General features: G+C 40.9%; 3 protein-coding genes and 1 long non-coding RNA gene across 5 annotated transcripts in view; 2 read left to right on the top strand and 2 right to left on the bottom strand.

The window, feature by feature from the left end:
- Nucleotides 1-30,870: 30,870 nt before the first annotated feature.
- On the top strand, nucleotides 30,871-57,463 carry UFL1 (UFM1 specific ligase 1). The gene is made up of 19 exons (XM_083608332.1): nucleotides 30,871-31,119; nucleotides 34,084-34,229; nucleotides 35,994-36,022; nucleotides 36,997-37,094; nucleotides 38,056-38,170; nucleotides 40,315-40,445; nucleotides 41,218-41,276; nucleotides 42,268-42,414; nucleotides 43,348-43,523; nucleotides 45,431-45,610; nucleotides 46,509-46,629; nucleotides 48,337-48,459; nucleotides 51,050-51,170; nucleotides 51,897-52,063; nucleotides 52,975-53,105; nucleotides 54,138-54,218; nucleotides 54,584-54,669; nucleotides 56,282-56,462; nucleotides 57,215-57,463. The coding sequence occupies exons 1-19, from the start codon at nucleotides 31,043-31,045 to the stop codon at nucleotides 57,428-57,430; spliced, it is 2,385 nt and encodes a 794-aa protein (XP_083464458.1). The 5' UTR covers nucleotides 30,871-31,042; the 3' UTR covers nucleotides 57,431-57,463.
- A 4,798-nt stretch (nucleotides 57,464-62,261) lies between these two features.
- On the top strand, nucleotides 62,262-94,058 carry FHL5 (four and a half LIM domains 5). The gene is made up of 6 exons (XM_083608440.1): nucleotides 62,262-62,533; nucleotides 74,828-75,007; nucleotides 78,220-78,394; nucleotides 82,109-82,278; nucleotides 83,484-83,670; nucleotides 93,674-94,058. Exons 2-6 carry the CDS (start codon nucleotides 74,849-74,851, stop codon nucleotides 93,823-93,825), a joined length of 843 nt encoding a protein of 280 aa, XP_083464566.1. The 5' UTR covers nucleotides 62,262-62,533; nucleotides 74,828-74,848; the 3' UTR covers nucleotides 93,826-94,058.
- Nucleotides 94,059-109,158: 15,100 nt separating this feature from the next.
- On the bottom strand, nucleotides 109,159-119,730 carry LOC310760267. Its single transcript, XR_014546874.1, has 4 exons — nucleotides 118,431-119,730; nucleotides 116,777-116,828; nucleotides 110,172-110,234; nucleotides 109,159-109,242 (listed from the first exon to the last, which is right to left on the bottom strand). It is a non-coding gene; the product is annotated as an uncharacterized lncRNA (long non-coding RNA).
- A 3,463-nt stretch (nucleotides 119,731-123,193) lies between these two features.
- The window catches only part of GPR63 (G protein-coupled receptor 63), a 22,979-nt gene continuing 18,840 nt past the window's right edge, over nucleotides 123,194-127,332 (bottom strand). For both annotated transcript variants that reach the window (XM_083608409.1, XM_083608410.1), the window contains exon 2: nucleotides 123,194-127,332. This exon is cut by the window's right edge and continues 2,466 nt beyond it. The gene's annotated coding sequence lies outside the window, so the exon portion shown is untranslated.

Here is a 127,332-nt window from a genome sequence, read left to right on the forward strand (position 1 = left end):
ACAGATTTGTGGTTAAACATGGCCACAACTTTGTTGATTCCAGTATATCAGAATTGAGCATGGCATTGGGCAAGAACTGAGCCATCATCAAGCAGAGCACTTGCTGGCTTATTCCTCTTTGAAGCTCACTTCTGAGGCAACCAGACAGGAGTTGCTAGGTTCTGTGATGTCACAGACTGTCCTTGTGGGCCCTGCCAGCAAGCTGTGTGCATAGCAGCTGGCTACAATGCCTGAAGCCTTAGGGTGCCAGCTGCCTGGAGTGGCAGCTGGGTGTTGTTCATAAGCTAAGCCACCCCGCACCAAAAATATGTAAGTAGAGGTGTATGTTCTATTATTATAATAGAGAAAATAATACATCCTGTCGCTCAGACCAATGTTTTGCCTGTTTGAGTAAGTACATAATGTTGTCTTATTAATAGTCCCCCAACCCACCCAACAATAGCATATTTATTGTTCATTATCAGATCCTACAGTTTGATATAACCTGACTTTTTTGCTTTTTTTTGCTGGCATATCATAGCCTGCATATTTTTTTAAAAGCATGGGGGCAGCCATATTCAATGCATTCCTTAAATTAGGACTCTTGTCTACTGTTATTACAAATTACTAGTTTAAGGAATGTCAGAAAGACCTTTTAAACAATGTGTGGATTATTGTTTTTGGTTTTTTACTACAATATGTATTTCTGTGTATTTATTTTGTAAACCGCCCTGTGATCCTCAGATGATAGGGATTATAAAGATGATGATGATGACAACGACGATACAGTACATCTAACATTTATTTCTTCTTTAAAGAGAACAGGGCAGCATGTTCCTGTTGCTGTTAATCATCATTTTGCCCTGTCAGCCCTTAGAGGCATACTGTGACAGAATGGATTTGAGATGCACCCATGCATGCACACACACACCTCAAGCACACAGAATAAGAACACACACATAGGAGATACATACATCAAGCCATAAAAGTGACTGAGACTGGTTCTTTTTAAAGGAATCTGCTTCCTGTTAATTTCCATTGCAATCTTACAAAGAAAAATATCATTATCATTTTTATCTGACACAGTCAAAGGGATTAACTTTCCTTTAATTAAGGAAATAAATTTGTAATGTGTTTTCCTGTAAGAGGCAGGCCTTTTTCTTAATGTTAAGGGAGTGGGTGCAGACTTTAAGAGTAGTCTGTGGTATCAGCCGTTTATGAGAAAAATAAAATGAAAGGCACCTTATTCAAAAGCTTTGTCCAAATGTTGTTTCTGATTATCAGATAAGAGAGATTTTGCAAAGTTTAAAAGAATCCTGGCTTGATATGTTCCCTTGAACAAACTGACCAGGATTGTCCATTATGGAACTAGGTATGTCAGCAATCTTGAAGCTGGTTGCTAAAACAAAACACTGGGTGTGGTGTCATTGCATTCTGAGGCCCCCCACCCACACACACACCCTGCAAGGGTCAGTCAGTGAAGTGGAGTGGAAGCAGAAGATGGAGCATGATGGCATGATTATATCATCTCTAAAGGGAAAAGGATAAATAGGTCTGCTATTTTCAGCAGGGGTCCCTTTACCTTTTTATTTTCAGCAGCAGCCTGAAAGCATCTCGTTCTGTTCCTGAGGTGTTCGGTTTGCACCTCTTTCCTTTCCATTAACGATTCACCATGGTCATGTTATTACAAGAATTACTTAGCTGGAGTAAGTCCCACTGAAGCTAGATTGCCTTACTTCCAAGTAAACATTATGACTGTGCCGTCAGTCATAGAGCTATAAAACTGGAGTAGACTAGAAAGCTGTCAGGCTGAACTTTTTGTCCCCAAAGTAGAACCCTGCTGCACATCAGTTCTTTGCAGATAAATCCTGACAGCTCTCCATCACAGATAGACAGCAAGAAGGTGGGCCACATCAAGAAACTTGCTTCACAGAATCCAAATGACTCTATAGAATGAGTAATGTTTTAACTTACAAAGCTCAAAGCAGGTAGAATAGCTGGTTTATAGGTCATGTGAAGCAAACTTAATATAGAAGCTGAAGGGTCCTTGTGGGTTGAGAGGTCTTTAGGGATATTGTATCAAATGGTGTACTGTACTGGGCTGCATTGGACAAGGCAGCACTGGACCCTGCTGGTGCCAGTCAGTTTTGTTTTTCTATATTCAACAATGCAGAAATGCAAGGACGGGGGGAATACATTGATTTGTATAAAGGGGGGATCTGAAAAAAAAAATGTCAGATTTTATCTCTCTTATTCTCACTTGGTGGTATTTTGCTACTTAAATAACATTAATTTCAATGGAACTAGCCCAAAGCGATGTAGCGCTTAACATGATTGATGACACCAGCTTCTTCTACATGAAACGGAACAATATCCAAGTTAATACAGCATACTTAACATGGGCCATCTAGAATCACACAAACATTTCACACCTAATATCATAATGCTGGTGAATAAGAATTAATATAAACAAGGCATCCCACAGTGTACAAAGGTGCCCTCACATCTGCAGAATTTCAGCTTTTCTCTCTCCAGTACTCATGCAAAAAACAAAACTCTTTTCCTCAAATAACTGGTCGTATTTCAGACTGAAATATTTCCCAAAGATGAAAGAAAAGATGACAGAAATAATAGTTGTTTCCTTTATCTATCATTTGCATCATAACTGAAAGACCAGAAAAGAGCAAAGAGTGAAACAGACTTTTCTTCTTCAGTTAAATTAAGGTAGCAGCCAAATACACTTACTTGGGAGTAAGGCATTGAAGTAAATCAGGCTTAATTCTGAGTAAATATGTAAGCTGGTTGAGCATACATATTTACTCAGAATGTTAAAATGTTACCGTGTGTGTGTGTGTGTATGTGTGTGTACACATTACACATTACAGTATTTAACTCAGAAAAAGCAAATATGAGCAGTAAACATGAGAGCAGGTGGGAATGTAACCTTGAATATTCATCTCTCTCTCTCTCTCTCTCTCTCCCCCCCCCCCATTATCCTTCAAAGCAACCCCAAAAGGTCTCTGCAAATATACCCAACAAACTCTAGAGCAGGCCTGCCTTCTGACCCATCAAGCCAAATGAAGCACACTGCCAATTTTTATGGCCAACATGGAGTTTGATAAAAGCTACCAAGTTATGTACAAAGAAATGGGGGCAGATGATAAAATATGTCTTGTGAGCTTTCTGGATGATGAATTCTACAAGCCTGCTCTATTACTAACTCCACACACCAATGAAAAACTTATGTAACAGATTTAAGCCTCCACCCACATCTAATTTCCTGGCTGAGTATGGACAGAAGGATCAAAGAACAGCTATAATTATGACACAGAAAAGGGTGAACGCTTCGGTTTAGTCTACTCATGTATATTACTAAATATTTGCAAACATTTTCTCTCTTTGTGGTACACTATTTATTTTAAACACAACCTTTTAATTCACCTTAATTTCAAAGAAGAGGGAACCATTTCTCCCTTTTCTTTTGCAGTGGTAGTTTTATTGTGAATGTTAAGTTGTGGGCGAACATATCAAACGACACAGCGATTCTTCAAACAGCTCTTGTTTATTCAGAGGCCAGAACACAACTGAACTGAAGAGCTCAGTCAGCCTGCTTATATAGAGCTCCAGAACAATGTAACTGTAGCAACTTTCTAAAACTATCCAATCACTGAACGTCACTTTCGATCCTTCATTTGCATAACTATCTACAGTATCCCCCTGCTGGCCCAGGGTGAGAACTTTAGTACATAACAGTGAGCATGTTCAACTAATGATGGGCATTTGGAGGTGGGGTATGCAACACAGGTGAGAATCTGCACAATCTACATTCGCAATCCATTACATAAAAGGACATTTCTGATTTCTAAATCTTTTAATTTCTTTGCCTCAAACATAAAACAGGAGATAAGATCAGAACTCCAAGATGAAAAGTCTGGAAGATTTTTTACTTTTATGTTGATGCTACTAGCCCAAGACATGAAAACTCTTACGTTTCTATGGCCCAGTGCAAGCACAGAGGGAGAACGACTCTGGTTGCTAAGCAACTGTGATCCTTTCAGGGAGCTGAAGTAAAACAAATTGGCTGGTGCCAAATGGCCTTTCACCTGCTTCTTTAAAGTAAAATTAAAGTAGGAAACTTACACTGAAAGGAGCCAAAGGTACCAAATCTGATCACAATCTTTAAAAACCAGACCTTAGAAACTTTTATAAATTGGGGAAATATCATGGAGTGCAGAAACTGTTCTTTCTAATCCCCAACTTCGTTCTTATCTTCAACAAAATATAAAGGCTGGTAAGTGCTTTCAGTTCTCTGTCTCAGGATTTTTTTAGAACAGCGAAAAAGTAATGTTTTCCAATGATGCTGGACATAATAATAATGTGTAAGTGTATTTCAAATACATTTTTCATTACTTACAAAAATTGTATAGCCTGCCTTTTTGCTGGTTTGTAAATTAATGAAATTAAGTGACTTAAAACCATCTCTTTCAATGGAACTGCTCTATGATTTACTTGGATATTACCCTTAGGCAACACTGCATGTCTGAATTCTGAGGTTCAGATCCTTGGGGATAAGCTTTATTGAACTCAATAAGACTTAATTCTGATAAAGATGCATAGGTTTGGTTTTACTATGTGATGTCATTAACTTAACCTGGAGCTGAGTCTTACTTAATCCTAGCAAACAGGTTTTTAAATATTATTTGTTGACAATATTTAACCCTTTTCATCACACAGTTACCCATTGGCATGGAACGACACCAAACATTATTTGATCCATGTTTCCTTAGTTTCATGTATATTAGACAAATATTTCGTTTGAGAAGTTATCCTTGATAAAACTGGTATGGCTGCTTTGCTAGTCATCCTAAGATCCTTTGCCCCGGATATCTTTTTTTTCTTGAAGCATGTCAAGCAAAGTACATGTGGGGGGGGTGTTATTTTTGAGTACCCAGTTTGAGACATCTCTGCTATTTCTCTGTGCTATGCTTCCCCTCCAGGGTTTTCGCTTGGACAGTTACCTATGACACTCGATTGTGTTCTTGAAAAGATGTCAGTTTTAAGTAGCAGCTAGTCTCACACTAGATGACTGTTTCTAAACATACCATTCCTTGACAAATGGTTCTACCTCCACAACATTAGCAGATGATGTGGTGCCAGCTACACTGCTATGTCATGAGTAGGCCACAGAAATGTATGGGCCACAGAAATTGGTGTTCCTTATTAACTACACCTGTCTAACAGGCTGGAAAAAAAATGACTTAAGTTCTACATTACAGAAGCTGATTTATTAGCTCAGTAAAACTGCCCTGAGGTCCAATTGCCTATAAAAGTTTGTCGTGTTCCTGAGCCTCTGTGATTTAGATCCTGTAAGCAATTCAGACAGATGAGATTGCATAACTGAGACATGCATCTTGAGGCAACTTCAGTGTGTTCACTAAAGCAGAAATCAATTAGTATTCATTGTAAAATAAGATTCTACTTAGTTCATTGTTATATAAGAGAAGTTTAATAGTTGACACAGATCACATTTAGCAAAGAACTACATTTCTACTGCTGAGGAAATCTGGGCATTGTCAATAATCTGTGTCTCAGAAACAGTGATTTTACTCGAAATAGACTAAATTAGGTTCATTAATTTTAGTGGGTCTACTTTGAGTAAAACTTAGTTGACTAGCACACATAATACTGTGTTAACTTCAACATCTTTGCAATATGCCCATGCTGCCAAGTTTAATGGAGGAAAGATTAAACTGGGATGTGTACCGGCTGACCTAAAGGAAGTAAAACATTTTTACCAGATCGGAGTTGGATAAAAAGGAAAGATTAAATGGAAATCAAGTTATATAATGTTTAATAAAAACAAATAATAATAATAATATTGTGAACAATATTATTAAGTTTTTTTTTACAGATGTGAGGAACCTTTGGCTCTCCAGATGTTGATGAACCACAACTGCCATCAGCCCCAGCCATCATGGCCAATGGCCAGGGGTAATAGGAGTGGTAGTTCAGCAGTATCTGGCTGGCCACAAGTTCCTCATACCTGTGCTCAGAGGTCTGCACTGTTGTCTTGTAGCCTTCCACTTCTGCCTTGGGACTCACCTTCAGCCTAACTTTCCTAACTTCAGCAGTGTTGTGAGAATAAAATGGGGAGGAGGAGGAAAACTATGAACAGCAGCTTGAGCTCCTTGGAGGAAAGTGCATAGGAGGTTTGGAAAGACTGTACTAATTTGAGAAATGTGTTCCTTTCAGTGCTAAATAAAAATAATAAATCTAAAGCCGAATCACCAATAGAATAAAAACTCTTAAATAGACAAATGACCTTTGGGACTGTGCAGTAAGTGAACAAAAACACATGAACACTAATTTCTTAAACTGGCTAAATTTTACGTTACAGCAGTGCATACTATAATGCAGGAAAAGCCCTAGATTGAAAAGAAACAAAATAAATATATCAGCAAAATTAGAAAGCACCACGTGGGGTGCAATTAAGCATTTCAACTGAAACTAGGAGATAGAAGAAAGTTTCTATGTTGCCCAAGAGACCTAGAACAGTGACATTACTTTTGTTGAAGGAGTGAACCATAAAGTTGTGGGGGTGAATGACTTACTACACTGCAAGTTTAGTATAAGACAGCTGGAGAAAGAAATTATTACAGCAGATTTCTGTGGTGTTGTCAATTATTGCTTTATTAGACCATTAATGTTTGAAATCACCTCACTTTCTGACTTTAATGTTTGCAACTTTAATTAGTTAACAGTTGCAGAAGCCTTAAGAAACCATTAGTGTTAAATCCTGGATGACCCCTGATGTGCAGCTGTTCAGTCAAATAAGATGGCAAAGTTCCTCCACCAACTTTTCAGAACAGAATGAAAGCAACTGCAGATTGTTGCTGGCTACAGTATGAAAAACAATGGGCTTGGATACATATTTCTAGTTATTGGACCAAATTCATGTGGCACCTGGAGTTATATAGGGCTCCTGTTGCCTTGGCTCAGCACACATATATTACCTGGTTTCATAGACAGACATGTCTTCACTAACACACATCCTGGTACTATGCCCATTTACTCAGATGTCTCACTGAGATCAATAGTAAGAACCTGCATAGAACTGCAGGCCACATTTTTTATAATATTGAATAGTATGGTGAATACAGCATGTGGTAGTTTTTAAAAGTAACACAACTATGTGACAGATTAGGAAACCAATGCTGGAGGCTAAAGCTACAAAAATGCAATGTAGTGGAACCAATATATGGCAGGGAAAATGAGATATGTTGACAGATGAAATTGTCAGATTTAGAGAAGCTGATATGGGGAATGCTGAAATGTCCACTGTCGGGGTAATGGTCCAACTGAAACTAACAAATTTAAGGAACATAATAAGCTTCCTTATACTAGGTCAGACTATTTGTTCATCTAGCCCTGTTGTCTCAAGCTGTAAAATGCAATGTTTGCACAATTTCCTCCCTAAATTAGGAAGACAAGCAAAGAGCAATCCAGATTCTACTTACCTTCTGCAGAACTATAAAAACAGACAACCCACAAGGTCAGTCCTAAACCTAAACATCTACTCCAGGAATGAAGAACTTGAGGCCTTCTAGAATTTGAGACCTTCTACCCTTGCTCTAATCTAAGCAGGAATGTGGCAGCATCCCCCACCTAAATAAAACATTAGGTCCATAAGCAATTTTTTCCTTAAAAGGATAAGGCAGATATCCTATACTAATTGGTAATAATTGGTATCTTATCTAAATTGCAAGAAAAATTACTGCACAATTATTCAGTTTTCAGCTCTGAAAACACTAATTTTGATAGTGAACTCCGTCTGGCAACTACACTTTAACATGTTTTATGGAATGGATTCAATCAAGAATAACTATCACACAATGGCATATAGGTCCTACTGGGGATGACCTCAAAGGCCGTAATATATTGGGACTTAAAAATAATAGAAATGCAGAAGTCTTGTGCAAGGCTTCTTTATTGGAATGTCTATATTTTATTGATGCTGTGTGAGTAGGGAGGGATAGGTAAATGCCCTGTTAATGGTTATGACTGGCATCATGTGCTCTTGCACATGTCTAGTGATTATTATTAGTTTTGTTTTAAAGGTACACATGCACAGGTACAGAAATATGAGGAAGGGTAGTGGATGGCAGGGAGAAAGTGATTAAGTGGAGGGACAAAAAACACAGCATGAATACATTCTGTCATTTTCCATCCACTGGTACAGACAGCAAATAAGTATAAGTGAAAATACAGAATATGTCAAAGCTAACATGTCTATTTTGCAGTAATAAAAACTGGAACTGAACAACCTATTTGTGATATAAAACCTCCATCTGGAAGCATCTGTAGTCCAACAAGACCACAGGTTTCCCAGTCTAATCTAACACCAGTTCTTTATTATTGGCCATAGATCATGATATACATGTTAAGAAAGCTTCCCTGGCTTCTAAAAGGGGGGAAAATCAAAACGATGTGTTTTCTCTAAAATATATTTATATTCAGCAACATCCTCTTCTGACAGCCACTTGCTGGCCCAAGCTATCCCAACAAATAAAAGATGCTTATTTCAGTCATCTGAGGGTTTTCCCATGGACAGTTTGTGAAAATACTTTCCATGCAGATAATAATGACAAGTGAAATTGGGCTGCCTAATTCAGTGTAATTGCTGCCCTTCTCTGCCTTCATCACAGCCTGCATGGCAACAAGGCGCTACATAATCATACAGTAGGCTAGGACTTAAACCATGTCCCTAATGAGGAAAAAAAGAAATTATGAAAATGTTTATGGCATCAGGGACAATTAGTGCATCATTATATAGCACAATGGAAAACAGCATGTCATTTTCTTTCCAAAACAGGAATAACGATGTATGCCAGTGCTGACTGCTCTGTCACTGATTTGGATCACATACTGACGAATAATAGCCCATATGGCTTATGAATAGAATAAATGGCTGTGAGTGCCTGCAAGGCTATGGTGGAATGGTTGGCATGCTAGACAGAAAATAAAAAAACTGACTCTGCAGGCAAATCAGTCTTTGTATATATTGAAATTTCTGCTGATTTTCATCAGCCTTTTTTTTTAAAAAAAAGTTTCACTTTAAACCAATAGGATAACTAGTTACAATCAGGTTAATGATGAAAATAATTTAAGCTAGTGTCGTTTCCAAGGATTTCAAATAGCCAGTCAGTTGTGGCTGTCCCAACTGAATGACCATTCACATTCAAACCGTTTTTAATTATGATGTTAATGAAACATGATTTGCATTCCATCGAAGCAGAGTGAATCAAAGCACCTACAACTGGCCATCATGTTATGATGGTGCAGACTGAATAGTCTTCTTCCATCTCATGTTTTAATTATTTAGAAATAATGGTGTACATACATTAAACTACTTGCTTCAGCCTAAGGAGGGAAGGGCCATTGCTCAGGAGCTGAGCTTTCGCTTGCATGCAAAAGATCTCAGGTATTCAGTCCCCATCATCCTCAGATAGGGCTGGGAATGTTACCTGTATGAAACCCTGAAGAGCCGCTACCAGTCAGGACTCTTCCAAATGACTTGTTTATTGAGCATTTATCCAGATATGCTTGCACAAAGTTTACATGCCCAGTCTTTATTGAGCATTCATTCATAGCTGTCAACTTTTCCCTTTTCTTGCGAGGAATCCTATTCGGAATAAGGGAATTTCCCTTTAAAAAAGGGAAGTGTTGACAGCTATGCATTCATTCTGATGTCCTTTTGTAGTGTTTGTACATTTTCTTTTACATCCATTCATTCCACACTTTTCAGTGCATTTCCTTGTCATTCTCCTAATCACAAAAAGGCCACGTTCTTAAAAAATGGATTTCTTGTGCTACGGTGGTGGGCTACTTTACATGCAGGGTCTCCAGCACTGCCAAGGAGATCTGGAAACCTCATAAAAAGGCTCCCATTGCTACATTCACTGCCAGACACAGGAAGAGTAAAGACAATGGGACAAGATTTAACCATTCAAGACTGGCAGAGGAAAAACGTCCATGGAATCCAAGCCATGCCTGGAAATGGAAAACTTCAATGGGCCTTGCTGCCATTGCCGATCAGCTGATTGGCAGTGACAATGAGCCCTTCTGAAGGCACACTCTCATCAGCTGATTGGCACTGACAGGTATCAAAGAGGCTTATTCTCATCACCATTCAGTGAGCACCATCAGCTGCACTAGGGGACTCCCTAGTGAAGCCAAGCCCAGTGGAGTTTTTTTAGTGAACTCGGCTTGCTAAGGAACATTTTAAGCTGCCAATTGTTCTTTTGCAAGCATCTGTTTACCTACCATGCACCTGACATCACATGTGGGCATGACTGGTGCAAAACAGCCTCATGGGCCAAATTAGGACCACTGCTGTGCCTATTAGGTCCATGAGTCGGAGATTCTGCTGTCCTAAAGCTACTTTAATAAGAGTTTCAACCAACAGGGCTTACTTGGAGCTGTCCAGAGTGTAGTTTCTTCTTCCTCTTCCTCTTCCTCCTCTTCTTTTATCCTGGATCTGTCCTTAACTTCCATATTTGACTTTCCTTGACTGGATTTTACATGCTTGAGCTGACCTTGCCGACTATGACTTGACTTTTACTCAATATTAGCTGTTTCCCCTGCAAATCTCAAGGAACCATGCAGCAGGAGATCTCACAGGCGATCAGCCCACAAACCAATGGGCAGCTATTAGGTAAGGAAGGAGCAGTGGTGCTTGAATTCTGCATTTTATGAGAAATGAGCACTGCAGCATCACTGTCTCTTTCAGTTGTTCCTGCACTATTATGCAACCACCATTAACTACAGTGATTGTTATCCATGAGAATATGAATAGTTCAAAGGAGGTGTGCATAGGGTGTATGGGGATGGATATTACCTCTGGTGGGGGACACATCATGCTCCTTCTGGGGTAGTTTGTCCACCTTTGGTCCCACCCTGCACTCAGCTCTCACCTGTGGCTCCTAGAAGCTGTCAGCATGCAACAGCTGCCACACCCTGAGATGGCTTCAGTCAGCTGGTAAACCAGATGAGGATAGCCAATGAATCTCAAACCCTCTGTGAGTTAAGGACTTCCCCTGCATGCAAAGACAGGCTCCGATGGATTCAATAGATGAGACCAACAGTGGGTCCAAATGTCAAGAAGGCAGTAACTGCATGTGCTGTAGAGGAAAGTGAGGGGAAGGTGGGGCTCATCAACCTGGGAAGGTAGCTCATCAGATGCTAAACTTCTGCTGCCTTGCAGGATATCTTCAAAAGAAGAAAATGCTAAAGAGTAAAGTCTACACAAATTTGAGTCCCTAAGAAGGTTGAATGGCATCTTCTACGCCTCCTTCTGGCAGCTCCTGCAGCACAGCTGATTCCAAACAAATTGTTCTGCTTCCCTTTGACCCATACCAGCAAGGCTGAGAAGCTCTTGTCATCTGGGCAGCCCAGGACCTCCATACACACTGCCTAGGCTTGCACACCAGGGAGGTCACTTCACTGCTGCTAACACAGTGGTTTGACTTCACCCCCAGAGGTGCACTCCATTGTCTCTTGAGACAGACAGATGTCAACAGGAGTTCAAGGAAAATAGATGCACTAGTAGGGCATGTCATTTTAGGGGCTGTAATTAATTTTTGTAAATTTCTTCAGGGAGGGGTCTTAAAAATATGTTTTTGGGTATGAAGAATTCAAATCTGCTATTATTTTTGTGATTGCACAACATTTAGCTTGGTAAGTCTACATTTGACAAAGAAGCACAAAGACAAAGAATTTTAATTTTAACCTTCTGAAAATGTCAAGTAATGCTGAACAACAACAAAACTGCAAGTCCTTGGCAATCATTTCAAATTACTTCTGTGCAGTTTTACACACATTTTACTTACCAAGGAAAACAAAATTATATTAATTGAACCAAAATATCTTTTGAATTCTCAAGTCACGTTACAACTTTTTAGCATCCCTTATTGTTGGAACTGGAAAACTGAAAAATTCAATACACCCTAATGCACTAGGAAAAGCCAGACTATAATGGTACGCAAAAGCTGTATAGAGAACTCGAACTGCCAGATAAAATGGTACATTTCAGTTATCTGATGTGCTACTTTCAACTTCCAGATGTACTGAAGAGAACTCCTTGCTACTTAATGCTGACCAAAAATACATTCTGTCTCTTCTCAAAGGACTTGTAATTTTGTGCCAATAATTACACAGCCCGTTGCCCTCTCAGACAGCAGTAAAAGTGGCTTTCATCTTCTGTCTCTTGTTTTAAGGATAGCCAGAGTCAACTTTCCACAAAACAAACATCTGTGCTCTTGATACATTTATGTGCGCATTGATGTCAGCAGATATGTGACAGTTATTTCATGCAGCAATTTCACGAGATAATTTCAGCTATAACACAAATAAAAGTGGCTCTGAGGCTCTAATTTTAGCACGAAATATCTTGAGGGGAAAACAAACAGATGCTTAAGCCCACCGTTCCTCCTTCAGGCCTAGGATATGAGTTTTAGTTTTACGACAAAAATAGATTTAAATTTTTATCTGTGGCTGCTGTCACATATTACCCCAAAGGAAACTTGATAAATATTGACTCATCATTCAATGAGGTAAGCTAAGATTGTATTTTTTTTGTCTCATCTCGTGAGACAAGCTTCAGTGTTTTTATTAATATTCTATATCACTCTGGCACATTTATTCACTTGATACCAAGGTTTTTCAATATGCATTACTTGAGTGGCCACAGAATAAAAATTTAAGCTGTTTTGATAAGCAATTATTGTTCACTGAGAAGTAGCATTTATTAATAGAATTTAATTTATTTTTCAAAATTATGAAACTTAATGAAATTGGGTTGTGTGGAAGGGGTGGGAGGGTTGTTGAAAGCAATGGCCCATTAACACAAAACAGCTTCTCAAAGGCTTGCTACCCAAATGTTTCTAGAGATCGGTTTAAAACAGAAAGCATAATTCTTTAGCTTTGATATAGAAGTCACCGTGTGCAGGAGGATGCTGTGTATAAGGATATCCTAGTGCTCAGCACCAAAATAGATAGATAAACAAAATGGGAAAAGGAGAGTCTGATTCAGGTGCCTCATCGGCTATATATGCAGGCCTAATCCAGCATGACAAACTGCCTTTGCAAGGTCCACTGTAATGTTTAATCTGCAAAATTTTGGCTGCCCTAGTCCTGCCACAAACTTTACTTCTGTCTTTTGCTGTTTTGGGAGCCAGTGTTTAAACCTGAAGATATAATGGTAGAGGAAGGTATGGAGCAGGAACAAAGTAGTGTATGGTTGACTATAGCTGAGATAGTCTATAGCTGAGATAGACTATAGCTGAGATAATTATCTCTTACACATTTATAGATCCAGCATTTTTCAGCTGCTTCGTTTATTTAAGTAGGACACAAAATACTTCTGGGATTCCTTCCTACAATAAGGATCCTACAAGCCCTCCTTACTATAAGAAGCATCCAAAACTCTGTCTGGAGTATTTTGTTTGTCTGCTGATTAAATATGTCTGGTTATCAAAATAAATATTCCTTGCTTAACTGGTTGTGCGACCGCAGGTGGGCAGTAATAATCCTTTGACCATGTTGGGATCGGTGAAGGCTGTTTCTGATCATCATAGGGCAGGAGTGGGCAGACTTCAGACTTTCAGATCTACTTTGTTTTCTCCTAGAATCTCATGATATGTCATCCAGAGCCAGGTGCAAAAGGTATACAATTAACTAATTTAATTTTACTTAATTTTTTTTTTTAAAAAAAGGGTAGCTCTGGGAACATTCTGAGCCTAGAAATTTGTTTTCAGTGCCAGGAACCAAACTGAGTTTAGTTCCTTTCAGAAATCCTTTCCTGATTATATTTCTTCATTTCAGCAGCCTAATTTAGGGAGAATTGGAAGTCGTGCCACTGCTATCAGAAACACTTGCTGGTCCACTGCAAATCACCCAGACATCAACAATAGATCCCAATCTACGTTCTGCATATCCACCATAATGAACCTAAAGAAGTCAGGTGGATTCCTTATTGAGAATAGGCACATTTCATAAATCTTTCATAAATTTCTGGATGACCTGTTTATAAATAAATTAAATAAAATCCAGAACTAAATCTTACTTCGTTTTCTAAAAAAGAGATTTTGCTCTGGTTTGTATAATCTATTTTGTGTTTTAAGAGTTGATAATGAAATACTGGCTAGTCCATCTTTTCAGATCAAAAGGTTCTGGCCCTTGGCACCAAGTGTCAGTAAGGAATAAGAAAGGATAGTTTGAGAAACTGGAAGACATCAAGATGAGCCAGCTGTCCACTCTAACTAACTATCATGGAATTCTGCAATAATTTTGGCAGTTTTTAATGTAGGGAGTTTTTTAACGAAGGATGGCCAATTGTGGTGGAATCAGTATTTTTGTTTTTAGCTTACATTTATGAAAGTGGAGTCTGATACATACTGCATATTATCTAGATCTTGGACTTAGTCATAACAAGAATATAAAACCATCTGGATGTTTTGTCAATATAATCCTTTTTGCTGCTGAATATGGGTAGTCACACTTGCAGAAGATTTCGGCCCGTGACAGAAATTCCCTGTTTCTCTCCTTGCTTTGATATAGATGTTGGAAGAGTTTTTTGTGAGAATATTCCTTGCAATCTGTGCTTGAAATAGCAATGTAAAATATAATATAGTCATACCTCCAGATCTTGCTGCCTCAAAGAAATGAATATGTATTCATACACCTACAGCCTAAGTTGTCAGTTGACTTGTTATTTATGGAACATAATGTGTGCCAGATTCTTTTGTTGGTTGTGGTGCCTATAAACGTCCCATGAGGAAGCATATTTCTAGCCAAAGGTCTGATTGCTAATACTGTACTCTCATAGTGAATAAACAGGCAGAAGAGTCATCTAAAGGCTAACCTCAAATCTCCCAACACCAAGAACACACTTTCTGTATCCAATTCCTTATGTCTCAGTTTAAAGCCACCCTTTCCTCAGTCATTTTGTGATACAACTACAAAATCAGCATTGGCCAGAATTTTTATGTACAATTACAAATGCATTTCACTTCTGCACATACAAAATTAGATACACGTGTTTTCACAGAAATATGCATGCAATCATGTTTGCACACACACTTTGGGGAGGCATCTGTATGAAAATGGCATATACAGAGGTGTCCCTGGGTTAGTAACATGCAAGATTTCAGAAGGATTGATGCAGGGGTTTTCTGTCCAAGGGAATATTTTAAAATTTGCAGAAAGGGAGTCATTTCCCATCCCACCAATGACATATTCCCCTGAAGGAAGTCCTGTGCATACCTGAATGACCTCTTATTGTGCACAAGAAATGGCTGTGCACTCACTAAGTCCTGTCTCCATAGCCTGCAATGAGAAACTGTGTATAAAAGGAGGTAGAGATCCTCTGGGTCCCAGAATGTCTTGCCCGTATCTGTATTAGATTTGTGGAGCCCCTTCCTCTTTTTCTTATATGTTTCATACAGTTACAGAACAATAGATATTTTTAAGTACTACAAGAAAATGATGTACTGTATATGGCCTCCAGAAGTCTGTTATCTCTGATGCTTTGTCTTCACATAAAATCTGCTGGTACTTGAGCCCGTAATGCAGCTCTCACTGGTCATTTGGAAAAGTAGTTGCTCCAAAAGAACACAATTTCTCCCTTCTGCTGGCTGCTCTGAACTCTGCTGCCTAAGGTTCACTAACCCCTTGACATGCCTGCAACACACAGCTTTTCCCCCTCAGCATTTCCTATTACAAAAGGTCAGAGCGTACTCCAAACCACCATCAAAACTCACAGGCATACAATTTTAAGTTTAGATGGTAAATCCTTTTTTTCTGAATCCTTACTGTATGTTTAATGGATAAGCAATAGCAGTAGAATAATGAAAAGAGAAATGTGAGTAAAATAGGGAGAAAATTCTGTCACTAAATGCTTGAACGTATTTACATCGAGGGGAAAAGCTTTTCTTATAACACTCAATATTCACTCATCCACGCTGCCATCTAGAGTCCATTATCACAATGTAAACAAAGGAATGAAATCAGAAAAATAAAATAATTTTTGCACTGAGCTGAGCTGAAGATATAAATCTCCATATTTCAGATGAATTCTAAATGCAAGACAATAAACTTAGCCATGGGATCTAGTGGAGGAAAACAGAAATGTGTCAGGGGTTTTAAAATTACTGTTTGATGATAAAGACATTGCCAAAATATGCTCTGTGTTATTCAGTTGATAGGTTTCCAGAATAACAGTAATCCACGGGTAGCTACTGATAGCTGCCCTCATTTTTGGAAGGAGGGATGTTGGCTAGCTCCCAGCAAAATCTTGAGGAAATTATGCTTAAGCATTTCCTTCACAGCAAAACACTACAAATGCAAAAGAATAAGGAACCACATGTGGTAACCTACTTAGATATCCAAAAGGCAGCTTGGAAAATGAGCTACCCTGCCATTCTATAGAAATTGCTAACAGTGGCAACCCAATTTCCCAGCTGACCCGAAGGAGATGGCAGCATTCATTACAAACCCTCTATTCAGAGCTTGGGCTCTCATGCCGAGTGTAATTTGTTTAGGGATGAGCTGTGAACTTGGATCTCAATTTGCACAACAGGATATGGTTTGATTAAATGTGTCTGGATGCATCTGTAATGGAATTATAGATTTCAATTAGGGGCAGGCAACAACCATAGCAAGGCAACACTTTCTAATGCTTGTTTCAGAAGTCTGGGTCAAGAGCAAGAAATGTTAACATGTTGGCAAAAACCTGTGTCCCCACACCTCTTGACTCCCTTCTTTGTTATCCCTCCCTTTGTTTATCAGTGCTGCCTCTTCATTTTTCCTAATTTCACTTTTAAAAGTTAAGTTTCTGGGATCAGAAGTTTGAAAAGAGATGTTAGGTATTTCTTTACAAGACCATACTTCCTACAATATATATGCCAGTCCAGTGCATAATAACAGGGTATAATAAAATACAAATACTTAATTGAAATACCACAAAAAGCACACATCTAACCTGCACACATCTAACTAAAATCTTTGCAAATAACTCACCTCACCTTCAGTTTTCAACCCAAGGCTTCAAAGAGCTTCATTCTACTGCATCAAATTGGGTAGATATATACGTGGAAGGTGAGAAAGGGAAATCGAACACTTGGGATTCTTAATAATCCAGTGCAATATCCAGTGCAATTTGATACATTAAGCTTGCATCAAACAGGGTAAGCAGTTTGGGGATTGTGTTACAAAATGATACATGCAATTACTCGGTTAGGCTTCATGGATAGGCCACAACGTTTTGGCTCTTGAGACAGAAAATATGTTGCCAAGTATCATCTGGCACTCTGCACCTTCCCAAAATGATGACATTCCCTTAGCTTCACTTGACAGCTGAAGGTGCGGTTTGTGTGTACTTGTTGCAAGGAACCAACCCTTGGCATTGACTGGTTGCCCTTGTTGAAAAGATTGCTTGTACACATGTGTCAGTGAAGTGTGAGAACTTCAGGTATACACTAATACCTAATCATGTACCTGACCCTTTGCCAGCTGCCAATGAAAACCCTAAATCCTGGCAAGAATAAGAGGCTTCTTCCAATTGGCACTGCCCCACCAGTGACTTAGCCAATAGCCACTTGCCTTTTCTAAGGTTAACCACCTTCCTTTTCTGTAACAACAAGCCAGGATTCTCTGAAAGTGAAACTACATGCTGCCAACTTCCCTCCCCAGCTGTACAGTAAAAGGAGGGTGAAGGGGTAGCATGTGAGCCCAATACCTTCCCCTCGTTCCTTCTTGCTTTTTCACAAAATGCTATACTGCATTTGAGTGTTTCAGGTGAAGCAGGCCACCTTCTTGCGGTAAGAGACTGCTAGAAAGAACATCCTTAAAGGAAGTGGTATGGGATAAACGTATTTTGAGCAAGCCTGGCTCCAGTGGCTGGTGAGATTAGGCATTTGCCAGGACCCCAACGTTGGGAAAGGTTTCATCGTCCATTCCAACGGCTCCACCATTTTCCCTTTGCATGAATCACTCGAGAATGTCAGAGGTGCAATGGGATAATTCTTAGTTGGAACACCACCACCTCTTCTAGGTTAAGGGGGAGGGGTCTTCAGAGCCAGCACTACTTTTGAGTAATGAAATTTATCTTGCCTAAGTTTTCACAACATCTTGGAGCCAGCAATTGCTTTGAGAAATGAATAAAAGATCAAATAAAACATTCCAGGTTCCGCCAAAGCCTTATTATAGAGAATGAGTTTGGTGCCAACAGCAACAAACTGCCATTGTCTCCAGATTGTAAACCCGTGAGAATCTGTGACACCATCAAATTAATCCTATTAATTAGCAGGCCTTTCCCTGAGCAATTGTATTTGCAATATATGCCATAATTGGCCTGGCCATAATGGAAAGAAAAGAGAGCATCAATTGGCATTTGTGTGAGGAGATGAGAGCAGAGAGTGAAACCAAGATTAGAGGTAAAACAAGAGATTCACTATGAAAGGATGGTACAAAAAAAGGGCAAGACATAGAAAACTCTTGGTATTTTGTTATAACATGTTTAAAATAAATGTCAAGTTCTTTACATTCCTGCTCTGAAGCTTCACATCAGCTTTTCGCTATTTACAAATAAAGTCTCCAAATACAAGGAACTGATGGGAATGTAGAAAGTCCTGTACAGTGGTACCTCGGGTTACATACGCTTCAGGTTACATATGCTTCAGGTTAGACTCCACTAACCCAGAAATAGTACCTCAGGTTAAGAACTTTGCTTCAGGATGTGAACAGAAATTGTGCTCTGGCGGCGCGGGAGGCCCCATTAGCTAAAGTGGTGCTTCAGGTTAAGAACAGTTTCAGGTTAAGAACGGACCTCCGGAACGAATTAAGTACTTAACCTTAGGTACACACCTTTGAAGTTAACTTGTATGGTAATTATCCTCCCTTGGCCTCTATTCTTCTCCCATTTTCTACTAACAATTTTATTTGGGCCTTTTCATATAGACTAGATCTAAACAGCTTGTTATGAGCCTGGACAAAAAGATGTTTGTTAACTGTCTGCAGTTGTGGAACATTGCCATTGGGCATTGCTCTGTGTAGAACAACAGCACTGGCATGCTAAGAAGTGAATATTATGTATAAACAGAGCTGGTGCACATAGTGGCTAAGAGTTGCTCTGAGCCAATGAACCCGATTCAAGTCTTGCCTCGGTCATGGCTGGATGGCTTTATGGAAGCCACTCTTATGTAAAGCTGTAATGGCAGGGAATGGGGAGGAAAGAAGCCACCTAGTGGTAGGCACTGCTGGTGCGCTCTTATTGCAATAAATCAAAGATGCATCACTGTTAGGGAGCATAATTTGCATGTAGGGTGGAGCTACAACATATGCTTAACTGTAACTGTTGCAAAGGGTTACTCAAGAAAAAGTGCTTGAGGGTACCTCCAGACTGTCACAGTTTTCTGGCAGAGATTCAAGCACCTAATGCAAATTTAGACTTGCACAATTAAAAAGTGCTCTGTTGCATCAGTGCAACAAATCTACTTTAAAATGTTGTTGTTGTAGCTCAGAAACTCCTAGAAAGGGGAGACCAAGACTGGAAAAGGTGCTCTTCCTTTGTGGAGCAAATATTGAAAAAGCAGGGAAGGGCAGATTTCTAAACTCAAGTCTTCCAAACTGGAGCTTCAGTTTTTTCCTGGATGGCGGCTTGAGCCAGAATCAAATATGAAAGATAAGTAACTCTTCAACACTGAACCCATGGATTACATACTGATCCTGAATGCTGACCCATGCGTTATGCTTATATGTTCACGATTATTACAATTTATTACGCATCCTTTACCCCAAGGTCCTGGATGGGGGTGTTACAACAATTAAACCCCGACATTAAATATTACTTAGCATTGTTGCTTAATTTGCAATATAGTTATGATAATACGTTCTGTGTTACAGGGTTGTATGAGCAGGACCGCGTTCAAAAAGCACAATGTTATGATGGTGATGTGTTGTTGTTGTTGTTGTTTTAAAAAGAATTTTCATTGGATTTTCAGTTGCATAGATAACAAACATAAAATATAAAGTCAATGCCCCCTCCCTGCATTAACAAAACAGGAGAGCAAGAGCATTAGCACCATATATAAAGATGGTGATTATCCTTCCTGAAAGAAGAGAAAGTCATGACGGTTACGTGACTCTCTAAACCCTCATCTTTCTGCAGAAGAGGGTGGATTCCAAACATGAAAGTACCACAGTCCTTAATTCAGAGCAGGTCACAGCCATATTTATCTAAAGAAGGGATTGCCAAGCATTGAGCAATGTACTACTAGTGGACTATATGGAACCAATACTGGGAAAGGATCTGCTTTGGAGGTTTTTACACAGAGGTTGGGTGGACATCTGTCATGGATGCTTTAGTCGAGATTCCTGCATTGAAGAGGGTTGGACTAGATGACATTTGGGATCCCTTCCAACTCTACAGTTCTATGATTCTATTAATCATATTAGCCAGGCTGGACTTGCTCTACACTTCAACATTAGATATTTAAGGAAAGGAAGAAGGAGAGAAAGAAGAAGTGGCGATATTACCATCTGGTGCCTGCTTTGCCCGAGGTCTTATGAGACATTGTGTCCCATATGTCAGTGTTCACACTGCCAACCTGATGAAGATCCAAAATGGCAAGAGCAATAACGGCTCTTTAGCTGTTCCTCATGGCACTTTTTTTTAAAAGTGTACGCAAAAAGAGATGTAAATACATATGGTAAAGCAGTTGTCAATATATATACGTATAATAGGAAAATGCTATTTCTGTGACCATTGAAAGTTCAGCAGTCTCTGGAGGGATCTAGGCTCCTGAACGTATGTATGTATGTAAATAATAAAGAAATAAATAGGAAAGAACAGAAATATTATCTATCCCACCACATTACTGACCAACTTCCTCCCTCAGAGATCTGAGTAATTATAAAAGCCTACAGTAGAAAACTGGGTCCCTAACAGATCTGGAAGCCACTAATCTAACAGGTTCCAAAGCCTTAATTAGAATTTTACCGGGCTTTGGCCTCAGAAGACCTGGAACCCAGAGTTAATTTCAAGCTCCCACTTCTGGAGGTGAACTAATAAAAAGATAACGGAGTGTCTCTGAGCACATGCAGAGCACACTTTCTGTTTCTATTCCTGTTCCACATTAAGAGCTTCCATGTTATGAGCTGAAAGTTTCAGGTAGTTGTGCTCTTCCACCATTAATCTCTGCACTTAACAGGGCTGGCCCTACCATTAGACGGCGTGAGGTGGTTGCTTCAGGCATTTGATGTAGGGCACTATAAAAGTGCACCAAACTGTTAGTTGCAAAATGTATTTGAATTGGAAGTGCTAGAAAGAGGGAGAGGGTGGTTACAAGGCGCCTCCTTCCACCCGCTTCTTGTCACCTCAAAGTACTGTGTGTCTCTGCTTGCCTTCTTCTATTTTTAAACTAGTATGTAAGGCAATACCCGTATTTCCAGAGTAAAATTACAAATGTGAAAAACATGTTCAATTTAATAAGGAATTAAAATGAATATAAATCCCAAAAACTGACACCCCAAATCCCCTAACTCACAGCATGATTCGTTCTAGAAAGGAGGAGGCTGGGAACATAAATTCTCAAGTTAATTCTTATTTTGTTTCCCTAATCCTCATATCAAACTCCAGCAGCAGCTTCTCCCCAGCTTTTAAATTAGTCCGATACAGCATTAAAAAGAAAAGTTAATAATCTTAACACCAGTCTCACCATGAAACATGCAACACTGCATAATGAAAGCCAAGAATAAAAGGAAGATCAAATTGTCTACAGTTCAGATTACACGATTTTCAGTGGAAAACGTTATTGTTTCTTCTCCTTCCACAAGATCTTATTGGGGGGCAGATTTCCTTTGGTCCAGAAAACAACATGCACAGGAGTAAGTTGTGTGCCCACTGCAGTAGTCACGGCTAATGAGGATGCTGACTAGGAACCAGAATGGCGTAATAATAATAATAATAATAATAATAATAATAATAATTTATTTGTACCCCGCCCTCCCCTGCCAGAGCCAGGCTCAGAGCCGCTAACATCATATAAGTAAATAAGAGGTGGCATCATTACCATCAGAAAGTATGCTTTGAAGGTGCAACAATGCCAACACTTTGCTGAATTAAGCAGGTCTGGGTCTGAGATCTCTTGGGAATCACATGCATGTTGCTCACTTACAGACTATTGGCCAATCTTCAAGATCACAGCAGGGCATAAATGCTGCTCAGACAGAATCCTTATTACCAGAGGTCCTATTTGATGTTTAGCATTTATAAATCGCCCTCTCAAAGTGACTTTTGAACACACAATTGATGCACAAACTGAGAGTATTCAGAGGCCAATTTAAAAGTGATGCTTATTTTAATTTGGTATGATTTTGCGACTTCCGTTAATATCCAGGAGCATAGCAAATCTTCCAGCAACAGCATTTAAACAGATGTGGTTGATATATTCTATCTGGTTAATATTTTACGGCCTTTTAAATGTGTTTATGGGAGAAGAGTTATTATTTTGTTTTTTGTTTTAACTATTTATTTTGTGGACCACTCTGAGATCTTCGGATAATGAGCGGTATATAAATTGAATAAATAAGAACAAGAAAAAGAATAATGGTTATTCTTACACTTTTTGTCCCTTTTCTTTGTCTTCTTTATTCTGAACCTCTGTAAAGAATGCTATATATTTTGTATTGCCTGCTATTGAATTTAAAAAGAATGCAAATTAGAAAGTTTTGCCTTTAAATGTGAACTGAGACAATTTCTTCCTCCATTCCTAGGTATGCAGGAGGCAGTAGGACCAGCCAGCCAGCAGGACTGCTTGCCTTGGTTGCAAATGCCAGGTGTAAGTATAAATTAGTATCTTTCCCCCTCAGGTTCAATAAAAATGTTTGAAAGCTCATTTAGTCTTCTTCAGCAGTGTGAGTTTTATGCAGTGTCTCATGGTCAAGGGTTTCTTTCCTGAGAGCAATGGGTGAGATATCCTAACTCTTACAGAGGAGCACCTGTGACCTACTTCGTGTCTGGACTTTGTTCCCTTCACTTTTGGTTTCAAGCACTGAACCAACTGTAGTATTAACACAGCTCCCTATTCTTATCAACTGGCCACTGATCCTTTTGCTGACTCGCCCTGATCTCTGCTGTAGCTGAAATAAACTTCTGAGGTCCATTTGTTAGTCATCATCCTACTAGGAAGAAGCCATTGGGGGTACATGCAGCTCTATAAAATCCTTCCTTGGAAGTTAACATTGAGACACAATTCAGTACTGGCAAAAGTAGTTAGGTAACCCAAGGCTAATAGCAAAACTGTGGCAGATTTAACTTTTCTAACAAATAATGAGGTCTCAGGGAAGAAAAAATTTCCCGGAGACACTTGGCCGACTTACTGAAAATCTGAAGCATCCAATCACTGGTTTTAGGATTTTCTTTTTTAATCTTCTTGCTATTTAAATAAGCAGCATGCATATAATAAATACACACACACACACCCTCCTCAGCTGGCAAAGGTGCCATACAATGGTCTTGGTTCCTGCTTGGGCATAGGTGGATATACTGAGGATGTTAAAGGAAGACACAGACACAAGTACAGACTGCTCCAGTTCTTGTAATTGTGTGGGGGTAAGGTACTAGAACTCGTGTTAGAACTTACACATAAGGCTGCTCCTCCCCACCTTCTAATGATGATGCATTGGTTGCCCCACACATTCCCACTCCCCCTTCCTGTGTTCAAACTGGGTGCCTAAAGAAAGCTGGTCCCATCTCACTCTGAGTTCTGCAGGGCATAGTCCCTGTTCTCTGTCTGGCCCACTTTCATCTGGGCTGAGAGGGCAAAGCCATCACCAAGGCCAGCTATAAAGGATGCTTCTGCCGCTCAAGGAGCCTGAAAACCATCATGGTGGGAGATTGTTTAGTGGTTGTTGGTGAAGATCAAAATTTGTTTTTGGAGATGCATTGTTTTTGCTATTATGTGGATTGTTTTGTCGTTTTATTATTAGATGTTATTTATTATATGTTATCAGTAAATCATTTGATTTTTTTATCAATATGAGATATTTCCATTACTCCATTGTTTATATAGAATCATAGAATCATAGAATCATAGAGTTGGAAGAGACCACAAGGGCCATCGAGTCCAACCCCCTGCCAAGCAGGAAACACCATCAGAGCACTCCTGACATATGGTTGTCAAGCCTCTGCTTAAAGACCTCCAAAGAAGGAGACTCCACCACACTCCTTGGCAGCAAATTCCACTGTCGAACAGCTCTTACTGTCAGGAAGTTCTTCCTAATGTTTAGGTGGAATCTTCTTTCTTGTAGTTTGGATCCATTGCTCCGTGTCCGCTTCTCTGGAGCAGCAGAAAACAACCTTTCTCCCTCCTCTATGTGACATCCTTTTATATATTTGAACATGGCTATCATATCACCCCTTAACCTCCTCTTCTCCAGGCTAAACATGCCCAGCTCCCTTAGCCGTTCCTCATAAGGCATCGTTTCCAGGCCTTTGACCATTTTGGTTGCCCTCCTCTGGACACGTTCCAGTTTGTCAGTGTCCTTCTTGAACTGTGGTGCCCAGAACTGGACACAGTACTCCAGGTGAGGTCTGACCAGAGCAGAATACAGTGGCACTATTACTTCCCTTGATCTAGATGCTATACTCCTATTGATGCAGCCCAGAATTGCATTGGCTTTTTTAGCTGCCGCATCACACTGTTGGCTCATGTCAAGTTTGTGGTCAACCAAGACTCCTAGATCCTTTTCACATGTACTGCTCTCAAGCCAGGTGTCACCCATCTTGTATTTGTGCCTCTCATTTTTTTTGCCCAAGTGCAATACTTTACATTTCTCCCTGTTAAAATTCATCTTGTTTGTTTTGGCCCAGTTCTCTAATCTGTCAAGGTCGTTTTGAAGTGTGATCCTGTCCTCTGGGGTGTTAGCCACCCCTCCCAGTTTGGTGTCATCTGCAAATTTGATCAGGATGCCCTTGAGTCCATCATCCAAGTCGTTGATAAAGATGTTGAATAAGACCGGGCCCAAGACAGAACCCTGTGGCACCCCACTAGTCGCTCTTCTCCAGGATGAAGAGGAACCATTGATGAGCACCCTTTGGGTTCGGTCAGTCAGCCAGTTACAAATCCACTGAGTGGTAGCATAGTCAATACCGCATTTTACCAGCTTCTTTACAAGAATATCATGGGGCACCTTGTCAAATGCCTTGCTGAAATCAAGGTAGGCTACATCCACTGCGTTCCCTTCATCTACCAGGCTTGTAATTCTGTCAAAAAACGAGATCAGGTTCGTCTGACATGACTTATTTTTCAGAAATCCATGCTGACTATTGGTGATCACAGCATTCCTTTCTAGGTGCTCACAGACTGTTTGCTTAATGATCTGCTCCAGAATCTTCCCTGGTATTGATGTCAGACTGACTGGGCGGTAATTATTTGGGTCCTCTCTTTTCCCCTTTTTGAAAATAGGGACAACATTTGCCCTCCTCCAGTCTGCTGGGACTTCGCCTGTTCTCCAGGAATTCTCAAAGATGACTGCCAGTGGTTCTGAAATCACATCTGCCAGTTCTTTTAATACTCTTGGATGCAGTTCATCTGGCCCTGGAGACTTGAATACATCTAGACTAGCCAAGTATTCTTGTACTATCTCCTTAGTTATTCTGGGCTGTGTTTCCTCTGCTGAATCATTTGCTCCAAATTCTTCAGGTCGGGCATTGTTTTCTTTATCGGAGAAGACTGAGGCAAAGAAGGCATTGAGGAGTTCAGCCCTTTCTGTGTCCCCTGTTTGCATTTCACCATCTTCTCCTCTGAGTGACCCCACTGTTTCTTTGTTCTTCCTTTTGCTACGAACATACCCATAAAAGCCTTTTTTGTTGCTTTTAACCTCTCTAGCAAGCCTGAGTTCATTCTGTGCTTTAGCTTTTCTGACTTTGTGTCTACACGTGCTGGCTATTTGTTTGAATTCCTCTTTGGTGGTTTCCCCCCTTTTCCATTTTTTGTACACATCCTTTTTTAATCTTAACTCAGTTAAAAGTTCTTTAGATAGCCACCCTGGCTTCTTTAGGCACCTTCCATGTTTCCGTCTCATTGGTATTGCCTGAAGTTGTGCTTTTACTATCTCCCTCTTAACAAACTCCCAGCCATCATGAACTCCCTTTCCTTTTAGTATTACTGTCCATGGGATCTCACCCAGCACTTCCCTAAGTTTTATGAAGTCGGCTTTCTTAAAGTCGAGAAATTGTGTCCTAGTATGCTTGGCTGCTCCTTTCCGCTGTATAGTAAACTTCAGAAGAGCATGATCACTCGCGCCTAATGATCCTTCCACTTCTACCCCACTAACCAGGTCATCAACATTGGTTAGGACCAGATCTAAAATGGCTGTTCCTCTTGTTGCTTCTCCCACTTTCTGGACAATGAAGTTGTCTGCAAGGCCAGTGAGGAATCTGTTTGACCTTATGCTCTTGGCTGAGTTTGACATCCAACAAATATCCGGGTAATTGAAGTCCCCCATTACTACTATCTCCCTTCCTTTTGCATGCTTGGCCATCTGTTCCAGGAAGGCATCATCTATGTCCTCCGTTTGGCTTGGGGATCTATAGTAAACTCCCACAATGAGGTCACTGTTATTCTTCTCTCCCTTAATTTTGACCCAAATGCTCTCACTTTGGCTTTGAGGTTCTAAATCTTGGATCTCTTCACAGGTATACACATCCCTGACATATAACGCCACTCCTCCTCCTTTCTTGTCTGGTCTGTTTCTCTGAAATAGATTGTATCCCTCCATTATTACATTCCAATCGTGGGACTTATCCCACCAGGTTTCAGTGATTCCTATTATGTCATATTTAGTTTGCTGCACCAAGAGCTCAAGCTCATCTTTTTTATTTCCCATGCTTTGCGCATTAGTGTACAGACATTGAAGTCCATTAATCATTCCCCCGTGTCTCTTATTTAAGGATTTTTTCCTCCCACCACTAGGTCTGCGTGCTGTTTGCACCATTCGGTCTATGACATTTGGATGATCATCTTCATCAATTGATAGACTCCTACCTTCAGGACTACTGTCTCCCTCCCCCACATTAGTCAGTTTAAAGCCCTCCTGATGAGGTTTCTGAGATTTTTTGCAAAAACATTCCTCCCAACCGTTGTGAGGTGCAGCCCATCGCTTGCCAGAAGTCCATCTTCAAGAAACTGCATTCCGTGATCTAAGAATCCAAACCGTTCCTGTTTACACCATTTGCGAAGCCAGTTGTTCACTTCCACTATTTTTCCCTCTCTCCCTGGGCCACGTCGTTCAACTGGGAGGACAGATGAGATGACAATTTGTGCATTTAATTGCTTCAATTTCCTGCCCAGAGCCTCGTAATCTCTTTTGATCTTCTGGAGGCTATTGCTTGCAGTGTCATTGGTTCCCACATGAACCAAGAGGAAGGGGTATTTGTCAGTGGGTTTTATGATTCCTTGCAGTCGTTCAGTTACATCTTGGATCTTAGCCCCGGGGAGACAGCACACTTCCCGAGACATCTTGTCAGGCCCACAGATAACTGCTTCTGTTCCCCTCAGTAGGGAATCCCCTATCACCACTACACGCCTCCTCTTAGGTCTGGTCGGGGTTCTTCCGTGAGCTGTCCGTTCCAAGGTCGCCTGCACATTCCCTGAGGACTGACTTTGCTGCTCGTCTTCATATACCTGATCGACTGTAATGAGGGAGAGATCCTCAAATGGAGTCTGCTCTTCGTCTTCCATGCTAGGGGAGAGGACCTCAAAGCGATTGTGTATTTCTAAACAATCAGAGCGAACCCTGGGCCTCCTACTTCTTTGAGTCACGTTTCTCCATATATCTGGCTCCTGTGTTGGTGAACTAGCCTCCTTCTCAGGGGAGTCCCCTGTCTCCTCCTTGGTGGAGACGGTGTGCTCTGTTGCTTCCAAGAAGAGCTCCAGCTCTCTAATTCTTTGGAGCGTAGCTACACGTTCCTCCAGTTGCTGGACTTTGTCTTTTAAGAGGGCAATCAACATGCAATTGCTGCAGGTAAAGCTGCCTGCAACCTTTGGCAAGATGGCAAACATTGCGCAGGAACCACAGGCGACTGCAGCTGTTCCCTCACCCTCCATCTTGAGAACGTGTCGTTGGAGCTGATTACAGCGGTCCTCCATCATAAAAAGCGTGAAGACAGGACAAATAAATCCCCCCAAAAAATACCTAGGTCTCCCCCAACAAACGTTTAAGACTAGCTCCCCTAAATCTAAAAGATGGAGCAAACTGCGCGCGCCGCTGCCCTACAAGCTCTGATAAGCTCCTCCCACAGCTAATCACCTACTTCAACAGAAGCCCTGCCCCCTCTGACCTTTGCACAGGGAGAGCAGCTAATCAGCCACAAGAAACACACACACAAGAAAACCCTTTTTCCTCCTTCTTCAGCTGCTGCCCTACAAGCTCTGATCTGATATGATTTACATTTTGTTGAACCTTGGAATAGTTAGTGAATTATCTTGTGTAAACTCTTGAATGTGAACCGCTTTGAGCATGGCTTACCATGGAAAAGGGGCATACAAAAATTATGATGCTATGCTAACTGTGGTGTTCTTTTGGCTTGCATAAAATGTGATCCTCTGTATAACTGCATCCTTCCATAATGACCAGTTGTTCCACAAATGGCAGGCTTCTCAAGCTTCTTCATTCAAGTATTTAGCTGCACGATGACAAGCAGGTGGCTAATCCAGCTTTAATATTTTTCAACCTATCCTACTAATACGACAATAAATTTGATTTCAAGCTGTGCAAAAGCCTGAGAGCATTAAAACTGTATCTGTCCTCCACTGAAAAGATGCTGCCTGGTATTCAACAGACGAGGTAAAATAAATAGTCTCAATAAACCCCTGTGTTTCATTTCAACACTTTCCTGAAACAAGATCAAAGGCAATTTGGCACAACGTTAGAGTGTGGAAATGTATTCAGTGAAATGGTTTAGTACAGTTGGCTTTCGTTCCCACCCGAATAAAGAAATCAGAATTTGCAGGGCAAACCTGTACACATCTACTCAGAAGTAAGTCCCATTGAGATCAATGAGGCATACTCCCAGGTGTAGTTGGTGAAATGTTTTGGTTCACATATGGGTTCAAGAAGTGCAAATTAGGTGGGTTTGCATTCAAATGGAAAGTATTTATTTCTCACCATTCCTATTAGGGAGTGCAGTTTGTCTTTCCATGCCACTGGCCATGCCACCTTCAAAAGTGTCGAGTCTGACACAGTAGGGCACCACCTTTCTTTTTAGTGCCCTGTCCATGCAAAAGAAACCAAATAAAAATGTGGGCGAAACAAAAGTCTAAACTATTCTTAAAACTATCAAATATTTATGTCTTGCTGTATACAGTCCTCAGTCTCAAGAATCTCAGAGAAGCCCTCAGTAATTCTGAACAGAAGTTATAGGACTGGCATAATATTCCATTAACTCACATGTGGTTAATCAATGTGGTTTGTTCCTATGTGGATGATCAGTGATGGCAAACACCTATGGGTATGTTAATATTTTGTAACATAGTTTGTCACACTTACAGCATTGATTCATTTTGACAACATTAATACCTTGGCATTTTCCTTTATTGTTTCTAATTAGGGTAGGCAAATGGCTTTTCCCAGAGTGAATCAATATGATACAGTTGGTGAAATGTAAAATGTATGTTAAACCTGAATTCATTGTAATTTTTTTGCAAATGGCCATCAATCAGTGTTAAAATATTGGCACAGCAATTTAAAAAAAAATCAATCCAGCGTCTGTCATTGTTCACCCTCAAATGAATCTGTATAAAGAGACAAAATTGTTTTTGTGATCTTTTCTTGCCAGCAAAGCTGAAAAAGTCACTTGAAAATGTAAGAGGAACACGATAAACAATTGGTTTGCATTGCTTGTTGTAGTTTGTTACATCTGAAGGGTCTTCCTCCACCATGTCTCCTCTACCTACTGAGTTGTTCTCAGAAAAAGTGTGTGAAAGAAGATGCTGCCCATTGGCACCTGCCCAGTTTTAATTCCAAGACTCAGGGTATCCCAAGTGTGCAGACTGCGGCTGCAGGCCCTTCTCCCCTCTGGTGGCTTGACCCCCGTGGTGCCAGGCCACCTGCTCCGCATGTCTGCAACTTCAATGTGCCTTAAGTGTGCAGTGGCAGCCGCAGGGAATTGCAAGAGTCCCGGATGCCAGGAAGGCATTAGAAAACGCAAGTTTTTAGGCTGTCCAATCTATTTGTTGGGTGGTGTGTGGGAACTACTGGAATGGGCGGATCCAGACAGCGCACATATTAAATACCCCAACTTGGTGATACTTTCCTGTGGAACGAACCTACAGAGAAGGCTGTGCCTCCCTCGGAAGGTCGGGTACCATGTTCTGCGCAGAATAGAACCTGATCCACGTGTGCCAGGCAAGCCCTCGCGCGCTCCTTCCGACGTGACCGGCGCTCACAAACCCACAGCAATTAATTACCTCATTATGCTTTGTTTTCTATGTTTCAAGCACATTTAGATCATTTTAGATCACGCATTTATCCTGCAAGTTCACAACGGTTGCGGTACTACTGATTTATTTTAGGAAGCGTCCCGTTGGGGAAGAGACACTAGAGGCGGGATTTGATGTTTCCGGAAACGCCAAGAGCCAGGAGAGAGAGGGAGGGAGGAGGGGGCATGAGTGCACGTTGCAATTTAATGACTTCCTAAAATGTCTTTCGACTGCAGGCGGATCCCCCTGCAGACGGTGAGAGGGAGGAGGGTGTGTGTATATGTGTTCCTCATTCCCCTGCGCACCGTCAGTGGAAGCTGTCTTCCTGCAGGTGGCGCTGCCGCGGCAGCCAGATCGCGTTCTGCCCGAAACGGCAGAGGAATGTCCGCCGCCGCGCTCCGTCCGCGGAACGTTCTTGAGCTGACGTGTGAGTGCCAGAGGCCTCGCCGTTCCCACTCCGCCGCCACCGCCTTCTCCTCCTCCTCCCCCCCTTTCCCCGCCCCCTCCTCGGACGCGGGGCAACCATGGCGGCTACCTGGGAAGAGATCCTGAAGTTGTCCCAGCAGTTCCAATCCGCCCAGTTCGCCCAGGCGACGCAGAGGTGAGGGGGGGAGGGAGGGAAGGGGAGGAGCCACCCGCGAGCCCCCCTCGCGCGGACGAATCTCGCTCCTTCCACGGTATCTCGCGCGACGAGCCCGAGGCTCCTTCATTCCGTGCTCAGCAGCAGCCGCTTCAACGGCGTCCCTCTGGGCCACGACCCGTAATGCCCCTAGAAGCAGCGCAGCCCTTCAGCAGGGAAGGGGTCTCTGCTCACCTTAGTGCCGTAATGCTCTTAAGTAGGGTTGCCTCTTGTTGTTGTTTTCGTCCCCGCTCCACGTGCTCTGCTTTTGACAACCTTGGCATACAGAAATGCAGTATATCGGGGCTAGAGCTTTTCCTGGCCTAGAGAAAAATGTCACCCGGATAATACTCATTTGCTAAAGGTGCTGCTGCCAAAGGCATAGGAACCAGTGAAGAAGCAGCAGCGATCCTGTCCGCCCTGGGAATCCGTGCTTTGCTCGCTGCTGCCCTTTCCCACGCATCCTGCAAACGTGTCAACAGTTCCCCCGTGCATTTAACATTTGAACAAGCGCGCGAGGCCAGTACGTTTCCGAGCACAATTCAAAGTGTTGGTGCTGACCTTTAAAGCCCTAAACGGCCTCGGTCCTGTATACCTGAAGGAGCGTCTCCACCTCCATCGTTCTGCCTGGACACTGAGGTCCAGCGCCGAGGGCCTTCTGGCCATTTCCTCACTGCGAGAAGCCAAGTTACAGGGAACCACGCAGAGAGCCTTCTCAGTAGTGGCACCCGCCCTGTGGAACGCCCTCCCACCAGATGTCAAAGAGGAAAATAACTACCAAACTTTTAGAAGCCATCTAAAGGCAGCCCTGTTTAGGGAAGCTTTCAATGTTTAATAGGTTATTGTATTTTAGTGTTTTGTTGGAAGCTGCCCAGAGTGGTTGGGGGGACCCAGCCAGATGGGCGGGTATAAATAATAAATTATTATAATTATTATTATTTCCTGGTATATCGATCTCCTGTGTCGGCATGCTTTCCAGCAGAAGCACTTGAAAGGGTCTTGTAGCTCCTGACATATCTGTTTGGGGAATAAGCTTTCGGCCTGCTCCTCATGAAGTGGACTCTTTAGTCCGTGGAAGTTGCATCCCAGTATTGTAATACGTTTGTGGGTCTTTTAAGATGCATGTACTGTAAAGCTAAAGGGCTGCACCAGCTGCAATGTTTCTGTGAAAGCACAAAAAGGGTAACCCTTGGGCCACCTGAAAATCATTTCTGGCAGTTTCGTCAAAGTGCTTATTTTAGCAGGCTTTGCCGTTGAAAGAATTGTACTGGACCTTTGATTACTGTGATGACGGTTGAATATGAATGTGTGTGTAATATATGAGAACATAACTAAGAAAGTATGACTCGACATACATGTTTGGACATTTTCAGAATATGTATTACTGCATGCTGTTTTGTATTATTTTTTAATATAATACTATAAAACTGAAAAGCCCATGGCAGTCCACAAGGTCTAATATTTAGCAGACAGTGTTTTTGTGAGCTTGTGATAAGGCTGGCAATTGCTTTCGTTTGTGGAATGGCCATATAACACAATACAAACTTCTGTTCCATTTAGCTGCAAAAAAGATCCATTGATGTCCATTACTCATAATTAGTGTCAGTGCATTTAGAATGGTAACCAATATTATCCAAAAACACAATACGATGTTACATTTCAAGTTCTGATATAATCTGCTGAAGATAAAATTCTGCAGTAATTCTGTGAAAACTGCATTAGACATCCAGTGTCAAATGTACCTTGTTGTTGTTTAGTCATTTAGTCATGTCTGATTCTTCGTGACCCCATGGACCAGAGCACACCAGGCACTCCTGTCTTCCACTGCCTCCCGCAGTTTGGTCAGACTCATGTTTGTAGCTTCGAGAACACTGTCTAACCATCTCGTCCTCTGTCATCCCCTTCTTCTTCTGCCCTCAATCTTTCCCAACATCAGGGTCTTTTCCAGGGAGTCTTCTCTTCTCATGAGGTGGCCAAAGTATTGGAGCCTCAGCTTCACGATCTGTCCTTCCAGTGAGCACTCAGGGCTGATTTCCTTCAGAATGGATGCGTTTGATCTTCTTGCAGTCCATGGGACTCTCAAGAGTCTCCTCCAGCACCATAATTCAAAAGCATCAATTCTTTGGCGATCAGCCTTCTTTATGGTCCAGCTCTCACTTCCATATATCACTACTGGGAAAACCATGGCTTTAACTATACGGACCTTTGTTGGCAAGGTGATGTCTCTGCTTTTTAAGATGCTGTCTAGGTTTGCCATCGCCTTTCTCCCAAGGAGCAGGCGTCTTTTAATTTCATGACTGCTGTCACCGTCTGCAGTGATCATGGAGCCCAAGAAAGTAAAATCTCTCACTGCCTCCATTTCTTCCTCTTCTATTTGCCAGGAGGTGATGGGCCCAGTGGCCATGATCTTCGTTTTTTTGATGCTGAGCTTCAGCCCATATTTTGCGCTCTCCTCTTTCACCCTCATTAAAAGGTTCTTTAATTCTTCCTCACTAGTTGCTATTCTGGTATTTGGGAAATGCCTTGGAATCTTAGGTGTGGGGAGAAAGCTCTTGGAAATCAGTATATATGAAGCTCCACAAAGTTTGATCAGCCCCAATAAACAACTTTCTTGCCTGTTTTGCACCAGTTAATCTGGAGTACAGACCCCTAGTAACGTTCCCAGTTTTATTAATATTGATAAGAATCCCTGCTTAACCTGTAAGCATGGTGTGGTGGTTGTGAAACTCACCTTTCTGCTTTCTGTTTGCAGTAAGACAGAGCGTTAAGGGATAATTTGATTGCATTGTCAATCTGTCAGAAACACTTGTTTTAACTGAAAATTTCTGTGGCATAAATAGATTGCTAAAGCTTCTCCAGATTGTCTTAGAAATGAAGTAGCACTTGTTTAAAATCAAGTTGTCAGGATCTCATGCAAGATGTTTTGCTGTTCTTTTATGTATGCAGACTGTCGGAACGTAATTGCATAGAGATCGTTTCTAAGTTGATTGCTGAAAAACAGCTGGAAGTGGTGCATACTCTTGATGGAAAAGAGTATATTACTCCTGCGCAGATTAGCAGAGAGATCCGTGATGAACTTCATGTTCATGGTGGTAAGTGTGTAAAAAATATTATTTCTAAATATGTTTACAAGCTCAACTACAGAGAAAGAAACTTTAAAGGTAATTTGCTTTGGGAAAATAAAAATACATAGAAACATGTATCCTTGCCATCGAGACATTTAAGGGTCATGATTCTAACACTATTTCATAGTGCGAATGGACTCGCCAAAGTAAAATAACCATTAGAAAGATACTCCTGTTGACATATCTTCAAGATCAGCTAGGGGTGGTGTGAAAAACAAAAGCAGCAATTCTGATTATCCAAACTGCTAGTGGCAGAATCCTAGCTTGGAAGGGACCCAGGTCTCATCTAATAATGGTAATGTTAGGTAACTTTACATTGCAGTCCCATACATGACTACTCAGAACTATGTTCCATTGAGTTCAATAGGCTTCACTCCCAGATATATGGGTATAGGACTGCAGCCTCTATGTCATTCCACTTACCTCTCAAGCTGCTGCTGAATTTGGAATACTTGGTGTACATTTATCATTTAAAAGGAACTGCAAAGAAGTATGTAGGATATTTTTATGTGGAATTGCAAGCACAGTTTAGCACTATTCTGGTATGTTACATACATTGTCTGCACTGAATGGAAAGGTTGTAAAAAACAGTGTAAACAGTTAAGTGAAACTGGAGACAGGATTGTAACAGAGAATTCAGTTGTATTTACAAAGCTGTCTAGTCTTATCTGAAAGGTGAGTAAGAGCCAAACTGTCATTAGCTATTCCATCCCTTGCATTTTTCATAAAAAGCACCCATGAGAGGCATGGGTTTGAATCAGAAGAAGGGTTTCTTACCCCCCACCCCACCCTGGCACAATTTTCTTTTTTTTAAAATGAACTCTTTCCCCATTTTGGAAGTTGCTAGTTGCCTCACTCAAGATTGGATTTGAACAGTAGCTGTGCCACTGCTGGTAACAATTAAACTCCTAGGGTATGAGGAAAAGAATAATTGAGGGAGCTTTCTTCCTGGCAAGTATCAGTTGATATCTGAAGTTGTAGCATCCCTTTCATGCTGAGTACAGGAATAAAGGCAAAGGCCTTTTGGTTTTTCATGCGATTGTTTGTTTAGTTTAAGAACAAAGCATTAGCTACCAGCAGGCTTCATCAACATAAATCTTTTTCTTTATGCAGATTAACAGACTTATTTCAGTGGAGTTTACCATAGTGCAAATGATACAAACTCTTGTGCATGCTAATGAGCACACAACTCTTTTCACAAGCTCTTCCAATTTCATTTCAAAGTGGGGGCACTTTCATGTATAGATCTTTTTTGAAAGTTTTCCCTCCACTGATGTAAGTTGCGGTACTAGCATGCATGGAAGATCTTGAGCATGCCTGCAAAATACTCTTTGCTATTCCAGATGTTGCTGCTGCCACCACCTTTATAGTTCACATCATGCTGGTCCAGGTATGTTTAAAGATTTCTACACAAGTGGCATGACTTTCTTCCATGTGGATGTGTAGATGCCTTTACATGTAATTGGACAAATATGCAAGAAACTTAGAGGCAGTTACAGCTATGCTGGAAAAAATATGTATAAAGGAAGTCCTATTCACACTTCATGGTAGTAAATTCCATTTAGCAAGCAGGGTTAGTTCCCAGACAACATGCATGAAACCATGCTGGAAGTTTCAAATCAGAATGTAAAGAGTAATAAAACAGTTCATTAAAATGTACTTCCTTTGTCTATGACTTTCTATATTATGCATTAAAATCTATTTGTTAATATATTCTTTCTTTAATTACAGGTCGTGTAAACATTGTTGATTTGCAACAGGTAACTTGCTTTAAGCATAAATACTTTTTATCTGCGCTTAATTGGGCCAATTTGAAATACACATTTGTTTTTAATGGTTTTGTACCCAGAAATAAGTCTCATTGTGTTCAGTGAGGCTTACTCCTAGGTAATGGGTAGCGTATGGAAACCTAAATAGTTACTGAATAGTGTATTGGTGGGTCCCCCCTTCCCTTTTAAGTCCCCAGTCTTGCAATCTTGCAATTAGCTGACGGGTGGAGATTAAATCCTGCCTCTAGGTTACACAGTCCTGTTACCTGCTGGGAACAGGATCACACAGCCAGTGCAGCATTAAACCCTGTCCACCCACCCACCAGTAATGTCAGCTGGGTGGGCGTGGTTTTGGGGGAAAGACCTAGAAGGCCAAATTGTCCCATGTCCTGGAGATTCCCCACCTCTGGAGTAGAGTATAAACACTTAGCTGCTAACCTATATTTCATTTTTACTAACTGTGGTGTCTCTGTAGGTTCCATTATGTTGCTCCCATTCTCTGTAATTTTATATATTATTATAAAATTACAGAGAATGGGAGCAACTTAATCGCACTGTTCATCAACATAAGCACCCCATCACACTTGTTTTAATTTTTGAAGCCTGTTTTAGCCTATCAAGGAAGTTGGGCTTTTTAAATGTCACAGTATGCACAAATAACAATGACTGATCGCTGAGACAGGGAATTAATATTTCATTTCTGCCAACCTTTTTCCATCTGAAAAGCTTCAGCTAAATTGAAGCTTTTCATAATAATTAGAGATTTTATTACCTTGTGTGTTAACTTGTCTTGATTGCTATTTTCTTTTCCAATATCACATTTTCTTTTTCAGTTAAGATACACCTGTATCTGAATTATTGAAAAGTAGCTAGAGTGTAATGGTTTGTGAATGTGAAAGTGTATCATTTTAACAGTAGATGATGGATTTGAATTCTAGATGCTAACCTGTTTCTCCCCCCTGCAGGTAGTAAATGTAGATCTTCTCCATATTGAAAACCGAGCTAATGACCTTGTCAAATCAGACCGAACAGTTCAACTAGTATTGGGGCAGCTTATAGATGAGTGAGTTCTTTCAAGAGTGATTAAATACAGTGTAAATGTGTAATGGGCTTTTAGATGTGATTAATCCAGAATGAGGAAATGGAAGCCAATAATTATGCATTGTATCTGAGAATGTACTCCACTGCTTTTGTACAAGCTGAGCAGTTGAAGTCATACAAACATTTGAGAACCACTTTATTGTTTTATGCTCGCTAATACAAAGGAAGGCATTTAAACTTTCCTCATTACTGTTGAGACAAAGACAGAAAAAGCTCTAGAAATTAAAGGGGGGGGGCTTTGTGTCCCTTTTATGCCCAGTATGTGTAGAGGAGATGGATGAGACTCCTTAGCATCAGTAGCAAGTAGTTTGCCCTCTTGGGTCGTTTGAAAGAGAGACACAGTGTGCAAGGAACTCTTACTACTTAGTGTAATGTGTATCACCTTTAAGAATCAGTTGCTGGAAAGGACAAATGGGGAGTACACAGGTCCTGCTTGCAGGCTTCCCATATGGATCTGGTTGCCAGCTGTGAGAATTAGGATGCTGGACTAAATGGGCCTTGGGCAAATTACCTATATATAATGACAACCTGATTAAATCACAGCTTATATCTAGTATTTATGCAGTGTTCTATTGCTGACATGGACCATATGTTTGCTGTGCTATCAGATATGGGTGCCGTTTAAACTGAACTCCAATATCAGCCTACAATCTTTATGTTTTAGAAATGAGCTTCAGAGGAGATATATCAAGCAACAGAACACTATGAAGAATTACATTTGCTTTATCAGTTTTGTAAAACATGAAAAATAATGGTAACTTCTGTTTGAGGGAGAATGATCACATCTTTTACAAAGTTTGTAGTAGACGCAGCATACACTTAATGTTTTCATATAGTACTATATAGGATTACTAAAAGCAAATAATGTTACGGCACACAAGGCAAATTTGGAATTTTATACTACTTTTTTTTTTCAATATTAGGAATTACCTAGATCAGATAGCAGAAGAAACAAATGACAAGTTACAGGAATCTGGGCAAGTGAAAATATCTGATTTGTGCAAGGCATATGACCTTCCTGGAGATTTCTTGAAGCAGGTAATCAATATGAAAATGACCAACTTTTCACTAAAGCATGTGATATTTCACCTCTCGTTACTATTATGATAATAAGTTCCAGTATCAAATGCACTAGCTTGTGATCTAAGTTTGACAACATCTTTTCTTATGGTACTTAAAGTCTAACATGGTTTTAATTTGCTTATTGCTTCTAAATACTGTGACTGCAGTACAGATAGGTAGCCGTGTGACTGCAGTATTGAATCTAATTTCCTGGCAGCCACTGTGTCTAATAATAGGGAAGTGAAGCAGTCCTTTCAAGTATAAGAAATGAACACCTATCTGATCTACTACTTCAGTAAGATTCTCTGAAAAGGCAAAAATAATTCTTAAGATCCGTAGTCATTGGTTAGCACAGACTATTGGGCTGTAGAAACTGGAAGCGTTTGTTGATTTCCCAGTGTGTTGGTTTGCAGCCAGATGAGCAAAAATGCATTTTCCTAAATTAACATAACAGGAAAATAAGGATGGTATCTATAGCACCAGGAGCAAAACTAGGCTTTATTTCACTTAGCTTAAAGACCTAGTTGGGCACACCAACCCATGCATTGGTGCGCGTGCACACACACACAGAGGTTGGGAGCCTCAATGGTGCCCTTCTGGAGACTTCACCTGGGGCAAAAAACCAACTACGCCCCCCCCATAGCTACAACACAGCATAGCACTTGCATTTCTTCCCTCCCCCTGTGTTCATCCCATTTTTTTTCTGGGGTCCCCCAACTCCAGAGTTTATTTTGAGGGCATGCAGAGGGCTACAGGCAAAGGAGGAATGAGGAAAGTTCTGTTCTGCAAACCCAAGTCTCTTGCACTAGCAGAATGGGAACACTGGATAGGGCCTCAACTTAGGAAGTAAAATGGGCTACGTTATGTCTTATTTACACATGAGAACCTGTTTACGTCAGTAGTATATGCAAAGTACCAAGTAATGTAATTGCGTGTGATCTAATACTGGTACAACGTCAGGTATTCTGTCACTGAAGTTCATATTGTTTTGCACAAGAGTTCTTAGGATCTTGATGCAAGAACCTTAATTATACTTCAAAATTGGTCAGAGATCCGCCACATGACATGTTTTTTCTCAGTACTAACATGGATTTCTATGTAAGAATGATAGGTGTCGATTCCTGCCTTCTGGACATCATGTTGTTGTTGTTGTTTGCTTTGAAAAACAAGAACAACACAGCAGGATTCTACTTCACAGCTTCATCGATAAGGCAGCAGCAATTCAAGGTTTTCTCCCTGTTTGGCCCCCAATCTTCCATTCATTCAACATTCCCTCCTGCAAGACTCTAATATGAGGAGGTGGCTCTGAAATAACATTAGAGCGTTTGGCTTGGGGGTACCATTCATTCATTCATAACATTTGTTTTAAAACATGCTACCTTTTATGTTAGAGTTCAAGGTTGCATACAAGGCTTATTAAGATTTTTAACTGAGTCATCTTGGCTGTCTCCAATAATCTCTGAAATGTACCTGATTAGGGCCCTGGAACTATGCCCAAGTTTGGAAAGCCCTCCTTTCTACCTCTTAAATGGCGTTTTGCCAGAAAGACCTTCATTTTTAAGCACAGAAATGTTTTAGAATAAATAAGATGAAATCCAAATAAAAGAATGCAGACCAAAGGTTTTAGAAATCTGCTGCCATTGACAGATGGGAAACAGAGCACAGCCAAAGTTTCAGGCAGAAGGATAATTCCAAGTTACACAAATTTTTGAAACACTTATTGCTCTTGAATCCATTGAGTATTGTTCAGAATGTACCAGTAGGACTACAGATGGTGGAGGCATCCATCAACTGCAAAAACTTAACCTTAGTGCTTTAATGTGTTCCATACTTCAGAGCTTCCTTACTATCAAGTCCCATGATAGTAAGCAGGAATGTAAAGCTCTCTACATTGGCTTAATTGTCTTCTTGAGCATTCAAGTTCTGAAGAGGGATCTCTTATCTGTACCTAGAAGCAGTGGTGGATTAATGGTTGGTTGTAGTCTAACATCAAATCCTGTCTCAAGGCTGAATCCACATGCACGTATTAAAAGCCTGCTAAAAGCAGCATAAAGTCAAAATGTAAAAACAGTGCAACGTCAAATAGCTTCTCCGGTTAATTGCTGTGTTTATGTTCTCAGGCATTTTCCATCCGCCTGGGCAAAATTATCCATGGGAAAATTGATCAGGACAACCGAGGAGTGATTTTCACAGATGCATTTGTCACACGGCATCGGGCCCGGATCCGTGGTCTGTTCACTGCCATTACCAGGTAAATTGAAAGACACGTTTCTGTTTTGGGATAAACAGCTCTGGTTATCTGCTCCTTGTGTGAGATATGTAGACACTTCCTTCATAAAAGCAAGATTAAATTTTCCAGAGCAAACGTAACTGTTTTTAATTACAATAGCAATGGCAACTGCATCACTTTGGCTCTGGCTTTTCATCAAAGAATCTGCTCCCATAAATAGACAAAAGTTGGACATGCTCCAACTTTTCCGATAAAAAATTCCAAATCTTTACGCAGCTACTGACGTCCCATCCTTAAACATTTCCTCCCTGCAAAATCTCCACAAATTTCTTGCCTTTAGCAGTGAAAAAACTGGAAACAAAAGACATTAGTGGTTGCATAACATATTCTAACAGTATTCTGTTTATGAAGTAGAAAGTAGCAATTTATTTTATTCCAGTATTCACAAACTTGGTGTTCGATGTGGAATAAATAAAGATATTTAGGGAAGGATTCACTGTTGTGCTAAGGCGATGGTTCCATGAGGACAAACATTTTGGCTTGCCATGTGGAAGAATCCCCCATGTGCTTTTATGGGGGATCTCCCAGCCCCCAAAACCGATTTTGGTTGTGCACAGGAAAAGGAGGGGGGAAGTCCCATTGCACACATGGAGGTCCTTCCACAGGGCTTTTGCGGATGGGCAAATTGATCGGGACAGCCGAGGGGTGATTTTCACAGATGCTGGATCCTACCCAAAGTGTTTATGTATGAGTGTCCTGGTTTCTTATATATATATATCACTTCTCTCTTTAGACCTACGCCAATAATTAACCTAATAACTCGGCATGGATTTCAGGAGCATCTGCTTTACTGTGAGTTTTGTTCAGACTTATTTAATGCTGATGTTTTTTGTAATTAATATCAGAAAGTGTTAAGTGAGAGGCAATTAAGATAAGGTTTGAAGCTTGCGTACCTTTTTCTTCTTTCAAAAGCAAAGTGAAACTGACCCATTAAAATGCATCTTTCATGTTTATTTGTTTTGTTTTGGGGGACCAGCACAGGAGGTGTGGTCTGTGCTGAGCTAGTTTCAGTTAAACAGTTCTGGCATTGCATGACATGCCTTATAGGGATAACCCTGCCTCATTACCAAAAGACTTTTGCAATCCTTAGGATGCGCTACCTAAACTATTCCAGCTCTTGCTTACTACACATCATTCTTGTTTGTTCCTCCTGTTCACTATCAGCATTTATTTTGGCATTTATTTTGGCCAGCCGTTTTCTGGCTGCCCACACCTTCAACATATAGATTTTCCTTGTCCTAAACAAGAATATCTTAATTAATTTGTTGCAACCTAAAGTGAAAATCAGACAGTAACTAAATGAAGCCCATATTAAATACATGCATTCAGATAATGTATTATTATTTCTTCAACACTAGTGTCTAACACCCCATGTACGAATTAGGCAAACAAAGCTGATGTATTTTTTAAAAAATGTTTTAATAAGACATACCACCCACAAAAATGTAAATAATGATAAAAAGAATCCATAGCACACACTGTTGCTGACTGCAAATGTCTGCTGAGACTGTGCTGAAGAAACAGCTGTTTTCCTGTGACTTCTTCCCACTTGTTAATATATAATGTACTGTATTACAGAAAGCAGATGAGAGGAGAACAGTTTAATATCTATCTATCTATCTATCTATCTATCTAGGTGTGTCTATGTGTTCAAATAAATTAACTTGCACAGAAAAAATACAGGCCTGCATACAGGCTCTGAGTTGTGGTTGTAATCCCTGTATTTTTAATCACTTATTCATAAATATTTCTAATGTTGTGGCTGCTTTGTTTCTTTTCCCAGCTATGCTGGAAGAACTTGTTAGTACTGGGCGTTTGAAAGGCACAGTGGTTGGTGGAAGGCAAGATAAGGCTGTGTTTATCCCTGACATCTACTCCAGAACACAGAGCAACTGGGTGGATTCATTTTTCAAGCAAAATGGTTATTTAGGTAACTTACCCCTTTTCAACAAACTTTTCTTTCTGAAAATTACTGGTTAAGAGAAGCATTTTTCTTAAAGATCTCCCCTCCCTCTGACCCTCATATATCCAATTTTTCCTCATCAGTAATGGTTGGTGCCTCTTGGGACTGGTAGGGCAGGAAGGTTAACAGTAGGCAGAGCCACTAACAGACAGAGCCAATTCTTGTTTTGTCCCCATCCTGCTCCCTCCAGAGTTTACAAGGGCAACACTAAAACTAAGGAGGAGAAAGCTGACAGTCAGTGCTAGCCTCTGTGCTGGCTGGAAGTAAAAAGACAAATAGCTGGGGGCTGACTGAGTTTTGTGGGGCAGCACCCTCCTCCCCTTAATAACCAGCCTCCACCTCTCATCACCAGTGCAGGAGATAATGCAATGCAGAACATCACCATCCCCTGCTCCCTAGTATAGTTCCTGGGTTGGAAGAAGGACAAATTCCTGAGCTCCTCCTTTGGGCCTGGATGAAGCTGTAAGCTTTGGTAATAGAGGGCAGGTTTGGAAGAGCAGACCTAGTCCCACTCTTGAATCCACACATGGCAATCCACACATGATGGGACAGCAGGGAAGGGACAAGACCATCCCAACTCTTCATTATTCCGTTCAGTGAAGCTATTGCTGTTGTATTGGGGAAAATTGAGGCTAGCCAGCTTCTATCGGGGAGTGATATAGTGAGCAGACTTGTGGAAGGCTCCCTCCCTTGCCCACCTGACAAGTTTTACCAAGTTAACATACAAACACCAGTTCCTGGGTTCTCTACTGCTTCAGAGTGAGCAAGAAAAAAAAGCCACAGAGAGGCTGCAAAGTGGGTGGTTAGTGTCCACCGAGAGATGTCTAGCCCATTGTCCCCAGTTTTGTTTTGTTTCGGTTTAGTTTTCTTCAAAGTCAAGGACTTTCTGTAATTTTGTAGAATTTGATGCATTGTCCAGACTTGGCATCCCAGACCCTGTGAACTACATAAAGAAAAGGTACAAGTCCTTGCAGCTCTTGTTTCTGAAATCATCTTGTGTTGGTCAGGAAATTGTGGATCAAGTGGAGGCCTCCGTGGATGAAGCCATCAGCTCTGGAACGTGGGTGGATATAGCGGTATGCTCTTTGCTTTTCATTTCTTTCCACTGGCTTTATTTTTCAAAAGGGGTCACAGCACAGGTCATAACTGAACTTCTTGCACTAGCGCAAGGAGATTTCCCCCCTCGTGCACACTATGCGTCATCTCCAAATCTCTTGAGAGTTGAGCAAACTTCAAGGTTGTTTGGGGTAAGAGACTTGAGAATGTTCCGTCACGCAAGGGAAATCCTTGCGCTGCCAAACATTCACCACAGTGCTGCATTGTCTACAACCGTTTGCCTCCAGAAGAACCCAGGTCCAATCCTTGGCATTTCATGGTGGGGTCATGGGGGATAGATACCCTGTTAGAGATCCTGCAGAACCACTGCCAATCACTGCCAGCAGCACTGAACCAAATGGACCAATTATCTGTCTATATAAGAAAGTGTTCCTATGTGGCAACAGAGACTATTTTATGCAGTTACACAGAGGAAAATTATACACCACAGATTTAAAGCAGTGATTACTGCAATTTGCAAGGACATGGCAGTTGAAAGGTCATCACTTGCTAGTCTCGCTTGTTCCAGCTTGAGAAGCATTAAGCCCTAATTTCAAAGCATAATTTCTGCCAAATCAATATTGAGCAAGAGCTTAGGGTTGATGTGGCAGACTCTAATACTGCCTGAGATGCTATTTTTGTAGATGGGACTTCAGTTCTTAAACAAAAAAGATTTGCTATCAAGCTTTATGTCTCAATAGACAGTACATATTCCTGTATTCCATTTATCCAAAAGCGGCTTTTACCTTTGTGATAGAAACTGTTCCTTATCGGGTGTGGCGATCGGGTGTAGAGCTTTGAAGACTAAAAGCATACTTACTCCTCCGAATAGGTGCCACATGCATTTTTAATTTACCAAAGGTAGTGTGAAAAATTGGAAGTGGAAATAAATTATGGCCCAGACAGCTCTGAAAGAGAGTGATAAAGTCACTAACTGAATTCACAGGTTAACTCTAATACACTTGTGTGTTTTACAACATTCTGTAATTCCAGCTTAAAATTCTTCACACCACTTGCATGTAGATTTGTGGACATATTTAGCTCACAGTTGCTTCACTGCAATAGATGACTGCAGCAGATAGATAGAAACCAGTTTTGTACAAAGTGGCAGTAATAATTTTCCCAACAAGCTCCCTAGAAACAGGGAATTACATGTTTATCTGTCATCATCCAGGCAGAGGGCACAGACTCCTGTTATCAAATACTGCAGGTTATAAAATGCCTTTTGAATTGGCTTTATATCCTACCTGGAGTTTTTAATTTGTACATTATTTTAATGCAAACATGGCAAGTAGCTTGAAACAGCTTTGACACTTTACAAAAAGCTGTGAAGATTTATTTTGTCAAAAAGCTTTTGATTTCCCAAGCTCCCTTCTCTCAATGTCATCTTTACATTTTCAGTTTTTCTGGTTTAGAAAAATCCTGTTTATTAAAGTACATTCATCCACCTATTCATCTATTCATCTCTCTAACAAAGATTAAATGAGTAGACAGGCAGGATTTTGCATCAAGGTAACCTAAATTCTGCACCTTATTAAAGCTGATTTCTGCAGTGAGTATCAACTCTGCAGATTGAGTCAATGCAGAGAGATGTGCATAATTTATTTTCTGCTACAGAAAGTTATTCAGGGTAGTCAATCCCCACCTCACCTCATACTTTTGAGATTTCACCTGGCATCGTTCAGACACCTTTCAAACCTTTCCTTGCAGTTGTAAAAACTAGCAATATTTAAAAAATAATAATCTCGGGACTGCTAAATTCTGTGCCAGGATATGAATATCATGCATGGTAGTTATACAAACAGATTTGTATATATTGTAGCCAGTTGGTTGAACAATAAATAACAATGTGATGGTTTTCGTTTGGCTTTGCTTCTTTTGCTCCTAGCCTCTTCTTCCAAGTTCATTCTCTGTAGAAGATGCCAGCATGTTGCTCCAGCAAGTGATGAGATCCTTCAGTAAACAACCTTCAACTCTGGTCTTTGGTGACACTAATGTTGTCAGTGAGAAATTTATCAACAGCTGTGCTGATTTGTTTGGTGATCTGATGCACCAGAAAGCTGAAAAGGTTTGTTTCTGGGCGCATTGTTTTAGAAAAGGACTGCATGAGTTACAGCCGACCAAACTCAATGCCACTCACCAGTAATGCAGTGTGGCCTGTCAGGTGCTCTCTCCTTCCCCAGCTCTCTTTGCAGTTTGATTCAAGCAAAATCAATATATTCATTGAGCCCTTGATAGACTAATCTCTGGCTGGTGGGCTGCATTCAGCTTGATAAGTCACATGTTGTGCAAGCCTGTCTTTAGCACATATTAATGATGTTTTTATGTCTTTGAGCTGAACTACCTACCCATGGAATCAGCATTGTCCATCATTGTGTTTTACATTTAATTTTGGTTCTAGTTAAAAATGACACCTTTGTTTTGTAAGCTTTGTGCAACACATTTTGGGAGAATATTGGGATGCCATCACATTTGGCTCATATTCCTTGAATATGTACATCCATTTTCCATATCTCAAGCCAGTCACTGTCAGATTCTTGGCTTTCCTACTGTGATAATCAAGAACAAAACAGCAGGTGGCAAGGAAAGGTTGTCTAGTGATTATTTCGAGGTGAGAGTACAACAAAGAAAACGGAGATATGTTGCTGCATTTCAAAGTAAAATAACAAAACATGGGATTATTCTGTTTATATTTCTTGCATATCTTCTTCCTATCAAAACCAGCACAGCTCAGTGGATGGTGGCTAAGTTTAAGGTAATAGTGTTCTGCTAGGACCTGACAAATGGGATACCTCATGCAGATATTAGCTGAGTATGTGTCTGTCATGTGTTGCACTCTCTTATGAGTGTCTGGGACATTATGTCCATGCTAAACAGGAGGGGAGATAGTATCAGAAACCTTAAGGATTTGCAGTACGTTCCAGTGCATCTCACATGAACAGGTGCATGTATGATCTTCATTTTAGGAGATGAAAAATAACCCTGTGCACTTAATCACAGAAGAGGACCTGAAGCAGTCTGCATTTGTAGAAAATGCTTCTTCAAGTAAAAAAGACAAGAAAGATGAAAGAAGAAAGAAAGCAGCAGGTAAGAAAATGGAGGCATAAGTTACTTGGTTACTGATTCCATGGTTTCTTCTTGTTAGTTTGGCAGCTGTCCTGTTGGCATGACAAGGACTTCTCCCACATTACAGCATTGACAATAGAGACACAGGTTTTGGGAAGAAAGAGTACTGCTTCTCTTCTTTGCTGACTACTGTCAAGTTTTCACTGCTCAAGGAAATGCAAAGAAAAAGATTGTTGGAGGGAGCAGGGTAACTCTGCCATTTTACTCTGTAGCTGGACGTGGGAAGCAGAACAGCTCTTCTCTCTCATCATCATCACCACCACTCACAACTTATTTATGTAGTCTTGGCCCACCGTAAGACACAATGAGAAACATTGGTTAGTTGTTTGTGGGGAAGAACATTAACATGTTAGTTGTTTGTGTTTGTGGGGAAGAACATTAACATGTACAGTAAGAACTCAGTATTGAGTTTGCAAGAAATCCATATTGATGGGGAAAGCTCCCAAGAGAACAGAGTTTTCTAGGGCATGGTGGCTATAGAAGCTCTCTAGACAGCACTATATAAGGCAGACTCTAAAGCTGTAATTAGACGGAAGGAATTTATACCAGTGTTGTCTTTATAGCCATTTCTCTTATTTATTAGCATTCCCCACCCCCGAACGTGTAATTAGTGCAAATGTCAAGTCACACGTTTATATACATAATGTTACCATTGCTTAGTCTGTTTATCAAACCATAAGGCTTTGGTCAGGATGTTAACGACTGTGTTCTGATAGCACAATATGATGCATGTTTACTCAGAAGTAAGCTCGTCTCTATTCAGTGGGGCTCAGAGGAAGCTGTGCCTAGGATTGCAGTCTAAAGTAAGGAATATTCATTTAATTGAGTAATTTCATTTTACAAATGAGAGGATGAAAAGGATTTGCTAGAGTTTTGAAACTATTTACACTGAATTTTTAGAATAGCCTGAATGTGATCAACCAGAGTTGTGATTGTATAGTGGCATTTATGCTGAGTGGCTCTTAACAAACTTTATCAAAGTTTGATATAATGCTTTTCTTCCAAAACAGAGTACCCATTGTATGCCAAAATAAAAACTACACTTGAATTTTACATTATTGTTTTAACATATGGGATAGGACACTCACAAATTGCAATTATAGAATTGTCTTCTACTCAGAAATGAGACCCATTGATTTCATTGGGGCTTACTCCCAGCAAAGTGAGCATAGGGTTGTAGCCCAAGTGTTACAATGAGTTGGTTTAGGGTCATTTGAAATAAAATGTGCAGATGATAGTTCTGTTCAAAAGGCAAACAGTAATCATGAATATTTCCTGTTCAGCATTGCTTGAACTGTGTTAATTTCATTGTCAGTCAGCTTAAATGCATTTCCTTTCATCTTGATTTGGAACTTGCTGTGGACATTGCTTTCTTTCATTTTACCGTTATCTTTTATTTGATTTAAGTCTGAGTCACATTTTCATAAGGATCAGTTTGCTTTACTGATGAAGTAGAAATTAGAACAAATATTGAAATACTATACTCTTAGCTCTGTCGTTCTTTTATTATGCACCCAGGTATAGTAACTCCTGTTTCCTTTCATAATATAGTTAGGGTTATTATTTTCTCTGTTTTTATAAGGATTTTGGTTTCATTTCATTATATTTGTCAAAGCATCACTTGACTTAGTAATACTTCACATGCTAATCAAGTAGTTTTTCCACCAGAGGGCACTGGAAGTGTGAAAAGTAGCGGTGGAGGAAACGCCAGAGAATTTAAGATCAAGAAAGCCAAGAAGAAGGGAAGAAAAGACGCTGACAGTGATGAGGAATCACAAACAAGCAGCTCAAGTTTGTAGTTTATTCTACTATAGTAACCTAATCCTTGTAGTTTTGTAAATGCAGTACTGTTGCCCTGAGTTTGTAATGAAATATTCTCCTATAAGATATCCAAATATATTAGTATGGTTATCTTTTTTTCTAAGATAATTATTTGAATTGTGACATGAAGCCTTTTAATGGTAACACAGAAATGCTACTTCAAGCAAAAATCAAGGTTAAGCACGGAACTAAAAAATATATATATATATGATGAAGAGAATTTAGTGAGCTGTTTTAATATGGGGCTGCAGGTGTGAGGAGGAACGTGCTAGCACTCTGGTAGTGCAAAGTTCCGTTACCTGGTTTCAGGTGATTTCCATGCACTGTAGCCCAGCACGTCATAGCTGGCAATGTTTGGCAGCTTCCCCCAGCCCTCTGGAGAAGTTCTTCAGGGATGCTACAGGAAGGGAAAGGAAGATCAGTTGCATTATCTGCCTTACACTCGCACAGTGTTGAATGCAGCCCAGGATACTAGACTTCCGGGTTGGCGCCATCGCCGAATGGCGGACTCCCTCCGAGCTCCGGAGGGAGTCTGCTCGGCAGGGGCTGGGTTCTACCGCACCGGCGATGCGGGGACCCTTAGAAACCACGGCCACGGAGGCCGTGGACATGGAGACTCGGCTTGCACCGTTAGCGCCCTCCCGACTCGTGAAGGAGCCTTTTTAAAGGCTACGGATCGGGTGCCGGGGAGAAGCGTGGTGCCTTGAGTTCTCTGCTTCCCCTGCTGAGCGAAGCCGCATGCCATTCGGCGGAGAGCGCTGACTTCTTCCATTGAAAATTCGGACTTTTCAACAACAACCCGTGAGTAAATTTGGAAATCGGGTTCAAAAGGAGGAAAAAAAAATTTTTTTTTCGAATTGGATACGAGCGGGGGGGATCCAAAAAGGAAGTCAGTCCCCTCCCTATTGTAAACTTTCCAAAACAAGGACGGGGAAACCAAGACCCAAAAAGGCTTGCATTGCTGATAAAAATCCAAAATTTCACGATGGGGAACTACAAGAACTGTGCTGGAGGAGGAACTGGAGAAGGGAAACGCAACCCCCCCCCCCTGGGAACCGGGGTGACTGAAGAGAGAGCCTGGTGAAAGGAGTCGGAGATCTTGACAGCTGTCAAAATAGCTGTCAAAGTCGAAAAGCGGAGTGGATTTTATTATGAGAACTTGGCTGGTTAAATTTGATACAATTTGCTACAACTTGTTAAAATTTGGATACAAAATGGCGAATATGGATAACAAATTGACTTTTGGATTAGAGGAAACAAAGATACAACAATCCCCCTTGAGGAGTTTCGGGACATTACAAGGATTGGGAAAGTGGAAAAACACCAATGGAACTTTACAGGACTGGTTATCTTCTGGGAAAGCTGCAAAACGGAAATAACATCTCGTCTTCAGGGTGTTTTCTTTTTTGTTTTTTTAAAGGAGACAATAGATTTTTCTATTGAAGAAAGGAAGGGACTGAACGTAAGGTTTTGCCCCTGAATAACAACCATCCCTGCAGACTTACCAAACTTTCGAACTACAACGTTTTAGCAGCGGAACAAAGGGAAATCAGACTACAACCTGGAAAGAACAATGGAGGGAGTTCTATTACAGTTTTATTAAAGACTGAAGTTAAAGTTTTGAAAAATAATGATAATAATAATAATTTTGATTTTCAAAAAAATTTATTTTTAATTTTAAAAAAGAAAAAGCCAGCAAGGAGTTGGGGAAAAGTTGTGATTTATGGTCTTAAGAATTCCAGGCAGACACCAGGGGTTGATGGTCAGGGGGAAATTAAACCGGGGACAGGGGGGGGAGAACTAAAACTCCAAAGGCTTGCCAACTTGGTTATTTTTTGCTGAATTGGTCTATTATTCATTATATTTTTTTTTTATTCTCTACCTTTTCTGTTTCTATTATCTGGGGTGCTTCTTTTATTAAAAAATGGAAATTGTGGAATGACATGGGGTGGGTCTTGGGGAAAGAACACTGGGTTTTTTTTTTTTTCTTTTTTTTACTGTAAAACAAATTAAGTTTCAATTTGAATGGGGAACTTGTTTGGCCAACAATATGAAAGGGGAATATGGTAGGGGTGGGGGAAGGGGGGAGTCCCGTAAAGTGATATTTTTTGTATTTTTGAAAAATTTTAATAAATATTATTTAAAAAAAAAATGAATGCAGCCCAGGATAAACTTTTTTTTTTACCTGAATGCTTTAAATTGTATAACCTTTTCACATTAGAGCATCATTTCTGATATGTGTCTGGTAACATTACTTACTGCAAATGGCAATGGTGTATCCATATAATTTTAACAGCAGTTTTTTGGGGGGGAATCCCATTTTACCATGATATTTCCAAATGACTCCTGAATTAATCTAATCACAAAAGCAAACAAGGGGAGGCTCTGTGAGAAACATACAGTAGCAATTTTGAATAACGTGAATAGCAGTAGTCAGCACATGCTTATTTTTTTGTGACCTGCGGGAGTCCTGATACTAAGAGGAATGTATTTTGTGTTCTTACACGGGAGATTTCAAGAAAACTGAAGATATTAATAATGTTTCTCATGGTCATTGCAGATAAGAGCAAGCACCTCGAGATTCCTTTTCTGTCACCAGAAGAGATTGAGGATGTTTTAAGAAAACATGTAAGGGACTGTCCTGAAGAGCTTATAACAGAACTCGCTGACCATCTAATAAGGTAATTTCAATTATTTATCTCAGTTTTGACTTAAACAGGGCCTAACACATCCTATAGCTCAATGAAAAATCAGAATTCCGGTGTTCCATCTTTCAAGGCCTTCATTCATTCATTCACAGCATTTATATCCCACTCTTTGGCCAAAAGGGCTCCCCGAGTCGCTTATGTATCAATAAAAGAAATGCAGTAACTATCAACGACTACAATCTAAAAAATTTACAACCCATAAAAAATGGAAGGGAAGATGAAATCAAGCAAACTTATGTTACCAGGTTCCCATATTAACAAAGTGTGATGAAAGCAGACTGCTCAAAGTTCAAAAGACAGGCCTTGTTGGGCCCTTGAGAAATAGCCTGCTGACCCTCCCTTCTATGATGTGTCTGCAGCAGAAAGTTGTTGATCTCACAAAAAGCAGCTCCAAGCCAGCAAAAGAAATCATTTTTAAAGCAGTCACACAGGCCAGACTCCTCCTCCTTTGTTGCCAACTGCCATTGTTAACTACTGCAGCTGCAGGCTATGTGAGCTGCCTGTGTAGTTTTATTCTAGCTACTGTGTTGTGTACAAAAAACAGTTGCAGCTGAAGTTCTTAAAATGCCCTTGGCTTTAAATTTTCAACTTCTGATAGGAAAGCATGTTGTTTTGTTGTTTTGAGGTTCTGTAGTATTTGGAGAAATACTAGTCTCTTGCTAATGTATTCCCTCCCTACCCCCACCCCCCGTTCTTTAGGCCCTTGACCAAGAGTTATCAGGAAGTTGTGCGTTCAGTATTTATGTCCTCCACTTCTAATTACTCTGGAGCTAGCAGGAAAAAGACCATCAAGGACTTGCAGGAAGAGGTGTCCACCCTGTATAACAATATCCGATTATTTGAAAAAGGAGCAAAGCATTTTACAGGTACAGCTTGGATTGTATCTAAGGTAGTGCTAGGTAACTAGTTCCAGTAGCACTAGATTTCTGCTTGAGCAACAGAACTTCCTACCCTCTCCCTATGCACACCTTAAATCTGTTCTGAGGGTTTCTTCAACCCACTAGAGCAAATATCTTCAAGCTTTTTAAACCCAACCTTCCCATTTAAACATGCATTTGGGGATCTGCTTCTCAATCTTTTACCATATATTCCCATGGTGGTAGTGCTCCTTTTACAACCCGCCTTAGAGCAGGCTGCGATCCACCAGTGGGTCCCAGCCCACCCATTGAAGCACCAGTGCTCTAGAGCAGATTTGGGGAGCGCACAGGGCACACGTGGAGGGAGGAAAGGGAAGTTTCATTGCTCAGTACTGTATATATATCCTTGCAGTAATGGATGCCACACACTTATCTTCAGAATGAATTTATGGTTTAACACACTGTTGCTGGGCAGTTTCTGATTTCAAAAAGAACTCTAAAAGACTAGAGTCTGTGATGATACTGCCCATCCATTTACTTAAACTTTTTCTTTTTTTACCTCTTTGGTTTCTATTCTTCTCCCCCTGTCTACCACAGATATTTTTGTGTGGATGTTCATTGAATTCTGCCGTTTGTGATCTGCACAGAACTGCCCGTAGGAGTCAGTTTAATATTTGCTTTCTCTGCTTGAAGCAAAAGATGGCCTAGTTTGAAACATCTTGTCTGACCTTTCCAATAACATTTGCAGGTCTTTCATGCATTGTGATGCCATGGACATTTTAACACCTGTAAAAGCAGCTGGAAGCAGAGCGTAAGATGCTTTGTGGCTGGAAAAAAGGCCGAGGCCTCTCTAGATTGGCTAATGTAATATGCAAATATTTACAAATTGTCTTTTTAATCGCAGAAATTCTGTTTTGCAGATGAGACGCAAAGTAACATTGCCAAGCACATGCTGAAGACGTTTTGCACTGACATCACTAACCTCATCTTCAACTGCCTAGCTGCTGATCAAATGATGGCAGCAGAAGACTACACTGCCATTACCACCGAGGTACTTTGATACTATTTCCTATTACCTTCACAGATTCTTAAAGCAATTAGTTCATATCCCCCCCCCACCCTCATTGTAGAGCTGGACAAGGGGGAGGGGGGGACCTGTGCTTCTTCAGGTGTTATTGATGAACTCCAATTCCTATCAGCCCCAGCCAGCATGGCCAGTGGTCAGGGATGATGGGAATTGTAGTCCAACAACATTTGGTAGACCCTGTTGTAGGGCATGGGTTCCTGTGCTTATAAGATAGCTTAGATCTCTACAACCCCTACAGACATTTTTCCAATGGTTCTCCCTGTCTGTAGGTCTCCAGCACAGTGCCTGCAGAAACCTTCTCTGCTGACCATAGAGTCCTGCCTCCACATGCCTCCCCCTGCTGAAATTAGGCTTAGAAGAAAACTTCAATTGTAGCTGATTTATTTCAAAGCAAATTGCATTTTGGGGGGCATGGCAGTACAATAAACTAGGCCCACAGTTGTGACCCTCCCTACTGACCTCACCGTACACAATTAAATTTCACAGAGCCCTTCTATTTGCAACAATACAAGGCTTCTTTAAAGCCTTATTGACACGAAGAAAGGGTGATTCTGAGTTAGTGGGGGGTTGCAGCTGGGGAGGAAAGGATTACTATTTTCCTTTCTCTTATGCACCCCCCTCAAAATTGCTCCCCGCCTAACTGCAACAGAAGGCTTTTCTCGAGCCTAATTGTTATGGGGGTGATCTTCCATGACACTATAGCTGTGGGGAGAAAATTGGCTCTTGTCAGAAGGTGACAAACACCCCATTATCTGGGGGCAGTGCAACAAAATCACTTTTTTCAAGCCTAAATGTGGTTTGTCCAGTGTGCAAGGTGCCCATGACCATTCCTCTGGTTTGCAAATATGTCACAAGGCCCAATAAGGTTGACCCCTGCAATATGAGATTAGTGTTTCTAAGACGACTTCCTTATTTTCTTTTGAGTTTATTGACCAAAACATGTTGTTCATTGGAATCTAAAATTACCTTCATTGATTTGCACACTTCTTCAACTAGATGAGGAAAAAGATTTTGAGTACTTTATCTGAAGAGACAAGAGGTCCTTTAACAAAACTCCACATTTCTCTGAATGGCAAGGTAAGTTTCAGGCATCCAATCTGCACCCACTCTCCTAAAGAAGTGTGGTTTTATTTGGTTTGTCATTATTAATTTAGTAAAGGATTTTGTTCTTCACTTTTCCCTTAATAGTCAATTTCGAAATAGGCAAACTGTAAGCGAAATAAACTGAGAGCAAGCATTTTATTCATAGGTGTGAAAAAAGCAAGAGGGATGGGGGAAACAGCGGAGGACACAATATAGGCAAAATATCAGATACCTCTGTGTGTAGAAGGAAGTCATGACACTCTACATTAGATGAGCTTCTCCCAACCTGTGGAAAACCTCACACTGAATTTAAAGGAGATAATAGCTTTGCTATTCTTTTTGTTCTGCTTTTTTTGAAGAGTTTAGAAGAGTTTGTTTCCTGTCTTGATGCTGCTGCAGAAGCTTGTGATATTATGGTGAAAAAGGGTGACAAGAAGAAAGAAAGGTAATATTTTTGCAATGCATAGTTTCCCTCTGTAGGCTTCTACAGGTGATCACTTTTTCAGAATGATAGGTGCTTCATTGCTGGCAAACTAGTCTTGCTACTCCAAGGAATAGGGAGATAAAAATGTTTTAATGTAAGTTAATTTTCCAGAAATAATACTTTCCAGCTTTTTGCTTATGACCTAAGCTTTCTTGGTGGTATCTAGCCATGCCTCCCCCCCCCAAAAAAAATGCTCATTTAAGATCCTTCACAGCTAGGAACTGCTTATGGAGGACAAAAGTTAAATTCAAGTCTCCTGACGAGTTACACATCTTCATTCTGTGGCTGTTTAAAATCCTTTTATATTAAGAATACATATACCTACTGACAGTGCTTTTTTCTGGGAGGGATGCAGGAATACGGATACCCCTAAACATTTTGTGAATCTGAGTTTGGCCTCATTGATGGGCAGTATTTCAATAGGAGTAAGAAAATGAGAGTACCCCTAAACATTTTTTTAGGGGGAAAACACTGCCTACTTACCTGGTAATCCATCTCATTGAACACAATGGGTTCTATTTCTAAATAGACTTGTATATATATTGCACATGTAAAAACTTCTAGCTTATGAGTCCTAAATTTAACATTGAATGCTTTCAACTTTATTAAACTGGAATTGGAAACAGCATCCTTTAAAAAATACAGAAAGATACTTCAACAGTGTGTTTACACATACTTGTCCTCATTAAAGGTAGTTGGTTTTACTACCACGTGGCCACCAGTGGGGAGGTGCTTTAACATTATGGCCACTTAAGAGAAAAGACACATTGACGAGTTGGTGGAGTCATAACTAACTAGCTAGAAACAACAGTATTCATAATTTATTGTCATCATAGAAGCCCTTTATCATTCTGCAAGCAGTAGCAATTAATGTTCTTGTACTGTAGTCTTGGTTTCCTAAATCTGTCCAATAGAGTCGCTTAACCTCATGGCAATTCCAACAGCATTTGGAGAAATATATGGGATGGTAGTAATGCATGACCTGAAGTTCACAGGACTCTTACGGAATCTAAGCCAAACCTGGTCAGAACCTGGGTAGGAGACTGCCTGGTACCCACATATGCCGCCATGATTTCCATGATAGAAGAAAGGTATAATGAGTGGATTTGGTGGCATCTATACCTCTTGGTAATATTATGCACCAGTAAATTGCTCTTTTTTATTCCTGTTAATGGGTAGAATAGTATTCAGCTTTTTTAAGTATTTGCGAAGTTGCCGTCATTATCCTTGTACTAGTATTATTATTACTAAGTTTATTCATTTCCTTTTTGCCACAGGCAACTCAAAACAATAGTAGTACATCTATTAAAAGCAGGAATGGGGAGAGAGAAAACATTAAAAACGTGCCACCCACTCTAAAATGCCTTAGATCATACAAATGGGAAGGTGAGAGTTTCTAGTTAAGGCCTCCCAGAAGAGGAGAGTGGAACTATAGTTTTGAACTGTGGTCCAAGTCCAAAACTTTTGTTTTCAAGGAACATTGTCTTATAGATTAACTCACCGTTATCCAAATCTGCAAGTAATTAAATAGGTAAAAGCCTTTTCTCATCATACATCCTGTTTCTTGTCTCAGGCAAATCCTGTTCCAACACAGACAAGCTCTGATTGAACAGCTGAAAGTCACAGAAGATCCAGCTCTCGTTCTTCACCTGACATCAGTCTTGCTGTTCCAGTTCTCAACACACTGCATGCTTCATGCACCCGGAAGATGCGTGCCACAGATCATTACTTTCTTAAGTACAAAGATCCCAGAGGTACTTACACTGGAAAAACCAAGAAGTGTTGTAATTTCCTCTTTTCAAAAGTTGAGAAAATGCTGGCATTCACAGAAACCACTTTATTTATTTATTTATTTATTTAGACTGAAATCCTGTACACACATTCTAGGAGTAAATTGTATGGAAATCAGTAAAAGTAAATATGTATAGGATTATATATGTGCATGCAGAGGGATGAAAGTGGACATTTCTGTGACTGGTTCAGTAATTAATTTCCACAACATAGAATTCTCATTAAGTACATATAGGGAACTATGTGTGTCAACTGTATATAACAAGGGATAAAATTAGGTATGTGGTCTACTGAATTTAAGGGAAGCAACTACTGTGCAATATTATAGTGCAATGGTCTTCCAGGGAAAGCTGTAAATACGGGGTGCAATATTTAAAATAGATTTTTTAATGATCTGCCCATTAATATTAGACAAAAATAAAATCACTCATTTGTATTTTGAAGAAATGTTAAGGTTATCTTTTTTGAACGTGATTTTAATCTTGGTGTATATTTTATGTGAACAGATTAGAGGTTTTGATGACTAAGCGGTATGCAAATTATGTTAAAACAGATCTCATTTGATTTGATTTGATTCTTTGAGATGGGATCATAATTATGCTTGAAGGAAGTTGCTTTTCTCACTGCGGGTTCTTTATGAACTAACACAACCACCATTTGATTATAAGTTGCTCATATTGCCTTCTTAGTAGCCACATTTTGTTTCATTTTGCAGGATCAGCATTCTCTTCTTGTCAAATACCAGGGGTTAGTGGTGAAACAGCTGATAAGTCAAAATAAGAAGATTGGGCAAGGAGACGACGACTCAGTGGATAACAACCTGAATGCAGAAGAAAGCATAGAGGCAATCCGGAAAGAACTCCAGGAGCTGGCTGGCTCTGTCAAAGACCTTGTTCTCAGGCCCAGAAAATCTTCTGTAACAGAGGAATGATAATCTTAATAAAACTCATTCAGGATGTTCAAAGAGTCGGGATGTTTTCTTTGAGGAAAACTCTGATAATGCTTGAAATAGCCTTGGCTTTTAGAAGCTGTGTTTGTAATAATTATACTACAGTCCTAAACACAGCAACCATGTGGTTGGCGAAAAGAACTGAAATGCTTATTGAAAATGCAAGGCAGCATAACCAAAGGGAGAATTTGTCTCTTAAAATATTTTTGTAATATCTGGCAACTGAACAAAGCATTTGTTTAGCTTTCATAGAGTTAAGAATTCTCAGTTTTGTAGGCCACAGAAACAGTGTTGGTCTCAAAGGATGGAAGACGTTGAGCATATTTTTTTAAACTGTTGGATTGGAACTTGGTGTAGGACTATGCAAGTTTTTGCGTTTCATAGAATTCTGTCTGATCTGACGAGTTCTTTGAAATCTCAAAGCCTACAAATTCACCAAATATGTTCTCGCACAATGCTTGTGTTTTCCTTACATAAAGAGATGCCATTTATTCAAAAGGTTGTTGCTTATATGCAAATGGAAGGTGTCCTTACATATCTGTTAACTGGACATTCTCACAGATAGAAGGGGAGAAAACAACCCCCTCCCCAGAGCAGCCCTTGCATTTCTCCGTCCTTTGCTACAGAGACCCTGCCAACTCTCCAGAGTTGATTTCTATGAGGTATAGGGGGCTTCAGAGAGAAGAAACAATTGGCTAAATTTTCACCTGTAAGAGTTCTACTACTCAGGAGTCAACCATATATCTCTGTATTCTGTATTTTTCCTTTCCAAATTACTAACCACTTAAAAATGAAATGTCACTAGAGCTTTTTTTGCACACAAATTAATTGTGTGTTTGTGTATCAGGAATACACAGTGCTCTGTGTCATTTTAACATTATGGAGAGAAATTGTTGTGGTTAAAAAAGTTAGCATCCCCAAATTATTTTAGTCCTAATATTAGCATATATAACAGTTTCCAGTTTGTTCAAATGGAGGGGGGGCAGTGTCAGAGACACAGTTTAAGATCATTGCTAGAGGACAAATGTTGACAAATGCCCATTAAAGTGATCTCTTAAACACACTCTGTGGTGTCCCATTGCTAGATACATGTGATGTTTAATAGTATTTCACTCTCTGGTGTTTATAACTTTGTAATACATTTATTATGAGACACAATATTTAAGCCATTTAAAGAAGAAAAAGCTAGGAAATCATTATCATTAGTTCTATGTCAGGTCTTTGTACATGTCTTGGTTTTATTGAGCAAACTATTCTCCTGATCAGCCATTCATTGAGATTTTTGTTATTGTTTGTGCCAGCATAACTCTTTTCATTGCTGTTCCTGCTGTTTGCTGTAATTTAGATGCATTTATACCTCTTAGGGGTATAAGTGAAATCATAATTTCCATTATATATGGAACATTTGGTTTAACAACAACAAAATAGCATTGCTGTTTTCCATTGTATTAAGTTACTTTGCAGCAACTTTGGGTTTCTTTGTGGATGCCTGACTGCGAACAAGTTTTGATGCCAGGTTCTGCCTGCCCTTAAGCCAGCTTTCTCTGCATTCATGATTTAACTTGTGCAGATTGGCTCCAAGCCAGACAAGAGAAAGGAAGCTATGGCAAGGCAGCTGGGTCTGAAGTGGAAGCAAACTTGGATCCCTTTAAAATGTGATTGGTTTGAAATCATGGCAGGAATATCTGCCCCACTAGAACAAGTTTTAGTCTTTCCCTCATTCCCTTTGTCATTTGCATCCCCACAGAATTTTCCATGCTGGTTCCCATTCTTAATATTTATTCATTGTTCACCTTGTATTACTCCCATCTCCTCCTGTTCATTTTTTTTCTTTCCTTCAAGTTCTCTAACATAAGCTCCCCTTGCTCAGTGCTTCTGCTTTTTTCCATGAAACCCTTCTACCTTTCGTGCTTCTCTTCTGTTACTACTGTTATTGTAAAATGGAAAATGATTTTGAACATTTGCAGTGGGAATATGGGGGCAGTAAGATTGAAGATTATGTTACTCCTCTCAAAAGAATCACAGTGTTTTTCTCTCACGTGAATTTTTGATGCACACAAAAATTCAAGCCCCTTCATCAGGATGCCCAATTAAATTGGAATGATAAAAAAATATCTCCACAATGATGTCTGCAACCAAAGGGGACCATACTTCAACCAAATGTGTACAGGAACCTGTAGTCCATCTGAAATAAGTTGTGCGGTGTGTGTGTTTTTGGTTTTTTTACTGTAGCTGCTGTTACATGAACTCATTAAATGACTATATTAAACCTACAGGACTTCCTTTTACTTTACACCATGTAATTGTACAAATCACGATCCATTCTGAAGCAGACTTCCTACATCAGAAACTGGAGAGCAATAGATGACTGAGAATCACAAATCAGTAGTTTTAGAACCACATGGAAGCTGCAAGCAAGCTAAGAAGCAGGTGTCTGAAGTCTCCAGTATGCCCTGTGTCACCACCATGACCTACAATATTCAGCCTATATGGAATTCTAAACTGGGAGTGGCAGCAGGTTAACCAGTGACCCACAATGGCTTTCCAAATCTACCACATCCCGAGTTGCTAATGTATGCTAAGGATGCACCTCTTTATCCTGGCATTTGGCACTTGAGATTGGTGTTTTCAGGACACATATTGAATTTTAAATTGTAGCCTGCCCTGCGATCTGCCAGTCAATGGCAGATGATAAATTTAATAGTAATGATAATAGTGAGAATGATAGTGGCTAGAGTTGGGAGTCCAACAACAGATTTCCCACTGCTGTCCCTCACTGAGCCTCCATTTCCAGCTTTGGTTCAGCGGATAAAGCAAATGATGAAGGCAGGTTTTTGTTAACTTTTGGACTATGGCCACAGCCTTAAAAAGTTGCATGCCTGCCAGAGTGGGTAGGGAGAACAGGGAGTACTTGGCAGAGAGGAGAAGCAGATATACTTGGTCTGGAGGTTCAAGTCTAGAAATGAATCCATTGTAAATTGATAAGGCAAGGCAAGAGATCAGAGACAGAATGTCAGCATAATCCTGTGTGTTTACCTCTGCATTAGAGCATATTGCAAATTTACCCAGGTGTGGCCCAGGTATGAGCCTAGTGAGGCTTTCACCATTTCGCAAGCCAACATGATACACCAGGGGTGGGCAACCCTGAGGCCAAATGTGGCCCTTGAGGACTCTACCTGGGTTTCAAAATCTTAGGTCAGGAGCCCAAGAAGAAAAGTTTGGATTTGATATCCCGCTTTATCACTACCCTAAGGAGTCTCAAAGCGGCTAACGATCTCCTTTCCCTTCCTCCCCCGCGACAAACACTCTGTGAGGTGAGTGGGGCTGAGAGACTTCAGAGAAGTGTGACAAGCCCAAGGTCACCCAGCAGCTGCATGTGGAGGAGCGGAGACGCGAACCCAGTTTCCCAGATTACGAGACTACCGCTCTTAACCACTACACCACACTGGCTCTCTCTACACTGCAACCTCCTTGAGGGTTACTTTGCCTAGTTTGAATTTATCCTTAACTCTCATTGCTCTTTTTCCTTGCCTGAATGGAGGATCAAGAGAGCACGTAGAAAGAAGCTTGTTGTGCAAAGGTATCTTTAGCATCCTTTCACTTTACCCCCCCCCAACTTGGCTGGTGTGTGGCCTGCAGGAGCTGAAAAGGGGCCTATGCCCCCCCAATATGTGGACCTGCACTACTTCAGGTGCAACAGAAGCAAATGTTACCTATACTTTCCCACTACTATCCCAATTTACCCAGCTATAATTTAATCTCAAGGCTTGTGGAACCTATCGTATATCTGCTTAGAATGTTTCCTCTTGATGGTTGTTGCTTCAGAGACGAGTCCCAAGGACGCTTTATGGAGTGTGGGACATTACTGCAGTCAAATGAACAATCCATGTTTTGCCAGATAGGCACGTGAAGGGCCTGAGGCTCACAGAGCTGTAAAAATTTACTACAGAGAACTCTGTGAGATCACTTCCTTTGTATTAGCAGGAAGCTGGCCCTAACACTACATACTTTCTGCCTAGGCATTTCTCTCTTCTTCATGCTTCCAAGCTGACTTCACCAGGCATGTCAGCTCTGCAGCTCAGACACCATTTTTGAATGTACATTTTGTACTTTCGTAACTTAGTAGTTAGGGACGCAGGTGATGCTGTGGTCTAAACCACAGAGCCTAGGGCTTGCCGATCAGAAGCTCGGCAGTTCAAATCCCCGCAACGGGATGAGCTCCCATTGTTCGGTCCCTGCTCCTGCCAACCTAGCAGTTCAAAAGCACATCAGAGTGCAAGTAGATAAATAGGTACCACTCTGGCAGGAAAGTAAACGGCGTTTCCGTGCACTGCTCTGGTTCGCCAGAAGCGGCTTAGTCATGCTGGCCACATGACCCGGAAGCTGTCTGCGGACAAACGCCAGCTCCCTCGGCCTATAGAGCGAGATGAGCGCGCAACCCCAGAGTTGTCTGCGACTGGACCTAACGGTCAGAGGTACCTTTACCTTTACGTTAGTAGTTATAAATCTGCCTTCATTTTGCTACCATAATTGCTGCTTCAAGACCTAGATTATGTAAGTAAAGGCTACTTTTATTTCTTCACAAAACAATGTTTGATTGTTGTTTTTAAGCCAGCATTAAAGCATCCTGGATTAATGCTTCTAGAAGATTAAATCAGCCTTGTCAGCTTCCAAGTTTAAGCTACAAAGGATGGTACTCTGCTGATGTGCAGCTGTCATAACATGGCAAGCGCAGTTAGGGGTGGGGCTGTTCTTGTGTGCCATTTGTGACTGCTAATATTTTCAGATTTTGAAACATCTCCTCCTCCTTTCTGAAATATAAGAGCCCTTCATGGTCCTCCTACATGCTCTGTGTTTAACTCCCAACACAGACAGTATATGACAAAACAGCAAGAGACCCAGCTGTTTGAGGTCTAAAGGAAGCAGAGTAATCTTCTTGGCTGCCTACTGCAGAACCAAGGAATCCCATAGGAGACAAAACAGATCTGGCAGGCTATGCTTGTTTCTCTTGGATCCCTTTCTCTGAAAATCTACAATCTTTCCTCATCCTGTCCAAGCATCAGAAGAGGCAACTGGTAGAAAAATGTGAGTATCTGAGTAACTTACATTCTCTAGCTCTCTAATATATGAAACTTGATTATTTAAAAAGTTGTTCACAGCAATATCAAAGATATTCTCACTCACAGCTGCCATAATGAGAGAACATAATGGAGAATTTCAGGTTCCTCTCCTCCCTATAGTTCTGTATGTACCGTATGAAAGTTAAGATTTCGCTATATGGCCAAAGAAAGGAACTCACATGGGGAATAAAGAATGGATGCACATTTTGGACTTGGGAGAACTAACCGGTATTAAGATTTGCTGAGAGATTATGTGGGTGGTAGTAGTTCTAACAGAAGTTGCAGTTTGCCTACTGGCTATCAGGTCATACGTTGTCAATGTTGTGAAATTTGGGTTACCTGAAAATTATGAATCATACTTATTCCTATTATTAAATGTTCTATGTTGCCTCTGTGTGTGTGTGTGTGTGTGTAATTTTTCAAAAAAGTCTCCATATACTATTTTGTGCTGCCAATATGACAGCAAAATTAACGAAGCAAATTCAAGTAAACTCAGTTACTTATACCAAAAAAGAAAAAAACTGAAACAGTTGTTTGGAGGGGTGGTGTGTCTGCTAAATGGTATAATTCTTAGAGTAATTAAAGTAAAGTAAGTTAAAGTAATTATATTTACAGTTCACCTGCCATTTTCTCCAGCCTACCCTTCCATTCAACATATCTGTTATGCAAAGAAATATTATGACATTTTTCTCAGATTCAAGTCCTCCATGCGCTCCATGGGGCTTAGTCCCACATAAATGTGCAAAATAATGTAGCCTCCTAGGCTATTGTCAGTGAAAACACATAATAAAGCTATAGTCCTAAATACACTATCTGGAAGAAACTTCCATTCAAATGGAATGGTACATCAATGTGTTTAATCAGATTTATAAGGCATGTTTCATTCCTTGTTACTCAGCTTTTTTCTATTGTACTTTCCACCCTTACTTTTTCTGGCCGCATGAGCCTTTAAATCAGTGCTGGCCACCCATAGTATTTTGATCCTTTTGATCAGTTTGTGCTTATGACTGTGGATATGCTAGTGGTGAGAGAGGTCTGACACAGGAGTCTCGCCTCCACCCCATACAGTGGCAAGCTCAGCCACCATCACTATTCCTAATACCCTTATTTCCCCAACATTACCCCACCCCGAATCAGCAAATTCCCTCACATTAGAGTCAATGGAAAAGGGACGCGGGTGGCACTGTGGGTAAAAACCTCAGCGCCTAGGACTTGCCGATCGAAAGGTCGGCGGTTCGAATCCCCGCAACGGGGTGCGCTCCTGTCGCTCGGGCCCAGCGCCTGCCAACCTAGCAGTTCGAAAGCACCCCCGGGTGCAAGTAGATAAATAGGGACCGCTTACTAGCGGGAAGGTAAACGGCGTTCTGTGTGCTGCGCTGGCTCGCCAGATGGAGCTTGTCACACTGGCCACGTGACCCGGAAGTGTCTTCGGACAGCGCTGGCTCCCAGCATCTAGAGTGAGATGAGCGCACAACCCTAGAGTCTGGCACGACTGGCCCGTACGGGCAGGGGTACCTTTACCTTAGAGTCAATGGGAAAGGGGGAAATGGTTCATTCCAACCTGGTTGCAATGAGTCAGCAGGGCTTTCAATGTGGCAATTTCTTCACCATGTATGTGTTCTCATTCTCATTGCCCCTCTCATGTATGTGTATATATGTGTGTGTGTGTGTGTCATACACACACACACACACACACACAATTGCTATGCCCATCTTGTATCAGTAAACATACAAAGGAAACTTTCCTATAACTGAAGGTCATTTTATACTGTACTATTTAATATCCCATACCCATTTTGCATTAGGAATCTGTCTAAAACTATCAATTAGGATGGTGAAGCATTGGAACTGATGCCCCGCAATATTTTTTCTTCAGTCTTCCTTGTTTTAACAACATATTTTTCCCCCAGATGTTCACATACTTTCACTGAAAAGAAGACCATTTTCTCACATCTGGTCTGTTCCCATCTGATGTTCGTTCTCGTATTTTTCTTCATACCATATGATTGCTTGACATTTCTTAACATATCCCCCCCCCCCCCCCGAGCTGGCTGGAACAAATCTATCCATAAATCTGTTACCACATTGCTAAGAATTTCATTTTGCTGCCATGCAGGTCACTAGGATTGAGGCTGCGTAATCTGTAGAAATCTAAAGAAAATGTTTGCTTTGTGACATTGACCTAAGGAAAAAGCAAGCTTGTTTGAAGATGGCTCTGATCGTCAGTGACCTATGCAATACTCAGTCTCCCAATTTGAGGGTCCCAACTGCTCTGTGTGTTTTGTGTGTGTGCACAGAACTCTTGAGCACCCAAGCATTCCCATTCACTTAACTGGGAAGGGACAGTTCTATGAATGCATCCATTTGCCAGCTAGAGACTCTGCCTCTCACACTGAAGTGGCTGGTGAAATCCTGGTTGCTCTATAGGCTTCAGAGCCTCTATGCTTGTATGCAATATTCCTGTGATATGCAGACTTTTATTGTATGATTCTTCAAGATTCTTCTATCAAGACTAAGCTCATGGGGGAAGACAACAACATGAAAAAGTAACGATGCCAGCATAGTTAACAGTCAGCTATCAGCTATTAGAGGCAAGAAGCCTGCCAGATGAAAAGAACAGCGTCTACCTGAGAGTTCTCAGAGAACTCAAATATGAAATTGCTGATCTTCTAGCAAAAATATGTAGTGCTACTCAGGTCACTCTCCATCTCTGAGGACTGAAAAGTAACCAATGTAACACCAATTTTTAAAAAAGGATCCAAGGGGGTTCCTGGAAATTACAGGCTGGTGGAATATAATATTAAAAATAAAATATGCAAGCATATAAGTATTTATTTATTTATTTAGATGCCACCCATCTGACTGAGTTACCCCAGCTACTCTGGATGGCTTCCAACCATTATAAAACCACAGTAAAACATATATAAAATATATAGAAGAACAAGCCTTGCTGAAGCATAGCTAGCATGGTTTCTTCAAGGGTAATTCTTTCTCATGAACCTATTAGAGGTCTTTGAGAGTGCCTGCAAGCATATAGATATTGGTGATCTGGTTGACGTAGTGTAACTGGACTTTCAAAAATCTAGGGTTCTGTTTTTCTTTACAAAACTAGGTCTCAAAGACCTCTATTAGGTTTATGAGAAATAGAGTGGGAAAGAAGACCACAAAGCAACCTTTTAAAGGCTTTACATTATTTGGTATATTATCCTCTATTTCTGTAAGGTTTTATTAAGTCACCCAAAATGATTGGTTCATCTCAAAAATATTTTTAAAAACCAGCAGTCTATTTTTAACAATTTGTAAGGTAAAGGTAAAGGGACCCCTGACCGTTAGGTCCAGTCACGGACGACTCTGGGGTTGCAGTGCTCATCTCATTTAACTGACCGACGTACAGCTTCCGGGTCATGTGGCCAGCATGACTAACCCGCTTCTGGCGAACCAGAGCAGCGCACGGAAACTCCGTTTACCTTCCCACCAGAGCGGTACCTATTTATCTACTTGCACTTTGACGTGCTTTCGAACTGCTAGGTTGGCAGGAGCAGGGACTGAACGGGAGCTCACCCCGTCGCGGGGATTCGAACTGCCAACCTTCTGATCAGCAAGCCCTAGGCTCTGTGCTTTAGACCGGAGCGCCACCCGCATCCCTTTTAACAATTTGTAAGTTTTGTTAAAATGGGGTTATTAGGATTTAAAGATCAAAGGCATGAAAGAGAACAGACACTTGGAAATGGATTAGAATTGTCACAGAGCAGGAGGGATCAAGGATGCTTGATGTAGCCACCTTAATGCTGCAGCATCCTTTGGATTTGGAACATCTAAATCATGGCAGCAGATGCTAGGAGGGGGCTGCATTCTAGTAGGTTGCTTTGTTAACATGGCAATTCTAGATTTGATATAAAATGTTAGAAAGGCTGAGAACAATTGATCAGATGGGCTACTGACCCAGAATAATATTTATAGCCACTGGTTCTACACATGTGTAAGCAACAATTCAGTGACTCACTGTACGTTCGCTGTGTTTGGAAATGAGGCAGACAATGAAAGAACCAGACAACCTTTGTAGTCCAGTAATGTGCGTAGCGCCAGGTCTTTGGAGTCTTTCTTTATCTGATTGACTCAAACACAAAACATAGCTTCCAGCAAAATTAAAGTTAACATGTTTCTCTAGAGATTAAGATCAAAGCAGTGGAAAAGATTCTATTTCAACAGCATGATGTTTGCTCCGTTATCTATAAACTGGGGGTTAGGGTCAGAAGACAGCAAGTGTAGGGAGACGTCTGTTAATCATTTTGATGTGTTGTCTTAGAGATTCTCCACACTTCCACTTGTTTCGTTTTTTCTTCCACTTGTTCCGTGCTTTTTAGGCCCAGGTCTGAGAGGTTTTTTCATTTGCCCCACCACTTTCCCCGAGGAAACTCACTGTTTACCGCTAAATCGGAACAAACGTCAATCCGAAAACTCATACTTGTGACAGTTAGGCAGAAAGCAGAGGGTTTTCTCAGGAAAGCTGCAGGGCAAGCAAACAAACACTCACACCTGTGCCTTGAAAGCATGGGAAAAGCAGACGTGTTGATGAGTCCTTCAAGTCCTATACCACAGAGCCTTGAATAGACCTTTAATGGACAAATATGAGAAGATGGGACATCATTGCAGTAAGGAAAGCAGCACGAATTTGGATCTTTGGATTCCTGACGATCGAGGAGCATGGGTACCCCCCCACAAAAAAAAAAAATTAATTTGGAAAACATTTGGACTTTATGATGTGTATTGATATAATTTGGACTAATTGGTATGATATGTTTAATTTGGCAAATAGAAACTTAATAAAAATTATTGGGGGGGGGGGAATGAATAGACCTTTCATGAGTCACTCACTACTCCCTGTTTTCTTTTGAGTCTCACAAAGGTTCAGGGAAAGGTACAAGATTGGACCACTCCACAGGGGTGCCGTTTTAGATTACAGTAAGAGAATGAACAGAGCTGCAGCAGGGCACTCCATACAGGGCAGACACAAACAGCATTCCGTGTTTCCCATTGCTTATGTAGTAAAAACAGCCTCACACACTCAAGGGTCCAGGGAGGTATTCATCAGACCTAAGAAAGAGCCTTTACGTTTGCATCAAAACAAACTAGGGAGGAAAAAATCAGGGGAGAATTCACCACCACCACCACCACCTAAGTATACTTGGTGGTGTGTTCCTAGTTGTAAACCTTACAACAAATTTGTAAGTGAAGTCTTCCATAGAGGAGGACTGGGGTTGAAAGGAAGTGGCTTTCCTAGCTAACCAGTGAGTCCATGGAAGAGACAAGACTGGAACTGAGGAGCTTCTGGTTCATAACACAGCCTCTTAGCCAGTATGCTCCATCAATTTCATATGACCTACTTTCTTCCCTTTTCTTTTTTAAAACCAGGACCATTAGTTCTCCTCACTTGGAATTGTCTACACTGATTGACAAGGGCCTCAGTTAGCAGTTTTTCCAAGCCCTTGCTGCAAATGCTGGGGATTGAACCAAATATCTTACACACGCAGTACCTAACGGTGTAAACTCTTAAGATGATCTTCCTCAGGGGCAATAGTTTAATATTCCATCACTTTGGTCCCTCAACTAACTTGAGTGCTAGTTTGTGTTCCCCATTCAAACATCTATCTACCCGCTTTTGTATGACATAAAAGCAAATAAGCAATAGTTTTGAGCATAAGATGCTCGCTCATTTCTGGGATTGCTTTGATGGATTGTATTGTCGGTCATTTTAGATAGCAGGCCATTTGACACAGTTGTAGACACAGCAAATCATTTTGACACGAAGTTTTGTAGTATGCAGAGACAAGGAATTTTCCACTGCTTGTGCCAAATAAAGTAGTCACTATTTTTGGTCTGAGATCAGCATTCCATCCTCCTCCTCTTCTTATATTCCTCCTCTCTGACATTCCACCAACCCTGAGGGAATACAATTAAAAACTCAAGAGTTCTCAGCCATCCACTCATTTTTAGCAGGAGAGTCTAATATATTAGTTACATGTTCTCATATCTGTGTGTGTGAACTGAGGGCTAGATAATAGTTGGTATTTCATAAACCACTCTATTCCCAAACCAGCTCAACACAGGAAAGGTGGGTGGAATAATCCAAGCATTATATAATTCAGAAGTTTTTCTCAGCATTAAAAATCATTTACAGACTCATGCTGGTACATATTGATTTCGCCCATAGCATTCCAACTTCCACCGCCCACCAAAAGGCTCTTTTGCATATGCCCTACTGAAATGAGTGGGATCTCCAATGAGGCAGCCTTCACCCAGCTTGTGCCTTCTGGATGTTTTGGACTCCCATCAGCCACAGCTGTTGGGAAATGGAGTCCAAAACATCCAGAAGGCATCAGGTCAGTGAAGGCTAAAATAAGGTATGTGGGGGGGAGGAAGCCTAGTGGATTGTGCGAGGTGGGTCAGATTTATCTTGGCTACAGCTCTGCTCATTTTGACCCTTCAAGGTTTTCTTCTCATGAATTACTCTGATTTATTTGCTCAGTGGACTGGAAAGGGTTGTGTGCAGGATTAAAAAACAAAAACAACAGCTTCTGGGAGCCAGACATTATGAAGGGTAATCCTTGAAGGAGGGGTTCCCTTGGCAAATGGTCACCAATCACCTATTGGTAGAAAATCTTCACCTCCTTTTTCCAAAGCACCAGCCACTTGTCTGCTGCATCCAGGGTGTTGCTAATGTATAGCAGCATGTCCCCAGATTGATGCTATGTGTGAGGGTATGTGAATCATAGCAGCTGTAGCTATGGAGGAGGCAGTGTGGTGTAGTGGTTAAGAGTGGTAGTCTCGTAATCTGGGGAACCGGGTTCGCGTCTCTGCTCCCCCACATGCAGCTGCTGGGTGACCTTGGACTAGTCACACTTCTTTGAACTCTCACAGCCCCACTCACCTCACAGAGTGTTTGTTGTGGGGGAGGAAGGGAAAGGAGAATGTTAGCCGCTTTGAGACTCCTTAGGGTAGTGATAAAGCAGGATATCAAATCCAAACTCTTCTTCTTCTGTAGCTACATGGTTGTGCTTGGAACAAGGGATGCATCCACATGGTGACAAGATAGTACACTAGTGCCATATCTAGGGCAGAGTGAGGCAGTCACCTCAAGCAGGTGACTTGGGGATGTCATGAACAGGCAGCAAATTGTTAGGTTTTAATTTGTTGTCACATTTTTACTGCCAGGGACAGGCCTATGGATGCCAGCATCGCTTGAATGGACCTGGGCACATTGATTTGTAAAGGACCAGAGGTGGCCCAAGACATTTTGCTGCCTGAGGTGGAACAGAAAATGATGTCCACCTCTCCAGTCTAAGTCAAAGTACATGGTTCCCAAGGCGCTCACTCCTCCTCTTTGGAAGTAAAACATACTGTAACTAAAAGCTAAGTCATGGACACAGTGCTGCCCTTCATGATACCGAAAATTAGTCATCTGCCTCTGCCTAACTGTAGAGTCAGTCCTGTTGGGGAGATGTGATTTGAGGTTCCATCTGAGGAAGCAAATTATCTTGGATTGGCCCTCTTCCTTTCCATTTTGTTCTATACTGGTCAGCACTAATTTCATATTTTCTAGTACCCCACAAAGGGGCTCATTTTTTAAGTATACAAGCTACTTTACACACATTTTCTCCTAACTCTGTTCACCCCTATGTTTTCTTACTCTTCAGCCAGTCTCACAACTGGGGCAGCATGCATAGAGTCCTTTCAAAGTGTGGTATTCAGCTCAGAGTAGAGCCACTGAAATTAACTTAGTCATTCATTCCAGTGGTACTACTCTGGGTAAAACTGAGTTGAATTCCCATCAATGTGATTAAAATTCTGCCAAGCACTGATTTAGGAATAGGGAGCTGAATTCAGTTCCCTTTCCTTCTTTTCAACCAAACATCTGATCAGCAGATTTAAAAATAAAAATCTATGCATGTTGCTTTGGAGCCACCATTGTGGCTCAGGACCAGATCTGAGGAATTGGAGAGCTCTGATTCTGAAGTCTCTTTCCACCATTTGGGGAAGGAAATCTCATGTAGCAGGAAGCCTCTAAAAACCAGTTGGTGGGAATCATGTGGAGAGACTACTGTTGCACTAAGATCTGCTTTCAGACTTTCCATGATCATCTGGCTGGACTAGGTTGGTCTTCAGCTTGATCCAGCAGGTGTCTTCTTAAGCTCTTTCATTATGCTGTGTTGTTTTTTTAAAAAAACAAAATGTTAACAAGGCACTGAAAAATGAACTTGACCATCATGAAAGGCACTGCAGAAAGTAATTGGCAGAAATATAGCTCTGCTGTGAAAGGGAAACAGTCAGATAAAGCAGAAAGTTCAGGTTGTACACTGTCATCAACCATGTCAAATATTGCATCCTCACCACAGGTGGGACAATAGCACTACAGTCCATACCTGAGAGGATTGTGCTGCACTTGTGGATACTTTCTCTGAACCGGAAATAAATTAGCATCTTGCTAAGTGAATCTTGCTGGCATTTTCCTTGTTGAATGGAAACAAAGTATTTAAATCGCAGGCAACAGGAATAATAATGGAATGTAACACGTTAAAAATAATTCATCTGGATTCACTGGAGTAAATGGATGAATTGTATTATCAGATTTAAAAGCTAAGTTTGAGTAGTATATTTTCTTTCTTTCTTTTTTTCTTTACCACACATGAAAAGCTTTTCATTCTATTTTGTCTAATTTCAAATAAGATACCATGAGTGCAATGGCAAGTTGGTAAAATTAGATGTAAGATACTGGATTTGGGAATTGTAGGGTTTACCTGGATTGTTGTTGTTTTTAGTTGTTTTTAGTATTCCTTTATTTTTAAGACAAAATCAATGAGAGAGATATATACATATGGGAAAAGAGGCTGAATTAATCCGACAGATACCTTCTTTGTATGTAAAGTAGATCTATTTTATCCTGACACTTACCGGTAATAAAATGTTTTTCGGGTGGTAAAAAATGTTGAAACACACAGAGGATTTCTCTGCAGTATTTCTAGTCGTTGGATATGTTTCACCAATATTTTTACACTTGAACACCCATTATCTGGTGAATGTTCCATTAGGTGAGGACTTGCATATGTGAAAGAAATCAGCCCCCACAGAGCACTGCTTTCTGTTACCTGACATCCCTTGCACACAATGTTGTGCCCACTTCCCACTGAGGCAGTTAACCGGTTCAGCTGAAGGACACAGAGGTTTGCGTGAGCCAGTAATGAGATGTCAAGTAGTGCCGGTGCCTGAGTGAATCAGCCCTGAACTAATGCCCTTTATATTTTTACACACAGCAGCACATACACGCTCATGCTCTTTATAAACAAGACTGAAATGGTTGGGTTGAACTATTTAAAGGTCAGACCATTACAGAAAACCAACTGGCCAAGTGGTCAGGCTTTCCACCATGGAATTGTTCAGTCTGAGTTGATGGAAACCTGGTGATATTTTATTTCTTGCTGCAGATTCTAGTCTACTTGAAAAAGCCTTTGATCTCAAGTAAGGTTTCCTGGCATTTACTTGGCCAACCTGGTGGTGGGTTGGTTGTCTGAACTCATCCAAACCCACCCTCAGTTTCTGATTATGCCGCCTCCTATGATTCTTGGCACCAAACCCATTACTTGCAGCTAAATAAACAGTAGCAGATGTCAAAAGCACTCAAGGCTGGTATTTTTCTCCTACATAAGTGCTAGTCGCTTAGTGTTATTCATGACATATTGACTCATTGCTTTGGCCAGAATGACATCTCAAAGCAAAACTGGGCATGGGATTGCTTTGGTCAACAGAACTCGAGTTATTTTTGAATTCCCTCCTTCCAAACAGTGGTCAATTATGTTGCTTATAAATGGACCAGGGGTTTAATCACTGATAATTACCCACTATTTACTTGCCATCTTTACATGAACATCAGGACACCTGCAAACTATGTGACAAAAAAATTAAGTTGTTATTGGTCATTTTCCCCTTCATGACGCATAGGCTAAAATGATAAAAGTGTCTCCACATGTTAACAGTGTAAGCTACTGCATAATGAAAATCACTTTATTTGACATTATATTCTACCCCATTTCTTTAAACTATAGAAGTAGCTTATCCCAGCTATCAGTAGGTTAGATAGTTGTTAATGGAGTTAACTTGGGGGAGGGGGGCATGGTGGGGTGTCCCTCACCACAACCCTGTGAGGAAATATTCTGAGAGTGATTGACTGCTCCAAGGTAAGCAAATGAGCTTTTTGGATGAGTGAGTTTGAAGACCTGGTTTTCCTGCATCCAAATGCAACACTCTAACCACCACACTGGTTCTCCTTTTCTTCAGATTTGGGAGCTAACCATTTGGGGAATAGCCATAGCTTGCATATACAGTACATTCAGAAGGTTCCAGGTTTAATCCCTGACATCTTCAGGTAGTGCTTGGGTAGGGCTGAGAGAGACTCCTGCCTGAAACCCTGGAGAGAAACTGCCAGTCATTGTAGACAGTACTGAGCTACCTGGACCAGTGGTCTGACTTGGTATAAGGCAGCTTCTTACGTTTCTGTGTTGAGAAGCAGACACTACTTCACAATACATACTTTGCCACACAGATATTGGGAGGGAAATCACCACACAGTGGCTCTTCCAGCTGAAAAATCAGTGCTGTGTGGTTCTACTTCTGTAACACAGACATTGTCTCAACCAATGAAGCTTGTTTATATATCTTTATCTATATCTATATGTGCATACAAAGAGAAACCAGACTTATTTACCTTGGGACATGATTTTTCACTTTGGGCAAGAAAGAAGCTGACCAAATTCCCAGACCAGTCCATGGCCTGAGGAAAGAGACACCAAACCTTGTAGGGAAGAGGTGATAGCTCAGTGGAAGAGCACATGACCTGCATGCTTAAGGTCCAGAGTTTAATCCACCCTATCTTCACTTAAAGGATCTTAAATGGGCAGATATCTCTTTTTTTCTAAGCTTGAAGAACACTGTTAATCAGAGCCGACAAACTGGAATTGGATGGACCAGTCATCTGATTCACACTATAAGGCAGCCATGTATGTTGAGACAAAATGATACGCCACATTATGGCCTGTGATTCAGCATATGGAGCTGAATATAGGAATTGGGAGCTGTGCATAGCATAAAAAAAATTAACCAACACTTTTAATACTCTGGGTTATCCTTCTCATTTAGTTACTACATGCTGAGACATATATGCTAGGCAAGTGTTACTGTCGTACCAATGATATATAATTTTCTTTTCAAAAACGGCTTGAAGAATTCCCCCACCCCTCCATAGTTCTTCTCCGAGTCCATAATAAACCATGCACTCTTGACATGAGCTGCACAATAACATGAATAGAGAGAGAATTCAGTGAATCCAGCAGATGTTTAATGGTCAACTTCACTGGGAACTCTTTGGCTTCTCATCTCCCTGATTCTCAGGAACCGTTTCCTAATTTTAGTAAAGTCTTTCTGGGTCCAATGGGCATATAACAAACCAAAATAGCTTGCCTACAAACCTGAGAAGATTTTTCTGCTGTATCCTGAACTTTGAGTATTTATTCAAATGAGTGTACACATTACTGCTGTTTGCTGTGACTCCAGAGCACTCATACCCCTGGCTTTTGAGTCTGTGTACACATGGTGTTACCCATGATGCAGAGCTATCCTGCAGTTTCTTGAGAAACATTGCTGTTTGGTTTGTTTCCACCCAAACCAACTTTGATCTGAAAGGAAAAATAAGCCACATTCACTTGACAGTTAAGCTGAGGCGTGTACACTTGAGACAGCCATTACACATGCCAGAGGTGCCAACTTGCACCAGAGATTGAGGGGGCCCAGCGAGGTGTGCTTGTGATGACACACGTGTGATGTCACGTCATTGGGAGGAGACTGAGCACGGCTCCAATGGCTGGTGGCTCCTCTCTCATGTTTGGCCTCCTTCCATGATAGGAGGAGGAGGAGGAGCTGGCTACTGAAGCCATGCCACACTCAGCTTCCTCTGCCCCCTCCCAAAAGATATTGGGGCCCCCAAGACAGCTCCACCCCATGATTTGACGTAATGCATACTCTGCTGGTGTAGATTTTAATAGCACTTAAAAGAAAGATAATCTGCATGTGATTAGGTGCTGTATTGACTGACTTTTACTTTTAGTTCATAGGAGATTATTCTCAAAGACCTTTTAATGCAAGGATGTGGAAATTCTGGAGAGTCATGTGTGCTGCAGTTCCAAAGATTCATTATAGACAAATTTCTCCCTAGAAACATCAAGAAGGACTGAAAATGGCAAGTGATCAGTCTGCTTGCTATCACTGCATGGCCTCCCTTTGTGGAAAGAGATACGCCACAAAAGAAGACAATGCTTACTGTGTGAAGTGCTATGACAGCCTGTTTGCTAACATCTGTGAAGAATGCAAGAAGCCCATTGAATGTGACTTCAAGGTAAATGTTGATTTCTTTCAGAAGCAACACTGTTCCAGTGTTATTCCAAGCTTTGTGGAAATAGTACATAGAGAGATCATAGGGGCACATGTGTTGCCCTGCCTTCAGTGTCCCAGTCAGTTCTCCCCGTCCCAATGCAGAAAAGCTTGAAAGATATTTCTAAGAGCAATCAGCTGAATGTTCTTAGAAACTTTCCTTTATTTATTTACTACTAGGAGTATTTACTACTACTATGTAGTTACTGAAAGCAGTCAGGTCCAGGGGTCTGGCCTCAGGCCTGCTACCTTGAAAACTTCAGGATTCTTCCTCCTAGCAAACTTCATTAGCTCATGCCTGCCATGTTGGAAGTGACAGGAAAGAAGGAAAGGGGCTCCTCATTTATTGAAAACCACCCACAGGCTTTAAAAAAATGTTTTAATTCAACTAAGACATGAATCTACCATGATCAACAACTAATGGTTGTGAGCCATGAAACTATGCTCCTTTTCTGACATAAGTGTGGGGCAGCAGATGAAGTAGAGACTTTGTTTGGAGGTTCTGACTGCTCCTGTGTTGCTTGAGACTCGCCGCTGCCCAAGATATAGCACTTCCGGGTCATGTGGCCAGCATAACTAAGCCGCTTCTGGCAAACCAGAGCACCGCATGAAAACACCGTTTACCTTCCCGCTGGGACGTGCTTCCAAACTGCTAGGTTAGCAGGAGCAGGGACCGAGCAATGGGAGCTCACCCCGTCGCAGGGATTCGAACCGCTGACCTTCTGATCGGCAAGCCCTAGGCTCTGTGGTTTAGACAACAGAGTGGCAAATGGGGGGGGGGGCTCTCTCAACTTGCTGGTATGTAGAAAGACAAAGGCCAGAGGTGAGAGTTGATTTTTGTGAGCTAGAAGCTAGAACCAAGGCTGCAGACTGGGCAGTTGGGAGACAGAACCATGCCTGATTTCTGCTGGAATCCAAGGCAGTGGCTATGGGAGAAGCAAGACCCCCTTGGGGTTTTAATGCTGTGAACCCCTCTGTGTAGGTTCAGGTGGTATATATGTATAAATAAAGCACATTTCATAAAATAACACCACAGTCTCCACTGTCCCTCATTCCAAAGGAAACACAAACCCTGGGTAAGCGCCTGGAACCCCTGGGATTTTGCACTGCTCAGAGATTGGGGTGGTGCGCAACAATATAACCTGTGACATTAAACTTTTGCAGATAAATGCAGGTTTTTAATAGTTTGCAGGCTCCCTACAGACCCAATGGGATGGGTTTCATCCATCATCTGAATTCAGCAGCTTAATATAGAGATTTTAAACTGTATTAACCCTCAGAATAATGTCTTCACTTCTTTAATATCTGGGTTTAAAAAGTGGGGGGGGGGACCCAGTAAGTTGTATTATTTTAGCAATTCATTCCAGAGAGATTTCCTTTTCTAGCCTGGGCTTAATTCAACTGATAAGATCGAGGGAAACCTTAAAATAAATTCCACTGACAAATAACCAGTGAAAAATGACTTCCCCTTGGTCTGTATTACAGACAGCCTCCCCTGTAACTGCTAAGATTCGCAGGGAAATAAATGGCATTCATCATTTTTATGTAATAACACTGTCTCCGCAAGCAAGATATCTCAAGAAAAGATGTGTTTGGATTAAAATATTTTATTCGCCAAATGACAACTTCATTTTGTTGTTTATCTCTTAATGCCTCCTCACTCATCACAGAAATAGCATCTTAGTGGCAAATGGGGATGATCAAAAGGAAACAAAACTTCACGTCTTTGGGCTTCATCTTTTCTCTCAGAACTCAGGCAGAACTTTTCATGAAAACTATGCACACCACAGTGGGATGTGTGTATAGAGATTTGTTCCTCCTTTAATTCCTCATAAAGCACAACTCTGTACAGGAAAAATAAGAGTATATTAAATGTACTGTACACAAAATATCACAATATAACATGTACTAATACTCTGATTAGTATGATATCTCTCTCTCTACACACACACACACACACACACACACACACACACACAGTCTCTGGTCAATCTTGAAGTGATATATATAATCCTACAAATTATGGTACTATTCAATGTCTATGCATCCAAAAATTCAACTATATTGTACTGAAGTCCAGAGTGTAGATTCTCTGCGTTAAATCTTGTAGTTGAAAAACTGAGTATGAGGAGGACTCCCAACAATGAAATATCCAGGTAAAATCCCGTCACCCTTCATCAAATCACTCTAAGTACATTGCTAAATGATACATGACATGCTGTAAACGACTCGTATAATACAATCTTACATGAAAAAACTCCCACCTAATATGATCTAAAATACCCAAGTGTTTCACTTACATATTCAGGCAACTTAATGCTCAACAATTAGGTCAGCTCCCACCTTGTGAGGGCACTCAGCTCCTGATGAAATGCTGACTTGGATACTAATTCTCCTGGGGTGGAGATAGCATATCTCCCTGGGGTGGGACCATAGCATTCCATCACACTCTGGGATAGCATACAGTAAAAATCACAGGAACAACTCACAAGAAACTACTCCAATCCAGACTGAGATTTAGACCTTTGGGGATAACTGTATTCAGATGGAAAATCCATCTGGCTTCCAATTGCAACATAACCTTTCTTACATCTGGTCTGCTGTATTGGTGTGGTTTATATACTTATATACATACGTACATGGGTATGACACTCCGTTCTATACGAATCAGGATTTTAGAAGATATGTCCAGAATTAGACACAAAAATTTGGAGGCACCTATGGTACAAAACCACATACAACTCACACTGGTGAGGAGATAGGCTTTGGGTTCTACAAGACACTACACAAAATTACACCCCATTTCCCTAGCACAAATAGAAGAGGCAGTTTTGCCTTTCTTACTCCATTGACTTGAGAGTGAGTCCCACTGAATTCAATTTTGCAGAGACGTGGTTAAGATTGCAGGCTTTTCCAAACAGTTCCTTTCATCCTGTGCTAGCTCAGATAAAGTATGCAGCTTGAGGGTAGACAAGGGAGAAAAGGTCAGAAAACTTCCTCCGATGTGGTTAAACTACAGAATATTCTGTCGCCCTGCAGGTCATTTTTGACAATTATTCCGAAACCAATGTCTCATAGCGCCTTCTGATTTGATTGTATCCAACTGGTGGTTTGGAGGGGGCAGTGTTTAAAGGAAGCACCTGCTTTTTATTAACATGCATTCATTGTCTCTCAAAGGATCTTGCTTACAAAGGCTGCCACTGGCATGAAGCGTGCTTCAAGTGTGCCAAGTGCCATCAGTCTTTGGTAGAAAAGCCTTTCGCTGCCAAAGATGAGCTCCTGCTGTGTACAGAGTGTTATTCTAATGAGTATTCATCAAAGTGCTTCCACTGCAAGAGGACCATTATGCCTGGTAAGATAACAAGGAGCTTTTGCTAACGAAATAAATAGGGTCGCATGGTGGTTTTAATTAATTTGAACACTGGTCTAGTGGAGCTCAATAGGCAGAAGTACGATTAAGGTGAAACTCTCTTCTTTAATCCAAGGGCCTTTTCAGATGAATGCTTCATTTTTACAGGTGTTGCACATTCCTTATGCAGAGGCCAGTTTGCTATTTACTGTCCAATTCACCCACCTGTTGCCATTTCACCTTTTGCCATTTTACCTCCCCTTTCTTCTTTTAGCTTTTAGGAATATGATTAGGTGAGTTTTACGGAGAGCTACTTATGCAGATCCACATCGTTTTCTATGTCTTTTTCCTGAAAGATTTGCTTCAAAATGAAAGCTACTTTCCCAGGAGCTGAGCACTCCCCACTGTACCACTCCAGTGGGATCCTAAATATCCTTAAATTTATAAAGGAAATAAACCTTTTTTTCTCCAAAAATGCTTTTGGGTGTTGTACTATTCCACTTGTGACATAAATAGACATTGGGATCCCATAGCCTGGCTGCTTCCTGTGGCAAGGTTTCCTTATTTGGAATCGCAAAACCTTCGTTGTGCCTCCAATTCTTTTTTTTTTTACCTTAAATTCTGGGCATGCCTTTCAGTCACAAAATGGAGTCCCAGGGAGCCACTGGCAGGTGGATTCTTTCTCAACTTTTCTTTTTTTGAGCAGCATTTTCAATTACCTCACGGAGGTCAGTTGAGCCACCCATCTCACACATGGCTTGTCGCTCTATTTTATAAGACTGATGCATTCCCCATTGCACTTCCTCCAGAAGAAAAGTTGTGGGGGGCTCTGGATCCTATCCTCCAGCCAGAGCATAGGCAGCAATCAGCAACTCCTGCTATGCAGAGTGGGAGTACAAATTCAGGCTTGCATCTGAGACTGAAATGTTGTCACTGAATAATTCAGACCCATTCAAAGCCAGGGTGCTGGCCAGGTGTCCAAAATGGAAATTTTAATTATGTACTAAATTGCCAGATTTGCATCAAATTTTGCCTATACAAAAAATATTAGACAGATGCCCTAGTGCAGGGGTAGCCAAGGTAGGGCCCTCTAGAATGGTTGGTTGCTTATAAGTCACTTTGGGTTGCCTTGGGCAAGATAAAGCAACTAACAAATTTAATTAACAACAGCAAAACAATAGATGTTGTGAACAACTCCTGTCATCAAAGAGCATTTGCCATGTTGCTGGGGCTGATGGGATTTGTAGTCCAAAAACATCTGGAGAATACCATTGACTTGGCTGCCCCACAGTAGTAGAGCATGCTATGATAATTATTTGTATCATGTCCCAAAATAGCCATTTCTGTGTTACATAACTATTTTGTGGCGGTGCTACAAGGTTGCATCTGAAGAGAGTGAATGTTTTCTAGCAGATGAGCACTGAAACATTCTGCTACATATAAGATATTATCCAAACAACTGGCCCTAATTTCTGATTATTTTGTCTAATAACATGCCAAGTTATATGTTCAAGATATTGATTATCTATAGAACAATTCGGAAATCCGATTCGCAAATCAATCCACCTTACCAAAATTAATAAATAAATGTTAACACATTTGGCAAGATTTCCTCAGCATGGGAAACAAGTGTGACAGATCCAGTATTTTAAATTTTAATACGCTGGACACTAGTAGCAGTCACACAATTAAATTAGTCTACTTAATGTTAAATCTGTCTAAGCTGTACTTATGGTCCCTTCTGAATAAATTGGAAGACCAATGTGACTGTGGTGGAATCTATGCACATATTTTAAAAAAAACACTGTGAAAATGCTTTTTTTAAAAAGTGTTTTGAAAAATATATTGAATTTGCCATAAGCTCACCATCACCATCTAATGTCACATTTGTATAATGCACGTAAAACACACCTAAGACGTTATATTTGCAGCTGTATAGCTGAGTCCTGTGAGTTGATTTAGGAATAAGATTTGGCAGCTGAATTTAGAAAACTATGGTTGAAGGTATGAAGCACTGATAGTGATAGGTAGCTAATTTCTTTTAATTCAAGCAGCCTAGTCAGATGCAATCAGAAGGGTCACAGAGACAGTGGGCAGTGCAGAGATGTGAGAGCCAAACTACATGTGATACCATAAAGTCTGGCATAGAACCATCACTGGATTTCACAACTTTTCAAAATTTTATTGAGGCACCCATACATCCCCACCGTGAGCCCAGTACCAGCCTCAGGGAGACATTTAGATTGCGGGAGTGGTGCAGGCACAAAGGACTAAGACCCTCCATATACCCTGTGCCACTTCTCCAGTAAACCCCAGAGAACCCCCACAACTACTAAAGAAATGCAGGGAGGTTTGGTCACTTGCATTCTTTGTTGCTTGGTTCTGATACAGAGATGTGATGGCAACCTTATTTTTGGCTGCTTGTTTCACAGCAGAGTTTTATTTCAGATTATCGCATATATATGGCAATTTTCCTCTACTACTTATAATCAACTAAAAAAAAGAAAAGGAGGATAATAGGCTTGCTAAAAATTGTTTACTGGTACAGGTAAAGTACAGTAATGAAATAATTTGTAGACCCAACGTGAAGCTAAAGTGGAATAATGCAGTGTTGACACTTTCCAGCATAAGATACGAGACTCTTGAAAAGGTGCTCAATTCACACAAGCACTGGCTATAGGAGTTTTATGCTTCCCAGGACTTGGAGCTGATTAGAACCTCATTGTTTTCATTATACTTACCCTATATTCAATTACCACTTGTACAAAACAGCTATTTTCCAGAACTGCCTTCCTCCTCTCTGTGTAAAGCTTCCCCTGTGCTGCAATTTCAAACCATGCTGTTTCAAGTCCTCGAAGAGGAGGTGTTGGAAAGTCTTGGTTAACTAATGTCTTTGCATTTATTTTCAATAGTCAATTGAAAATATTTTCCATTAAGTGTTATAGTATTCCATTTATGATAAACTTAGAAAACAGCTCAGGATTAGAAAAACTAGCTGCAAAATGTTGCTGATTTACTTAAGCTCCTGATTTTTACCTAAAACATTGCTGTACAGACCAGAAGGGGGACAGGGATGTCTACACCCAATGTCCATTTCTTGATTTGCTTCCCTGCAACGAACTCCAATTCACTGAAGCTGTCATCTATGTGTCTGCTCTCATCTACACACACATCATCATTCGCACATGTGCAATGGCTGTCTCAAATGTACACACCTCAGTTTAACCAGGGCTTCTGCGGAAATTGATTTGAAGGAAAGCACACCACACCAGAGTATTTTTCAAGAAGCTGCAGGATACCTATGGACTGTGACTGATGTCAAGTTTCCTCAGCTTCAAACACCTGTGGTGGGTGTATGCTTGAGCCAGAATAAAGCAGCAATGCATACATAGACTTAGAAGAAAATTTGTTGAAACAAATATGGCAAACTGCAGAGACCTCCACATGTATTATTATGTCTTTCCCTATTGGACATATTAATACCTTACCTCCCTATATCTTATTATTATGTCCTTTGATTAGTTTTGAGATGGCCATTTCACTTTGACATTAAAACTTGAATTTAACCATGAGTTTCTGTGCTTGGCTGAACTGGGCCTGTTGTGCTATAATTGATAATGAAGAAATAATGTCCTAACCATACTGTTTTAGCACAGTTTTTAATACAGCATTCCCAGCCGGCCAATAATCTGTCAGGTTTCATGATTGGTTTTGCAGGTTCTCGCAAAATGGAGTTTAAAGGAAGTTGTTGGCACGAAGCTTGCTTTGTTTGCCAACACTGTCGGCAACCGCTAGGGACAAAGCCTTTGATTACCAAGGACAACGACAATTATTGTGTGCCTTGTTTTGAGAAGCAATTTGCTCAGTGTTGTTACTCCTGCAAAAAGGTAATGAAGCAAATGAAAAATACTGGGGCAGTGGGGGTGGAGAGATAGGTGATCACAATGAACTTCACTGTCCATTCCACAAACAGGGGGTTGTCATTTGTCCACAAAGGAGAAGCAGACACTCTTGGTGACAGCAGCCACCCTCTGCAATGCACTCCTTCAGATAATTCATGAGACCATAATCACCTTTAAATCCCTCTTCATATTAAGCAGTATAATGTTTGTTAACAAACCAAAAAATATTCTTTCTTACAATGACCTTGATGCAAACATCCTCAGGTTTGATAGAATTCACTGCCAAGAGATGGGAGGAAGCAGATACTCTGAATCTGTTTCCATTGTCAAAATTACACGCGGTGAACAGGTGCGCAGAAGGTGAATGCTAATAGCACCAACAATGCATTCAATGGTGCATTTTACATTTCAGGAGCACCTTATGGGATACAAGATGGGTGCACCCCCAAGTCATCATTTAGTGCAGCATTTCCCAAATTTGGGTCCCAGCCATGAGACCCAGTGGTGAGGGATGTTGGAAGTTGTAGTCAACAACATTGGAGGACACAAGGTTGGGAAAGCCTAATCTAAGAGGCACAGGTGTGTCATTATTGGGAATAAGTCCCATTTGACACAATTAGACTTCTGAATGGACATATATGAGATTGTACTGTTAGAGAGATAATCATATGAAGGCTTCAGTCCTAAGACCACTTATTAGGAAGTGGTCCATTGGGCACAGTGGGACTTCTGATTGGCATACATTGGATTGTCTTGAAAGTATGCTTCAGCTGTCCATCTACCCACGCAATTCCACAATATAACACCAAGCCAGAGCCCTTCTGTTTAAGTATACTTCTAAAAATCTCAATGCTGCATTTCCTGTTGGCAGTCCAGCAGCCTCATCCATTTCTCCTTTACAACCAGCAGCTGTTTCTGTAGGAATAGTCTCAGAGCCAACCCTGTTGGACATTAGTAATAAAAAAGAAAATAATTCTTCTGAGCATGTGTAGAGTGCCTTTTCCCCTTGCTACAGAGACCCGGAGTGACATTTTCCTTGATCGTGGGGTGACTCCCAAGTACGCTGGATATTCAGCATCCCTCTCTTTTTATAAATTAACCAAGGAAGTGTGGTGCTTATTAACCTTTGGTTTTGTACTTAATGCCCAAGTTCAGCATCTGACTACAAATGCTCCTTTATCATCCAATAGGTGATAACTGCTGGCAGTGTGACCTATCATGACCAGCCTTGGCACAAAGAATGCTTTCTGTGTACCGGATGTGAGAAGCAGCTGGCAGGGCAGCGGTTCATTTCCAAAGATGAACATCCCTACTGCCTTGAGTGCTTCAGCAGGCGCTACGCAAAGAAGTGTGTGGCCTGCACCAAGCCTATTACAGGTAACTGTTGACTATCCAACTGACAAAATACAGTCCATATTTTGATGGTCATTATGGCAGAAGCAAGCCTCCTATATAATCATTGGCAGCATTTGTGCTCCTTATTTCAGCATTGCTGACGGATGAGCACAGGGTGCTAAAATTATTTATGGTGAATTGGAGAGCAGTACTATTACCGCAGGACATTTACATGATCATGAGAAAGTGGCCCTGTTGCCACAATTCTTGAGCTGTAATGAGATTCAGGCTCAAACTAAATGTTACGGTACATAACAAAATATTGGCCACATGCCTAGTTCCCTCTTTCGTCTCCGTAAGATCTTGCATAATTTATTTGCTATCACAGCACCCTGGTTCATATCCAATGCTGCTGTTCTCTGGTGCATGTAGCAGAATTTCCCCCCTTCTGCCCTTTCCCCTGCAGCTCTCTGAATACTCCCAAAATCTGTCCCATGGGATTAGAGGACCCTTTGGAGCAGATTTTGAAGGTGCTTAGAAGAGAAGGAGCAGAAGTCCCATTACACAAGCATAACTCCACGCAAGCAGTGCTGAATACACTATTCTATGTTTAGTGACTCTACCAGTGGTAGTCAACAATTGGCAGCTGGAATGGGAAAATACAGGATTTTGCAACATGGATACATTGGACTACATTTTAGGGAGGGAGAGGGGAGGGGAGGGGGAGGGGGAAGGAGAAGCTATACAGTTGCTGCTCATAGCTGTCAACTTTTCCCTTTTCTTGCGAGGAATCCTATTCGGAATAAGGGAATTTCCCTTAAAAAAGGGGGAAAGTTGACAGCTATGTTGCTGCTGTCAGCAATGGGTGTCTGCATGTTGTATGAACTACAGTGGTACCTCGAGTTACAAACTGAAATATACTCAGAGTCGCAAAGTGATTTCATGCTCTTTATTCAGCTCATAGTGGTGAGGAGGAATGAATGAAAGTCCCCTCAAAGTATCTGCTTTATATACATTATTTACACAATGGGCTGCACATGATTGGCTAATTCCGGAATTCTACTGTAAGCCAATCAGGTTGTGGATTCACTTCTATCTGGAGCATGATTGGGTGGTTCCTGCCAACCAATCATACTGCTGCATTGTTCTAGGACCAATCAGACTGCTGCATTCTGAATCCTATTGTTCTAGGACCAATCAGACTGTTGCCTTTTGGATCCTATTGTTCTAGGACAAATCAGACTGCTGCAGTTTGGATCCTATTCAACTCAGTACATAACACAAACGCTTCAGGTTACAAACTCCACTAACCTGGAGGAATTATCTCGAGTTGAGAACCTTGTCCCAGGACTTTCGCCCTTTTAGTTTTGTTCTGATTGTATTCACTTTAACTGCAAATAGATAGATGATAGATAGATGGATGGATGGATAGATAGATAGATAGATAGATAGATAGATAGATAGACAGACAGATACTAGTGAAAAAACAATTAATTCACCCCGGGCCTTTGGGAACTGAATGGCCAGGGACCCACCAATTGTAAATATTAGATTGTAATTTTAGTACACTAGTTGATGGTTTTAGATTTTTTTATGGCACTATGAAGCATTTAGTGATGATGAGATGATTTTAATTATATTTCATGCTGCTCTGGGCTCCCAGTTGGGAGAAGGAGTAATATAAAAATCAAATGAATAAACAAACTAAAAATAAACTCACAAGATGGTTATGGAGGATAAAAATGAAGAGGAAACTGCCTATGTTACTCTGAACATCTTGGGGAAAGGTCAGATCCAAGGTCAGATCTTTAGGAGAAGGGCCAAGTTCAGTGGTCAGGGATCTGTCTTACATGCAGAAGGTCCAAGGTTCAATCCCAAGCATCTCCAGACAGGGCTTGGAAGGACACCTTGCCTAAAACTCTGGCGAGCCAATCACTGTAGACAATATTGAACCAGATGGACCAATGGCCTGATTCAGTGTAAGGCAGCTCCCTGAGTTCCCATTTTCCTGTGAGAATAGCAACACCAATGCAGTTACCATGGTAAGTAAGTGGCGACTCCGAACATGGCCTTGTTTACATCCACATTTTGGGTCAAAGAGTATGAGTGCAAGAGGAAAGGCATCTATTCCCAGCCTCTGAAAATCAAAATAACTAACAAAATACACAACTGTTTCAAGCAAAGCAAAATCTCAATGAGACTTCCTCCCCTTTCCAATTTCTAGTACACACAAACACATTAAGCAGCAGCTGGAATTGTTTTTAAGGGTTCCATGGTAAGAGTTCACCCACTTCCGGACTTCCGGAGGCGGCGCGACCGGTAATGGCTGCCTTCTCCGAGTAAGGAGAAGGGAGCTCCGCTGTAAACGGGTCGTCCGCTACGGCGAAGCGGAGACCCATTTAGGAAAACCACAGGTGGCAGAAGCCTGTGGTCTCGGGACCCGGCGGGCGCCAGAAGCAGCCCCCAAAACGCTGAAGGGACCCCGTAAGGGGCTCCGGATCGCGGAGGGGGTAGCGGCGCTGTGGGTCGTTGCGCAAACAGCGAAGTGAAGCCGCGTTGCTGTTGCCGGTCAGCGCTGTCCTTTCTTCCTGCAACTTTTCTGAACTTTGGAAACTACAACCCGTGAGTAAATTTGGACATTGAAAACTTTCTGAAACTTTTGTCAACTTTCTGAAACTTTTTGAGAACTTTATGAAACTTTTAAAACTTTTTTAAAAAAGTTGAAATCTGGCTGAAAACGGAGTGAGGATAAGCAGGAAGCCCATCTCCCGCTATACTGAACTTTAAGCAAAGAGCAGGAGGAGTGGAGACAAAAAGTTATGCGTTAACTAAATGCTGGCACCCTGTTAAAGCAGTTTTCTGAGTGAAAGACCTTGAGCTATTGACTTTTGCTGGTTATATTCGGGGTGCATTGATATCCTTCTTCTGTGGCACCAGTGGATTATAAAATAAATAAGAATCTCTGGTGCTGGAGCTGCCTGGATGAGCACCAGTTTGCAACTTTGGATACATTGAATTCAGGTTTTGAAACATTCTGAGTTGGAACTGGATACTTTGAAACTGTTGCAGTCAAGGCACTGTAAGAAACACTGTTTCGCTTTAAGTTTTACTCTGCTAAAAATAATACATTGTGGAGGCGATGGACATGGATTTAAATTTATAAGTTTAACTTGGATTTGATCTTTTCCCTGAAGACGTATTAAGCTCCCTCTAGAGGATTTTGGACTTACAGCAGTGACTTTGTTTTACTTTCCCTTTCCCGGCCTCTGTTTGACTATTGTATCTGGGACTCTGCTTTCTCATGGGAACAACTTGGATTGACCTTGGATTACAGATAACTTTGGAATGAGTGGCGCAAGGAGAAGAGGAAGGACTAAACAAACAACTCTAACTTTATCTGCAGCCTCACAGCGTAGATCTTCTGTGCCGGCCTTGCCTTCCACTTTGCCTCCAGACATAGAGGCGGCCTCCCTAATACAGGCAGGGGAGGGTGAGACAGAGGAGCTGCACCTGGGAGATATGGCTTCAGGGACAAGTAGCTCTGTCTTGGAGAAAATTTTGGAGAAACTGGAGGCTCTGGACAAGAAGGCTGATTTGCATACAGCTAAAATTGAACAGAACACAGAAAGCTTGAATAAGCTGACTGGACAAGTTGCACAGAATGCCCAGTCTATTGGAGAATTAAAGGAGGCTGTAGGTGAAAATCGTAAACTGGCTGAAGATACTAGTCAAAGATTGGAAGAACTTGAGAAAGAAGTAAGACCACTCAGCAAACAAGTTGGAGAACATCAGATTTACTTTTTGATGACAGAACTGCGAAACAGGGAGACCAACTTGAGGATACGGTCAATACCAGAGGTGGAAGAAGATAATTTTATTGAATTTCTAACTAAGGAATTTGCCAAGTTTTGGAAGTTAGAGGAAAAAGACTTTAAAATTGTATCTGCTTTCAGGCTTGGCAGAGTCAGAAGGACAGAGAAGCCCAGAGATTGTTTGATAACACTGAGATCAAAGGAGGAAAGGGACAAGATTTTGGGCCTGCACTACGAAAAGTCACTAGACATTTTGGGCAAGAGAATTGAAATCTACAAGGACATTCCTAAGCAGTTGCTGGACCTTAGATCTAACTACACGGAATTGGCAAGACTGTTGAGAAGCAACGCAATTATCTTCAGGTGGGAGTTTCCACAAGGATTATCCTTTACCTACAGAGGGAGAAAGATCAAAATCAAAACAGTGGAAGATAGAGACAAGTTTTTGGGAGCACACGGAGAAGACCTCCACAAAGGACTTGGATTGCCAGCGCCAGAACTTCCAGAGGAGCCCGCCCCCTCGGATCCTCAAGGACCGGAGAACAAGGTACCACCCCAGAAAGAATAACCAGACCTATCCAGGATGTCTCTGCAGCTTTTGAGCTGGAACATAAATGGCTGTAACAGTCCCGAAAAAAGGTCTAAAATTTTTCATATTTTAAAAAAGGAACAATTGGACATTATATGCTTACAAGAAACACATGTGATTAGGCTCCATAGAAAGGTGTTAATAAATAAAAGGCTTGGTCAAGAATTTATATCATCGGATACAGTTAAAAAGAGAGGTGTAGTGATCTATGCAAAAGAGAGCCTTTCACCAAAATTTCTCTTTAAAGATGAAAGTGGAAGAATCCTCGCAATAGAAGTACAGTATCAAGGAGAAAAAATTTTGATATTAGGAATTTATGCTCCAAATGAAGGAAAATCGGATTTTTATAAGAAGTTGCACGAGACCATGCTGGATTATCTGGATTACAACAACGTCATCATGATGGGGGACATGAACGGGGTCGTATCAACAAATATGGATAAGTCACAGAACCAGAACATTACTAAAGAGGGAAGACTACCTAAGACCTTTTTTGAAATGACTGACAATATGGACTGGGTTGACATCTGGAGAGTTAGAAACCCCCTGGGAAGAGAAGGAACATTCTTTTCTGAAGCTCAACTGACTTGGACACGAATCGACCAAATATGGATAACTAGAAGTCTGGCACCTAAGGTGAGGAAGGTGGAAATCTGCCCCAAAACATGCTCCGACCATAACGCCTTGAGAATGGATATGACATTGATCCCAATCGGCTCCTTTAGATGGAAGATGAATGATGGCCTGTTTAGAGACCAAAGAATTGTAAAGAAGGCCCAAAAAACCTTAAAGGATTATTTTGAGATTAATTTGAACACTACGGTGGAAAAAAGAACTATCTGGGATGCAAGTAAAGCTGTGATGAGAGGGTTCTTGATTCAACAGAATTCCTTAAAGAAAAGACTGCAAAATGAAAAGAAAGATAAAATTCTGGAAAGTATCAAAGAGTTGGAGAAGAAGTTAAGATCTAACCCGAAGTCCCAACCGATTCTGAGAGAAATTAAACTTTATCAGGCGCAATATTCCAAGCTGATAAATCAGGAAATAGAATGGAAGATTAAAATAATGAAACAAAAAACTTTTGAATCGGCAAATAAATGTGGGAAACTGCTAGCTTGGCAGTTGAAAAGGAGACAAAGATTAAATACAGTAACAAACTTAGAGGTTGAAGGAAGGAACATTCAGAACCCGGGAGAGATTAGAAAGTGCTTCCAGAGGTATTTTAAAAAGTTATATACTCAAGGGCCACAAGATGAAATAGAGATTAAACAATTTTTGGAGAGAAATGGATTAGCAAAGCTGTCAGAAGAAAATAGAACAATTTTAAATGGCAAAATAACACGACAAGAGATTGAACAGGCCATCCTGAGTCTGAAACAGGGCAAATCACCAGGGCCAGATGGACTGACCTCTAACTACTATAAGACATTGAAGGATTATTTGATACAACCTTTGTTGGAGGTCAGTAATGAAATAATGGAGGGGAAGAAGGCGCCTGAATCGTGGAAAGAAGCATTTATCACATTGATTCCAAAGTCAGAAACTGAAAAGACACAACTCAAGAATTACCGTCCCATCTCCCTTTTAAATGTGGATTACAAAATATTTGCAGATGTTTTGGCACGAAGATTTAAGAAAGTTTTAAGTGAGATAATCCATAAAGACCAGGCAGGCTTTCTCCCGGGCAGACATATGTTTACTAACACAAGGAACATCATAGACATATTGGAACTTTTACAAACAAACATAAACACTAAAGCAGTTTTAATTTTTATAGACGCGGAGAAAGCCTTTGACAACATATCTTGGAAATTTATGAAGGGGAATTTAAAAGAAATGGGAGTGGGACGGGGGTTTGAGAACGGGATTGAGGCAATATATTCAGAACAAAAGGCTAAACTGATAGTTAACAATGTGGTTACAGAAGAGTTTAAAATTGAAAAAGGTACACGACAAGGCTGCCCGATTTCCCCATTACTGTTTATTTCGGTTCTGGAAGTGCTCCTGAATATGATTAGGGGGGACCGGTTGGTGGAAGGGATTCAGGTCGGAGCGAAACAATATAAACTTAAAGCTTTTGCAGATGACCTAGTTTTGACATTACAGGAGCCGGAGTCTAGTTTGAAAAGAGTTCTACAACTGATTCAAAACTTCGGTCGAGTGGCAGGATTTAAGTTAAATAAGCAAAAAACTAAAGTTTTGGGGAAAAACATGACAGATATTGAGTTGGAACAGCTTCAGAAAGAGACAGAACTAAATGTGGTTAAAAAAGTTAAATACCTAGGGGTAAACATAACAGCAAAAAATCTGAGTTTATTTAAAGATAATTATGAAAAATGTTGGTCAGAGATTAAGAGAGACTTGGATAGTTGGTCAAGACTAAAACTTTCTTTGTTAGGCCGAATAGCTGCCATCAAGATGAATGTATTGCCAAAAATGTTATTTTTGTTTCAGACACTGCAGATTGTAGACAAGACAGAGTGTTTCCGGAAGTGGCAGAAAGATATTTCTAAATTTGTCTGGCAGGGCAAAAAGCCCAGAATCAAATTTAAAATATTAACAGATGCGAAAGAAAGAGGGGGCTTTGCCCTGCCAGATTTAAAGTTGTATTATGAAGCTGCAGCTTTCTGCTGGTTGAAAGATTGGTTACTTCTTGAAGATACGGATGTCTTGGATTTGGAAGGTTTTAATAATGCGTTTGGATGGCATGCATATTTATGGTATGATAAAGCTAAGATAAATAAGGCCTTCAAGAACCATATTGTCAGAAAATCAGTTTTTAATGTCTGGACAAAATATAAAGACTTACTGGAGAATAAAACTCCGAGGTGGCTGTCACCCCTGGAGGCTAAGGCTCGGAAAAGAGCCAATATGGAGGCCAACTGGCCAAAATATTGGGAGATAATAGAAAAGGATGGTGACAACTGGAAATTGCAGAGTTTAGAAAAGATGAGAGACAAAGTGCGAGACTGGTTACACTATGCTCAGATTAAAGAAGTGTTTAAAAATGACAAAAAGTTAGGATTCCAAGTGGAAAAGTCAAAGTTAGAAACTGAACTGTTAGAACCTAAGACTAAGGTACTTTCAAGAATGTATAACTTGCTGCTGAAATGGAACACACATGACGAAATGGTAAAATCAACAATGATAAAATGGGCGCAGGATATTGGGTATAATATTATGTTTGAAGATTGGGAAAGGTTGTGGACCTCTGGGCTGAACTTCACTGCATGTAATGCGTTGAAGGAAAATGTGATGAAAATGATGTATAGATGGTACATGACCCCTGTTAAACTGGCTAAAATATACCATTCGTCTGATAGCAAATGTTGGAAATGTAAGGAAAATGAAGGAACATTTTTTCACCTCTGGTGGACCTGCCCTAGAGTGAAGGCCTTTTGGGAGAAGATATATAATGAATTAAAAAAGGTGTTTAAATACACCTTTACTAAGAAACCAGAGGCCTTTCTCCTGGGTATTGTCGGCCAGAGTGTGTTAAAAAAGGACAGAACATTCTTTTTGTACGCAACAACAGCAGCAAGAATATTAATTGCCAAGAATTGGAAAACTCAGGAGCTACCCACTGTGGAAGAATGGCAGATGCAACTGATGGACTATATGCAATTAGCCGAGATGACCGGCAGAATTCGAGACCAGGGAGAAGAAAGGATGGAAGAAGACTGGAGGAAATTTAAGATTTATTTACAAAAATATTGTAATTTGGTTGAGTGTTGAATTGGATGCCAGTGCAGACAATTGTCTACCATTAAATTAGATTTAAGGCTGAATTATATGTCAAATCAAATTAAGATTATTAATTAAGATGAGTTAAATGATAATTTGTTTGAAATTAATTTAATAATGATGTAAGTGTATGCGGGAGGTGTGGGGGAGTCCCATGTAACAATTGAGAGATGTTAAATGGACAATGATAAGTTGTGCTTATCTAATATATGCTTTATTTGAAAACTTCAATAAATATATTATAAAAAAAAAAAGAGTTCACCCACTTCCTGAGCATGTGATCTGGGGAATCCTAGCATTGCCAAGCATCCTATGAAACTCTGGCTGGCAGGTGTGTCTGTTATTCTCTCTGCAGTGAAAGACTTAGAAGGCATTTTCTGTGTGTCATGCTTGAATCATTTAGCCTCACCTTCATATTCCCAGAATTGAAGAACAGATCTTGCCAGAAATAGAACACTGCTTTCAAGATTTGTGCTTAAATGGCTTATAATTAAATGTTTGGCAAACACACAGAGGCTATTTAAAAGTACTCTAAGACCATTAGCTGGATCCTTTTAAAAACAAATTGAATGACCTCTTGTCCCAGTTCTGAGGGGTAACACTGCCAATTAATTACTGATCCCGTCATTCAAAGAAAGAAACAAAACTGATGGGAAATTCAATCAGCTATAACCTTTCTCTCCATTGCGTATGTGAGTTCACACACAGCAGACCCTGGAATTTCTTCTACAGGCATAATTAATTGCAAGCAATTAAGCACCACCTTTCCACAGCTCCATAAAAATGTGCTTTTTAGGCCAAATTACTTTTATGTGTTAGATTTATAATTCACAGTATCCAACAAATATGGTGAACTGTTAAATCCATAGTAGGATAAAGCTATGAGTATTGAACTAGGTGGGCCTTAGGTCTGATCCAGTAGGACTCTTCTTATCTTCTTACGTATACAAAGCAGTGCGTACCTGTGGATGTGCATCCTGCATTAAAATGAACAAGGCAGCTCAGGGAAGCTGGCTTAAATGTGCACATTGTTGGTCCCATAGTAGCCATTTCTGAATCTCAGAAATATATACTGTATTGGCCCGAATATAAGCCTCACTTTTTCCCCGATTTCCGATCTTGAAAAGTTAAAGCGCTGCTTAAATTCACGACCTTACAAAATTGGCTATTACGATATCGCTGCTGAAACAGCGGTAAAACATTAATACGGAACAGGTGTGAGTGCCTGTGGAATTTTAAGGGAGCGGCTTATATTCGGGCCAATATGGTAGTTGTGTCAGCATCTATTGGTGTAGTGCATGTCAAAACATGGACCCTTCAGTGAATTGAGGGTGGCCCTAGACACTTTGCTGCCTGAGGTGGAATTGCAAATGGTGTCCCTACCCCCAACCAGGCCAAGGCGCATAGTTCCTAAGACTCATCAAATTATTTTGGCGCCATGAGACAGAGACTCCCAAAAGCATTGTCTCCATACCTGGTAGTAAAGAATACAACAAGAATATTACGTATCTGATGTTTTGCTGCATTTTCATCACAAGTCAATTGCCTGAGGAGGGCACCTCACTCTACCTAATGGTAGGACTGGCCCTGAATTAACCACATGTGTTCATTGATCCAATTTTTCTCCGGTTTCCATATATTAGGATAACTGAGAGTTTTATTTAATCTGGGAGCCCTCAGTGGACATGACATAACAAGGGGTGAGAGAGTCCTATTTAGATTTTAGATGGAACTAATTTGCCTCAGTGTATGGCAGCTTCACTTCATTTAGCTCAGGTTTTGACATTTATTAAAGGAAGAAGGAAAGGACTTTGCTTATTAGAGCATAAGTTACTGCCTTTGTGATCTGCTAAAAGGCACTCACAGCCCCACTTTTCATCTCCATGTTTTCTCTTCATAGCTCTCGGCGAAGCCAAATTTATCTCATTTGAGGATCGCCAGTGGCACAGTGACTGCTTTAAGTGTGGGAAATGTTCCAGCTCACTGGTGGGAAAAGGATTCCTAACCCAGCAGGATGAGATCCTCTGCTGCAAGTGCGGGAGCACTGCATAGCTCACAAGACCCGAAAGCAAACCTTGTTAATTTCCGTGCGCTTTAAGTATCACATGCATAATTGCTCAGTGGTCAAAAATCTGTCTAACAAGTATAATTATTGTTCAGTTGGACAAATTGCTTCCTGACAGCATTTCTGACACAGCTGGCAGACGTCCCTTTCATCCTGTATAACCACTTTAAATAACAGGGTTTCTGCTAGGAAACAGTTATAAAAATATATTAACCTGAAAGCATGTTTGGTTGTTTAACTGATTGGTTGGTTGGATGGTTCCTTGTAGTAGAGTGCACTCTACTGTTGGGAGTGCAAGAGTGTGCAAGCTTGCAACACAGACCAATATTGTGCTCAAATCCTAATAAAAGGAACATACATGACAACTCTGTTTAAGAAACGCCAAAATGAGACTTTTCCGACAGCACAGTGTTTATCACTGTCTTCGACCCTTTCTATGCATACAGTATGTAGGTCAGCAACGAAGGGTGCTGTCAAACAGCAACAAAGTTGTGTGAGGAAAGTAATGGGGATGTTTTGTTTTATTTTGCTGCTCCTAGAGGTGCTTTTCCATCTTATATTACAAAAATGCCGCACTAAACATGACCCTGGAGCTCCTGGTGTTTTAAATTTGTGTTCAAAAAGTCACATTGGCTGCCTTGATTTGGATGAGAAATATATGGAGATTTAACCATTCTCCCCATGCTGATTCCTTAACACAGATCTTGTAGGTACCCATATGGAGTACAGGAATTTTGCTATCAGAGGCAAAGAACAAGATGGTACCTCTCTTCCCATTCCATGTGCAGAAATCACCTAATTGGACTGGCCAGTAAATCTTACTCCAACACTGCTGACATGATAATGACCACCAGCATCAGCCTAGTTTAGGGGAACCAGAACATACACAGCTCTGTCCTCCAACAAAGAAGAATAGCAGTCTAGGAAGGACAACCAAGTGGATGTCACAGCTGCTCCCATGTACATTTGCCTAAGGGTAGGGCCGGCCCTGGCAGTTGAAGTAGAAGCAGGTCTCTCGACATGTTTCTCAGAGTGAAGCACAGAAAGGTCTCTGCTTTCCATAAATGGCAACACATTTGACATGTGGGTTTGATGGGAAGGGAGTTGGAGAAAGCATACCTTCCTATGCAGAGCCCAATTCACAGCCTACTCTCAGCATGCTGAAGGGCTGGGTTGTATGCCCTTTCTACAACAGGTGGAAGCCATGTGGAAGCACCCTAGGTCTTTTGCTGCAGTTAGTATTGTAGATATTGATACTGTGCAGCATGAAGCAACTGGATGCATAAAAACTGATTCCTTTTGGAATAAAACATTGTCCAGACCCATGAGATATTATCCAAAGCTTTACTTGCAGAACTCCTTCAAGCGGGCTGTGCCTGCAAGGTTTTTTGTGCCAGCATTGGCATCCTGGTGTCCCTGGAGGTGGAGGTGATGCCAGTTCTAGTTCAGCTTCCAATTTACTCTCAGTTGCCTCCCCCAAAGGAAGACGCTCCTCCCTGGCAGGAAGAGGCAGCTCCCCAGCACCAGGTGTTGGGGTGACTAGGGGTGCTGGATATCACGGGGCGGCAGACTCCACTGCCAACCCAGTTTGCCCCACCCCTGAATCAAGCTCTCTAGTCCTGGGCTTGGACATTTCTTGGGGTCCCAATTTCACCTTCCCCATCCTGATAGGACCTTCCTCAGGATCATCCAGCTCCAGCTCCCTCAGCTCCTCCCATTGCTCCTCAGGATCCAACCATCCCTTCTATGACATCTCCACAGGCCTCATGCCAGTCACTGTCAACCAGTATTGACAACACTGAGCTGGATAAACCAATAATATGACTCAGTATAACACTGCTTTCAATGTTCCTGTGTTCCTAACTGAGAGCAAGATGTGCTGCCATCAAAAGGTCAGGGTTGCTCAGCCCACTCATATGACCAGCATTATTTTTCTTAGCTGTATGTAGCAAAATTCCAGCTCCATCAATAGTGCTGCCTCTTCCCCTTTGTCGCTACCAAAGCCACTCATCTCTGCATTCTTCCCCACTTGACTTCTCCTGCCTACTTTTCATTTCTCTTACATTCCACACCTTCCTCTTTACAAGGCTAAAGTTGTCAAAAATAGAACTAGGTTGCCAGGCCTAAAAATAAAAATCCCGAATAGAGATGCATATGTGCAAGGATTTTTCAGAAATGAATGCTCCAGTAAATGCCAGGTGGTTTGAACGATCTTAAAATAAAAATTAGAGCTAACCTGAAGTGCTTGTTTTGTATCACTTCTCACCTAAACTTCTGGGAGGGTGAAAAGCAGACTTGTAGAACATCTATGAAAGTGAAGCCAATTTGATGTTTTTTTCTCAGATTCTTAAGGAGGTTCCAGTTAAGTACCAAAGCCATGCATCTCTGTTCTAGGTAACAAAATATAGAGGGAAGGCATAAGCTTGCGCATTCTGGATCAGAGGTTTCGATTTTAACAGGTGCTAGTAGATATATTTATGTATAATTGAACTGATTCTGGCGTGCATCTGTAATCCTGCCCACAGGCACAATTTCAAGGTGGGTGGTGTGGTGGTGGCAGCGGTGGCATGATGGGGGTGAGTGTCCTGGATAGAAAAAGTTGGAGCATATGAGAATAGCCTCTTCTTTTCCTATTATTTCATCTGTTGAGTTCCAAAAAATGTAAATAATAGGTGGCGATATCACTTATTCTCTTTTTTGGAAACCTAGCTTATTTTTCAATGATTTATAAGCCACCTTACACAGTGGGTGTCATCAGGGCAGGACTTTGAGGCAGGCGCCCAGGGCCCTACTCAGCAGAAGGAGCTGGTGGGCTTCCAAATGCGGCAGGGCCACCTCCCCAAATGTTGAAGGAAGTCAAGTGAATGCACATTATCTTTTAAACTGGGGAGAGGAGTCCTAAGGCCGTTACACCCAGAATTCAAAATTGCCCGACTGCAACACTGACCCTACAACAATAGTTCTCTGGTCAGCATATAGGATCAAGCACCGGCAAGGCCCATTGCTGAATGATAGGGCATCTGTTTTGCATGCATAAGGTCTCAAGCACAATCCCTGTCTGTCTGTCTGTCTGTCTGTCTGTCTGTCTCTCTCTCTCTCTCTCTCTCTCTCTCTCTCTCTCTTTCTCCAGTGGCTTTCCACTGGAGTAGGGATAGCACAAGCCCTGTGAGAGCCCAGGAACCAGCAGAAGGGGCAGAGAGAACAGGCCCTTAATAAATCTGTTCTTTAATGCGTTTTAATGTCATTGCAACAAATGGACTGCGGTATACATAACTGGGCACAGAAGTGCACGCTTCAGATTCTGCCTTTCAGCCACTAGGTGGTGCAACATCGCTGCTGTCCACGCCTGGAGGGTCCTTAATATCTGATTTCATCAGTGTTGTATCAGAAGAAAGCTGATAGGAGAAAGGAAACAAAAAAAAGAAAATTAACTTCATAAAGGAATAAATGGGCACAGTGTTGACTTCAGCACTGCTAATATTGATTTATGCCAGCTGTGCGACTGGCCTGATGACGTTATTTGAAAAAAAATCCAACCAGCGTGTTTCAATATTATGCAATTTATCACATGGATTGAAGAGCATCCCTCATAATTCATCTGCTGCTAATACAGCGTGACTGGGTACTATGGAAACTGATACACAAAACTCTTGAAAGTGTATCTGATTCTATCAGGGATCATACTGTCATCTCGGCAGGTATTTAAAATGGATGCAAAGCCCTTATCTGTTTTCTGCACCCATGGCAGGAGACATTCAGGTGGAAAGTATTGGTGTGATCTGGGGAGCCTCGTTCACACAACAAACAGGGAGCACCCAACAAGCAGCTCAGTGGCAGACCCACCTTCCTCCAAGGGTCTCCATGCATTCAACTAAAAAATCTGTACAGGGTTGACAAATGCAAGCTTTGTATTCATGATCAGGGTGATTTAGAAAGATCCTACACCTGGTCAAGTTGTATGTGCAGAGTCTCTTGCAAATCTTGGTGTGAATGTGCAGAGGTCACACGCAACATCATTTAAATAAAACAAATGAAATCCAAAAAGAAAAGAAACTGATAATTCACTAGTTAAAGTTAACAAAAACATCACATAATATGACAATATACAAGCAGAGGGCTTCTGTCTTTCCTTGAGGCCTTCTTAATTGCAAGAAGACATTCAGCAACTAAGCAAACCAGGAAAAACACCCTCAGAACTAAACAGACAGCCAGAACTCATTGCCTCAGCAAGGATCATGCCAATCTGACTGGTTGCCAGGCAGCAACACCATCATCTTCTTGTTGGATGTCAACAGAATTAACCCTTAAGTTACCTAACTGAATGATTCCTGCTGTTGTGCTTCCAAATGACCCTCCCACCACAACCCTTTCCCCATTAATTCCATGTACCATAGGGTAGAACTGCCAATGCAAATTTGGAACAAAGTGGGAGCAAAACAAATGCTTTCCTGGTTCAGACCAATGGTCCACCAGGAATAACAATCTGTTTCCAGTTGTGGCTGGCTGCTTCTGATGAGGCTTGAATTTAGGGACCAACAATTCCCTAAACCAATTCAAAAACTGGAAAACAGCAATGCAATTCCTTTGAACAACAAATATGCTTGATAGTTTGACAGCACACAAGAAGAACCACAGTTAAGCTAGATGAAATCAATCTCAACAAATTTTTGCAATGTGGGTTTCCCACAGCACTCACAGGCCTTGAACTTGCTTATTCTTAAGCATTTGTATATGGTAGAGGTACTATTTATATGCCCTAATTAGTTGAGGAAGAAAGTGTTTAAGGCAGTCCTTCCGCCTAGAAAACGAAGCTTTTGTTTTTCATTCGCAAGCATCTTAAACTTCAGAAACAATCTCTTTCCTTCAGAGTCCTCAAAAAGGCCTTTTCATGGAGGTCATGCAGTAAGTGAATATATGGGTTCATATTTCTTCAATTTAAAAACTTTAAGCAATTGTCAGAACTAGATGTTTATTTCTTCACTTTGAGAATCCTGAAGGATAACTATATTTTCCCCTGGTGTGTCTGTGTGTGTGTGTGTGTGTGTGTGTGTGTGTGTGTGTGTGTGTTAAAGGAATCCTGCCAGTGGTTTCCTCCCCACATCTTAAAACACAGTCACTCCCAATGTCCTTGGCCTAGTTTGATCTCCTTTACCTGCTATGCTTTGTAACAGAAGTATGATTATGCATCATAGGGATGTCAGCATTTCAGCATCACTAGGCTCTAGTATTAATAAATATGTTCATATTATGACAGAAAAATGTGATATAAAATGTAAACAGCTTTATTATATGTTCAATTTCTATAACAAAAGAAATAAAAACAACAGCTTTTTGTACTTCCAGAGAAGTATGTACGTTGTTACACATTTTGTAAGATGTTACAAAAATATGTAAGATGTTAGACATTTTGTCAGAAAGAGCTCTTTTAAAAAGTGGATAAACATCACATTAAAATACTTTGATTCAGAGTCAGTGATGGTGTCAGAAGGGTAAAATGCTCCCATTACTCCCATCTCTATCTCTCCCATTAAATATTTGTTTTTGATTTTTCTATTGTCAAGAAAAATTCCCTCTTCGACAGATATCTCTCCCCTCCCCTCCCCCTTCCTTTCCTTTCCTTTTCAATTTTGTGGCATGTTTTTCTTTCCCCTCACAAAGTTAATCAGGTATGTGTTTTCTTCCAGAACTGCATTCAAGCACCTACTTATCTTATTGAAAATATTTACATATTGGTCCCTAGAACAAAGCTGCATGCGACTGTTACCTAATTTTGGGATAACTGGGCAGGACTTGGCTTTGGATAAAGGGCAAAGGGATTCAAGATGATGATGAGGAGGAGTTTGTTGCTAGGAATTGGGGGGGGAGGGGAGGTTGGTTTGCATTTAGTATGTAACTCCCTAATTCTCACTTCCTGAAACAATACACAAACCGAAAGACAGCTGTCCTTTGAATAGTGTTGTTTTTCTCTGAATTTTGTGTTGCAGTTCTCCCATCCAATAATATGCAAAGAAACCTTATAAAAATGTGCACTAAAATGCATGCATTGGTGAAAATAGCATTCAAAAATACATTATATCATGAGAAATTGCTTGCAAAAATGTGCATATTGGGGAAAAACAAACATAAAAATATGGAGAGAGAGAGAGAGAGAGAGAGAGAGAGAGAGAGAGAGAGGGAGGGAGACTTTATTTGCATTAGCCAATGGCCGTAGCAACAGTAAAACATTACAGTACACGCAGAAAAGAAAATTTGATATAAAAGCGCAATTTAAAGTCCTGAATCAGCAGTCAGTTAGTGGCCCTTATTCTGATTGCCCCTGCTATGAACCTAGCAACCTTTGCTGCTATCTGCTCATTTTGATCTGATAGAAGAAAGGACATTGTGGCAGTGGTTGAGTGCCCTGGGATGGTTAGTACGAGTGGGGTGATGATCTCGTTCCTCAGGTCTTTGTAGAGAGTACAGGACAGGAGGACGTGTGCCGCTGTTTTGGTGCTACCATCTCCACAGGGACAAAGACATATTTCAGGCGGGATCTTTGGGAATCGACCCTCAAGTACCGCACATGGCAAAACATCCAGTCTTGTAAGTGTAAAAGCATGTCTGTATTTTGGGATAATAAGTTTGTGCAGATATGGAGCCAGAGAATCAAAATGGAGAGGTGGAAACTAAACATACCAAGGGCAGAATTTCCCTATGGTGGCCAGTTTGTTCTGATGCTCAATATCTTTTAGATGTTGACCAGTTAGACTGTTTGCTTTAGTGGGGCCCATATTGAGTAGGTGTTGTGGGGATAGGCCACAAGAGTGAAGTTTTTTATAGATGGTTTTAAGCCAGACACTTTTATGGGAGTCTTGAAGTGTTAGGGATAGTAAACTGGGGGGATTTGTGTTTAGGCGGCCCCAGAAGTTAAGAGTTCTTTATATCAAGAGAAATTTGCACTAAAATGCTGGTGAATTTTCATGAGGACTGATGTGGAAATGTGGAAAACTGACCTTAAAACTGGAAAAACAAGAAAAGAAGAAATACTGAAATGGACAATCTGTTCATCCCTAGTTGTTTCCTTGTATTTCTTTCTGCTCCATTTGTGCCTCAAGTGAGGCTACCACATTATTACTACAGTACTTTCTGTCTATACTCCATTGCTCCTTCCAAGACTGGCTGCTAATTCTCACCTTCTTTTAATAGATGGCGAATTAAGATTGGCAGGTAGCTTTTGAAACAATTACTGCTGATTTAGACTGTTACATCATTCTATGAGTCAAAGAAGGCTTACTCAGCCTCACAATAATTTACTGATGCATCACTTCTTCCTGTTCTGTTGAGGGCAACCAAGCAACCTGTTCATACCCACTGAAAAAGGATGCTTGAGCTGGATACGATGTGGTGCAAAAGGACTAGCTTTTGCTTTGTATTGGTGAAGTCAAAAGGTGGTCCTGCCGTCCATTTGCACAGGAATGTGGCATAAGAAGGAACCGAGAGTCTATCTTAAAATAATAGCCTGTTGTCAAGACAGAACTCCTAAGATATATACAAGACAAGCATATCAGGGCTAATGCTTCCATAGGACAAATGGAAGAAAATTGCCTTATGTGGATTAATGCCCCTGCTCATTTGCCTTACCAGAGAGATCACCAGGTGTTTCCCCAAGCCTCACTCTGAGGAAGTGGGTATTCAGAGTGACGCGATCCCTTCAAAATATGATTTCATGGCATCTTTTTCCTGTTTCCTTCATTGCACAAAGTAACTTAAGTGTGTTTTTTATACCTATTTATATATTTTTGATTTTTTAAAATTGTATTCATTTCATTTCATTTAGCTGACTTTTTCGTTTTACTTTTACCTTGTCAAGAGCTCTTTATTGCTGAACATATATTATTTTGCGGTTGATTATTGTTTTTCTCTTTTTGTGTATTTTCTCTTTTTGTTGTTTAATACGATAAAAGAGTGACACAGTCTGGTTGAAGTGCAATGGGAGTGTGCCTATGCTGCCACCACAGATAGAAATACTATTTTTACATTTAGTTAAAAAGGAAGTTAAAATAACTTTTAGCTAATTTTCAAAGAAGATTTCTAGCTGCCATGGAAAAGTGTTAATGCCCTCTGGCATCAAAATTTCAGCATCAAAGAATGCAAATGGCCCATCCAAGTGTCCTTACAACTTGCTCATTTCAACCTGTGGAGTAAACATACAGCAATTTTATAATCTAAGGAACTCCTTCGTGGTTGGGAGAATTTATTTGGCACAGAAATGGAAGAAACTACAGGACTTAAACCTCTGGAAACATATTTAGGATAGTATTCAATATAAGCCCTATTCGGAGTAAGGTAAAGGACCCCTGACCATTAGGTCCAGTCGTGACCGACTCTGGGGTTGCAGCGCTCATCTCGCTTTATTGGCCAAGGGAGCCGGCGTACAGCTTCCAGGTCATGTGGCCAGCATGACTAAGCCACTTCTGGCGAACCAGAGCATTGCACAGAAATGCCGTTTACCTCCCACTGGAGTGGTACGTATTTATCTACTTGCACTTTGACATGCTTTTGAACTGCTAGGTTGGCAGGAGCAGGGACTGAGCAACGGGAGCTCACCCTGTCGCGGGGATTCGAACCGCCGACCTTCTGATCAGCGCCACCTGCGTCCCCTATTCAGAGTAGATCCATTTAAATTAATAGACACGAGTAACTTATTTCTATTAATTTCAATGGAAGTACTCTGCATAAGATTTAGTTGGACACAACCCCATATTTCTTCTCATGTGCAACAGAATCAGTGAGAATAGAGTTAAAGAATGTACCCATTGGTGATGGATTTTCTTTCTTTATTCCTTTCCTTATACAGTATTATTCAATGATTCTTCCTCCATTTATATCCTTTCCTAGAATACAATCTAAAGGTCTCAGAAGATTTAGTTTTCCAAGCAGTTTGCCATTTTGTATTCCCTGTAGGAAGCAGTGAATGTAACCATCTGATTTAGCCATCTGTAAAATGATTTAATGACATTGGATGGCTGAATGAGATAATTAAGCTCTCTTGTTTGAAGGGAAAGAAAGCAAGGCTCATCTGTGGGCTTTCTGAAGGGTTGTTTGGAATATTTTTATCTTCTACAGAGATGACCACGGCACCTCATTGACTAGTCCAGGATCCAAAAGTGGCACAACAGGAGAGCTTCCATGTTCACAGGGGGCTATGCCATCCATTTTTTCCTTTTAAACGCATCTCCTTGAATGGTATTGATTGCTGCTCTGGAGGGTTCTTCGAAAAGAGCCATTCAGGATGTTCAAAAGGCTGCAGCAAAGGGGTGCGGACACCTAGAGCTCTAAGTACACACAACCGTAGTATTTAATGACTGTGGGGACATTTCAGTTAAAAATAACACTTTTAAAGGTGTCAGTGGTCCAGATTACAAGAGGTTAGCACAGTGCATTTCACATACTGCAGCACCAAAGTGAGAGGAAACTGGAATCTATTTCTATCTTCACACTGCATTTAATCTGCATCTGTGCCTGACTATAGCAAAATCACATTTCCTCCCCAGTCATTTTCAGTATTAAGAACAGAACTATATGAGAAGAAGAGCCCTGCTGGGTCAGACCAAAGACCTCACTAGTAACAACATTCTGTTTTCGCTCTGCCTCACCATATGCCTTGCTTCAAAGGACACATATGGACAAGCCAAGTTTACCAGCAAAGTGAGAAACATTCAGTTCTCATTTCATTAGGTTTAAGTTAGGTGGAACCTCATTCCCGAAAATGAGCCCAAATTGAGAATATGACCTAGGAATTTGTTTTCAGTACCAGAACAAAACTGAGCTCAAAGTCATTTTGCACAGAGAGTCCACTCCTGATTATCTTTCTGTATTTCAGCAGCCTAATTTAAGAATAAAGCGTCATCTTAATGTTATTGTTGTTAAACAGTTGTGAGCTAGAAACTCTTGCAAATCAACCAGAGACGTACCAATACATCATGAGGTGTCTTCTGCCCTAAACCATATGTTAAAGTAGGGGTAGTCAACAGAGTGCCCTTCTGAATTACAGTTTCCATCATTCTTGATGGTTCGCCATGATGACTGGGGCTGATGGAAATTGGAGTTCAACAACATCTGGAGGCCAAATGGGATACCCCTAAATGTAGCATTATGTGCACAAGCCTACTTCTCCCTTCCTTCTCATCCTGTTCAACTGAGTGGGAGCATGTTTCCTTTTCCAACTAATCACAGTTTACCATTTCATCCAAACCAGGAACAGTGGTTAGTTTTAACTATGACTTATCTGAACAAAGCCAAAATCAGAAATCATAATTTGATCTTAGCTTGTTTAGACAAACTAAGTTCTCCCACTTTGGGAAAAACAGCAAACTGCAGTTAGTTGAAAAGGGAAATAAATGTTTCTGATGTCCTCACAAGTGCACTTGAGGAGAAGGGAAGGGAAGCTCATGAGCCCAAGGGTCTTTCTTGTAGCCCTAAGCTATGGCTTAATGTTACATCTCAACACACTGCCTATATGACATTATAGATTGTCTCCAGGAATAAAACATTAGCAAAATTGATTTTTATCAACTGTCTAGAATGCTAAGAGGCAGTCAGAGAACTGCTTTTAAATGCAAAATAATGTCTATATTCCACTTTGCGAGGCACAATAAACTGTGTTAATATTGACTGTACAGCAACAACTACTGTGACAAGCTCCCACCATGAAACACCTGTGGTCAAAAATTAGATTTAATGTTGTGAAAGGCAAGGTTGTCAGACTGTAATAGAGAAGCACTCTGGAGCTACAGCACTGCTTTATTTCAAACAATGCCATTTTTCTTGGTCTCTCTGCGTTCTTACTGCTGACAGCCGAATGACAGGTAACATGGAGTTGCACCTGTTAAATTTCTACATTTTATGCAGCTGTTAGTCATAATCATAGTCCTGGTCAATTTATTTATATGCCACATTTTCCACAAAGGCACCTGTGCTCAAAGCAATTCACATTAAAAAAAGTCTTTAATATTGGTACAATAACAGCACAGAATGAAAAAGCATACTGTCACTAAAACTCAACACTAAAAGAAATCAACAATTAACCATTCATTTAGCATACATCAACATTCAAATGAGAATAAATCTAAGGGCAAGAGAGTAGAGCACTGCTTGATGGTGCAAATGCAGCTGGTGCTGCCATTGCTAAACTGCAAGCCCCACATGAAAATAATGTGCTCTGCTGCCATTCCCAGTCCTTGATAGGAAGTCATGACAATGTTTTCAAAAGTCTACCTTCTTGGGTACATTTCAAATGTCATGGGCCTCATAATCTCTGGATCGAGATGAAATAACATAGAATCTTATCATGTTGGCCCTATCAGCTAGCTTTCAACTGACTGCGTGATTTAGGGCTGAGTGAGAGAGTGTCCAAGCTTTGAACTGCATACACATTTCAGCATAAATATTTACCATCTTGTGTAAGGTGAAGACAGGGGTCATTTCCAGGGGGGCAGCGGTAGTAAGTATGGCCACCACTCACTACGTGGGGAGACCTTGACGTTAGTCAAAGAACTGGAGGGATGCACATAAGAGTCAAACCCAGGCAGCAGAAAACATCAGTGAAAGAAAACTGCAAATACTGTAAATCAGGGTAGAAGAAAGCAAAAGACATGAAAGCAAAGACATTTCCATTTTCAGTTAACTTCCTTTATCCCCCCCCCCCAGGTTAAGCTGCCAATTCTTCTTACAGAACCCTGCTCTTGTGCATTTAAGAGTAGCTTAAATGACAAAGAATTAGGGGGTGATCATATTTATCTCCATGCCATGAAACACTTCAAACTATGATTCTGGGGTCCCTTGGGCAAACCGCTCATTGCTCCTCCTCCTCTGCCTCATCATTGCTGCCACCTGATTGCTTGCCGGACAGAACCAATCAGTAAGCAGTAAGTGGCAGCTGCTCTTCCTCCTCCTCACTGCCAATGTTCCTTGCTTGCTCACCTTCTCTTGGCCAGAGCCAGAGGCAAAGGACCAATCAGGTTGCAACTGTGAAAGGGAGGAAGAGATCCAGGACTCTCTTAACAGTACGCTCCCCCATGCTGGTCCTTGATGCTTCACCTGCTGATCAAGTGGCTTTTAAAGGCACAAGAGAATGACAGGGTCCAGGTTCATTTTTCCCCCTTAGGCCACTGTCAACCCTATGCAATCTCTATCTGGAAATTCTAATGTCTATCTTCAATATCCACTTTTATTCTGGTTCTTTTATGATGCTTCCTAAATTGAGTATTTAACATTCCCATTACCAGAATCACACCAGTAACTTTGGTACAGAAAGTTTTGTCGCACCTTCCGTTTTTGCTGAACAGGGATTTACAAAGAATTTTAATAGGCCTATTTGCTGCCACCGTGGGTGTGAATATTCTCACCGTTGCAGATGTTGAGATGTGACCTGTAAACTAATTAATTCAGAGTGATAGCACAGTTGCTAAATCCACCTTGCTTTTAGCAGCCAAACCTGGACTACAAATAGTTTTAAAGTACATGAAAGAAATGTATATAACGTTTTACCTTATTCGTTCTTGTTTAAGCAGAATAAACAAGCTGGACCTCCAAGAATATATTGTAGGATACCTCCAGCCCCTAAAAGTAGAGCAGTGCTCTTAAGGGGTTTTGAGGGAAGGGCACAGGAGGAGGGTATAAGGGGGTCACAGCACTTCTAGGGCACACCACTAGGACTTCCTCCACTTTGCTATGTAGTTATAGAGTTATGTATGTTTCCATGTCTGTGGAATCCCAAGCTAGAAACTGCTCCTTTATTTTGAGGCAGCCCCATTTTCACTTCCAAATTGAGCTGGATCAGACCAAAGGCCTAGTAGTCCAAAAACCTGTTTTCACTGCGACCAGCCAGATACGTAGGGGAAGCTCACAAGCAGCACCCAGGTGTCACAACACTCTCCACACTTGCAAATCCCAGCAATTCTTATTCAGAGGCCTACTGCCTCTAGCACGGGAGGTAGAACATAGTCCTCATAGACCAGGGTTTGATTCTCCACGTGTCTATGAAGCTCACTGAGTGAGCTCACTCGTCTCTCAGCCTAACTTACTTTACAGGGTTATTGTGAGGATAAGATGGGGAGGTGAACCATCTGCACCACCATGAGGAAGGAAATAAATTAACTGAATAAATAGTCTCCGTGAATTTGTCTACTCTGCTTTTAAACTGTTAAGATGCTCAGTCACTCGAATTCACTATGAGAGGAATGATATGCTTGTTGGCACTGCATAAAGGTGTGCTGATCTGGACACCTCTGAAGATATCATCGCCCTGTTTGACATGACTTCACCCACATTGATGTGATGGGTTGCAACTGTGCCAATTTGGGTGCCTTTCGAGATATTGCCAAACAACTTGGTATATGGGTTCCCAAGGTGGAGGAGGTGATTTTTACCTACATTTGGATGCCATCGGATGCACTGAGCATCAGCATGCATGTGTATGGGAGCACACAGCCTCAAAACTCACCAATTACACTATCCATTAAAAAAACCACAATATTTTTGGTTTCTTAGAATTCCCAGGCAGCACTGGGCACTTTTCAGTTTTATGAATATTTTTGCTGTGTCTTTGTTTTTAATCACTGGTGTGGTTTTGTTTTCCCCCCTGCGTTGTACATGGTCCTAGGTTCTGCTGAAGAAAGTGTGATTCCTAAACAAAGTATTAAATGAACAATAAAAGGCAGGCCTGCATTAATTGGCCTTTGGTGATGACCCAATGAAAGCTTTGTGCAGAAGGGTTTGTGCTCTTAGGCTCACCATTACAAGTCCCCACAATCGTGAACTTCTGCACTGTCACTCTTTTAGATCCAACTCAGCCAATATCTGGTCTACAGGGATCTACTCCCTATAGACATGAAAGTTCCATTTTCTGACCATGCATGGCTGATAAGAGGGGCTTCCTTTAGCAAAGCTGGGGTGGAGCTGGTAGGAAGACATTTGAATAGGTAAAGAAAAGGTGGGGTAAGAAGGTGGGGTAAGGAGCAGCTTGGCAGGTGGGGTGGAACTTGCAGTAGCCCCACTTCTGTTTCTATGTAAGTTACGGTACATTTATCGGTGAGAACTAGGATAACCAACATGTTGCCCTCCAGGTGTTCTTGGGCCCAAATTCCCGTCAGTCCCTCTGTCCCAGCCAGGACAGCCAGTGATCAAGGTTGAGGGGAGTGATGGGAGTTGTAGTCCAGCAACTTCCAGAGAACAATGTATGGGCTACCACTATTCTTAAGACACCAGCTTCCCCCACAGACAGCATCCACTCAACAAGGTAAAAGTTTTGGGGTCTTTGTATGTTTACATGGATCCCAAGCAGAGGAAGGGAAGGTTGTCTCCATTCCTTTAACTCTGAGACAATTCAGCACTATGATAATGCAAAGCTCTTTTGGGGGGAGGGGTGATGAAATCTCTTCCGTCTATATGACTAGTTTCCTAGGGAACCGAGGAGACAAGCAATGTTTGGGAGGCCATGTGTATTTAACTGGAATGCACCCCCCAAAACTCTCTCACTCTGTGTCACTCACACACACAACATAGCCCCACAACTGATGAGTACTTAAAACACCGTCACTACAGGATGGTATGTGATCCAACTGGAAAAGCAAAGTAAATGCTGGTCCTTATTCTGCCTAATTAAAGTAAATTAGTTACAGCAACTTGCTGTCAGATTAACACAGGTTCAGGCAGACGGCTGGAATTTATTTAAAGAGTTACTTTTTGTTGTTTATTTAAAATATACATTAGTTTTCACAAAGTCTTTGCTGCATCTGACAGCTTACAGCCTTGTTCCCATAAGAAGTGTCTTTATTGGCGGGGGGTGGGGGTCCAGTTTGTTCTTGTTATTATTGTGCTGCAATTGATGGAAATTCTTGTCAGTTTATAAAAGCCTATTTGATCCCAACTTTCTGAGACACTCCAGGTACTTGACAACAGATCCATAAACAATCCTCCCCAAAATGCATACAGAATCAAACATAAAATAAAATGTAGTTCACCTGAAGGAGGAAAAAAACCACCAAACATAATTTTCTCCTTTGCTTTAAAAGCAGTTGCCATAAAATATTTGGTCAAATGTTTACTTCTGAAGTTTACTATCTAGAATGACTCCCATTCATCCTACTTTCTCTTTTTACAGAAGTTATTCATTTGAATGATGAAAATCAGCATGTCAGCTAAAGGGGAAAGGTTTTTCTTTTTTTAGTAGACAGAAGCCCAGACTTGTGTTTGGCTCTGGTGTTCAATACTGTAAGTTGCTTCTGGATAGAGCTGGGAGAGAAATTTGATTTTGTTTGCATTTAAAGGCAAACCTACCTAATTCACATTTTCTGAAGCAATACAAGAGTCAAAACAGAGACATCGTTTGCAGTATTCACTTCTTCAAGTTCTGGAGTGTAGTTCTGCAACCACATGTACAAAAATGCATATACTAAATTAAAGTGTGCCTAGAAATGCATTTATTAGTGACAATAACATTCCAAAATGCATTGTATTGGAGGAGAAATGCATATATTAGGGAAATTGTATACAAACATTTCTGAGAAATGTTCAGAAAAATGTTGATGAATTTTCATGAGGACTTCTTTTGTGAAAAAGGGTGGGACTGATGTGGAAATGAAAACTGAATGAAAGTTTGTAAAAATGAGAAACAAAGGGAAATCCAAATTGTCAGATTTCCCCATCCTAGCTGTAGATCAAAGATCAGGTGCAGTGACTGCCATACTGTTGTACAGCAGGCTGAATTTCAGAAGATGCAGTTTGTCATACATTTGTATGACAAGTTGGACATATTCTAATTTCTTCTTCCCCAGAGCTTCTAAAGACAGGGGAGCACTTTGCTTGTTATCATCTTATGAAGTATAAAGCTAACATGATAAAGATTTAATATGAGAGGCAAAGGATCCATAAACATACCAATATTTTATGTAAATATGAGAATGCACAGCAGTTATCAACATGCATATAATGCATATAATGCATATAATGTAGGAGTTACATGGGACTGCCTTGGTTCTGCCTTGGCTCTGCACAACCATATCATCACCTGGGTTGTGGCCCATGGCCAAAAAGGCCTAGCTCTGCTCCAAACCAAAATTCTGTTAACGACGCCTTACAAACTGGAATGGTAGGCACATCACAGCTTCAAAGTACATCTTGCATCCTTACACATATTCTTCTCTTGAGTTTATTTCCAAACATCTAGTAGAATGCTTTCTGGCTTCCCACAAAAGCTTTGTTCATGTAGCCTGAGCACTATCTTGAAAAGCGTAATGAACAAAATGACAGCTGATTGTTCTGCAGAAAAGTAATTTTGTAAAAGAATGCTTACCTCAGAGGACTGTTCACACCTACCACACAGTGTAGGTCAGAAATAGCCAGATGAATAAAGCTGCTGCAAAAAGAAAAAATTAATCAAAGCAACATTATTTACTCCTCCTTTCAAAGAACAACTTTTAAATTGCTTAGGAACCAGTTTTCAAGCTAAATAATTGGAAATGGCCAGTTTTTCAATTCTGCCTTTCTCAGTGCTATTCAGTGGCGTAGCGTGGGGGGTGCAGGGGGGGCGGGCCGCACCGGGCGCAACATCTGGGGTTAGGGCAAATCCATGGGTTAGGGGGCGCAAATCCACGGGTTAGGGGGCGCAAATTACCGTATTTTTCGCACCATAGGACGCACTTTTCCCCCTCCAAAAATGAAGGGGAAATGTGTGTGCGTCCTATGGTGCGAATGCAGGCTTTCGCTGAAGCCTGGAGAGTGAGAGAGGTTGGTGCGCACCGACCCCTCACGCTCTCCAGGCTTCGCACACCTCTCTGCAAGCAGCGGGAGCCCAGCGCTGGGCTCCCGCTGCTTGCGGAGACTTGCCTGCATGCCGAAGCCTGTGCGCGCTGAACTCAGCGCGTCCAGGCTTCGCGGACCTCTCCGCAAGCAGCGAGAGCGCTCCCGCTGCTTGCGGAGAGTTGCCAGCATGCCGAAGCCTGCGCGCGCTGAGATCAGCGCGCCCAGGCTTCGCGGACCTCTCCGCAAACAGCGGGAGCGCTCCCGCTGCTTGCGGAGAGTTGCCAGCATGCCGAAGCCTGCGCGCGCTGAGATCAGCACGCCCAGGCTTCGCGGACCTCTCCGCAAGCAGTGGGAGCGCTCCCACGGCTTGCAGAGAGCTGCCTGTTTGGGGGCTGGGGTCGGGGGAAGCTCGAGCTTCCCCCGCCCCAGCCCCGCGCCTGGGGGGGAAATAATTTTTCCCCTTTATTTCCCCCCAAAAAAACTGGGTGCGCCCTATGGTCCGGTGCGCCCTATGGTGCGAAAAATACGGTACTTGCCTTGCCCCGGGTGCTGACAACCGACGCTACACCACTGGTGCTATTGCATAGCTAGCATTTTACTTTATCTGCATTTTTAATCCTTTAATCTTTACCATTTTATGCTTGCTTGCTCATGAGATAGTTGAATTCACCATAACCATTTCAGTATGGTGAACTCACAGGGGTGAAGAGCTCATTCATCTTACATTTTTGCAGATCTGTATCTACATTGTAAACACCCATTCTTCATTTGCAGCATCTTCCCTGACTCTGAGATAGTACAGAAAACTTTTTTGTTTAATCAGTGCCCCTGAAGAAAAATCACCAACACAAAAAGTGTTGGGTTCAGTAAAGTACATACTTGTGTGCATTTGTGGTTCCCTCACTCATCTTTCTGTTGCCATCCTTTGCGCGAGCATCAAGGTAATTTTTTTCAGGAGTCTTGCAGCTGGCTATGAGCCAGAGGGAGGCAATGGAGTTGGCTCACAGAATTTCAGCAAGCACACAGGGATGTAGTCACACCAATCCTCCTTGCAAGCATTTGACCAGCTTTGTAAGCATGTTTGATTGAATGCTCATGACATCTCATGGCATGCAGAAAATAAGAATCTACAGCTGTGAGCCTTTGCCTAGCTTCATTTTATAACTGGCAACATATTACATGAACTTTAAGACAGAGCTGCCCCTGTCACCCATATCAAGTTGCATGCAAGGTGCTCTGGGAACTTTATTGGCTAAAGAGCAGGACTAGAAATCCAGCACATAGCCATAGTTTCCCATTATGTGCAACCCTGGAAACTATGGTTAATGGCTTCAAAACAAACCAAGGATATTGCTCCATGGTCCAAAGTTAGCATGTTTGGAAGCCATTAGTTGCAGTTTCTGGGTTCACAAATGGGGAGCTGTGCTTAAGTGTTTGCTCAGTCACATGCGCAAAGGGGGACCGAAACGGCTGCAAAGGCACTCCATGAACCTGCTTGATATCCTGGCTTGATAAATTAGCATTTGTGGCTTGGTACAGATGTGGCCTGTGTCTATTTCCCCTTGCAATTTTGCTGGTGACTACTATGCAAGCAGTGGATGCTAGACTTAGCTTTCTTCTCTTCAGGCACGTCACTCTGTGAATCATCATGGCATTAACCTGCACCTAGATTGCTACAGCAACCAGAAGCGTGGTACAAATCAGGCTGTTCTACTTTCATCATGGTTTCATAACTGTGCCTTGGGAAATCTTTGTAAAGATGCTGAGCTGTGTGAGGGACTAGACCAGAGAAAGTCTTCTGGAAAATCATAAGTAGAGCCGCATGGATGTCATATATAACTAAGTCTTCATCATGTCTAGATGCCATAACCTAGCCAGAGCTGGAAGAGACTGGGAAATGTGTATTGGTCCTGAGGAGCCAGAACCAAATGTCTTTGTTCCCTAGCTTGGCTGGACTGGAGCAGACAAAGCTTGGCTAGAGTGGAGTGGACAATGAGAGCAAGAGGACAGCTCCCATTGGTGACTGAATGGGCTAATCGTGAGTAGGGTAGAGGGAATGATCAAATGCCTAAGCAACAAAATGAGTTACTTGTTACCAAGCTGTATGAGCCAGAATGCATCATAGGGATTCAACGGATAAAATATTTTAACGTAGAAATCCAGAGCAGTCATTTTAAGGCTTGGCCAATGGTGGTATGTCTGATGAAGTCTTCAAGGTCAATTCTGCAAATAACGTATTTCTACAAACAAAATATTTTTTTAGTGCAAATGAAACTTTAATAATTATAGTTTAATAAGTAAGAAGGTCCTCTGTCCAAGATGGTATAGCCTGGTTTTATTAGGCCTTCTATGCAACTTTATCTTTCATCTTTTTTAAAAAAAAATGCATTGAAATACAGTGCAATAAAAGTAGGATATAAATCAATACAAAATAATGAGAAGGTACCAAAGATTTCAAAAGCATATCAAAGAACAAATACAGGTAATTTGGTGTTGTTGTTGTTTTAAAAAAGCTCATACTGGTTTAAAATTGACTTTAACAAATGTTAAGATCTTGAAAGTCTGATATTCATATAGCTGCTAAGTAGATATCAAGAGATTCCAAATGTCATAAGGAAAATGATGCTTACATGCCTGAAAACTGAGTGGGAGAACTGTACAAATAAAAGCTAAGTATGTAATTAAAGTCTTAGCAACAATTTTCTCCTCAGCAGGTGGAAGCTGTATATTCATGTAAAGCGAACAATTCTGTAGTGTTTGTCACTGGCAAGCTTGGCTGGTGAAATGGTTAGCCGTTCTTGGGCCATGATCCTAAGCACATCACTGTATTGAAATCAATGGGCCTTCCTTCATAAGTAAATATGTTCAGGAATCCTAGCCTGTTGCTGTTTTTGTTTCTTCAGTATGAAGTGCTGGATTTGTTCTGCAAGTCCCATGCGCAGGTTGGTTGAACTGGTTAATTTAAGTACAATGCAAAGCATCCCTTAAAAGGCCTTGGGTTCAAAGAAAGTCTCCTACAAAGCTGCAATATGCTATCAATTGCCACAAACAATTTGCACAATACCTGCTCTCTCTTTGATAGCTTCCTCTCCCTCCTGCAGCAAGTGGTGTAGCAAAGCTGCATGAGTCATCTAGCCCTATTAAGTTGTTCAGTGCCTCCCGTTTACCTGCTGTCTGTTTTGGGTACACTGTGGTCTGGAAAGCTCACAAAGGAGACAAGGAGGGAGAGTTTTGCTGGACTCAGTGGGGTTTGGTTCTTCAGCTCTAAAATAAGATGGAGTTTCTGACCCTCTGAAATGTCATACTATGAGAAAGCACAGGTTATTTTATGAGAAAGCACACACAGCCAAGGGTAAGCCACAGGTTCCCTGGGCCAGAAATTGGCACATCACATATCATATTAGTGACACCATTTTCTTTAAAAATCTAAATCCACAGTGGAAATTGCTGGATTTGCAGCCCTCAACACCTCCTTCAGTCCATTTGTCCCTTTCAGTTCCTTCCTTCCCATTCTTTTTTTTTTCCTTCTCTCTTGCTTGGATGATCACTCCAAATGTCCTCAGTATCCTCATTTTCCTTTCCTCCCCTCCAACTTTGTATACTATAGCACCACTCTTGTCTCTTTCTCTCTCTAACCACCTCCCACTCTCATGTGTGCTCATGCACTGCACATTCATGGCTCTACTGCTGCTGACGAAAGTATGACCAGAAGGTGAACTGTAGCATCCGTGGTCCCCAGCCCACAATATAAGAACCACCACTTTAGAGAATGCTTCATTCATTTATGCTGTTGGTTCAATTTAAAAACCTGCTATTCATCATACAGACCACAGGGTTAGAGCAGATACCCATCATTTGCAGCAGGGGTGTGGAATCTCAGGCCTGGGGGTCATTTGTGACCCCTCAGGTCTTTTGTGTCTGGCCCTTGGGACTATCCCTGGGCCACGCCCCCTCTATAGCCACACCCTCTCTCTTCAGGCCACACCCCTAACAACACCTGCTTTGCTGCCTCCTTGAGTATGTTTGCCTGTTTGGAATGTGGTCCTTGAACGTGGTGCCTCTCAGCCAGATGTGGTGCCTCTCAGAGACATGTGTGTGAACGTATGTAAAAACTCTCCTACTGTACAAAGGTATGATTCACTGATCCACCCACTGGTATATGGCCCCAGTGTTATGGACTAGCTACGTCTTCAAGAGTACCCCACGTAGAGCATGTTACAGTTATCCAATCAGGATGTTAGCATGGATCACTTTGGCAAGGCTTTCTTCATCCAAAAACAGTCATAGCCAGTAATAGCCAGTGCTTTCCAGTGAAGCCACTTGAACTTCCAGTGACAAAGATGGCTCCAGGAGCTCTCCCAGACTACAAGCCTTCTATTTCAAGGGAGGTGCAACACCATCCAAGACAGGCCATCTACCTATTTCCCAGGCTCAAGAACCACCAATGCACAGCCTTTCCATCTTAGCAGGACTCATCTTCACTTTATTGGCTGACATCCAACTAAGCAATGGTCCAGCACCCATACAACCTCTTCTGTTTCAGGAAGAAATAGTGTTTCATGTGCATATTGATAACACTATTTTTCAAAGCTCTTGATGACCTCTCCTACCAGTGACTTCATAAACAGGGAGTGGTGGGGACATCATTAAACATGAAATCTTTGTCACATTTAGCCCCTTCTGGACATGTACAGCAGATTGTGGATGAACTGTCTGTCTGTAATGTTTTCTTGTACCTTTCATGCCAGACTTGCACAGAATGTGCTGCTGGTGTCCTGAGCACTCTGTAATATGCTTGATTATTCCTAGTAAGCAAAGGCTTTTGCCTGCTGCTCTTATGTATTATCCTCTGGTTCTTTGCCCCCATGCCTTACATAGGAAGAATTGCATGGTAACAAGCATTGTGCACTGCTAAAGAAATTTTTTAAAACCCAGCTGCAGCACAGATAGCTGGACAATCAAACCAGTCTAAAGACTTGGCAGGGTTTGGGGGTGGGGGAAATGGATGTGTATTTGATATTGTTTCCATACAAGAAGCCTAGGGCTGTGTGCATGTTGCCAGCTTAAAATGTGGGTTCATTTTATCAATTCATATTGAAGCTTGTCTGGGGAAAACACATCAAAATGCAGTCTTTCATAAGAAACAGCAGGTTAGGTACAAGGTAGGTATGACTTGTGGCTAATGTCATGTGTATACCGCTTCCCAAACCAGCAGTGGGAACGCACTAGATGCAGAGCAAGCAGGAGTGTTTACACAGACCATGTAGATATGCCCTGAAGCAAGTTGAATACACATATCAGAAGGCACACTGCCCATGCAACTTTTGGCTTTTATATTCTAAAAGGCAGCAGTCCAGCTCAGGAAAGCAGAAAGGAAAAGATGCTGACTGAGTTTAGCAATCAACCTTTTATATATTTCAAAGTTGCTTCTCCTATTACAAAAGCAAATTCTGCAGATGTGTGCCAAATAATCTCTTAGCTAAAAACCGTTCTGCCCTCCCAACCATAGTCAGAATTTTATTGTGGATTTCAATAACGCCAGAATAAGATTCTGAGAGTTCAACCATTACACCATTTTTGCCAGACACAAACACATTTGTTTTTCATTTGAACTTTTAAAAAATATCGCTTTATGATTTCAAATATTTACCATGGGGCAGGAAATCAGAAATTAACATATTTAATTTACCATCTGTTTTAAATCTTTCTGCCTACACAATTGTCAGCTATCCAATCTACTCCCCCCCCCCTTTTCCTTTTCCTTTTCCTTTTCCTTCCCAGGTTTTTATCTTTGCTGGCTCGCTCAGTAAATACATGGCACGCCGCTACAGGTGCAATTGTTGGGAGAAATATACCATGTAAACAGATGGTCAGGTAATTCTACTACTGATAGGTCCCCAGTAGAGCCATTACTAGCATCTTGTTTCATCCCTGGTCATTTCCCCAGTCATCAGTTAACAAGACAGGGAAAATATACTGTGGTCGACCAGCTATTTCCAGGTTGGCAAGCACACCTCAGAGTTGCTAGGTAACCTACAAAGGCTCCTTCCAACTTCCATCAAACAAGGCAAAATGGTTGCTGGTGGCAGAACAACTAACTCCAAAGTAGGTTTAAAATATTACAGATATTCACATTCAAAAGTGAGCTATACTCACCAAGGTTCAAATGGAGTTTGCATGTCTTGAAAACTGGGGGAAAACAGCAACCCTAAAATAAGGCCGTTGGGTTATGTGTGTGAAAAACATCTTTGTGAAGAAACCTAGTTTCACAAAGATTTCTACAACAACAAGCTCAGTTGCATTATTTCTCATATTATTTACATTACATGATGTGAATCTATAGGAAATTATACAAGTTTCATAAATATTGAATGTCACCAGGAAAGAGAGTACAGCTGTTTTAAACTAAAGCAATTATGTGTAATACGACCCTAACTGAAATGCTTGTTTAAAAATGTCCATGTCTGAACATGTATATTAGAAGGCTTTGTTTCAATAAGGCAAAAGGAAGCAGCAGAATTTAGTTTATTTTTAGGTAAAGGTATATGCTTTTGTTTACCCAGACATGTAAAGCTGACATGTTTTAATGTATATTTTAAACTGTTGGTTTTATTTCTGTTTTGATTTTTTAATATAAACCCAACTTGTTTTAGCCTTGGCCTTTATCAACTATTTTAATACACATTATCTATCTTTTGTAGACCACTTAGAGGTTTTATTTATAATCAAATAAATAATATACAAAATACATTAAAGAAAATGAAATATAGATGACACGCTATTGTACAGCTTCTTATGCTTCTTGCAGCTGGATGCAAGGAGAAGTGGTCAGCTATCATTATGCTGCAATCAGGTTGTCAAATTTTCCCCACTTTGCACTGATTGGGATCCTAATTAAATAGGCACAAGGGGCTGCCAGGAAAGATAAATGTCCTTCATCTGCTTCTGTAGCGAGAGCCCAGCACACATTTTGTTCCAAAAAGGCTGAAAGAAGACAGGACATACCTTGGGAAGTGCTGACTCTAATCCCCAGTTTGTATGTTTTGCTTGGTGTATTTTACTTCCCATCAAGGACTTTGATTCTCATATCTGGCAGCATTGAAAGTGAAAAGCTATAAACCCCAGGAGAAAGTAACCCTGGTGTTGTGAACTATTAGCAAGAAGGAAGTAGATGGGCATAGGTAAGGGAAGTTGAGAAGCTTGTGAGTGCTCTGTAGTGAACACTGGAAAAGAGGTATGAATCTGGACTAAGCCTTCTGCCTGTTAAATAGGACTAATTTTGATTCGTCAGAGCACTAAGCTACAGACACAAGCAAAGACTGTCTGACAGCATCCTGGATCATTGTACACCAGGAATTGAGACCATCTATCTTTCTGATGCTGTTGGATTCTAGTTTCCATCAGTCGCAGCCATCAGGGCCAATAGTAAGGGATGAAGGGAGCTGGAGCCAGACAGCATCTAAAGAACATGGCTCTAGTATCTTGTTGACTATCAGTAAGCATATATTCAGGAAAATCAAACGCAAATTCCCCCACTTGCATTAAGAGAATTGGTAAATGACTTCTCAAATGACATTTGTTAGTGTGGGCTCTTGCCTTTGCTAGAGTAGAGCATGCCACTGTTTGACCTGGCACAGAAAATGATGACTTTTAGGACTGAGCTTTCACATCCATTAAAATCTGAGTTGCTTAAGCTTAGCCAATTTTTCAGTTAGGCATGTTCCCATTTTCCTGAAGAGTTAATTGTGTTTCCCCTGTAGTTCTGGCAGGGCAACCAGGTATTCTGTGGGAATGTTAAGTTTTGACTTACTTTCAAAACTGGCACAGAACACCTGGAGGAGGCAGTAGATGTAAAATCAGTCAAAGTCCTTGCAGTCTCCACTCCAGCACCTTTGTTTTAACTTGTGCTCTGGAGCCAGCTGAGTTGCTGAGTGTTCAGCTCAAATAAATCCGCCTGTTGAGACTGTCAATTAGTGCCAGTTTTGATGACAGCTTGTTACATTTTCCAAAAGGTCACCTAGATATTCATCTTTTTTGGCACTCTGTCGGAATCAGCTAGATATAAATAATACTTCACTGGGATTTGTCAGCAGTGCTTTCACTTTATTTAGCACAGTGCTGGGTACAAATAGCTCCAGATTTCAAAATATTTCAAACTCAGGGTGTTCTTTAGCATAGACTATATTTAGTGCCCTTATGTGCAATGGCTGCTGATTGCAGAAGGTTCATTCATCCAGTCAACAGATTTTAGCAGCATTTTTCTCCATGGTTGTTTGCTGAGTTGAAAGGGAACCTTTCCTGTGCCAGAAAAAGACCTAATAATCTACTTGAAGATTACCTTACCAATCAAGATTATCTTAAAAATAAAGATATTGGGTTGTATCCTGTGCTGTCATGTGCAGATAGATATGACATTGAATCATCTTCCTTTCCTCCCCTCTGCAGGCCCCATGTACCCACAAAATCTGCTTTCCCACAGACATCTGGCTGGCCAGAACACGATTCTGAACTAGATGGGAGAAAAGCAAGAAGACCCATTGCACCAGTGAAGTCTACTCACACAGTGTTGGGTTCTGTGCATTGTAGATTAACAATGTAAATGTTTCAATGTCAATCTGCCAATTACATTCTGGAAATTAGACTCCTCTCCTGTTCTTCTCAACAAGTACACTCATTCATTGATCCCATGTGAAGTCTCTCTAACCCTTTGTCGCTTCCACTGCACCTCCCATCAAATTAGTCCTTCTCGGCTATCTGCTTATTAGCGCTTTCCCTTTCACCTGGGCCGGTTGCTCCATGACCTCCTTGTCTCCCCAGGTTCTTCTGATTTAGAAGTTTCTGCTCAAGTACAACCTACCTTCCTGCTTGGCTTACTTATATTCCAAAGGTTACTTGTTCCTTGTCGTTTTGTGAAATTTGCATTGCATTGAGTTTTGTTTGATAGTGTGGTTTCATGTTGTTGTTGCAATTTTAATTGTAGTAAACTTATGGATTCCAACCTATCACTGGCCAGGAATGCTTATGCCCAGCATAGACTAGTTAGTCGGATATAGCCATTCCTGGCAGTGATAGCCTGGCCTCAGTTGTCCATGCTCTAGTGATCTCCTGATTGTACTCTACATGGGGCTGCCCTTGAAAGTGGTCTGGAGGCTGCAGCGAGTGCAGAATGGGACTGCTTGGATGGCAATTGGGGCAACCTGATGGGACCATGTGACACAGTTCCTGAAAGCACTGCAGTGGCTTGGGACCCATGTATTATTATTATTATTAATAATAATAATAATAATAATAATAATAATAATTTTACCCCACCCATCTGGCTGGGTTTCCCCAGCCACTCTGGACGGCTCCCAACAGAATATTAAAAACACGATAAACATAAAACATTAAAAACTTCCCTAAACAGGGCTGCTTTCAGATGTCTTCTAAAAGTCAGATAGTTCTGTATCTCCTTGACATCTGATGGGAGGGCATTCCACAGGGTGGGTGCCACTACCAAGAAGACCCCCTGCCTGGTCCCCTGTAACCTCACTTCTCACATTGAGGGAACTGCCAGAAGGCACTTGGAGCTGGGCCTCAGTGTCCAGGCTGAACGATGGGGTGGAGATGCTCCTTCAGGTATACTGAAGGTATATGCCTTCCCCAACACCAGCCATATTGGACCCTATGAGAGGCAGGTGAGGCCTTGTTGATGTCGCTGCCATTGGATGAAAGGTTTTCTAACTGTAACTACTTTCAGATGTTTTAAATTGTAATTGTTTTTATAATGTTTTAACTGTTTTATAATGTTTTTGCTTTGTTCTTGTTTTTAAATTGTGTATCTGATGACCACCTTGGGCTCATTGGGGAGGAAAGATGTGCTGTAAAGTCAATAGATAGTAGTAATCTATTGTAATAATTTGTTGACTAGTTTCCCCATTTAGCAGAATATTCATGACTATTCCCATGACATCACATTAACTCAACCAATGACAATTTCCGAGACAATAATAAGATTGTTTATTTTTTTTAAGTGACATTTTCACTGGTATGCTTATCATTTGCAGTGGTTTTAGAGCACTGTAGAATGATTTATCCTCCCTTACTAGAGCAGCCCTAGTGCCACTTAATGGACTCTTTAACTATGATTCACATCATATAGGCACTGTAGCCTTTGCCCTCAAGAGGCACCAAACAGAATCTGTTGCTTAGCAATGGCGGCCTTCGTGGAAATTAGTTTGAACTTCAAAAGCACAAAACATCTCTTATTAGGCATGGGTTTCAAAATAATGAATTCCTCAGAGAGTGCTTATTAGGATCAGTGTAGAATCAACCTGCCATGAGCACCAGCAACAAGAAAGGCCTTCAGCTCCACATTAGGAGGAAATTGACTATAACTTCCTCTGCTTGTAATGTTATGTCACTAAAATGTGCCAAGCAAACCTAAAATATGCGGTGAGAAATAAGCTGCACCAATCAGTCAACTGCGGAAGTTAACCACATGGTTTTGAAATTATTTATTATAAAGAAAGAGTAATCTGGTAAAGAGGTGGAGCAACAGTAATTGAAGAAATTAGTTAAGCATGAAATGAGACAGAACTAACATCCATGGAAAAATTAAGATACACCCCACTTACTTAAAAAGGGGGGTGGTTAATAGGTTCATATTTTATATAGCAGTGACATGACCAAGTTTGCTAAAGACATTTAATATGTGATTCAGTGCAAGCAAATGCAAAGTGATGTACTTTGGAACAAAAATCCCTAATACACTGGATTTCACCAATGGCATCTGAATTGGCAGTGACTGAGTACTGCTGATAGTTCAATGAAGACGTCAATCTAGTGTGCAGCAGCTGTGGAAAAGGTGATTCCATAATGTGAATCATTAGAAAAGGGTCCATTTTCAAACTGTGAATATAATAACTTACACAAATGTTTTGTTTGACCACACTTTGAATATTGCGTACAATTCTGGTTGCCGTATCTCACAAAGGATATTTGTAAAGCTGTAAAAGCGCAACCAAAATGATCAAGGGGTACTAGAACAACTCTCTCATGAGGAAAAGTTGCAACACTTGGGACTTTTAAGCTCAGGGAAAAGGAAAGAAAAGGGAAACATGCTGAAATTATGGGGAAAGTGGATAAAGAGAGGTTCCGTCTTTGTCTCTTTTATAATACTAGAACCCAAGGTTATCCAACAAAGCTAAACAGTGGGAGATTCACAACAAAAGGAAGTGATTCTTCAAGCAGTGTATATATTTAAACTATAGAATTCACTGTAAGATATAGTGATAACCAGAAACTTGGAAGGGGTTTAGATGAATCCCTGGAGGATAAGGCAATCAATGACTGTGTGTTGCCTCCAGTACCAGACATTGTGTGTCTACAAATCCCAGCTGCTAGAAATCACAAGTGGAGAGTGCAGCTGTACTTATGCCCTGCTAGTAGGCTTCTCACAGGCATCTGGTTGATCACTGAGAATCAGATGCTGGGCTAGATCTTATCTTATCTATCTTATTTATCTGACTCTTCTTTTGTTCTTAAATTTTACAAATGGTTGCTTAATCCCAGTGGAATCTTGGCTACCTCCCATTACAGAACAGCTCTTATCTTTTCTGATATTCAGGAGAAGAAAGTAGCACAAACAGAAAGTTGAGTGAGTCATAAAGGTCATTGTTTTGTGTAGAAAATGAATCATACAACATGATACAAATGCCTCTGGCACACATTCTGTTTACTTTGAACAATTTTTAATTACTCAGCTACAGCTAGATGAATGGCAAGCTCTAAAATCTTCCAGAGACTGTGGACATGGAGCCACTTGGAATTGTTAGTGAAACGCTGTGACCATGATGAAAGATACAAATTCCTGTTAAGTCTTCTGGTCGATGCACAATCAATTATCCGCTTTAAGGAGGAATCCCAAACCCTTTTCTACAATGGTTATAAGCAGCACTGCTGAGACCACTTATAAAAATGTTTGTCCTGGTTTATTAATCATTTCCTTTTATCCTACGGCATCAGCCAAGATGCTGTGTAAAGATCCCAGGTTCAGTCCCCAGTATCTCCAGGTAAAAGGTGGTGGTAATGGGAAAAACCTTTGCCTGACATCCGGGTGAACTTCTGCCCACAGGCAAAACTCAGCTAGAGCTTGACATACCAATAGTGTGATCTGATGTAAGGAAACTTCCTATGTTTATTTAACCCAGCCAGATGGGTGGGGTATAAATAAATTATTATTATTAATAATTATTATTCCAGTGAATGAAGTAGCCCATTGAGCTCAACACCACCTGGAACTGCCCGTTCTTTTCAGCACCTAGGACAACTCCACTGTGCGGCAAAAAGATTCTCTTGGGGACTTGAACAGGAAATCTACATGAAAATAAGAGCGCCTGGATTTGGAAACTTTTTTTAAAAAAAGTGCCACTTGTCTTTTCCACCCACCTGACACATTGCAATCTTTTGTGAAGTATTTTACTGCTATATTTGAAATTTGAAAGGTCAGAATTGCTTATATTAGATACTAGTCTTCAAAAGGCTCTAAAACCATGCCTCTGATTTTTCTAACAAAACACAAAAACTGAATTGTTATGAAAACATTTTTAATAGTCAGCATTTCAAGAATAGACATGATTGGTTAACATTAGCAGGCTCCTTCTGGACTGCTAGACAAAGTTCATTTCCCCCCTTTGTTTTCCTGTTATTTCCAAGGAAAATATATGTACATCACACACGCTTCACCTTTAGTTTAGAACTCTACATCTGAGGTGTCCCTATCCATACTGGCTTTGTGAAGAAGAAAAAGGAAAGGAAAGTCAAACCATTTCATTTCATTGACAACCAATATCAATTCTAAAAAGTAACAGATTTTAGAAATTCATAGCTTTTTCACCTGCAACAAGTGCATAATATTGGCTTAGTTGCCATATAGCAAAAATAAACTAATACATCTTTCTGTGAGGACAGTGTTTCATGAACTGTAGGTGGTAAATATATGAAAGAATATCAAACTCGGGCAGCTACTTATGCATAAATTCATTTTAAAAAATATATAAAAATACCGAACAGAAGGGGAGGAGAAGAAACACCACTGTTATTCTCTGTACAAACAAAATAGGTTACACAAAGTAGTAAATCCCCTCAAGGCATGTACAATGTCCCTCAATAATTTGCAGTGAAAACCCCCTTTAGCAACAGGTTTGTACAACCATGACAGTTTTGACAAGTAGTTTAGATAGCTATAAATATATATATTTAAAAATCACATTCAGTTTGATCTTCCTACTGCAATCTCCTCCCTTTTTTGTTTCCCCATTATTAAAAGGAGGAACTTCAAGCAAATATGTATTTGAAAAATAAACAAAGGGTAAAAGTCCTTACCAAAATTTATTAATGGCATGATTTACATCATTTTTATTTATTTTTTTGGAGAGGGGGGAATCTCTACTTCACTGTTACCTTCTGAAATGCATACAAAATGACTTCTGTAAACACGGGTGTAAACTTTAGAGAAGTGTAAATGTATGCATGTGTGCAGCTGATTACCAGTAGGAGTGAAAGCTTCTCAAGTGTAAGAGGATATAGAAATTCATCCCAAAATAACAAGGCACTGTTCTAAAACAGCATGTGAAAAGCAACAGAGCCAATGGTGCTATATCACAATATCACATTTTAAAATCACACATGCTCACGTTTTCCTTTAACACACAGTATCCTGTTAATAGCTTTCCTAGCATACAAAGATCTTTTTTAATATTTACCTATTCCAAGTGCAGCACAATTTAAAAATCCAGAGAACAAAGACCAGAGGAGCAGGTGAGAGGGGAGGGAGAGAGAGAGAGAATGAGGGAGAGACATTTTGTCTAGTCACCTCTTGCTTCCAACCTTTTTGTTGAAACAGGATTTTTTTTTTCTTCACTTCCAAGCCACTAAAAAAAGTCAGGCTGTCATATACTGCATCAGATACCAAATTCTGTTGCAAAGTAAATTCACAGTTGTACAGCATAAGCATAGCCATACCCTCTCCATCTAGTGCAGCAAGACATGCTGGCTGAAGACAGCATCTGCAATCCTAGGTGCATAACCTGGGAGCAAGACCCATTGCATGTTGTGAGACTTGCTTCCAAGTCAACACAACAGGCTCATGCTTCAAGAATGCTTGTTGTTTACAGAATCATCCTGTATACAAAGGAAAGCCTTATCATCATAAGAAAGCTATTTTCTGAATGCAAAAGTTTTAAGGAGAAATATTTCCTGCAAATGTCAAGGTCTAAACCTTTCAGCATTTTTTTTGTGCACTGTAGTCAATTAGTGAAGTTTGGTATGTGTTATTTGGTCAAATTTAAATCCATTCTACTTTTACTTTTCCAGTCACAGGAACAGAAGTACTAATTTACACCCGAGTATACCTTACACTGCCATTTAATGTAAGAACCACCCCACAATTTCAAAGGACGAGATGTCCAAACTGTCTCACGATGTATGAAGATATGCTGGCTGTGTTGAACTTTAACCTGCACCCATAAAGAAAGTAAGACAGAAAAGTGAGGCCAGTGTTTGTCTCTGTAGGTAATACAATGCACATGGTTGCATTACATAGGGAGGTGCAAGACCTGATCCCTCAGGCACTGTAAAGAGTATATATTCTGATACAACTAAAAAAATAAATAAATGCACTACTAGAAGGAAGATTGTTTTCCCGCATATAACTTGCTGCTAGAACTTCAAGAACATTTTGCTCTCCAGAAATACATGAAAAACAAATGTCCTACAAATTCCAATATCTCTCCCCTCTCTATTTTGGAGCTTTATATTTTATTGCATTTATAGCCCCCATTCAAATGTTAATCACATGAAGATGGCCAACCGATTACAGGACTCCCACAGTATATGGTTCACTGCACTACGCATGGATGTCCAAGCTAGGGAAGCCTGTGTTTTTAGTTCTGTGTGAATAGGTTTCCAGCTTCTATGGAAGCTTTTAGGCGCAGATGTCTACGTGTTGTAGAGCTTGCCCAGCTCAGATATCCAAGTTCAATTTATAGATATTAAGAAGCATGATCAGTAGCACATCCTTGCTGCCCCTTTTAAGGTGAGGATCCCTTTCAGTTACCACATAAAGGTGGGTTATGTTGCTTTCCTTTGGAAGACAGAACAATGGCACTGGTTATTGACAGCATTGACAAGTTCCTTTGTTAGAGAGTGATAACATTTAGTAATAGATTTAATGGGAGGCAATGAATTCTCCCTGCAGTAAAAATAAGTTAGGTAAAGTAGCATCAACAGCAAACACACCTCAGTCTATGAAATGTTCTTCCATAACACAACTTTAAAATATATATATACTTAATTTTCAGAGGAACAGCATTGCTTCTTCCTATTTGACCAAGTAGTGGTTTTCAGTTATGTCATTTGCTGCCACTGAAGAAATCAATTAGGTTAAAAAGAACCCCAACAAAAACATATCTAGCCCTCTTGTAAACTACAGTAGAACTGATGATAGATTTAATATATTGGCATCTTTAAGTTCATTTAACAGATTGCACGCAAGTATTCTCGAGTAATTCCTAACATAATTTTCCATACTTTTTTTTCATATTTTCTCAAATAGGACCTGGTGTTTGTAGGGCTAACATCAAGACAAGTAAAGCTGGTAACTGATGCAACCCTACAAAATGGCTTGACTAAAGAAAGAGGGAGAAGAATTAAATCTGGTTGATAATGCAAGTAAGATAACTTATTAATGCCTGTGGAAGTATGAAACCCCTGCTTACTCTCACTTTCTAAAGCTTTTTAAAAGAATTCCCTCCTCCAAAAACCTCTCATACAGAAGAAATCAGTGCATTAATAATAGCTCCAATATATTAACAGTTTTTATTTGTACCTTGTGGAGATCTAGTCCCTTTATGAATAAAAGTTAGTACTGTTTCCTTTTTGATCCAAAAGACCATACAATTAGTTCCACAGGCACAAAGGAGAGTTGTTCTAACATTTCTCAAGCAACTGCACCACTATCCCAGGTGACAAATCTCCCTTGAAACTAAGGGCAGTTTCAGAAACAGTTTGTGACATGGACTTAGAGGCTTGGCATTCCAAAGGAATAATGGTACTTTCCACTGGGTATATACATAAAGTAGCTCTTTGGATCCTGAAATTTGTATACAGTCATACCTCGGGTTACAGACGCTTCGGTTTGCACACCGCGCCGAACCTGGAAGTACTAGAACGGGTTACTTCTAGGTTTCAGCACTTGCGCATGCGCAGAAGCGCGAAATTGCTCTTCACGCACGTGCAGAAGCACCGAATCGCAGACACATAAGTCACGAACACTGCGGGTTGCGAACGTGCCTCCCGCACGGATCACGTTCGCAACCCAAGCGTCCACTGTACTTTAAAAAATGCAATATGGCATCAATTGTTTTTGGTCAGGGCTCAGCCTATGACACAGAACAGGTAAAATTCATAGAAATGTAAGATGCTTATATCCCATTGAAATCAATAGGACCCCAAACAAAATCCCATGTGCTTCAGCAACAAAAATTCATAGATTTTAATGTTATGGTTTCAATGAGACCTAAGCATGTTTAACTTCTGCTGGACCACAATGAATGTATTTATGTATAGCCTCAGTTAGAGCGACATGCACTGAGCTTCTGAGATTCACATAAACTCAGTGTTTGCAGACCTATCCTTCTGAAAACAATGTTTGTTAAAAGATTGTTTACTGA

This window comes from Podarcis filfolensis (genome assembly GCF_964270895.1).
Source record: "Podarcis filfolensis genome assembly, chromosome: 3".
In the NCBI taxonomy this organism is placed as follows: Eukaryota; Metazoa; Chordata; class Lepidosauria; order Squamata; family Lacertidae; genus Podarcis; species Podarcis filfolensis.

What these genes read in the sequence shown, in the direction of transcription:
- UFL1 (XM_083608332.1), top strand. Translation starts at nt 31,043, where the DNA reads ATGGCGGCTACCTGGGAAGAGATCCTGAAGTTGTCCCAGCAGTTCCAA. An exon ending in TTGGGGCAGCTTATAGATGA is followed by an intron (nt 37,095 to 38,055) that starts GTGAGTTCTTTC and finishes TTTCAATATTAG; the next exon opens with GAATTACCTAGATCAGATAG. An exon ending in TAAGTACAAAGATCCCAGAG is followed by an intron (nt 56,463 to 57,214) that starts GTACTTACACTG and finishes TTCATTTTGCAG; the next exon opens with GATCAGCATTCTCTTCTTGT.
- FHL5 (XM_083608440.1), top strand. Translation starts at nt 74,849, where the DNA reads ATGGCAAGTGATCAGTCTGCTTGCTATCACTGCATGGCCTCCCTTTGT. An exon ending in CAAGAGGACCATTATGCCTG is followed by an intron (nt 78,395 to 82,108) that starts GTAAGATAACAA and finishes TTGGTTTTGCAG; the next exon opens with GTTCTCGCAAAATGGAGTTT. An exon ending in CTGCACCAAGCCTATTACAG is followed by an intron (nt 83,671 to 93,673) that starts GTAACTGTTGAC and finishes TTCTCTTCATAG; the next exon opens with CTCTCGGCGAAGCCAAATTT.